General features: G+C 40.1%; 4 protein-coding genes and 1 long non-coding RNA gene across 7 annotated transcripts in view; 3 read left to right on the forward strand and 2 right to left on the reverse strand.

Annotated features, from left to right (window-relative positions):
- The window catches only part of LOC100560114 (GTP cyclohydrolase 1), a 19,248-nt gene extending 6,558 nt beyond the window's left edge, over positions 1-12,690 (forward strand). The window contains exons 3-6 of the mRNA XM_003217518.4: positions 268-323; positions 1,816-1,847; positions 2,435-2,519; positions 4,481-12,690. Coding sequence (XP_003217566.1) covers positions 268-323; positions 1,816-1,847; positions 2,435-2,519; positions 4,481-4,607 — 300 coding nt within the window. The 3' untranslated portion in view covers positions 4,608-12,690. The remainder of the gene's footprint in view (positions 1-267; positions 324-1,815; positions 1,848-2,434; positions 2,520-4,480) is intronic.
- An 8,650-nt stretch (positions 12,691-21,340) lies between these two features.
- On the reverse strand, positions 21,341-28,102 carry cript (CXXC repeat containing interactor of PDZ3 domain). The gene is made up of 5 exons (XM_003217473.3): positions 27,960-28,102; positions 24,953-25,018; positions 23,968-24,022; positions 22,410-22,513; positions 21,341-22,255 (listed from the first exon to the last, which is right to left on the reverse strand). Exons 1-5 carry the CDS (start codon positions 27,973-27,975, stop codon positions 22,191-22,193), a joined length of 306 nt encoding a protein of 101 aa, XP_003217521.1. The 5' UTR covers positions 27,976-28,102; the 3' UTR covers positions 21,341-22,190.
- Positions 28,103-31,919: 3,817 nt separating this feature from the next.
- pigf (phosphatidylinositol glycan anchor biosynthesis class F) lies at positions 31,920-103,432 on the forward strand. Of its 2 annotated transcripts, none has more exons than XM_062971188.1 (5): positions 31,920-32,200; positions 33,940-34,031; positions 35,028-35,144; positions 46,824-46,932; positions 103,181-103,432. In XM_062971188.1, exons 1-5 carry the CDS (start codon positions 31,973-31,975, stop codon positions 103,244-103,246), a joined length of 612 nt encoding a protein of 203 aa, XP_062827258.1. In that variant the 5' UTR covers positions 31,920-31,972; the 3' UTR covers positions 103,247-103,432. The 2 variants fall into 2 exon arrangements, with proteins under 2 accessions (XP_062827258.1, XP_003217520.2); XM_003217472.3 differs by lacking the exon at positions 103,181-103,432 and adding an exon at positions 65,079-65,434.
- rhoq (ras homolog family member Q) lies at positions 59,600-107,500 on the reverse strand. 2 transcript variants are annotated; one of them, XM_008104892.3, is made up of 5 exons: positions 107,177-107,500; positions 104,172-104,230; positions 72,315-72,479; positions 69,894-69,989; positions 59,600-65,767 (listed from the first exon to the last, which is right to left on the reverse strand). In XM_008104892.3, the coding sequence occupies exons 1-5, from the start codon at positions 107,319-107,321 to the stop codon at positions 65,735-65,737; spliced, it is 498 nt and encodes a 165-aa protein (XP_008103099.1). In that variant the 5' UTR covers positions 107,322-107,500; the 3' UTR covers positions 59,600-65,734. The 2 variants fall into 2 exon arrangements, with proteins under 2 accessions (XP_008103099.1, XP_003217519.1); XM_003217471.4 differs by having other exon boundaries at positions 59,600-65,771; positions 107,177-107,490.
- Positions 107,501-107,775: 275 nt separating this feature from the next.
- Positions 107,776-121,281, forward strand: LOC134296385 (uncharacterized). The gene is made up of 2 exons (XR_010003113.1): positions 107,776-109,589; positions 110,074-121,281. It is a non-coding gene; the product is annotated as an uncharacterized LOC134296385 (long non-coding RNA).
- Positions 121,282-135,148: the final 13,867 nt, after the last annotated feature.

The raw sequence follows: 135,148 nt of genomic DNA on the forward strand, positions 1-135,148 counted from the left end.
TTATAACCCAGAATATCAAGGCAGATAATCCACATTATCTTCTTTGAACTGGGTTATCTGAGTCCACACTGCCTGTACAGAAGCAGTTAGTGAGCTGATTGTTTTTGCTCTTTGGTTTTCATGGTTCCCTCTCATTGAGAAGTGGCTTTCAGCAGTGGCATATTTGAAATTTTGAACTGTAGGTGTACAACATGCAAGAAATGTGGCAAAAATAAAACACATTTTCTCTATCTGTATTTCTCACTGTTTATCTGTTCATTTCTGCAGGTCCACATTGGATACTTACCAATGAAGAAAGTGGTTGGTTTAAGCAAGCTTGCAAGGTTGTTGTAATTCTTCTTGTTATTGTTCCTTTAAGTCATTTATGCATGATGCAAGATAAAGAAATGGCCACTAAATTAAAATGACCCAGATTCACAGAGGACAATGTGTATCAGTCAGTGTCTAGGCGTTATCATGACTATATGGGGAATTGCAAAATGCAGTATGCCACAGGGGAGTTACGGCAAAAGATTGCTGTTTCCCTCATGCCCTGCCTTTGGGTTTCCTAAAACATCTTTTTAGCTATGAGGGAGAAAGATTATTGGGCTAGAAATTAGATGTGATCCAGCAGGCCTGTTTTAAAGTTTTTGAGTTGTGCACAGGTCCTGAGGTATTTGCTTCTGCATTGGGTAAAAACAGATTCCCCTCTTTAAATGCCATGGCTCAATACTATCTCGGCATTTATATTTTGGTAAAACACCAGAACTCATTGGCAGAGAAATCTAAAAACCTTATAAAACCACAATTTATAAAATGTACTTCTTATGTTTTAAAAGTAGTGTATTGCTCTTCTTGTTGTGTTGCTTCTTTCTTTTCTGTAACCTTTTATTTTCCAAAACAAACTTTTGGCATTGATACAGTGGTAAATAACATAAAAACAATCTTGCAAAATGTATCTGAAATTCCTTGTAATAGTAACTTTTAAAAGTATTCAGAAAACAAACTTGTTGCACTCGTTGTTACATTACTTTCTGAGATGTATGACTTCATTCTGTTCTTGTCACTCTCCAAAAATTGTATCATTTATGAATTATTTTCAAGCTTTGATTTTATCCTATGAACAGCAAACCCTGGTAAAATCTTTATATAAATTGGCACATAATATGTATTAATTTGTACCCAGTTAAGTTTCCTGTGATATTATGATGATGCATGTAATGTCTTACCTTTCTATATTAATGATGTCTCAACTTCTTTTTAAAAATGCAGTGTTTAGCAAACTATCTATGTATCTAAATTGACTCCTAGAGTGTGTTGTTCACATTGCACAGTTCTAGCAGTTGGATACCACTTTAACTGTGCTAGTTCCTTCTCATAGATTCCTGGGATCTGTAGTTTGGCGACATGTATGAAATTCTCTACTGGAGAGCTATAGCCTTGGCACTTTCCTCTGAACTACAGTAGATCTATATGTCAGAGAACTCACCAAACTACAAATCCCAGGATTCTACCAGACACAGAAATGGCACCTACATGGGTAGAAAATTGTATCATAATTGTTCAGTGCAGATAGGGCTTAAGAAGCTCTGCACCACTTTTTTGTTCTCCAGTAAAAAGGAGAAGAAAAAATAGAGTCACAAGGCAGGAATCCTCAAGCCTTTTGCATTAGAGAGCAAAGGAAGTGCTGGTTACACAGTGGAAAGTCAGTCCATTCAGAGAGATGTTTGGGGTGGGTTTTAGAAAGGTTTATTCCCCATGGGAACTGGAAAAAATAACACTACATTGTTGCTATTGCTGTTGTTTCCTTACTTTGTCAATCTTTTCTCCATCCAGAATTGTTGAAATATTTAGCCGAAGACTTCAAGGTTGGTATCTTTTCTGTTGCTACTAGAATGAATGCAGTTGATGACACCCCTTATCTGTCACAGCTCAATGCTATGGAATCCTGGGAGTTGCTGTCTTGCAAGAACTTTGGCCTTCTCTACCCTGGAGTGCTAGTGCTTCACCCAGCTACAACTCTCACAATTCTATTGCATTGAGCCATGGCAGTTAAAGTGATATTTCATTCAAATTGACCCCTAGGACATGAATTCCAGTACTGTATGTTTTAGAAGAAATTCATGCACTCTGAGATTATGATTATGGTTATTATCATTGTTGTAATTACTATTACTATACTAACTTTAATTCATATCATATTCATATTTCATCAATATTTCATGACTTTTTCCCTGTGCAGGACACTGTGGTCTGCAATGTAAATTAAAATTAAAATACAGCTAAAATCAGTTATAAGGTAAATCTTGTTGCCCAAATTTGGGGCCTTAATTTTTTTTGACTTGGCGTATTCAAATATGAGAACTGTTTCTTTTTCTTGTCCTTTAGCTTAAATTAGGATCGATTCAATTTTGTTAACTGATTACAGCTGCATAAAGAGCTATTCTTTTTCTAGTCCAGGAGCGACTCACCAAACAGATTGCCTGGGCCATCACTGAAGCTCTGAAACCTGTTGGAGTAGCTGTGGTCATAGAAGCTTCGTAAGTTAGTCCTTTCTTATTCAATTTAGTTTATAACTAGGATTTTTAAAAAGCCATGGATCATGGTGCAATTCCTGAAGAATATTTTTTTTAAAAAACATTCTGTAAAAGTTTCATGCAAGACAATTAATGAAGCACTGAGGCAAATTTCAAGACCACCCACAGGAATGTTCACACTTTGACGTCACTACAATGATCTAACATGAGGGGAATCGAACAGCTCCCATCCCACCTTAAAACGACCTCATGGACCAGTCCACGCCAGAGCTCCCTGTCGGCCGTCACCGCCCCCAGTTCCTTCAAGGTCGAGCCAGTCACTTCAAGGATACCGTCCAACCATCTCTCCCTTGGTCGTCCTCTCTTCCTTTTTCCTTCCATTTTCCCCAGCATCATGATCTTCTCCAAGCTTTCCTGTCTTCTCATGATGTGACCAAAATACTTCAACTTTGCCTCTAATATCCTTCCCTCCAGTGAGCAGTCGGGCATTATTTCCTGGAGGATGGACTGGGTGGATCTTCTTGCGGTCCAAGGCACTCTCAGGATTTTCCTCCAGCACCAGAGTTCAAAAGCGTCTATCTTCCTTCGCTCAGCCTTCCTTATGGTCCAGCTCTCGCATCCATAGGTTACTAAGGGAAATACCATAGCTTTGACTATGTGGACCTTCGTTGCCAGTGTGATGTCTCTGCTTTTCAGTATTTTATCGAGGTTGGCCATTGCTCTCCTCCCAAGAAGTAAATGTCTTCTGATTTCCTGGCTGCAGTCTGCATCTGCAGTGATCTTCGCACCTAGAAATATAAAGTCTGTCACTGCCTCCACGTTTTCTCCCTCTATTTGCCAGTTGTCAATCGGTCATAGCTGGCACTCTACCCCTATTTGCTTCTCTCACGATCAAACTAGATACAGTAATAGTTTAGCCTTTTTAAATAAAAGAAGTGCTCCCTCAAGTGGTAAAAATGTCTTAATGTATGAATTTCCTCTGGAGAAAATAAATAGGTCTATTTCAAGAGACACACATTTCCCTCCATGTCTAGTTTCACCTTTGGATATGGTTTTACATCCAAAGAAAAGTGGGTAAAAGTTGGCCAAAAAAATAAAGAAAATCAAAACAGGAAATAACCAAAATGACACTAAATCTGCTGTGGCTCACCAGGGTGCTGCAGAGTCAAAATTTATTTATTTATTTATTTATTTATTTATTACATGCATTTATACCCCGCCCTTCTCCCCGAGGGGACTCAGAGCAGCTTACATTCTGCCACGAGGGCCAGCAACAAATATACTATGAAAACAAAACAATTAAAACATGATAAAAACATGATAAAAAAGTGATAAAAAGTATATAAAAATTAAAACGCTGCAAGGCAGCGATATTGCACCATCCTCAGTCATTCACTACTGCTACAATTACAGATTTGCGACCTGATTACATCAGCCCGTGAGCTTATTCGCTGAATGCCTGGGCGCAGAGCCAAGTTTTTAGTTTTCTTCTAAAATTGCCCCCTTCCCTCCATACTGTTGCCAATCCCATCACAGAATGTGATGTGATTTTGTTCATTAGTTAAACCAGAGTTTTCCAACCCGTGTGTCGTGACACATTAGTGTATGGCTGCAGTGTGTAGGCGTTTCATGTGAACATAATGAGAAATGACAGAAATGTATGTTATTGTTTTACAAATATTTGAACAGTATAAATGAAAGGTTTTCATGTTTATGTTATGCTTATGTCGGAATCTTTTTTAAGGGGTTGATTGAATCTTCGGTTTGCTAGTAAAACCAAATTACTGTGTCATGAAATGGTGTATGTCTAAAAAATGTGTCGCCAAGATGAAATGTTTGGAAAGCTCTGACTTAAACACACAACAGCAGCTTACTCTTCATAATTTGCCTGTGATTTTATGAGTCACCAGTCTCTTCTGCTGAGTTTTTGATCCTGAAAATGCCTTTTTGTATGTTCTTGCCAGGCACATGTGTATGATCATGCGGGGCGTTCAGAAAATGAAGAGCAAAACTGTGACAAGCACCATGCTGGGAGTCTTGCGAGAAGATCCAAAAACCAGGGAGGAGTTTCTCTCCTTGATCAAGAGTTAAATGGCAACAGCTTGTGCTGCTCTGTGGGTTTGGATCCCACACTGAAAAACAATTGCCAGAACATAATTGCTTTATGTGAGCCAAGTCTGCTTTTTTTCTTTCAAAAAGTATCACAGCTTTATTATCCCTTCTGGGTAATACTGCACAGTGATGGCAAACATTTGCTGTGGAATTCAATTACCTTAGGCCTTTTTATAGAAAAGAAACAAATCATACCCAGAGATTGAAAATAACTACCGTTGTTAGCTTTAATTAATTCCTTTTAAAAGTCATAATCACAGTCTCTTTCACACTACGCAATAATAACATTTTGATGCTATGGCAACTAGGGAGCAAGTGTGGTACAGTGGTTTGAGTGCTGGACTGTGACCCTGTAGGACAGGATCTGAATCTGTACTCGCTCATGAAAACCCCATTGGGTGACGTTGGGCAAGGCACACACTCTCAGCCCCAAAGGAAAGCAAAGGCAAAACTCCTCTGAACAAATTTTACTAAGAAAACATGATGATTGCCACCTTAGGGCTGCCATAGGTCAGAAGCAACTTGAAGTCACACAACAACAACAAACCATTGTAACCGGCTTACATTGATCCTATAGAATTCTAGGATTTATAGTTTTGCAAGGTATTTAGAATTCTGTGATAAAGATTTAGTGCCTCAGCAGAGTACAAATCCCATAATTCCATAGGATTTAGTAGCACTAGAATTGTTACAATTGTGTAATGTGTGAAAGAAATCTAAGATGTAACTGAGGCCCCATCTACAATGCCATATATTGTAATATGTAACTGCATTATATGAGTCTATTGGCCATGTAATGCAGCTTAACTGCATCAGACTTCATTATACGAGTCTAATGCATATCCAAAGAGCAGTATATGGCAGTGTAGATGTGGCCTGAGCTATATTATGATTCTAATGTAAACCAGGCATGGGCAAACTTCAGCCCACAATTGTTAGGAATTGTGGGAGTTGATATCCAAAACACCTGTAGGGCCAAAGTTTGCCCATGCTTGATGTAAACACTATAATTGTTCTCTCCATGTATAATTGTTATAGTTAGTAGTTATTTTTGCAGCTACAAAGATGTCTGTGTCCACATTACTGAGATGTTTTTATACCATAGGCCAGTGATTTGCTGCCTTTTTGATATTCATTTTGTAAAAGTAACTAAAAAGTCACAATTTTTGTTGCCTAAGAATAACAAGACTTACTCTTATAGTTTAGAACAACATATAATAACTAAAATGTGTAGTGATAGAAACGACTGACTTAGGTGTTGGGCTTTTGGTTACAGTTTTTCTAGGCTTGTATAAGTGGCAGCAAAGAATGACCCAATATGGCTGGATCTACACTGCATTGAACTGCATCATATGGGTCTACACCAGGAGTTCTCAAAGCGTGCTCCGCTGAGCCCTTGGGGCTCTGCGCGTGATAGTGAGGGGCTTTGGGGCACCATGCTGCTTCTCACCTTCTCCTCTTTCCGCCTCCTCCTCATCCTGGAAATGTAGGGAAATTAAAGTTTGGAGCTGCTGAAACAGCAGAAGCAGCAGCAGCAGCACTGTCCTCCCAGGGCATAGACCCATCTCCCTAGCTGCCCAGACCGCCCCCCTCCCCGGCTTTCTTTGCTTTCAAAACCCTATTTCCCTCCCACCATTCAGGGGTACTTTCATTATGCTTTTCCTGCATGGTGAACTGGATGGCCCCTGTTGTTTCTGCTATTATTATTGTTGCTGTTGTTGTTATTACAAAGGCTGCATGGCCATCTGTTGGGGGTGCTTTGATTGTGCTTTTACTGCATGGCAGAAGGAGGTTAAACTGAGTGGCCACTGAGGCATCTGCTATTATTATTATTATTATTATTATTATTATTATTATTATTATTATTATTATTATTATTATTATTAAAGTCGGTGTGGCCATCTGTTATGGGTGCTGAACTGGGGATACATGGCAGAAGTGGGTTGAACTGGATGGCCCCTGGGATTTCTGCCATTCTTGTTGTTGTTGTTTTTGTTGTTATTATTGCTACAAAGGCTGTGTGGCCATCTGTTGGGATTGCTTTGATTGTGCTTTTACTGCATGGCAGAATGGAATTGAACTGAATGGCCTCTGGAGTTTGTTGTAGTAGTAGTAGTAGTTATTATTATTATTTGATACACAACAAGATTAGTACACCGCAAACAAGATTGCTATGCTGGTTGTTGTATTTGATCACACGTTGGACACTTCCCAAGTGTCTAGGACTGTGTGATGTATCGGCGAATAATGCATGCAGATCCAAGTAGGGGGTCTTTTGCAGCTGATAGATAGCAATTTTGTCAATGCCAAATGTTTTTAAATGCAGGCCAAGGTCTTTAGGCACTGCACCCAGTGTGCCGATTACCACTGGAACCACCTTGACTGGCTTGTGCCAGAATCTTTGCTGTTCTATTTTTAAAACCTCCTATTATGTTAGCTTTTCCAGTTGCTTCTCTTCAATTCTGCTGTCACCTGGGATTACAACATCGACGATGCATACTTTGTTTTTTCCCACGATTGTGAGGTCGAGAGTATTGTGCTCCAAAACTGTCAGTCTGAATTCGGAAGTCTATTACTACTACTACTACAAAGTCTGGGTGGCCATCTGCTAGGGGTACTTTGGTTGTGCTTTTCTTGCATGGCAAAATGTGATAGAACTGGAGGGCTCCTGGGGTTGTGCCTATTATCATTTTTATTACAAAGGCTGGATGGCCCTGTGTTGGGGGTGCTTGGATTGTGCTTTTCTTGCATGGCAGAAGAGGGTTGGACTGGATGGCCTCTGGGGTCTTCCACTGACATACTGTTAAATTTATGTTGGTTAAAATGTTTCTTCATTTTTAATATTATATTGTTCTTTTTCTTTTTTGCACTACAAATTGTGTATATGCATTTATTGGGGCTTCACAAGAAACTTTTGCTTCAAAAATGGTTCCACAGCTGAAAAAGTTTGAGAACCCCAAAATGCATTATATGGTAGTGTAGATCTAGGCCACATCAATTGACTCTAAGTAGATTATTTCTGCAATGCCTTATTTCATTCACAGCTGCAGCATTTTCTCTACTATTTGTTTTTAAAATATATTGTCTAGATATATTGTGTCATTAAGACTACCAACTTTTTCATGGGTGACATCTTTATTTGTAAGTGAGAATGAAGATAAATTATTTTCCTCTCCATATTATCTTCCTCTCCACATCACAAGGAGGGATGCTTAAGTGCACAAAACATGAGTATCAATATCGGTTCCTCGTGTGATTTAGAACATATATATAATAATAATAATAATAATAATAATAATAATAATAATAATAATAATAATCTGCCTCTCCTCATGGCTTGAGGCAAGGTAAAACATAGTTAAAATGAAATTACACTGGTTTATTGATACAATTTTGAATTGTTATGAGTGAACCCTAAAAAAGCACATGATTTGTAGTCTTAAGCAAACACAAACACCTGACTATACTTTCCAGGGTTGTCTGAGAGAGGAGGAGTGAATTCTAAGGCATTTAATACTTATACTTTTCATACTTATTTAGAAAGAAACCCAGTTGAACTGAGTAAGACTTACTTCCAAGTTAGAAATGTGTTTGCATTGAGATACAGACACACACACGCACGCACACACACACACGCAGCATGAGTCAGTTCATCTTTATTAGCCAATTGAAGACACTTGTGCTCAAGTGATGCGCTAGTGGCTCCTGATCTTGTTTTTAACTGGAAAGCTTGTTTTGACTGAAGACTTTCCATCAGTTGTTATTAACTAAAATCGCTACTAAATGTTTTTCCCTTGCCGATATATCTTTGTGCTATGGCTCTTTGGGCCATGAAAGTACTGTAAACTTGTTTACTGTCAAGTATTACCATTGGTACTGTAGAACTTGAAATGTGCCTTATCGAACTGAAGTGACTTAATACATCATAGGAAAGAAAGGCTACAGTCATTTTCTTCTGTCTCTTGACAATTTTTCAAAGCATCAACTAGCACTTTAGACAGATTTGTTCTGGTAGCTAAAAGGATGCAATGTGTTGTCGAAGGCTTTCATGGCTGGAATTACTGGGTTGCTGTGAGTTTTTTGGGCTGTATGGCCATGTTCTAAAAGCAGTCTCTCCTGATGTTTCGCCCACATCTGTGACAGGCATCTTCAGAGGTTGTGAGGTATATTGGAAACTAGGCTACTGGCTGAATTAGTCTGCAGTGCCTTTCTGGAACATGGCCATACATGCTTACCAGCACAGAAATATCAAAATGCTGTAGCAAAATATTTCAACTTCTGCCTTCTTCGGCTGCTCTGAATCAAGTGCAGCAGAGTTAAGAATAGCTAAAGAAGAAAGCCAAAACATTTAGAGTGTTTGCTGAGGTTTGTAGGACTTTTGTTCCAAAACCTCAAGAGCAATGCTCATGTTATCAGCAATACTTTTTTCCTAATGTGCAAGGGACCAGCCCATTGGTTCCAATATATCTCCTTTAAACTGACCAGGGACCAGTTGCCAATAGCTCAGGGACTAGCATCAGTCCAATGACAACCACTTTGAACACTATAGATTTAGTGCAGAAATGGGACATATGCAGTCTTCCGAATGTTTAACTGCAACTCCCATATTCCTCATCATTGGCTAGCCTGGATACGGCTGCTGCGAGTTGCAATCCAATAATATTTGGAGAGCTGCACAATTCTCAGCTGCTTTAGAAGGTGCAACCGGGCTGACTTACCAATTTGAGAGGAAAACAGGATTGCACTGGCCTGTTGTTGATGTTCAAGTGATCTGTACAGTCATACACTGGTGGGAACTGAGACTTTTCTCAAGTGAACATGAAGCACATGTTCCTCTTCCTCTTAGTAGTTTTTACAAAGTTTATTAAAAGAAAAATAGCTGCTTCAGAGTAGTGCTAAACTTTATATGTAACTAAAAGTGGCACTACATTACTGAGTGTATAAAATGCTTGTAATATAGAGCTATAGGTTTTGATTCTAACTTTGTTTACTATAATGTAGCACTCTAGTATACTATCCATTTATATTATACTCAAACAATTAAAATTACTTTAAGGCATTCCACATGTTGTTGGTGCTTTTGTGGTCGCTTTTACTTTTGTATTCATAACATGACAACATCCAATACATTTTGGAAAGGAATAGTACAAATAGTGCAGCTTTTTTCATTATAGAGCCAGTGCAGTGTAGTGGTTTGAGTATTGGATTAGGATTCTGAGAAACCAGGATTCAAATTCTTTCTCAGCCAGGGTGCCGGACTACAAATCTCATCATGTCCAACTGGAATGTTGCCAATTTGGAAAAAAATTTTTTGTCCTACTTTGCATGTGTTTTGGATATCCAAAGGGGAGTATCCAAGGTACTGAGCTCTACCCTAAAATAGATTTGGTACTTTGGATAGCTCCTTTAAACCCACAGTAGATTCATCTTACTCTTGGCATGGAAAGCAGAAGGTACCAAGTTGACAGGCAGCTTGAAAGGCCCATGGTCTTAGGCACTTCAACATGAGGGGTGAGCCAATTGTGGTCTACGGGCTTCATGCAGGCATTTTATATTCCCCAAGTCCCCTTGGGCATGCATAATTTGTTTATCTTATCAATCTATCTGTACACATTTTCTATCTTTCTATACACATGCACATAATAATAGAATAATATATAATAATAAACATAATATATATAATATAATAATATACATAACAGCACTCCATGCAATCATGCCGGCCACATGACCTTGGAGGTGTGTGTCTACAGACAATGCTGGCTCTTTGGCTTAGAAATGGAGATGAGCACTGTGAAGAAGTGTATAATTATAATTAAATATGTTAAAGCCATATGTAAATAGATCTGTAAATGTATGTATGATAATTTCGGGGGAGGAAACAGGTACTTTTCCCTTTTGGGAAGGGAATAGGAGAGCCTATAGGAGCAGCGAGCAAGTAAAGGTTGACGAGGGATTGTCCCAGAGTCAACAGAAACAAGTTAGAAAATTATTAAATAAGTATGACCATTTATTTTCGGATCTCCCAGGGAGAGTACAGGGGATATATCATCAAATCATCACTGGTGATACTCCACCCATAGCGTCTCCTCCATACCGAGTTACAGGCAAAATAACTAAATGCATTGAGAGGGAAGTAAAAGAAATGTTGGACATGGGCATTGTAGTACCATCAAGCAGCCCATGGGCCTCACCAATTATTTTAGTTCAAAAGCCTGATAACACCATAAGGTTCTGTGTGGACTATAGACTTTTAAACAAGGTAACACAATCAGATACTTACCCTATGCCTCGGTTAGATGATCTGTTAGAGAGGATGGGGAAGGCCAATTTTATCAGCAGCCTGGACTTAACCAAGGGATTTTGGCAGGTACCTATGGCACCTCAGGACCAGGCCAAGACAGCTTTTAGGACTCATGCGGGATTATATGAGTTCACCGTTTTACCTTTTGGATTAAAAAATAGTCCAGCCACGTTTCAACGTGGACAGAATACTTAGTGGTATGGGAGATTTCTGTGTGGCTTACATGGACGACATAGGGATCTTTAGTTCGAGTTGGGAAGATCACTTGAAACACCTCAATCAGGTGTTGAGTCGGTTAAAGGAGGCAGGTCTAACTATCAAGGCTTCCAAGTGCCAGATAGGAAACCGCACAACCAAATATTTAGGGCATATAGTAGGTTGTGGGAGTATCGGACCGGAGCTAACCAAGGTTGAAGCCATCCACCAATGGCCTATCCCAAAAACCAAAAAGCAAGTAAGATCATTCCTTGGTTTAGCAGGATATTACCGGAAGTTTATACCATCATTTAGCACTTTAGCAGCCCCTCTAACTGATCTCACTAGAAAGAACTGCCCCAATCAGGTAATTTGGTCCCCTGAATGTCAGAAGTCCATGGAACAATTAAAACAGGCCCTTACATCGAATTCTGTTTTAAAAGCCCCAGATTTTGACGCACCTTTTATTTTGACCTGTGACGCTTCTGATACTGGATTAGGAGCCGTCTTAAGTCAGGTTGATGCAGAAGGGGAAAATCGTCCAATCCTCTTTCTGAGTAAAAAATTACTTCCTCGAGAGTGCAGTATGTCAACTATCGAAAAGGAGTGCTTAGCCATAGTTTGGGCTATACAAAAATTAAGGCCTTATTTATGGGGGAGGAGGTTCACCCTCCAAACTGATCATGCCCCGTTAAAATGGCTAGACAACACCAAGGGAACTAATAACAAGCTTCTTCGATGGAGCCTGTTACTACAAGATTACTCCTTTGAAATAAAACATGTAAAAGGTAAAAACAACATTGTAGCAGATTCACTTTCCAGGACGTATTAGAGGTTGCAACAATAAAGGTTTGTGTTTATATATGTTGCATGATAATGTGTTAATATTATATGTTAAGAGTGTATTAATATGTATTGTTGTATATTTTTAATTACAATCCACATTATTATTTTTGACTATTCTAGGATGTAGAAAGGTCAAAAATAATCTTTATGGGTTGGGAGGTGTGTGAAGAAGTGTATAATTATATTTTGTTTATAGATGATATGTGTATTTGATTTTGTTTAAACAGCCAGGTTTGGCTAAGTTAAAATGGTGAGTATTTGAATTGACATTATGTATGGGGGAAGGTAGCCATCTTAGAGTGCTAGAACAGGTTACCATAGCAACAGGGGCGGAGCCAACCGCCGCCTGGAAAGGAAAAGGGGGAATATTTTAAAACCCAAGAGCAGTCTGTGATTTCCTAGTCACAGGGAAGGATCTGATTCTTGTGTGGAGAATCAGGCTGGCTTAAATAGAGAGATTTGAGTCAGATTTAGGATAGACCAGACTAGGCAAGTTAGGTGATTTGTCTAGGGTCAGTTGTAGAGTCTGTGGATTAGAGAACATTAATCCCAGGGGATCCAGTAGGATCAGGGTTTAGAGTAACTTAAAGAAAGAAGTAATTTGAAAGTTTAACCACCTCATAACCGTTTGTAACCATTAAGCGAAGTGCCTTTACCAAGTTATCTGAAACCATCAAGCTCTGTACCTGCAATAAACTTGTTTTGATTTTATTCAAATCAAGCCTCTGTCATACTCTTATATTAAGTTAAGTAACATCAACACCTGAAGTGGAACAAATAGAGAAAGCTTATAAGAACCAGTACCATCGGCCTGACGTCTCTCCATTGGTGGCAGCGAAGAAGATAATCAAACAAATCATTAATTAACATCATCTCTCATAAGACATCTTTATTAAGTGGTGGTATCTGTGTGTGTGGGATTAAAAAGGGTTCCATCTCTGTCACACATTCCTGTCAGACACCTCACCTCTGTACATATTGGTGGCAAGGCTGAGGGATTCTAAAAGGGATTCCATTCCCTGTCAACCTCAGCTCTTTACATAAATTGGTGGCAGCGGTGGGATTCAAAGGGGATTCCATCCTCTGCCACCTCAGTTCCTCACAAGCACCAACCCCCAGAGTCGGACATAGACTTAACATCGGGGAAAAACCTTTACCTTTAATAATACACATAATAAAAGTGAAAATCTATATGTGTGTAAATCTGTATGTGTGTATGTGGCACATGTCCACTCACACAGACCGTCTCCAGCCTTGACAAACAAACTATAGTTCTCAGTGATGAGGAGCCACCAAGTCACTCCCTCCCAGGACATTGCAGGTTCCTTTCTCTCTATTTGCTTGACCCCGCCCACTGCCTCATCCTTTACCCTTTCCTACGGCACACAGCAAACAGCAACTGAAGATACTGGAGAAGTTAGGGGTGAATTCAGCATGATTTATAGGAGTTGTAGGGACTGGGATGTATAGTTCACTTGCAGTCCAAGAGCACTCTGAATCCCACCAACAATGAACCTGGAACTAACTTGGCACACAGATGCGCCATGGCCAAATTTGCATACTGGCAGGTTTTTGGGCTGATTGACCTTGACATCCAGGAGTTATTGTTCACCCGTATTCAGAACCCATGAACCTTGAACCCATCTGATGACAAATCTGGACCAAACTTGGCTAATTGGGAATATTGGTGGACTTGGGAGATGGTTGACCCTTATCTCTGGGAGTTATTGTTCACCTGTATTCCGTGAATCCTCTGAACCCCACCAATGACGGATCTGGACCAAACTTGGCACACAGACCCAACGCTGCCAACTTGGGGTGATTGACCTTGGCATCAGAGTTATAGTTCACCCATATTCAGAGAACACTGAACTCAGAAAGTGATGGATCTGGACCAAACTTGGCACACAGACCCAACATGGCCAACTGTAAATACTGGCAGGCTTTGAGGGCAATTGACCTTGGCATCAGGGAGTTATAGTTCATCCGTATTCAGAGAACACTGAACTCAGAAAGTGATGGATCTGGACCAAACTTGGCACACAGACCCAACATGGCCAACTGTAAATACTGGCATGGTTTTGGGGTGATTGCTCTGAGAATGTGGGAGCTGTAGTTCATCTGTATCCAGAGACCACTGAACCCAGCAGACGACGTATTTGCACCAAATTTGGCACACAGACCCAACACGGGCAACTGTGAATACTGGGAGAGTTTTGGGAGGATTGACCCAAGATTTTTGGGAATTGTAGTTCACCCACATCATTATGCATTTTATAACGGGAGATTAATAAAAAAACAGCAGGAAAGACTGAGTGTTTTTCTAAGACATCGTGTAACGTACGACCAAACTGCTATTACCTAACATTCAAAAATAAACACGGACCTTTTCAAATAACCTGGGCATCGCGGGGTATGTAAGCTAGTAGTTAAATAATGGAGAGATGTGTACAATACAGGAAAACTTTGTATTAAATTGCTTGCTTGGCTTTCAATTGCAGCATTTCAGGAAAAGAATATCTGGAGGTCAATATATATAGAGAGAGTTTATAATAACAGAACCACATTGAAGTTAGTCCTGTTTTTAATAGTTAGCATTGGATTTTGGGAGTTATAGTTTACCCTGCACTATGGAGCCCACCGACAATAGATCTGGACCAAACTTGGTACAAATACCCAACATGACCAACTTAAAGTAGTGTTGGCGTTTAAGGGGACTGACCCAGCAGGATGGGAGTTGTAGTTCACCCACATCCTTATACTTTCAGAGAGCCCTATGACTCCCGCCATTGGCAGACCTGGACCAAACCTGGCACATACACCCACCCGCCATGACCAACAGAAAATACTGGCAGGGTTTTGGAGGAATTGATCCTTGATGTTAGGAATTATAGTTCACCCAAATCCATAGAGCCCTGTGAAATCCCACCAATGATGGATCTGGACCAAACTTGGCACACATACTCATCATGACCAGAGGATAATGGGAGTTATAGTTCACCCATATGCGAAGAGCACTCTGAACTCCACATACAATGGATATAAATACACACATATTATATATATATATATATATATATATATACACACACACACACACACACACACACACACACACGCGCGCGCGCGCTATGGGAGTTGTAGTTCAATAAGGCTTTTAGCTGCTGCCTCAATAAACTACCCACAAGGATGGTAAAACATCAACATCCAGGCATCCCCTGGACAATGTCCTTGTAGACGGCCAGCCAGTTCTCTCACACCAGAAGCGACTTGCAGTTTCTGAAGTCGTTCCTGACACGGAAAAAAATAAACTACAACTTCCAAGATTCTATAACAGTCTACAAGCAGATGAAAAGTAAATGCAACCAATTGTTTCCCTAACACTATTTGCTTCCTCATAAAATAATATCACTGAACTTAGCATTGTGCAAAATACATTGGCTGCAGAAAACTCCTTGAGCATTCATTGCTCAAAAGAAAGAAAGAAAGAAAGAAAGAAAGAAAGAAAGAAAGAAAGAAAGAAAGAAAGAAAGAAAGAAAGGAATTAAAAGAAAAGAAAAAAAAGTATGACAATTCATTGGGTTAATATAAAGGCGCCTTTTGAGACCTCCAGTACTTTTTAACAAAGCATAAACCAGCATCTTTTGAGACCGCATTGGAAACCTCAAACCGTGGAATTGATCAGCAACTGAACAACTAAACATGCTGGAGGAGTTTGGGGGACTGACTCAACATGATGGAAGTTGTAGTTCACCCTGCATCAAGACACAGCACTGTGACCCCACCGACAATGGACCTGGACCACATTTGGCACACAGAACCCTCATGACCAACAGAACATACTGGAGGGTTTTGGGGGGAACTGACCTTCACATTTGGGAGTTGTAGGTACTGGGATTTATAGTTCACCTGCAATCAAAGAGCACTCTCATCCCCACCAATGATGGACCTGGACCAAACTTGGCACACAGAACCCCTCTGACCAACTGAACCTACTGGAGGGGTTTGGGGGAACCAACCTTCATTTCTGGGAGTTATAGTTTACTTATATCCAGAGACACCGTGACCCCTACTGACAATAGACTGGGACCAAACTTGGCACACAGAACCACCATGACCAACTGAACCTACTGCAGGGAATTGATCCCACTGATGATGGATCTAGAGAGCACATTTGTCCAACATGACAAACTTTCACCACTGATGGAGTTTCCGGGGGTTAATCTGGCATGATGTGAGTTGTAGTTCACTCACAACCTTATGCATTTTGGACAATTAAAAATTGACTTTTTCAAATAACCCGGGCAACGCTGAGTACCCAAGTTAGTACTACAATGAAAAAGAAAAATCAAGAATATGGTATTCTGTATTTGCCCTACACTCAGATCATGTATTAGTATTTAAAGTGAGAAGAGAAATGCAATTTCTGCATAGGTATTAATCTTCCTCAATAAATATGCCAAGTGAAACAGGATTTGCCTGTCCAAGGAACAAGCCGTACCCAAGCAAGGGAGACACCAGATTGGGAAAGCACAAATCTCTTTATGCTTGGCAGGCAGTCCTTTGTTACATAACAAATGATGGCTCCCTCTCCCTCCAAAACATATGGGGAAAAGATGCTACTAGATTTTTCATTTTCTGTTACATAACCTTTTGAATAATTCAGGAAAATGTGCATGCAAGAGATTCTTGATAAGCTTTCATCCTGAAGACTGTAATACAAGCCTTTCATTTCTTCTTGTACTAATCTCTTACCCCTTCACTGTAAGGAAATTCCCCTATTTTGAGGTTAAACTGTACAGTATTATGAAGCATTGCTTAATACCACAACTAAGCCTCTTGTCCAAACTAAAGAATGCTGTCATAGCAGAACTTTAAAGCAGTGAAAACTATTATTTAAGGTTCCCCAAAATTCTCTTTGAAAATAAAAAAGTCCCGGTAAACATAAAGATGCTTTCAGTAGCAAGTGAGAGCACTGGAGGGATAAGAGTGTTGGATTGGGACCTGGGAAATCCAAGTTCAATTCTCAACTAAACCACCTTGGATCAGTCTTTTCCTCAGTCTTGCAGAGTTAGGATACAGTGGGAAGAGACAAGAATACTGTCTTGAGTTCAGGGAGGAGGAATGATGGGACATATATGACTTTTACAGATTAGACAGCAGAATCAAAACTAACAAAATGAATTTCACAAGGAGAAACGTTAGGCAATACAATTAGGGAACAAATCAATCCAAAGGCAGAGATATGGGATGGGTGGCACCTGGTTTGACAGCACGACGTGTGAAAGGGATCTAAGCTGAAGAATTGTCAATAGTGTGATGCAGTAGCTAAAAATGCCAATGCAATTTGACACTGCTCTGGCAGCCACCTTCACATAAACACAGAATCCTATGCATCCTCACATGGGAATAAGCCACACCGAACTCTGAAGATGTACAGTGGGCTCTCAGTAGCCACTAGAGCTTGATTGTTGGACCTTCTGTGGATGTTCATGTCCCATTATGTAGAATGACATAGAAAAAACCGGGTCCTGTATATAAAATGGCAACAATTAGTGTTTTTTAAAAATATTTGCAGGTTGTGGCTGGCAAAATTTGTGGTTAGAGGGCCAACTATTTGCAGAATTACTACACATGTCCCACTCGCATCCGTTTCTTGAATGGCTGGATGCAGAAAAGGACAAGGATTACTATTAATTTTGCGGAAGACAGCATTTCGGTGTGCAATTTGTCAAGCAAGATACATAACAATATTACAGGCATCCTGTCATTCATTCACATAACTACATTGCAAACCTATTTCTCTTCAGTTCTGTGTTGTTATTCTGTACCAAAACACACTCAGTCTTGTTCTGCACTCTTTGGCCTTAAGAAGTGAACAATTTCAATCATCAACATACAAGTAGTGAAGGACATTTTTACATGCATTCCATCTGATTGATTTTCATGAAGATAATCAGGATTAAATAGAAAAAAGCCCTACCCATCTTTATGAACGAGTATTGGATTACATATAGGCTTCTTTTTCTGTGTTGAATGGTTGCCAGATTCATAGTAATGTAAGATAGGAAGAGAATAGGCATGTCCAATTGATGAAAAAAAGTTTCAATTCTCATTTCTAAAGTAGGGGGCGCTGGCGCTTCGATATAGAAAGTATTTCCGATTTTTTCACCCAAAAGTTTCGGATATTTCTGAAAATTCGTAATGATTCTAAATGTTTCTAAAATGGCGGAGCTATCTTCAATTAGAAATGGACCAGTGACCACCACACCAAGCAGTGCCCTGACAAGGAGTGCAAAGATACTTTGAAAACTAGAAATTCCCTCGCTAAGAGAAAGAACCAGCAACAAAACCCTAACCCTTTCTCCAAACCCCTCTGTGGGAACAGCCAGACTGGGCCCCTTCACCCTTGCTCTCCGCTTGCTTGCTTGCTCTCCGCTTGCAGACCACCACCCTCTCCACGCAAAGCCCAGCCCAGAATGGCTCGCCCGGGCTACACAACAGGCTTTTATGGCAATCTTCCACGTGGACGCAGAGGACCCTAGCCCCCACCTTTGCGTCCATCGTGGAAGCTTCTGATTGGCCAGGGAGCGGCAGCCATGTTATGCTGTGCTAAGCTCCCATTCAAGGTAGGTTTTTAAAATGTTTTAAAAAATATTTTAAAAATATATTAATTATTTTTCGGGGGGAATTAAGGAAACATTAAGAGACAATTAGAAAATGGGGCAACAATGGTTCGAATTACATTGCTGGTTGCGCTGTGAGACAATGTCTCGGAATGCGTATCAAAAAGTGAGAACAATCTGAAATAAATCCGATATACGATTCAAAACATTTTTTTGCACATGTCTAGAAGAGGTGGTGAGTGTGTCTGTATAGGAAGAAACAGCAAGCAGGACACAATAGAGACCTACAAGCTGAAAGTGATTACATGCAGATGATCAGATGGGGGATGAAACATGGGGAAATGTAGACCTGTGTGTGTGTGTGTGTGTGTCAGGAGACAAGGTTATACACACCCTTAACAATATCCTCTGAATGTTTAATGCAGCTTCCCCCACCCAAATAATTTGGAAATGAGCCATACAAGTATGCTGCTAGTCTCATTCCTGTGTGCCTTCATAACGTTTTAAAGTTATGGCAACCCTAAGATGAACCTATCACAGGATTTTCTGGGGCAGAGAGAGAGTGATCTATTCACACTCACCCAGTGGGTTTCCATGGCTGAGCAAGGATTGGTCCCCAAAATCATACTTCAACATCAAATCACCACACCATGTTGGCTCTCATACATTTCTTTAAAACATATGCAGGTAACCTCCCTGAGTTTGAAAGCTACATTGCTCCCTTCTCTAAAATTGAATGTATTGTGGAATGAATTGCCAGCGGAATTGAGCTCTTGACAGCCGGCTGGCAACAAATTTCTGCTGAGATAATGGTATCAGCTCCACATATTTCTCAGAACTGTGATTTTTTTTACATGACAGGAGAAATGTTAGCAGAGAAATGGAAGGGGGTGCAAGAACAGCATGGGAAATGTGTGTTGCCACAGCTTATTTAAAAGGAAGTTGTACTAGCCACCACACAGCATGTGTTCAGATTTGGTTGGCACTATTCCAGGCTTCTGCCATCTGTGCTTGGTCACGCTAGCCATTTCATCTCCAAGCCAGGAATTAAAACAACAAATACAACAAGGATCATAAAAGGGATGGTGCTCAAAATCTGGAGAAAATGAAAGTAAAATTTTGTTATCATAAATACATTGAAATACGCACTTCAGTAGGAAAGTATTCTGGGGTGGGACGTGGTTGCTGAAAAAGCCTTCTCTCTAGTCAATTGTTGCTTACAGGAATGCAGGGATCAGAAAAAAATCACCCTAAACTCACCTGATCTAGTCGGATTTTGGAAGCTATGCAAGGTCATGCCAGGATAGTGTATAGATGGGAGACCATCAGGAAAGGGTGGGAAAGAAGATATGAGGCTGCCAATCTGAGTCCCCTTCTACACTGCCATATAATCCAGATTACGAAAACAAATAATCTACATTATCAACTTTGAACTGGATTATATGAGTCTACACTGCCATATAATCCAGTTCAAAGCAGACAATCTGGATTTTATATGGCAATGTAGAAGGGGCTTGAGTTGACAGTATGAGGTTTTAGACAAGGGACAAATGCTCTGAATGAGAGGAAGCTATCTTTTTATGTTCTTTTGTTTTTGCCTAGCACTGAGACCATATTTTCTTTCCCTTGATTCACTTCGTTTTGACACACTGGAACGTGTCCGCAGGAGCGACTAAAACGACCAAAAGTCTGGAAACTATGCCTTACGAGAAGCATCTTAAAAAGCTGGCTTTATTTGGCCTGCAGAAGAGAAGGTTGAAAGGAGACATGATTCCCATGTTTAAATATTTGAAAGGATGTCATAAGAGGGAGCAGGTTTGTTTCCTGCTGCCCTGGAGATTAGAACTTTGAGCAATAGGTTCACATTACAGGAAAGGAGATTCCATCTGAACATTAGGAAGAACTTCCTGACCTTAAGAGCTGCTCAGCAGTGGGACACTCTGCCTTGGTGTGTGATGGAAGTGCCTTCTTTGGAGGCCTTTAAACAGACTTTGGAGAGTTTGGATGACCATCTGTCCAGGGTACTTTGATTGTGCTTTTCCTGCATGGCAAGGGGTTGGACTGGATGGTTCATGTGGTCTCTTCCAAATCTATTATTCTCTCTGCTGATGGCACTTGTCTTAGTGCCTATCCCAAGCAACAGAGGAGGTCGCAGCCAGAAGGTGAGGCAAAGGGGAGCAGAGCAAGATGAGGCACGGAGGAGTTGCTGTTGCCAGTTAGAGCTGACAATATTGGGCTAGAGCTGTATTTCTCAAACTGTGCTCCTCCAGATGTTTTGGACTTCAGATCTCAGAAATCCCAGCCAGTTTACCAGCTGTTAGGAATTGTGGGAGCTAAAGTCCAAAACATCTGGAGGAACACAGTCTGAGAAATTCTGGGCTAGAGAGATCAAGGGTAGCACCTACATCCATATGGGCATCTGAATGTGATCTCAATTTGCAGGCAGGGGGAGTAAGTAACATGCAAATGGAATTCCTCATGCGCTTTAAATGTCTTCTACTAATATGCATATTTAAAAACAACAATTTGCCAAATGTTGCCATTGCAAGCAAGATGCAACTCCATTTTGTGGGCCTCAGTAATCCATCTATCCATTTTCTGTCCCTAAGCAAACATCACATCCAACCACCCCTGTTCCATTCCCCGAAGCAGGTGAAAAGAAACATGGCAGAACCATTTAGGGACTATAAAGGTGGAGGAGAAACACACCACATAAGAAAACACACACTGAAAACCCAAAATAATATGGGCAATTGCCGTTTTGATTTAATACAATAAACTGGTTACAATTTATATACAGTTTCTCTTCTATGTACAATAAATGCCTCAACACAATTTTTGAGGCTGAAGACAAATCCATGCTAATTTTAGGTTTCTTTCTGAACTAAACCAGATTAATTGTAATCATGTTGGAAATGTCTGTAACAGTGTATTTACTACATACCAGGTCCCCAGATTGTGGGTCCACAGAACTGAATGAAGCACATCATCTTTTATGGTAATTTGTTTGATGTTCACAAGCTTTCTGCTTTTGTCCAAGTAAAATATGTTTTAAAGAACCTGCTGCAATTGTTTTGGAGGGTCATAGGTTGTTCATTATTCTATATAATTAGATTTACATTTGCAGAATTAGTTCTTTTATACTAGTTTTCTTTGATTAGAAGGGCTTCTATTGATGAACTTGAAACACACAATTGAGCCTCTCAGTCTTGGTGTAAAGAGTAATTGTGAGGATACTGAAATTTTGAAATATTTTCAGTTTTGTTCAGACTGAACATTCATAACATTATTCTGTTCACTTTTTCTGACTGGGCCATTAAAAGTCATTGCCACACCACTCTTTACATCACTATATCAAAAAATCACAAATGAAGATTTTGACTATCAGGCTACTTCTGATCTCTTTTACCACAAACCCATAAACACATGAGGTAAGACTATACAATGACACTGGAAACCAGAACTAGAATGGTGATGTTTATGCAAATTCTGAAAGAGCAGTTCATCTTTTAAAAATATTTTGGATAATAATAATCTTTACCAACTGTATCTAAACTTAAATGTGGTCAATAAAAAAGTCACAGTATTTAATTAGACAGATGTTTGCTTGTAGTTTTTTGTATCCAAGACTTTCTTCCCACACATTGCACAGATGCCTAGGGATGAGAACCAAAGTGAAACCGATTATCTCTTTTTACAATCAGTAATATTTGAACTTCTATATTATCTTATTTTTCAATATATAGATAATGTATACTTCAAGAGAAACAAGAACACATGCACATGAAGAATTTATAGCAAATGGCTCACCTTTTTTGTACGCGCATCCCTGGCAATAATGGGAGCCTGGCTGATGAACTGAACTTTTACAAATTCTGCATATTGCAAATTTGTTTTTGCCGTAAGGATCAAACCTAAGAAAACAAAAACAATGAGACAATCAGTTTATTTATTTAGTATACAGGTATTTATTGTAAGTTAATCCTACTTCTCACCTCATTATTATTTCTGAAAGCTATTCACTTCAATAAAATAGAAACAGGCCTGATGTAGGTTACAAACAAACAAACAAGAAACACAGGGGAGTGGTGGTACAAAGGTTTGGAGATTAGTTCTGTAGAGAGGGCAGCATGATTAATTACACTATGTAACACGATTTTTGTTCCTGGGTTATAAATGTCATTTCCTAGTTGGTTCTATCATAAAAACATGGATTTTTTTTTATTAAACTGCAACAACTTTGTTTTTGCAGGACATCCTGAAGCACATTTTGCTATAGTTTTTCAATGAATATCTCATAGACTCTCAATCAACTCAACCTAGTTTGTGGCAGCCACAAAAATGAAGTTTCTGGAGTATAACAACTACTTTCATAGTAAGTACTGCACAATTAAACAGGAAACAACACCTTTAAATCAGGAACAGAAGACACGTACACTCTGTAGAAACTTTCTAATTATGAGAATACAGTTAATTGCTTTTGATTCACCAAGGGACATCAGTTTGAGTATCAGACTTTTCTAAACATATATGGGCACCAAGAAGTTTTATTTCACATCATTTACATAAATGAGTAAAATCAAATCATGCCAATAGCTTGAAAACCAAGTGCTACATATGTGTGATATAAAATCCAGGTGCCAATGTGTTCAATTTCATTAGTCCTGCTTCATTTTGGAGAACCACAAGACCAAAACTCAAAGGATGTTAACCGGTGGGAATGCAGTGACTCTCCTTAAACCACATAAAGGCCACTGTTCAACCATTGTCACTGTTGCTGATGCTTAATTTCTGCTTTGATAACTGCTCTAACCATACTCCCCATTTCTAATGGTCACTTTTTACTGAGCAGAGAGAATGCAGTGGCAATTATGACCATAGCAAGCCAAGAAACAAAGTAAGGAGAAGTCCTTGGTGATGAAATTGTAAGAGCACAAGAAAGAAAAGCAGACAAGTCAACTGACCAGCATGCATGGATACATAAGCTGTGAATAATGGTGAACCCTACTGAAATGAAAGACTTCTGACCTAAGAATACCACAGTGTCATGCTGAAAGACCTAGAAAATGCCTATAGAAGAGATAATTTGTCAGATATGGACACATGAAATGGTGAATACTGGTCCTGTGGAAACAGGGGTCATTCTACAACAGGAGGTTCTAGTGTAGCGGGAAAATGTGAGAAAGCCGCAGGAATAATTCTAGATTAGAGAACAAGAACAGGAAAGTAGTTGTGTGTGGAAAAAACAAACACAGATGAGATGGTAAGGGAAGAGATATTCAAGAAAGCAGAGAAGAGAGATAGACAGGCAAACTGTTCCCCGCCACACTCAGAGTAGCTTTGCTTAATATTGCAAGATATCTATTACCTTGCCTTCTTTGATGTCAATGCTTTGTTTTCATTTAATTTCCTCCCACCGCTTTCTATAAACAAAAGAATTGTAACCTTTAATATAATTTGAAAAGCATTATAAATTAAGGATAATGAACATCACATAAGAAAAAAAATAGTGGCCAACTATACAGACCAATTTCTCCTGATTCACTCACAAACTTAACCTGCATCTATATAGCTTCTTCAGTTTTAATATTTAAAAACATTATTGCTATTGGTGTTTCAATATTAATTGATGATTCAATTTTATGGATTTACAAAGGATTCTAATTTTCTAGCACTAATTTAGGGGTTCCACTGACCCCTTCTGAGACTGAGCACATACAAGGTAGGTAATAGTTCAGACATCTTACTGATGCCACTGGACCCTCTGAACCAAGTTAATCAACACCAGATTTGTTCATTCTCACATTATCCAGTTAAAAAGTTTTTAAACAAGCTTCATCAGTACTTAGCTGCTTTGAGTCTCCTTGTGGAGAGAAAAAGCAGGTTATAAATAAACATAATAAGCTATCAATGAAAGCTCATCAATATTTAGAGAGAAAATTAATATTAGAAAGTGATTTTATTCTGAACTGAGTTTTAAGAACTTTCAATGAGATGATCAGTCAGACACATACACTCCTGACTAAGACGATGGCCTCATCTACAATGCTATATAATGCAGTTTGAAATTGATTATGTCGTCAGTATAAGCCCATATAATGCAGTAAAACTGTGTTATATGAGCGGATTCTACATTGATTACATAACACACTTCCAAACTCTATTATATGGCAGTGTAGATGGGGCCTCGGGTTTTCTAAAGGCAGCTTAAAGGAAAGATTTCCAAACTTTCTCTTTCTCTGAACTGATTATTTAATTTTCCAGCCTTATTCATCTCAACAGAAAAATAAAAGACTGTCTTAAACGAATGCCAGCAACACATATTTATGTAGTGACACATGTTTTAGAACTACCTGTCGTGTTTCTTGCACCATCCTTCCATGTATCAGGTGTAATTACAGTGCCCAGTTTTCTCTCACCTATTGGGAAGAACAAAAATACAAAACAAAGACAGTGACACTCTGAACAGTTTTATGCTGAAAACACATCTGAAATTTTGTTAACCCCCCGGCGATACTAGTAATACAAATTAGCTCATTCTTTGAATTCTAGCATCTTATGATGCTATATGGGATGTGAAGGATGCACAGAATGAGTGTTACTCATATTTACTCAAAAGGAAGCATTATTCAGATCAGTGAATGTACTGCCAAATTATTATACATAAGATTACAATTCCAAATGGACTTACTCAAGAGAACACAAACATATAAAGACCAAGGCCACCTTCTATTTCTGTGAAGCAGAAAAAAAACCCTCAGCATCTGTATGCCTGTCCACAATGCCCTGCCTCATGCACAGAGGAAGAACTGTTTAAAGCTATAAACAATGCGGTCACTGTTGCCTGTTTATGGCCTAAAATTATTTAGCGGCTTGTGCTCCCTTAATTTTATCAGTTTTATACTTGTGTATTTATGCAATGCTTTTGACACGAAATAAAATAAAACCTGAACCCTACATTCCAAAAAGATTTCTCATTAAATGTACACTTGGAAAGGACCTTTTAAAATGTGCATGAGACACAATGTCTTCAGAAACTCAAACCAGGAAAATAGTATGGGATTCTTTTAAAATATCACATATTTATAGGGCTTGCCCCACTGGGATATCTGAAAGGGTCGAAAGCTTGTTTCAATCTGAAGAAATGTGTAATTTGTAGATATGTTTATAAAAACATTACAAAAAATGATGGCTTAGAAGAGGTATGGCCTGTAAGCTATGATGACTTCTACTTCTCCTGTTTAATACCCTGCTTTTTAAGGTGTGAGTTGTAATCTGGATTTTATCAGTGGATTTTAACTCTGTGGAGCTTGTCATATGTCTTGTCATTAGTATTTGGTGTAGTGCAGACCTGGGAAAACTTGGGACCTCAAGGTGTTTTTGACTGCAACTCCCACAATTCCTAACAACTTACCGGCTGTTAGGAATTGTGAGATTGAAGTCCAAAACACCTAGAGGGCCCAAGTTTGCCCAGACCTGGTGTCGTGATTTAAGCACTGCCTCTATTAATGAAATTATATTTATTTATATCCCACTTTATTTCTCCATACGGAGACTCAAAGCGGCTTACAATCAAAAACACAACTTAAAATATACAATAATAAAACAGTATAGCATTATATATGAGCAATACTAATTATATTTAATATATTAGTATTACTATAATACAATATTATTATATATTATTATATTGTATTATTATTAGTACTATATTGTATTGCATTATGGGCCACGGTGGCACAATGGTTTAAACCCTTGTGCTGCTGAATATGTTGACATGAAGATTGGGAGTTAGAATCCACGAAATGGGGTGAGCTCTTGTCTGTCAGTTCTAACTCTTTGCCAACCTAGCAATTTGAAAACATGCAAATGTAAGTAGATAAATAGGTACTGCTTTGATGGGAAATGGCAAAGAGATACTCTTCGGATTGAAAATGGAGAAAGAGCACCTCCCACAGTAAAAAATGAGCATCACCTCCAAAGCCGGAAATGAAAGAAGTCTTTGTCTTTGTCTGTGTTGTATGTCTCATTGTATGTTTGTAAATAAGGCATTGAATATTTTTCTTTGCCTGCTCTATGATACTGTAATCCACTCTGATTTCCCCTGGCGAGAAGGGTGGAATATAAATAAAGTGTATTATTATTATTATTATTATTATCAGCAGCAATATTATATGTATAGATAATATATTATATTATTAGCATAGCACAATATTAGTATTATATATTACTACATTGTACTATATAACTATGTTGCAAAATTATTAGTAATATTACACATAATATATAAAATGCAATCATTATATTATTATATATTGTTATATTATACTATGTTATTATACTACAATATATATATAATACACTACCAGTATATTATACTGTTAGTGTTATATAATATGCTGTACTATATCATAAGTTGTAGTATATATAATACATAAATATTACAACATTATTAATATTATATCTTTACATTACAATGTTATTATTTCTATATACTATTTTATTGTATATATTGAGGGGCTCCCAAGTGATGTTGCAGGGGACACGATGAAGCTGTGTCTTCCCGGCTGCCCCATCTTCACTCTGTGGCCCCAGAGCTGCAGTTGGTGTTTATTAAGTTGGCTTATTAAGACCAGGAATCAAATTGCCACTCTGCCATGGAAGGCCTTGGACAAGCCACACTCTCTCAGCCTCAGAGGAAGACAACAACAAACCTCTTCTGAGAGAATATTGTCAAGAAAATGGGTTCCCTTTGAGAGCGCCGCCTTAGGTTGGCCAGAGGCAGGAAAGACTTGAAGGCACACAGTAATAACAACAACAACATTCTAACAACCACCATGACAGACTACACAGAGAAGCCATTGAAATCAACAAGCATGTGGACAATTTCAACAGAAAGGAGGAAACCATGAAACGAACAAAATCTGGCTACCAGTATTTTTTAAAAAAAACAACTCTAAAATCAGGCCAGTAAATAAAGAACACTAAAAAAACAGAGGAATTCCAGACAAAAAACTCTAACATCTGGGCCAGTTAACACCTCCCAACAAAGGATACCCCCAGGGAGGAAGCAACCAGGCTTTGAAGCTGCCAGACTATTCAATTCTAATGAAGTTGGCCAATTCAACATTCACACAAGAGTTCTTTTTTCCTACCCTGGACATTCTACAGATATATAAACCTCTCTTGCCTAGCTTCCAACAAACCTCACAACCTCTGAGGATGCCTGCCATAGCTGTGGGCGAAACGTCAGGAGAGAATGCTTCTGGAACACGGCCATACAGCCCGGAAAACTCACAACAACACTCCATTATGTCACAGTTTCCTTCACAACTATATGTCCCCGTCCTTTCCACTCACATTTTTCGCAGACCATGGCGAACCCCTCTCACGAAACCAACAGCAGCGGCTCCGACAACAATATAATCCTATCGCACTTCCTGCATCCGCCTCCGCTATCCACTTCCGCCTTCGTCGGATTGGTTGAGAACGCCTAAGGGGCGGGACGAAGGCAGGACGCAGGGCATTGGAGGGCGAGCGCACGACGTCGAGCGCGATGATGTCATCGGCCTCAGCCTCAGTGATGGTCGTGGTAGGAAAAGGGACTGGAGCTGCTTTCTTGGCGAGCGACCTTGGACTCGGCAAACTAAGCCCCGTCCACTGACCACTGAAGACGGGCAGGTGAGCTTGCCCCACTCCAACCCTGAAACCAACGTTGAGCCCTCCAGGTGTTTTGGACTCCAACTCCCAGCATTCCTGACAGCCTCAGGCCCTTTCCTTTTCCCCCTCAGCCGCTTAAGCGGCTGAGGGGGAAAAGGAAGGGGCCTGAGGCTGTCAGGAATGCTGGGAGTTGGAGTCCAAAACACCTGAAGGGCCGAAATTTGCCCATGCCTGGTGTAGCTGCACCCTCACACTAGATAACTGGGGCCCTTCTTGCCTCTGTTAGGGTTGCCATGTTGAAAGCTGGACCTGAACCTTTAATGCCTATGGGAATGAATTATTATTATTATTAATTTAATTTTATCCCGCTTTTCTGACATGGCTGGATTCAAAGTGGCATATTGTTTATTCGTTCAGTTGCTTCCGACTCTTCGTGACCTCATTGACCAGACCATGCCTACGCTTTCTGTTGACTGTGGCCAAGTCGGTCACTTCAAGGATACCATCCATCCATCTTGCCCTTGGTCGGCCCCTCTTCCTTTTTCCTTCCATTCTCCCCAGCATCATTGTCATCTCCAAGCTTCTCATGATGTGGCCAAAATACTTCATCTTTGCCTCTAATATCTTTCCCTCCATTGAGCAGTCTGGCATTATTTCCTGGAGTATGGACTGGTTGGATCTTCTTGCGGTCCAAGGCACTCTCAGGATTTTCCTCCAACACCACAGTTCAGAATCTTCCTTCGCTCAGCCTTCCTTATGGTCCAGCATTCACATCTATAGGTTACTACGGTGAAGGCCATTGCTTTAACTGTGCGGATATTTGTTGCCAGTGTGATGTCTCTACTCTTCACTATTTTATCGAGATTGGTCATTGCTCTCCTCCTAAGAAATAATTGTCTTCTGATTTCCTTGCTGCCATCTGCGTCTGCAGTAATCTTCACGCCTAGAAATACAAAGTGTGTCACTGCCTCCACGTTTTCTCCCTCTATTTACCAGTTATCAATCAGTCTGGTTGTCATAATCTTGGTTTTCTTGATGTTAACTGCAACCCAGCTTTTGTACTTTCTTTTTTCACCTTGGTTATAAGGCTCCTCAGCTCCTCCTCGCTTTCAGCCATCAAAGTGGTATCATCTGCATATCTAAGGTCAAACTGGCGTACAGTGGTTAAAAATGACAAAATTACATAACATAAAAATACAACAAAAAGCATATAAGCAGGGTAAACAGAAATACACACTACATAAAACAAATTTTTAACAAATTAATAAAATTAAAGTATTGTGCGATTATACCATTTAAAGATTCCCTGACCCCTCAGGCCATTAATGTTATTCATTTAAAAAGTTGTTCTAGGGTCCTAAAAACTCTTATTTTCTTTAGGGCATGTTGAAATATTGCTAGTCCGAAATGGCATTCCAAGGATATACAATTACCCACGTATCTGGCCATTGCCTATTGTTGATCTTCAGGAAAGTACTGGTCCCCTAAAAAGGTTTTAACTAATTGTGGGTTTTGTGTCCCTATCATATTTGTCAAGAGTCAGACGCCAGTTAACATACAAAACAAAGTTTATTCCGAAGATAAGCCAAAAAATAACATAAACACAGGAAATATCCTTGAAACACTTCACTTTTCAGTGTTTCGAGAGTAGATTGGACAATAATAACTCAAAAACGAGGCACGCTAATTTCCCATGCTGGCATTCAATAAAAAACTAAATAACGCTTCAATTCAGCTTTGGAAAACAAATAGTTAATTGCTGGAAAATAAACAAACTAGAAAAGCAATAAAGCTGCTTCCACGGTGCAGATAAGCCGAGAGCCTCAAAGGGATGATGAATAGCCGTCGTCAGAAGAATCCAAGGTCAGGTCAGGAGGCAGCAGAAATTCCGAAAGACAAACCAATAGTCAGAAGCCGGGAGTAGCCGTCAGTCAGAGGGAGTAGACAGAAGCCAGGTCAAATTCAATCCAAAGTCCGAAGAGGGTGCAGTCATCCAAAACAGGTCCACGATAAGACACAGTGAGAGCCAAGCTAGGTGATATCAGCAGATTCAAATCATAGTCCAAGTCCAGTCTTCATGGAAACACAGAGATCCCAGTGGCGCCTCAGCAACACCTTGCCACACGCAAAGTGCAGTGGCCAAACATTCCCATTTTATTCCCCTTCCTCCTGGGTGACCAAACACTCACACCCAAACACCAGGTGTCCCAAATCTACTCAGAGTCTGAACTCCACACAGCTAGAGCTCGTGGATCTGGAGTACCTAGCAATTCGTCGGAGTCCCAATCATCCTGCCCACACTTAGCCCCATGAACACTTAAAGAACCATCCTCCCTTCTCCAAGCATCCCAATTGGGATCAGCTCCTGCAGAAACCCCAGGTTCAGAAGTATCCATAAGCCCCAAATCCCCAGACATCTCCGGTGGCTGTGCCCATTCAGTGCCCGCTTCCCCAGCCACCACCTGTTCCTCAGCATCCATCTCCCTATCTGAATCTTCCTCAGAAGATCCCCCATATAGCTCTCTAAGTCGCTTCCTGCGCAACTCCTCCAGTGAACCCTCATCACGAGGGTTTTTTCTTCCTCTTCGAATTCCATCACCATCAACCATAATCCCCGAAGGCGCAGTCACAACAATATTTTGTGTTGTCTTCTCTCATGTTCCTCATGGTAAATGCTTAGATAGAGTGTTGTGATTTAGTTTTTGGTTTTTAAAGTGATGATGATGATGATGAATATATACATAGGTGAAGGCATGTGGGTACTGGGTATGTATGATGGTTGGTTGGTATCACAAAAGGTCCTACCGATATGTAGCTTGGTTGATCTGGACCAAATTTGGCACACATACTTTTCATTATCTAACTTCAAATCGTTGGGGGGTTTGAACAAAAAAAAAAACCCTTTCAGGCCTAGAGAGAAATTAAAGGAACAAAGTCTGTGGCTAGGTGAAGTGGCCCTATGTCATGTGACTGGGAAAGAAATGGAGTGAAGCGTATTGGCAGCTCCTAGGTTATGTGTGTATCAGGGGAAGATGGAAGGAGAAAAATAAGAAAAAGGAAGGAAGGAAGAGTAGGGGAAAAGGTATGAGGGAAGGGAAGAAAGAAAAAGAAGGGAAAAGAAAGAGAGAGGGAGAAGGTGTACGAGGGAAACCGAGGAAGGAAAAAAGGACCACAAAGAAACGGCAAACTGTGGTAACACCAGGTATATCTGCTGGTTATTATTGTGAATTTTATGTGCCCATTCATGTCATCTGATCTTACGTTCCTTATGGTAAATTCTTAGGTAGAAAAGACTGTTGTGACTTAATTGTTGGGGTTTTTGTAACATGTTGTTGCTGAAATAATTTAATGGGAATGTTTAACCTTAATTCATCTCCTTGTGAACTAAAAATCATATTTGTTCTCTCCTCCCCCCAAAAAGGCTCACTAGTGCCTATTTTTCCTGACACATTTCCACCAGAAAGAAACCAACAGCATGCTCTCGTAAAGCCTGATCCTATGTATCTTTTTAAAAAATGTAGATTCCACATGCATAGCAGACTTGTCTCTTATGTAAACATGTGTCAGACATTTGCTTGATTTTCAGCTGATAGAATTTTAAATTTTAAATGCCATTTTTTTCAAAATATGCAAGAGCACGGTCTTTAGTATAGGAACATAATTATTATATTTGTATTTGCTTCAGAATTGGTGAAGACTGAGGAGGGCGCACCATGAAAGATACGGAGATAAAGAGACTGCTGTCTGCCAATGTTATCTGCATATTTTCCATTATTATCACAACTGTTCTTCCTTCTCTGTTTTTGAAGAATTTTTCACTCTTGGGAACTCATCTGACATGGCTGTGCATCTGTTCAGCAACTGTTGGGACTGTAAATGTAGTTTTGCATATTATTCTTAATCCAAATCCATCTTCTAGAAGGAGTTCTCTTGCTCATAAGGTAAGTCTTAATCCGGTTGAAATTTAGTAATTACTGTGTTGCTAATAATAGCATTACTTGATACCTTCTAAGGTTTTGAAATGCCAGATATAGATTATGTTTGTAATCTGTGCATTTTTATAATTCTTGAACTTCTTTGGAAGTTTGGGGTTAATAAGGTACCGTAAGTCAGATAGAAGGTGAGGCTGATGAACCCCCCTGTTTGGGTGGCCCTTGCAGTAACAACTTTGGCTGGATCTATGCTGCCATATAATGCAGTTTGAATTGTATTATATGGTCAGTTTAGACCCAGACCCCACTTACACTGCCATATAATGCAGTTTCAAAATGCAATTTTACCAAATTAAACTATATTATATGAGTATATGCTGCCATGCCATGCAGTTCAATGCAGTTAAACTGCATTATATGATAGTGCAGATGGGGCCCCATATAATGCAGTTTGAACAGCACTGAACTGCATTATATGGATCTGCACTGAACTGCATTATATGGATCTACACTGACTAGATAAGCAAATGTGTTGCTTGTTGGGTTCAGTGCAATAAAGTGTGATCAAATGTCTGTGTTAACATTCAATGGAATTATCTCAATAGAGATGTAAACAATAAAAGTAGCAATGATTCATTGTAACAGAGAAAATAAGATCTACCATTATGCTGGTTCTGTACATGGTATATTGTAGCACTTCTTTGTTTCCGACAAAAAACGCAGTCCCTTGTAAGCATTCCATACTCTTGGCTCCCCTCTTCCTAACTGGTCCTAACTGTTTAATAGACCAGAGCAGTCTTTCAGTTATATCCTTTTATATGTTGCATATTTCAAGTTGATTTTGCATTCTTTTTAGTGTTGTGAGCTGCTTTGAGTCCTGTTTAAGAGGAAAGTGAGATACAGTGTTCCCTCGCTACTTCGCGGTTCACTTTTTGCTCCTTCGCTGTGTATACATAAAGATGATGATTATGATGATGATAATAATATAAGCATCCTTTCCCCTGCTGCCTTGACTCCCCAAATATTCTGTGGCTCTATCCAGGCCTGCTTCACAGATGAAATAATTCCTTTCCACTACTGAGCCCAGATTTGAATTGAGGGTATTTGGGGCCTAATATCACTGTCTCTATGTTGATTTCTTTCAAAGAAGTAGAATATAGAGCTAGCCCTCCACATTTGCAGGTTTAACTTTGTGAATTTGATTAGTCACAGATTTGATTAATATCCACTTCATTGGAATCTCTAGATTCTCCTGCACAATGCTATGGTTACCCTCTGGCAGAAGTTGATTGTAGAATCACACCTGGAATATCTAAAGAATCCTAGGCTGGATCTACACTACCCTATATCCCAGTATCTGATCCCAGATTATCTGCTTTGAACTGGATTATATAAGTCTACACTGCCAGACAATCTGGTATAAGCAAATACTCTGGGATATAGGGCAGTATAGATCCAGCCCCAGAGAGGTGTTATCTGAAATAAAAGAAACAGTGTTTTTTTTTTTTTAAAAAAAATGTGGGAATCTTGTCCCCCTTACGAAAGCGGGAGGCTGACTGTAATTAACAGATGTACTCTATAACTGAAAGATCTAAACCTTGGTAAAATTGTTTTGTGGAGTACCATACCCCTAGGAAGAATGAGCTCTGGCTTTTTATCTGAATTCAGTTAAACCTAACCATGTGGAGTAAGTAAGTAAGTAAGTGTGTGTATACATGAAAATAAGTTTTTATTTTTATATTTAATAGGTCGCAAGGTTTCTAAGATCCTGTGTGTACTTTTTTATGTCTTGTATCCTCTTCCATGGAATCATAGTTCTTTATGGAGCACCATTAATAGAGTAAGTGTGTAAAAATCCATCTTCTTGATATGAAGACGGGAATGGAAAGACATGAATAGCAGCCCTCCATATTATTTTGAACTACACTTCCCATCATCCCTTAGCACTGGCCAGACTGACTAGGGCTGATAGCAGAAGTTTGTCAATAATATCTGAAGGGTGGCAGTTGCTCGCTTCTGTGATAAAGCCATGTGTTTAATGTGCAATACTTTGAAGTCAGGCCTTCTCCAGTTTGCATGCCACATAACAGATTGAAATTCTGTATATATTTACTTACAAATAAATCTCAGTTAACTATTACTTGATATATATCCCAGTGAGAATGATTTCAGGTTATAGGTGTGAGTTTACACAAGTGAATTGGGGTAGAATTCTAATGCATCTGAGGAAATAGACTAAGGCCCAGTCTACATTGACCATGTGTTTTGAAGTGGTATTGAAGAAAATGATTTTGCTGTGCAGATGATTATATAGAACATCCTGGAACCAGTTTGAGGTCTGGATTGTGACTGCACAAACCATCGAGCACTGATTCCCCTTAAGGGCTTTGCTTTTGTGGAAGTTTGCTGTCTAGCCACTAGATTGTGAAGGTAGCTTTGAAGTGCATTAAATGGTCAGTGCTGATGGGTCCTATGTCTATGAAAGCCTATGCTACAGTTTCTTTCAGTTAGTATAAAAGTTGCTACAAGATCCCTTTGCATATAGCAGGCACCTTCAAACTGTGGCTCACCAGTTATTTGGGCCTTCAACTCCCAGAAGCCCTAGCTAGCTTGTTCAGGGGTCAGGAATTCTGGTAGTTGGGGGAGGGGGCGAAATTGCAGGATGGCCACAGTTTGAGGATACATGGCATATAGGAATTGTAGTTTAGCAAGGACTTAGGAACTACAGTTTCACCCAGGCAGTATAAAATGAAATGAAACCCCTTTCTCTTAAGTTTTCCAAGACAGAAATTGAAAACAGCTTCACTTATCCTTTTTGTTTTTGACCCTCCTTTAGATCTGTCTTGGAGACCTTTTTATTTGCTGTCCTTCTGTCCACCTTTACTACTTTGCACTGCTTGTGTTTGCTGGGACCAAACATTCACGTGTGGCTCAGAGTGTTTAGTAAAAATGGGTAAGTTATACATAATTTTTTCTCATTTTGCAGTGTGGGAAATGCAGTTGAAATAAGTCACATTGTATTCCTCAACTAAGTCCAAAATAATATAAAATTGAAAAGCAATGGGTGTAATATTTATTTTATTTATTACAGCATTTCTATCCCACCCTTCTCACCCCCTTGGGGGACTCAGGACGGTTTACAACCAATATCCACTTCTTGTGCAAAAGCTGATTGCTGAACCACCTAGCATTATAATATCAATATAATTACTGTTTCTCCTCCATCCATTTCTAAGCTTTGTTGGCTTAGTAACAGTTATATCTAAATTTATAAAAATACTTCTGTAGTATGGTGCATTGTGTTGCTGTTAAATCAAGTGAAATGTGCACTAACTAGTATTTTGAAAAAAATATATAGCCTAGTTAAATATCTAATTAAAGAACTCTGCCCAAAATGCAAGCAGGTGTGGCTCTTTCATAATTGGTATTGTTATTTTTTAAAAAATATTTAGCAATCTTCAGAATGTTGATTGAACTTCATTTTTTTCACTCCTTGGAGTCACCAATTATATCAGGGAAGGAACTTGCCTTTTTTTTTTTTTTTTAAGAAAAGGGGGATCAGAATGGACTCTAGCCTGTCTTTGGAAGACTGGAACCATTTTTCCATATTTAAATAGAATTACACACAAGCAGAATCATATAAATAAATCACATTCTGTGATAAATGGAAGCTCACCGGGGTTTTTTTTTCTGTCAGTGTTCAACCCTCCTGGCCTTTATTTGTCTTCTGACATCTTGCTATTGTAACCAGTGCCACTAAGCTAATGATTAGCTGTCAGAAGCCCATGGTGGGAAATAGCTGCTGTGATAAGGCTATCAGTGCTAATGGGGCTAGAAAAATGCTTTTTGCAAGATTCTTCTGTCACTGTTCAGCAAATTTTAGCAAAAATAACAACTGTAATGAACATCCTTTGTCTCTATGGACAACTGATGTGTCTTTCTTTTCTCCTACCTCTTCTGTTGCATCCCCTTTTCTATGCGACAAATGGGTGGGATGCTAATACTGTAACAATTCTGTGACTTCGTGAGTTGTAGTTTTTAGAATCCTTATATATAGGGGGTATGGTGAGTTTGTGCATCCCTATTTACTAGCAAAAGTGCCAATCTGCACAATGTTTGAAATACCACTTAGTTTGATAAGAGGATGATTTTAAGGAATAGTACACAGCTATCTGAGTTGGAGCCATTATGCCCACCTAGTCATAATAATAATAATAACAACAACAACAACAATAACAACAACAACTTTATTCTTATAACCCGCCACCATCTCCCTGAAGGGAAAGTTACATAATTAAAAACATATAACAAATAACCAATATAATTAAAACTGGAAAAGTAAAAACATAAAAATACATCATCAGCATCACAATCAGTAACTGGAGAAGGTGGGCATGTTCAGATTTGAGAGGGAAGGGCAAGCCTTGTGCAACACACAAAACAATAGGGCTGGGGCTGGAGATAAAGTGTGGGAAGCCCAAACCAATAAATTAGGGCCGGGCCGCCATGGTCGGGAGCTAAACTGTTATTCTTAGGCACATTGGAACATCCAAGTTTTCAAGTCTTTGCAGAAAGTGGACATGGTAGAGGCTAATCTAATCTCCCTGGGGAGAGAGTTTCAGAGCTGGGGGGGGGGGCACCACCAAGAAGGCCCTCTCCCTCATTCCCACCAACCGTGCTTGTGACGGAGGTGGAAGGGAGAGAAGGGCCTCTCCAGAAGATCTTAGGGTCCGTGCCGGTTCATAGGGGAAAATGGGATAGCAAAGGTAGGCAGGACATGAACCATTTAGGGCTTTGTAGGTAATAACCTGCACTTTGAATTGGGGACAGAAACTCATTGGCAACCAGTGTAGCTGTTTTAATAGGGGTGTCGTCCGCTCCATATAATTAGCTCCAGTTAGCAACCTGGCTGCCGACCTTTGCACCAGTTGCAGTTTCAAGGCTGTCTTCAAAGGAAGCCCCTGTAGAGTGCACTGCAGTAATCCAATCTAGATGTAACCAAGGCGTAGACCATCGTGGCCAAGTCAGGCTTCTCGAGGTATGGTCGCAGTGGCGCAGGCTGGAAAGCAAGCCAGCTGCAACAAATCACTCTGACCAAGAGGTCATGAGTTCGAGGCCAGCCCGTGCCTGCGTCTTGTCTCTGTCTCTGTTCTGTGTTATGGCATTGAATGTTTGCCTTTATGTGTGCAATGTAATCTGCCCAGAGTCCCCTTCGGGGTGAGAAGGGCGGAATATAAATGCTGTAAATAAAAATAAATAAATAAATAACATTTCCATCCTGCCATTCTCACCCCCAAGGAGGGACTTTTATCATGATCATGACTGGGCAACATCAGTGGAAATTGAATTGCTTCAGATTAATCTGAGTCGAAAGCTGTGTGGTGATTTGGAAAGTCTGTTATCTCGTAATAGGATGCTGTATTGCTGGCTTAAATCACGCTGACACTTATGTGCTAAAACCCTGCATCTCAGGTGCATATTCCTAGAGCAGTGGTTCCCAAACCTTTTTGGTCATGGAACCCTTTGGAAGACACCCCCCCCCCCCCCCCCAGCAGAACCCTAACTCTTGGTCCCTTCCTCCCGTGGAACCCACAGAGTTCTTCATTCTTTCATCTTTTCCTATTGCCTGAGTGATTTGTACTATGTAGTAGGTTTGGAAATAAAGAGAAAACACTTTAAATATAACCACGGATCTTTATTTTGGCAGAAGAAAATACTCGATATAACCAGGGACACTTATGCTGGAGTCACACCTAAAGTAAATTGTTTCATTTTTGTTTCTGAAATACCAGTAGTTTTGAAATTGGGCTTTATATCTGACAGCTGAATACGTAAGTCCGGTGTGGCATCCAGCTTCTATATTTGTGTTTGGTGTAAGCAGAAGCTAAAAAGCCTATTTCGCATTGATAGGTGTACATTAAGGGGAGCATTGCTCAGATAGCCTTTCTGGCTACTGACAGCTAAACATCTATTTTACCCAATAGTCATTCAGTGGTACATTCCATTTCAATAAGATCTTCATCCTCTGTCACAGACTTTTAAAAAGATTTTAAAGATTTTTCTCAGAACACCTTTAATGCTTTTGCCTAATCATAGGGTTCCATATAGAACACAGTTTAGGAACAGCAACCTTAGAGGGATCTTGTACTACTTTTAAGACTTAAGCTGGATCTACACTGCTATATAATCCAGTTTCTGAATCCATATTGTCTGCTTTGGATTGGATTATATGAATCAAGTATAAGAACTTGAAGAGAGAACAACAAAGCTTGAAGAAAAAATTTGAGAACTTGATAAAAAAGAATTCTTAATTGATTCATGTACATTAATGGAAGCATGGGAAAGATAATTAAGCTTAAGATTTAGAGGTATAAAAGAAAAAAATTGAAACATTTTGGCAAATTTAATGGGAAGAGAGGAGGAGGACTTTGAAATGGAACTGGACCAAGTGTTTAAAATTCATTGAAAAGTAACAATACAAAGAAACCTACCTAGAGATACAATGGTACACCTCACAAGAAGATATACAAGAGACCAAATTCTACAAAAGCATTATGAAACAGATTTGAAAGTTGAAGAGCAATAAATGAATATCTGGAAAGTTTTACCAAAAAAATAGAGTCATAAAGGAGCAGACTGTAATAGAAATGCAAACATTGTGGGCAGAGTGATGAGATGACCAGCATGCATAACAATAGTCATTTTAAAGGATATAAAGGCAGCAGATGTTGCCTAACACTAAGATGAGTAGATAACCATATGATTTGAGGAGGAAGTTACTGGAATGAAGTGTGATGCTGACTGTGAAGGGAAATGTGATAAACTGGCCATGAGGCGGTGTGTCTCTGTTCAACCCACTTTGATGAGCTGTTGTTTGTGGATATATTCCAATTCTGTTATTTCTCTTTTCAGTCTTCATTTATAGTTTTGTTTTTGTTTAAGGACCGTTGTTCTGAGCTCTGAGATGAGATTCCCAGTAAGATAGAGATGTTCAACTATTGGTTTTTGTGTATTCCCATTCCTAATGTCTGATTTTGCCCATTTATCATCTGATGCAAAGAGTGGCTTGTTTGCCCAGGAGTGCAGGGCACTATTGACCAAAGATGGCATATATCACATTAGAAGATGAGCAAGTCAACAACTCTCTAATGTTGTAGGTGCTGTGATTAAGTTCAGTTATGACATTTCCTAAGTAGCTTTATGGGTAGTTAGCATCTGAGTTTCAGGAAAAACATTGTAACTGTCTCCCTATAGTGACTGTTTGAGATTGGGAAACTATCTGTAGGCAAATTACAGTCTGCCATGAAGAGTCCTTAAGTGGTCAGCATTGTTGTCCAGATTATAATGTAGTTCATCGATGATACATTTGGGATCCGTGGGCGACCATTGTGCCATTTCCTGCTTTCAGTCTGGATCTATATAGATGTTCATTTTCAGGTGTCCTTTTTTTCGCCTCCTCCCTTACTTACACACACCTTTTATTATTTGTCTTAGAATTCATGGCAGGTCATCCACAGTGATATCAGAACTAATCTAGGGGATGATTATGTACACTCTGGATGGTGACAATTTTTATATGAAGGGCATTGGAAATGGGAAGGCAGATCCCTCTCTTTCTTCTCTGAGTTAAGAGAGCATGGAAGAATCCCAGAAATCTGGAGGCCAGAGGAATGGTGCATCCTTCACGTATTATTCCCACTGTTTTCTGCTTGTGAATCAGATTCATAGCGGGCAGCTTCTTGCACAGCAGCCTTCTCAGGTGATGTAGCTGCTGATTCGGTTAATGATGCTGATATCTTCCCCACTCTTCATTGGAGCTGCTGCAGTGCAGCTGGAGTTCACAAACAGTACACTTTGCAAGCACTGCATGAATCAGCTGTAGCCGCTTCTTCTTTCTGTACAAACTCTGGCTTCTAGTGTGTTTGGGTCTCCCTTATATTTTGCCTTACAGCCTTTCCTTATGCAAAAGCACAGAACTCTAACTTGAAAAGGAAGGGGTTCCAGAATGCAATGTGAAGTTTGCCCAGAGGAACCTATGGTTCACAGGTTTTCCATCACTGTTGTACATATTAAGGAAAATAATCAAGTTTGCTTACTTTTGAGAATACACATACAGGATTTCATTATTTGTTGCTAAAACTGGAAACAATATGTAGTAAAGATTGTATTCTTACCTCACCTTCCGTGTATTTGTTCTGTATTTGATACCTGATAAGGTTGATTTGATTTAAATTGTGGTTTGTATTACTCACCCAGAAATCTCAATTTTGATAAATTACATCACCATGAGGAAGATGGTATTTAATCATTTTTAAAGGTACATTATTCAGAGATTTCAGTTTCTTAAAAGGTTGGTTTCATAAAGCAAATATTTTGAATTGTTATCACATAATTTTTCCTTTCATAAAAAGGGAATCTCTTGCTATTGTTGTTCTTATTTATTATTATTATTATTATTATTATTATTATTATTATTATTATTATTATTACCTTTATTTATACCTTGATTTTTCTCTCCACAAGAAGACTCAAAGAAGCTCCCTTATATCCAGACCCTCATCCTTGTTTAGATTTATTCCATCTTCCCAATTTTCTATTTGTTGACCTTCACTGTCTTTTTGCACTAAAAAGGAGATAAGGCAGGGTGAGAAAGAGTGAACCCAAGATAATTTTGGTTAAAATTAGAAAACCATTTTAAATCTGATTTTTAAAATCATTCCCTTATTGACACTGCTAGATAGAACATCATATATGGTTTCATTGCAACTTTTATGTTATAAAGCCATTTGTTACTCTTTAGAGTTTCTCTGCTAGAGATTTTCACTGTATCATCTGAATTATTTCTGGAATGTCTGTTAAATTGCTCTCTTGCCACTTTTTCACTTCAGATCCTCATCATCTCTTCCCTCCCTTTGTAGACATGTAAGACATTTTGAGTCTCTCGTTTCCAAAATACTTGGGACCAGATGTTCTTCAGATTTTGTTGAATCTTGGAATACCTGTATTTGTATATACAATCAGCTCTCCATATCCACGGATTCAACCATCCATGGATTGAAAATATTTTTTAAAAAAAAACAAAAAGAGAAATTTTATTTTGCCATGTTATATAAGGTACAGCTTTTTTTAGTACCATTGTATATAATGGGACTTCAGTATCCTTGGATTTTTGTATATGTGAGGGGTTCTGAAACCAAACCCCAGCAAATACCAAGACCCTTTTGTCCATGGTGAGCAAAGGATAGTACACCTGCTGGATTTTTTTCTCTAGGTCTACCAGCACACTTATTTCCCTCTTTGCAAAGTAACCAGGAGTAGAAGAGAAAGAACTCTCCCATGAGTCTCTTTAATTCTTTCTGATGGCAGCAACTCATGGCCATTCTGAGAGTTTCTATTAAAATTGGCATAACTGATATGATATGAAACTCTGTGCTGACTTGATACTAATTCTGAAATACAGTAATTTTAAAAAAGACAAATAAAGACAAACTCAACTTAATGTACAGTAGAGTCTCACTTATCCAAGCCTCGCTTATCCAAGCCTCTGGATAATCCAAGCCATTTTTGTAGTCAATGTTTTCAATATATCGTGATATTTTGGTGCTAAATTTGTAAATACAGTAATTACAACATAACATTACTGCATATTGAAGTATTTTTTCTGTCAAATTTGTTGTATAACATGAAGTTTTGGTGCTTAATTTGTAAAATCATAACCTAATTTGATGTTTAATAGGCTTTTCCTTAATCCCTCATTATCCAAGATATTCGCTTATCCAAGCTTCTGTCGGCCCATTTAGCTTGGATAAGTGAGACTCTACTGTAATACTGTTTTACTGTATTATAAAAATATGTTTTTTGCTGGTTAGTTGAGAGTTCCGGTTAACTGAAAGGCCACTGTATTTCAATTTTGGATTTCTGAATAAGGGCCCCAATCTGCATACATAACATATGTATGTTCCTCTTCCCATGTGTGTCTTAATCATGCAGAGTTCTGTAAGCCTGAACAAACAACACATATTTCAAGGCTGAAATGTATTTAAAAAATTTGCTATGTACAGTAGAGTCTCACTTATCCAACATTCACTTATCCAACGTTCTGGATTATCCAACGCATTTTTGTAGTCAATGTTTTCAATATATTGTGATATTTTGGTGCTAAATTTGTAAATACAGTAATTACTACATAGCATTACTGTGTATTGAACTACTTTTTCTGTCAAATTTGTTGTAAAACATGATGTTTTGGTGCTTAATTTGTAAAATCATAACCTAATTTGATGTTTAATAGGCTTTTCCTTAATCTCTCCTTATTATCCAACATATTCGCTTATCCAACATTCTGCCGGCCCGTTTACGTTGGATAAGTGAGACTCTACTGTATATCTGTTATTACAAAAATTTAATTGCTTATTTCTACATTTTTCTTGTTCTTCTTGACCAAAATTGGTTGGTAGCCCAAATGCCATTGCAAAGCAAGCAGTGTAGAATAAGTAAAACTACCAAGATATTCCCTAGCACTCTATACAGAAGTCTTTATTTCCACTGGGTGGATTTTGTAGGCGCCAATCTAATTTAAGAATTTGAAATGTTACTCCTGTTTTGTGATTTTGGCTTATTCTGTGTCTGCTTTGAAAACTTTTGAACTTGAAGAAAAGTTGCCACTGTCTCTCTGAGTATACAATCACTGCAATAATGTTTTAGCCAGATGTCAAAGTATCTGTAAACACTGTGCAACATAGACTCAGATAATGTCTTTTCTATGACAACTAGGAATCATTGTGATTTATTTTATTTACCACTGATTTGAATTGATACAAGCTGAATGAGAGGACTGGTTGAAGAATAATCCCCCTGTGTTTCCAGGCAGGCTTTACATAATTCCACAGGAGAGAGGTAGAGAAAATATTGACTGCATAAAGTGTGAACTTCATAAGCTCATAAGCCAGTGTATGCTCATGCAAAAGGACATCCTCTTTTATTCTATTTGTTTTAAACATTTATTCCCCCAGTTTCCTGTGGAACTTCTCAAAATAACCAACCACAACTTCATTTAAAAATAAATGCAATGAAGAATAACATATAAAAAATGAAACAAGAAATTAAACCCGCACATTTGAAAGAATTAGGAAAGATAATCAATATAAACCAGGAGTGGATAGAGTATGGCCTGGGGATATATGTGACCCTCAAGCCCTTTTGGTGATTCCCAGTGTTCTCCACAATGGATAGAATGGTTTTTATTTTTTTAAAAAATCTTTTGCAATTTGCACTGAAATTTGGTGGCAAGCTAATAAATGTGTCAGTGTAAAACAGCTAAACGCACTATAATCTAAATCACATAAAAGCCAGGTTTTTTTACATTTACAATGTATTTATAGGTGAGTAAAAGGCAGCACTTCTCCCAGGTTTGTCCTAGATCCAAGAAGAAGATATTCTTGAATGTATGCATTTAATTATTCAAGGGGGTACTTCCATAACGTTTGCCTATAAAAGGTCAGCCCAAGAAATGCTACTATTTCAGAGAGAGCAGCAAATCAGGATGCATAAATGTCCACAGGCAGCCATTCTGTTTTCTCACCTGATGCAGAAAGTCCCACAAACACTTCCCTTCTTTTCTGGAAGTAAAGCTAACAAAGCCTTAAACAACTGAGAGTTTGCTATCCTAATGACAACATAAGTCTATTAGATGAGGTGATTGAATCATTCTGCCCAACTGTAGGGTCTAAGAGAACTGCATGACATACTGCTGTGCCATCTGCTTTTATGTGTATAATTCGGATACTAAGAACTTTCTCCCCACTCCTGGGCAACATATGACTTCATCAGCAACTGTTGGCTCAGCAGGGGTGGAAAGGAATAAAATCTTGGTTACAATGTGAAGTCTAACTCCAGATGCAATTAAGCATAAATCCCATCAAAGTCATGTGGAGAAGAAACATCTGGCCCCAATTCTGTGAAGCCACAGACCTCAAGGTCTAGCAGAACTTACATAACCATAGTAGAGGACTTGATTTATAATGGCCTTCCCAAGCCTGATATCCTGCGGATGTAATGAATGACATTTCCCATTGTGCCTATCACATTTGACTTACGGAGGGTATCATGTTGAGCACATTTGATTTACGCAGTGTAAATTTCGTACCTACCTAGATGTCAGTGATTTGAATTAAATTTCCTCCCAAAGTGGCCAGAATTTCTGAGCTGTGAGCCTTCAGTATCCCGCTGAACTTAATTAAAAAACTGGCTCAGTGGGAGAGATTTCAAGATGGTAGAAGTGAATCATGACAAGAGTGAACCTCATGGCGTGAGCTTATTTGGAAAATGTGCTGTTTGAAGTCTCTCTGTGGCACCATTGTCAGTGAGATTTTATTGACAGTTTCTTTTGCTGGAAGTCTATGAGGCGATACTCCAGTTTGACAGGATTCGCACCAGTTTCTTTGTTCAATGGAAATCACAGCATGCATTATTTGTTGTTGAGATGCTCCCTTGCCATTTGAACTCTGGCATTTTCCAAACTCTTCCCATCTCAAACTTGTCTGCTTTTTTGCAGATGAAGCAGAGACAAATGTGTTCAGTAAATATTGCAGCATGTTGATTCTCCATAACAATTAGCCCTAAATTAGGAGAGTTATTAAATTGTCTGTGTAGTTGTTCAGATGCTATATTAAACAAGGTGCTTTGTTAGACATAAACCCTGCACTTGTGTATTGTGGATGCACATAAACATATGCAAACTGTATGCAGATCTGTTGAGGATATGGTAACTTGGAGTTCTCTCATTTATAGGGTCACCATAAGTTGAAGTCAACACAAAGTCATCTAATAGCAACAACAATATAAGTTAGGGTCCCTCACTTTTTAAGTCCATAAGTCCTAGATTCCATTATTCTAGGAGTGTTCCTGCATTTGACATGGTATGAATTTGTATGCTTCCCTTTCCTCTCACTTTCCTTGACAGCCATTCCTGGTTTCTAAAGCCACCAAACCAGTGAAACAGAAAACTATGGTTTGCCTTTAATCAGGAAGAGTGGGTTGTGCATAAGGTGGTAAACCTCTGAGAGTACATAATCCCGAGAGGTTCTAACCATAAGACAAACCACAGTTCTCACAGTGAACAACCAGTTTGACATTGCAACTAAATTTCATTGTAGTTATACCTTGTCATGAAACTTACAAACATTAACTTTAAAGACAATTCTAAGATCATGAAGACAACTAGCAAAATATTACAGTGAGATGGGCAACTGCAGCAGGTCTAGGGGCTAATTCTTCGGTCCCTGGGACTCTAGGAGTGACATGGAATGCCAAAAATGACCCCACATCAAAACAAAAACTCATAGGAGTGGAAGTCAACTTCAGGTTTTGAAATGTTTTTTAATGTTAATAGAACAAGGAATCCTTACAGTATGTGCTTCCTTAGGCAAATAATATTTGGGGTTGGTTTGCCTTTGTCTGTGTAAAGCTCCAGCGCCTGATATTCTCTGGCAGTCTCCTTTCCTGGACAAATCCTACTTGTTTTTCAAGATAAGGTATTCAGAAGAATCTGGTGCTTTCAGGCTATTTCAGTATACTACCTACAGTATTTAAAAAGAGCTCTTTTTAGTCCGAGCAAAGGATGATCCAGAGAGTTTGGAGGCTTTAAAAGCCATAGGCATAACTTTGGGGTCATGTGCAATCCCCAGGATTCCCCTTTGCTTTCTCTTGCACTATAGCATTAATATGTTGACAGAACTTTATAAGTATCTGTGCCAGTAGCAATATGCATAAATACAACCAGTCCTCCACACTGGTTGGGGTTAGGGTTGCAAGGCCCCTGTGAAAGTGGGAAAACCATGAATAAAAAACTCCACCATCTAGGAGGGAAAACAACACATCTCTTAGAATCTCTAGACCTTCCATTATAACCCTATGGTCAAGGTCTGCTACAAGTTGAGCATAAGGTTGTGCTAGAGGATTTAGTTTCCTGGAGAGACCATATTAATCAGATACGTGAATAATCTCATCCACAAAAGTGAAAGTCATAAATGTGGAGAGACTACTCTAAGAATTTTAAAGTGTATCAAATGCCTGTCAAATCTGTGATGGTTTCCGCATGCCACTTAAACCTATATAATGGCAGGGTTGCAAAAGAGAGGTCCACACGGCTGACATCATTGCTGAAAAGGTAGAGTTTCAGGGAATTACGAAATGGACTCCTGAAGGCAAGCTAACCTTAACAAGCCCTCCTTGATAATTAAGGTGATTCATATGGGAGAATACAGGGTCTAGACATCACTAATTCAAATTAATGAGTTTTACAAACCTAATTAAAAGTAATTAAACTTGTCAGCTTGTATTACATGGAAGGGGTTGTGGTGGTTGGTTAATAAGATGTGACTGCTATTCTTTGCATTTTTTCAGGTCAATATTATATTATTATATGTATTTATACCCCACTTTTTCTTTGCCAGAGGAGACTCAAAGGTCTTGAAGCTGACTTTACTGTTTGCTCAGAAAAATGTTTTGTGGTTTAGTGACAGTTGTTTCCTGTTGAAGGTGTTTTTAAGTAGTTTGGTAAATTGCAACAATGGCTGCAAATGCATGCATTTTTTCCTAAATTCCCTAAAACTGTTGTCTCACTTTCTTCCAGGGCTATGTCAATTTGGTATAACAACCTTCAGATTACCAGCATGTGCAGCGTAGTGGGTGCATGGCTTGGAGCATTTCCTATTCCATTGGATTGGGATAGACCATGGCAGGTTGGTATCTGTCTTGTGTACATTAGTATTGCTAGATTGGACCACAGACCTGAATTATGTCAAGCCAAAGATGCTTACAGCATATCATTTCGGTTCACCAAAACAAAAGAAGAAAAAAGCATGAACATTTTTTCCGATATCATACACTGACTGGTACAAAAAGTAGCCCAAATTCAGAAGATCTATAGAGACATTTTTTAATCCCAATTTTATCTTGTTTGGGATTTTTAAAATGAAAAAAGCTTTATTATTATTATTATTATTATTATTATTATTATTATTATTATTATTATTATTTGATACAGAATAAGATTAGTACACAGCAAATTGTTAGCTTTTAGGAGAGAATTAAAAACATGGCTCTTCCATTGTGCTTTCGGTGAGTAATGTCTGTCATATATCTCCGTATTACTCCCCTCCGAACTTCTATCCTCTAGATTACCCCTCCAAATGTCCCTGCCCATAGTGGAGTACTTCTCTGTCCCTCTCACTCCGGGTTTTATCTTTGTGATCAAGCGGCCTGCCCTTGATTTATTGTTTTTTTTTCTTTTTTGATTTCTTGATGTTCTGTTTATTATTATTTATTGTATTTTAAATGGTGTTATGATATGTTGTTCTTATATTTTATTATGTTGTATTGCTCTGGGCATGGCCCCATGTTAGCCGCCCCGAGTCCCCATTGGGGAGATGGTGGCGGGGTATAAATAAAGTTTTATTATTATTATTATTATAAATTGCTGGCTGTTGTATTGGATCACACGTCAGACACTTCCCAAGTCTCTAGGACTATGTGATGTATTGGTGAATAATGCGTGCAGATCCGAATAGGGTGGCCTTTTGCAGCTGACAGATGGTAATTTTGTCAGTGCCGATTGTATTTAAGTGCAGGCCAAGGTCTTTAGGCACTGCACCCAGTGTGCTGATCACCACTGGGACCATCTTTACTGGCTTGTGCCACAGTCTTTGCAGTTTGATCTTTAAATGCTCGTATCATGTCAGCTTTTCCAGTTGTTTCTCGTCAGTCTTGCTGTTGCCTGGGATTGCAACGACGAGCCATACTTTTTTTTTTTTTACACAATGATGAGGTCCGGAGTATTGTGCTCCAAAAGTCAGTCTGAATTCAGAAGTCCCAGAGTAGTTTGACGTGTTCATTTTCTGTAACATCATCATCATCATCATTATTATTACCTATAGACGGGAGACCAGGGTACCTATACTTGCAAGGTGACTGACGTTTAGAAAATGGTTTGCAGTTTTGGAGACTGTCCATAATTCTGAAGGACTAAAGCACCTGAGGATTTATTTAGGAAACTTATTCTGAGTAAACTGTGTTTGCCATGCAGCAAAGTACAGTATAACAAAATCCAATTTCCTCAAAATGTGATACCTTTCCTGGGCCAACTACAAATACAAAAGCTTTCAAGTCTACACTGGCTTCTTCATCAGGCAAAGATGTTAAAGTGATATTATAGTCACAGGCCTACGTTTTGTCTGAGATGTTACTTCCGTTGTCAGTTAAGATGGTTTAGAACAGGGGTCCTCAAACTTTTTAAGCCGAGGGCCGGTCCACAATCCTTCAGACTGTTGAGGGGCCGGATTATCATTTGAAAAAAAATACAAATAAATTCCGATGCACACTGCACATGTCTTATTTGTAGTGCAAAAACAACAACAAGAACAACGAAAGAACAATGCAATATTTAAAAATAAAAACAATTTTAACCAACATACATTTATCGGGATTTCAATGGGAAGTGTTCTGGACAATGAGATAGTCAAGTTAATTAGGATTGTTGTTGTTGTTGTTGTTGTTGTTGTTGTTGTTGTTGTTGTTGTGTGCCTTCAAGTCATTTCAGACTTTGGGTGAGCCTAAGTCTAAAATGTATTTATTTATTATTTATTTATTTACTGTGTTAATTTACTACATCTGTAACACACCCTTCTCACCCCAAAGGGGACTCAGAGTGGCTTACAAATTATATGTACATACAATATATTATATTATTAGCATAGCACAATATTAGCATTATATATTACTATACTGAACTATACCACTATACTGTAATATTATTAGTAATATTATATGTAATATAGGATATATAATTAATATTATTATATGGTAATATTATTAGTGTTATATTGTATTACATTATAATATTATTATCAATATTATATGTATATACAATATATTATATTATAAAACTGAGGGCGGGGGCCAGGTAAATGACCTCGGAGGGCCGCATCCGGCCCCCGGGCCTTAGTTTGGGGACCCCTGGTTTAGAAGGACATCAGTATTCCCTTCCTTGGCCATGTGGGGACTGGGGAAAAAGGGCAGTAAAACACAGACAATAAAATTTCAGATCCATTAGCGGCAGCGAAGCAACTTCCCTTGAGATCCCATCTAACTCTGGCCTTTGAAGACCTGCCTTTTTTATGTCAAGGGATCTTGTAGCACCTTAGAGACTGTGAAGTTGGCAACATAAGCTTTTCTAAACTAAGATGCTTCTAAGGAGGTAGACTTATTCTATGAAAACTTATGCTACTAACTTTGTTCTCTCAATTAATCTCCAAGTGGCAACAACATGTCTTTGCATGTTGGGATTTCAGCATTGTCTTTGAATTGTGCCCCTTTCTTAGGCAGAAAACATGAATTTCTTGTGAAGTCTGTACCATTGCATCTGGGTAAAACTTGACAATTATAGTCCAAATAAAAAAGTTGTAAACTTTATTGGAAGTGGAAATCTCAAAGAATTATATCTCAGTCCATTAGCTTGCTCTCTTCTGAAGCTAAATTAAATCTTTTCAAATCCAGGAAACATATTCAGGGGTAGCTGTGTTGGCCATGTACCAAAATCCATCAAAACTCTGATATGATTTTTAATCTTGAGTTTCTTTTTACAATGTAAACACCTTAAAATGCCTAGTAGTCTGGATTTTATCTGTATGTTTTGGTTCCAGGAATGGCTTGGTCATATGAAAATCTGAATAAAACAGAATCGCATCTGTATTCTACCACTCAAGGGCCCAAACAGCTTAGGATAATAAATATCAGTTAAAAAACAAATGCACCATATGCAAGAAAAGCTTCAGCAATATTGTTGCATAAAATCTCTGTGGGGGCGGAGGAGAAATCAAGGCCACTTTAAAACACAGCAAAACCACATGGTCATACCTGCTTTTCCAAAAGACTAAAGAGTAGGGACACACCGATGAGTGCTGCCACCAAAGAACTCTTAAGGCCAACATGACTAAATGATTTGTTTCAAGAGCCAGCATAGTTTAGTGGCTTGATGGTTGGATTATGACTCGAGTTTGAATCTGCGATGACCCACTGGGTGACCTTGGGCAAGTCACACTCTCACAGCCTCAGAGGAAGGCAAAGGCAAACCTTCTCTGAACAAATTTTGCCAAGAAAACCCACTAGGATTGTCATAAGTCAGAAAAGTCTTGAAGGCACAAAACAGCAGCATCTTGTTTCATTACTGAAAGATTATATAGTTGCTTTGATAATGGAAAGGGAGAGAGAGCAGTGTATTGTCGACAGCTTTCACGGCTGGAATCACTGGAGTGTTGTGTGGTTTCTGGGCCGTGTTCTAGCAGCATTTTCTAGCAGCATTTTCTCCTGATGTTTTGCCTGCATCTATAGCTGGGCATCTTCAGAGGATCCTCTGATGCCAGCCACAGGTACAGGCGAAACATCAGGGGAAAATGCTGCTAGATCACGGCCATACAGCCCGGAAACCATACAACACTCCAGAGAGAGCAGTGTAGGTCTGTTTCAAGCATATTTTGCAGGTCTTTCAACGCAAAGGTCTTGTTAATGTGATCTCAGTGTCATTTGTAGAGTTTAGTCCATGCAGCATTTGATCCACTGATGTCATGGAGGCCACACACTCTTACACTGTGTGAGAATGTGGCCTCTGGTGGTATAGCTTCCTTCCATTAAAGGCACTTACCCAAATGCATTTGCAAGGGCTGCTGGCTCCCAATTGATCTGCAAAAAGGCCGTAGCCAAGCCCTGCACTGAGAACACATTTTGCAGTTTTCAGCCTGGCAAGCTTCAGCAATAATAGATACATTGGGGGATAATGTGCAGCTTGCAGAACTAGAGGACAGCTGTAAATTCAGCAAAATGATGCTGTTCTTAGTTGATGGCATTTTAGAGTTTGCAGAACACCTGTTATAAAACCAATTTAAACCCCAATTTAATGGATGGATAAAAGGAATGGATGCGATTTGACATGGCGATGGTGACATTGGTTGATGTCCATCTGTCGGGGGTGCTTTGAATGCGATTTCCTGCTTCTTGGCAGGGGGTTGGACTGGATGGCCCATGAGGTCTCTTCCAACTCTACTATTCTATGATTCTATGATGTTCATAATGGCAAGTCGATTAAAATAGCCGCACAGTGGTATAACTGTGGGGGAAGGTTTTTAAAAATTTATAATTCTTTGGAGGTTTTAAACAGAGGCTGGATGATCATCTGTCAGGAGTGCTTTGATTGTGTATTCTTGCCTGGCTGAGGGTTGGACTGGATGGCCTTTGGAGTCTCTTTCAGCTTTATGATTCTGTGATTCTATCCTATCATTCTCTTACTCTCCAGAGTCTTCCTGGCATGGACGCATATTTAACATTTAAGATTTAATTGAGTTTGGGTTAACACTATCCTTTTCTACTCTGTGAATCTATGTGTGTGTGTGAGGAGGTGGTGGTGCATGTGTACAAAAATGTTTGGTTCAGGGATTGGAAAATTACTTTCCTTTTGGACAGTAACTCATGAATCCCTCTGACAGTCTGGTGATCCAATGTACTGTTCATGCCTGCATTCTTTGAGAACATTTAGACCTAGGGAGCAGAAAAGGGTTAGTTCACATTTTTCATCTTTCCTTCTTTCTCTTTTTAAAGAGGCGCTAGGCCAACTCTACACCCACTTCCTCCTTGCCCTTGAGAGGAGACGTGTGCGAGGGCATGTGCCTCCAAATTCAAAGCAAACTGAGCATCAGCTCCTGGGATTAGAAAAGGCAGGAAGCCAGGACCTAGCCTGGAAGCTGCAGCCAGCTTTCCTGGAAGCGGGAGATGTGGGAATCAATTACAAATGGCTGGAAGGGAGATACCTAGTTTTGTTTTGAAAGTGATGGCAGGAGCCATCGGGATCCTGTGTCTTCAAGTTTCCTGTTGATTTTTGGCAACCCCATGAATTTCATAGGGTTTTCTTAGGCATAGAATACTCAGAGGTGGTTTTGCCAGTTTTTCCTCTGAAATATCACCTACAGCACCTATTGGTAGTCTCCCATCCAAGCCCTAATCAGGGCTGATGCTGTTTAACTCCCAAGATCAGACATGAGCTGGTGCCTTTGGGGTATATCAGGATCCTGTCCAGCTTTAAAGGGAAAGGTGAATGATGGGGATGGGGACATTTCTTTAGGCACCCAGGACCCTAGTAGGATAACCATATTCATCTTTAGAAAACATATTTAGAGGGATCCTTGTTGACCACACAGCAAAATGAAACAAAATTCACAAAAGAGCGGTACTTTTATTGGTCAACCATACAAGCTCCACTGGCATCATCATCAGGCACAAGGTACAAGAGAAGAAAAATGACAGTGTTAAATGTTGTTCCTGTAGCAGCTTATTTATTCTGGAAGGATCTCAATCCAAACAGAGACTTCTTCCCTCTTGGCCATTTACAGAGCAAGTCAAAGGACAGTAAAATGTAAATTCTAATAGCAGCAAAATCAGCAACATCTCTGGTGGCATGTTGAAAACAAGGGTCTTTTTCATGCAATCTAGACCACTCTGAGTGTTTAATGAAGTGGTCTCAGTTTATCATGTTACAAGGAGCCCCCGGTGGCGTAGAGGGTCTTGTGTCTTGAAGGTTGGGTTGCTGACCTGAAAGCTGCCAGGTTCGAATCCCACCTGGGGAGAGCTCCCTCTATCAGCTCCAGCTCCATGCGGGGACATGAGAGAAGCCTCCCACAAGGATGGTAAAAACATCAAAATATCCAGGCGTCCTCTGGGCAACGTCCTTGCAGACAGCCAATTCTCTCACACCAGAAGCGATTTGCAGTTTCTCAAATTGCTCCTGACACACACAAAAATCATGTTAGAAATCTGTTAATCCTCCAAATGGCACAAAATGTGGTTATCTGCTGGGAGTGCAGATAGTGTATTTCTGCATGGCAGGAGTTTGGACAGGGTGGCTCTTGAGGTCTCTTCCAATTCTGTGATTCTATGATCTGGCACTTATGGTTTCCTTTGCAGCCATTATCCCACTTGAAAGTCATGGAAAGAACTGAAGCTATCCCAACCAATTCTCCCAGGGATGTAGTGGTCTGCAACTTAGCTGTACCTTGCAGTTCACCACCATCGAATTATGACTCCTTGTTCCACCATGTCCTTGTTATTATCTTCTTTCCAAGCGAGATTGAATAAAAACCCTTTCCTCCTCAATGCTGCAAAAACAGCTTGTAAATTGACACTGATCTCAGTGGTGTCCTAAATTAGGGCACCACAATAGATGCCAAGTCGGTGATGCGAAAGCCATAAAGACTGCTGTATTGGCAAAGTTATACTTTGTAACCAAAGGAATATTAACAAGGAAAATTGTATTGTTTTAAAAACCTAGTCTTTTATGAAATACATCATTGAACCACGAGAGAAGAAAAACGTACTTCAATTTAGATTTGGAGATAGTTGGAAAGCTGCTCGTAATCCTGTAAAGTGAGAATTTTAATTGAGATGAAAGTAAGACTAAAAACAAGCATTCAACCAGCCAGTGCTGCTTTGATCCCAGCCACTCTGCCTGATTAGTATTTGTTTGGAGAAACGACAAGAAAAGATGTTTTGATGTTTCTTGTTCTGTTGGAATACTGCAGTAGAACCTGATTTCATAATCAACTTGATGTCATCTTACAGGGAGAGCAGGACTGAGTATTCCTCGGCCTTATGGAAAACTCCATGCAAAAGATAAAAAATATAACAAAACAGTTCTAGCTACCAGAATTTGCAGAATGATCACATTCCTTGCAAAAGAAAACTCATGTGTTCATTGTTGTGGGGTGATTTGTGGCATGCCCGAGAATGATTTTGAACATGCTCTTGTTAAACAACTGGGATTCAGTAACCTCTGGATTTATTTTGTCGTTTTGTCAAAGACTTTTGTGGCCGGAATCACTGGGTTACTGTGAGTTTTTCAGGCTGTATGGCCATGTTCCAGAAGCATTCTCTCCTGACATTTGGCCCATATCTATGCAGCCATCCTCAGAGGTTGTGAGGTCTCTAGGAAACTAGGCAAGTGGAGTTTCTATATCTGTGGAAGGTCCAGGGTGGGAGAAAGAACTCGTCTGTTTAAGGCAAGTGTGAATGTTGCAGTTGGCCACCTTGATTAGCATTGAGTAGCATTGCAGCTTCAAAGCCTGGCTGCTTCCTCTGGATTTGTTAGAGACCAGTAAAGCCACATCTAATTTGGTCTAAGGAAAGAACAAATGAATTAGGACCCTCTAGCCACATAAGGGACCCCTAGAACTGATTTCATGGCCCACAGTATTTTCATGCTCCCTTAGACTACCCTTTTTGTGACAAAAGGGTGAATTGCTTCTTCCTAAAGCATGCAGGAGTGGAAATTTTAAATAGTTTTGGGAGAGGGCATTTCACAAGTGAACATTGACAATATTTTTTTAAAAAGACAGAAATATGCTTCCAACTATCTGTTTCTGTGCACTGGCTGTTATTTAGGATTATTGCTAGTCTGTGCAGCCCTGAGATGATCCTGAAGGTAGAAAATTGGCACGGATCCACCGGAATTGTCCATTCCTTGCCTAAAAACACTTGTCCATATTTTTTTATTTCTGTGTCATTCACACAATTGATGATAGTTTAGCTTAGCTTTTTCCAAAAGGAATAAGATTTTCTTGATATGTTCCCTACATTTGAGTTACTGAGATGTAGATGGCTACATTTGTCTTGGTCTGGAGGCCTTGCTTTGTCTCTAAGAGCCTTGACGTATTGTTGTAGGATGAAGCCAAGTAGCTGGCGATGTGGAACACATCTTCTCAATGTTGAAATGTTTGCACTGACTTCCTGAATTTTTCTGGCACATGATGCAAAATGCTGCTTTATAGCCCTTTAGGGCTTGTGATCTATTTATTGTCTTAAGAGCCACCTCCTTCCATAGAGATTCATCTGAGTGTTGTGACTTTCCTTTGGCCCTTCTCAGGAAACATCTCTAGAGGCAACAGCAGGAAATATAGTCTATTTTTAAAAAACCCTCAGCCATAGAATGTACTTCCTGGGGGACCATTCAGCTGGTAACCAGTAGGTGAAAATCCTGTTCATTTGCCAGGGTTTGACTTTGTATTAGCTTTTATCCGACTTCTGCTTTTCTTCATGTTGATTGTCTGCTGTTTTTCAGCGTGTTCATAATATTTTGGTTTTTTTCAACTGGAGATGTCCTTTTTGGCGGTGTCTTAAATTGCAAAGCGAGTTATAAATGTCCCCAATAAATTCTTTCTTGTGACTCTGGGGTTTTTAAGAAGAGGGTGTGACCTGGAAATCCTAAGTTAGCCGTCTTGGCATTTTCCCTGCTAGGTTCTTTAGTTTAGAGCCTCACTGGATATTCAGTGATTGGACCTCTTTGTAGGCAGTTTTCTTCTAAAGGCATCTTCGATGAAAAGGAATGAAGCTTGACTGGGGCTATGGCAAGTGGAGGGAATAACCCCCCCCCTTTTTTTTTTTTTGCTATAGGCCACAGCCCCAATTCAGAATCAGACCCCATATTCTGTGAAAAGAAGGAGACTAACTCCATAATGCCATAGCATGACTCTATTTCTGAATATTGGCAATTCCTTGCATATTACTGACTGCTTTATTCATTCAATTTATGCCCCACCTTTCTACCTAAAATAGTCCTCAAGGTGGATAACAGTAACAAAATGCAAAACAAATAATCACCATAGAATCTTGGTTAAAACCAGTTTCAAAAATTCAAATCAATGTAATAAATTGTACATTTACTTTTGGCAAAATTGCATTAGAGACCCCATGAAGACATTGAGACTGTTTTGGACTTTGGACCAAAGTCCTTAGTTGAACAATTGCATGGAAGACTATTGTATATTGCAGGGTTTTATGTGGGAGAAGTTGCAGGCTGAAATCTGGAACAACCTCACCTCCAAACCCAGTGGATTGTTTACTCCATATAAGCTGGGAAAATTGCAAATACATGGATCAGTTGTATAAGCTGGCTTTTCACTCTGATTAAAATGGTTTGGCTATGTGAGGCCTTAGAGATCTTGTTGGACTGTAACTTCCAGCATTCTCCATCATTGGTTATACCAAATACAGTAGAGTCTCACTTATCCAAGCTAAACGGGCCAGCAGAAGCTTGGATAAGTGAATATCTTGGATAATAAGGAGAGATTAAAGAAAAGCCTATTAAACATCAAATTAGGTTATGATTTTACAAATTAAGCACCAAAACATCATGTTATACAACAAATTTGACAGAAAAAGTAGTTCAATATGCAGTAATGTTATGTTTAATTACTGTATTTACGAATTTAGCACCAAAATATCACGATATATTGAAAACATTGACGACAAAAATGGCTTGGATTATCCAGAGGCTTGGATAGGTGAGGCTTGGATAAGTGAGACTCTACTGTAGTATTGTTGAGAGTAGTCATTTATTGACATCTGGATATTTTTCGATTTCAATTTGTGGCCTAGTTGCCGAATATATGTATATAAACTTTTTAAAAAATCTAGGTAGGACATTGAAGACCGCAATTATCACTGTAAACATTTCATATTTTACTTAGCTCTTTTATTTGATATGTCAGCCAATGTACTATGCTCTAGCTAAATGGGATGAAATCCCATAATCCCCAGCCAGTTTTCCAATATGGAAAGCCTTAGAAAAAGGGATATGAGTTCCATTATTAGTCTGCAGGGATTACAGAAAAGAAGCTTTTCATACTGCTCCTCTCATGGAGTTACTTCATTGTGTAAGTTCCTGGAGTGTTATGAAGCTCACAACTCTTACTCTGTAACACAACACTCTGAAGCACTTAAAATTGGCTTCAATTTCATTTGAACTTTCAAGGCAAATGGTAGCAGTTTCCTATTTGTTTCTTGATCTTCTTCCAGGATCTTCAGGGAAGTGATAGAAAGGGAAGGCAATTTCATCTTATTTATTCTCCTAATACCCCTGTGAGGTAGGGAAGGCTGTGAAGTGGCCACTGGCTTAAAGTTTTTTCCAGTGTTTTGTTATATCTAAACAAAAATTTGAACTTTTCCTCCCCTGCTTCCCAAGTACTGTACATTTCAAATTGTAGAGCCATAATTAAAATCCCTTCAGCTGGCACTTTCAAGTGGATTCTGAGAAAAGTTAAAAAGAAGTTTGTTTTGAACAAAAAGGGGAAACCTTGGGTTATTTCTTCTAGAAAGTTTCCCAGAATGAATAAGGATGCTTTTGCTTCTGATGTTCACTTTTAAATTGTTCGTTTTTTCCTTTTTGTATGCAAGTAAGTAATTTACAACCGTAAGCATCTATAACTGTGGGAAAGAAGAGGACCCTGCAGCTTTTGGTAAAAATTAGTTCCTGCAGAGATGTCTATTTATAATGCACCAGGAGCTATGAAATCATACAAGAAAAACTGTCTGAAAATAGAAACAGTCTCTCCCCCTTCCCAATATATATCATGCTAAAAACGACTTAATCCTTCCCTCTAAAATAGGTTGATGGCTCAAATTTCTCATTATAGCTGATGCTGTCTTTTTAAAGAAATTCTCATATTCTAAGAAATTCCTATAAGGCGTAGTTTTAGAATCTAAAGTGAAATCAACATGACCTTTGGTGCATCACAGCTTTGGCTTTTGATACATTTCTAGAGTGGACATGTTTTGTCAGACATGGATAAATAACATTTCAGGTAGTAGTCCTGCAGATAATGAGTTGTACAAAGTTAAGTTTTTTTGATGCACATGTATGTTAAGACATGTTTCGACTGCATTTCCCTAGCTTGCAATTAGATTTTTAAAAAATCCCCTCAATCTAAATTATCTTTCCCCCAAACAGATATGTACGTTTGCTAGAGACCAGGATAGAGAAGGCTGATCTTCCCTCATGTTATATCAGCTACTCCCCCCTGTATGCACTGAAATGTTTGTAGGGATAGGAATATTGAAACTTGGAGAAGCTGCAGGAACACTCAGAGTTTGGAAAACTTACTTATTTGGATAGAAATTCTCGGTATCCTCTCAGCTAGCTATTGAACATGTTAGCTGTCCAAAAAACTGACTTTTCAGAATGTTATTCAGGTTGTTAGTTACATGATGCCCAGAGCAGGTCCAAGGTAATTTTCAAGTATAGGCGAACAGAAATTTTGCCCCCCCCCCAAAAAAACCCCCAAAGATAAAAGCGTTGGATAAGCGAAAATGTTGGATAATAAAGAGGGATTAAGGAAAAGCCTAAATAAAGAACAACACTCAGGGGAAATCCAGACAGGAAGCAATCAGGGACAGCTAACACCTCCCAAAAAATGATTCTCTCAGGCAAGAGGAAGGCAGGCCTTGAATCCACATGGCCATTAAATGCTAATCAAGGTGATTAATTACAACATCCACACCTGCCTCCCAACAGACAAGAGCTCTTTCTCCCACCCTGGACATTATTCCACACACAAATAAATCCCACTTGCCTTGCTTCCAATGACGGCTTCCAGAAGGCCTGCCCGGCCCACCGGAAGGGCCGACGCGGGCTCCAGAAGGCCCACCCGGCCCACCAGAAGGGCCGACGTGGGCTCCGGAGTGCCTGACGCGGGCTCCGGAAGGCCCGCCCGGCCCTTCTGGTGGGCTGGGCGGGCCTTCTGGAGCCCACGTCGGCCCTTCCTGTGGGCTGGGCGGCCCGAAGAAGGCCCACAAGGCCCGGAGGAGGCAGGGTGTGGCGCCATCTTCCTGGGGGCCTCACTGCGCCCCCGGAATGGTTGAGCCACCAGCGGCTGCTTAAGTGGCCTCGCCGGTGGACCGCCTCTGATGAAGCCCATCCACCTGCAGTGGTGGCTGGTACCTTCTAGGACATTGCGATGGTGAATCTGTTCCTGGTTTTGATCTATACAAGTTAAAAGATCCATCTGTGTTGGTTACTTGTCAGGGGACAAAGTCAGCCTAAATCTAGTTTGTGACTGATGAATTAAGCATTACTGTTCTACTTATATGATCAGATTTCCTGTAAAACATTCTAATAATATTGCTGGGACCAAAATAGCTGCTTTTAAACAAATGCTATGCTGTGGGTGTCCAGCAAATATATGTTTGTTTGTTTTAATCAGAATCGGTTCTAAGGATTTTAAGACATTCTTCCTTTTATTTGCATTGTAGCTCCCGCTTGAGAAATTTCAAAGTCATGCTGGGGACATCTTGCTGAGCAATTCAGTCATTCTTAACATATCCTTGTAAATATAGTGCAAAACAGAACTGTAGTTTGTGTACTAAACAGACTACACCACACCACAATTTTGTCTGGCCCAAACATATTTTGAAGAAATCCTGTAAGAGAAAATCCAAGCCCGGGGGTCTTACAACAGTGTTGCCATTTATAACAGAAAAGTGTAGGAGAGTGAAAAGTGATGACTATTGCATATGAAAAAGCAAAGAATGCTTACGGAAGGGGCAGTTATTTTTATTTTTATCTGGGTTAGAAAGCACTTTTCTCATCAGTAATCAGCTACACTTGCTTGAAATTGGCACAGAATATTGGACAGAATCCAGATAAAAATACATGCACACAAATGAAATAGCAAAACCCCACAAAACCCTGAGAATTATAATTGATGCATTACGTAAGGGCCAATAAGTTTCCAAGCCCCTTCAAGGCTTCTCCATGTTCCATTTTCTGTTGTTGAGGCCAGCATACATTTGAAGGAACCCTATTTCCTACCCACAGTTATAAAATGATGGCTGCATGATCTCTTTTCAGAACAAATTTCCTTACCTTCGTTGTGCATTGGGTTATCCAGGTTTCCCATTCATCCAGGGTTAGAAGCTAGTTGTACAAGGAATTGCTTTTCAGAGAACCAAGGGTCATCCTTAGGCATTGATAATAGTGGTGGTCAGCATAGCTTTCCAAGACGAGGAATGGGGGCAAGGATGACCTACTGGCTGTTCTGTGAGTTGTACTTAGGAGAGCTGCATGGCCTCTGGAGTAGGACCAATGAAGTGGATTTGACCCAGAACTGAGCAACTTCTGAGGATTCTGGTGCCTGTTGCCCCCCACCGCTAAACCTGCCATTGATCACATCCTTCCAGAATAAATTTGGAATTGGCTATAAGTTCACTTACTGTATACAAGTGTTTTGACTTGACGTCAGCTGTTACCAAGAGTGCTATGGATTTTGAAAAGGTACGAATAGAGAGCAAAAGAGAGACATGTGCCAAGAGAAAGGTGCAACAAGCAAATCCTTGTTGTGACTGCCTTCCACCAGGAAATCTATGGGAGACCATGAATAGGCTCCACCACCAAGACTTTACCCTTGGAAAACATCATACTTGGCAACGAGGGATCACCTATAATGATGATGTTACTCATGTATCAGTCAATCTCATGTATGAGTCAAGGGCAGATATGGGGGCCAAAATTATGGATTTTGATATGATCCATTGGTCATTCCATGATGAGGGGAAAGCACCAATGATGCCTTAGGAAGCCCCTGGCTGCTACCAACATTTTCCCACCAAGGCATTCAGAAAAGCAAGAAATTATGCCACAATAGAAAGCTTCTTTTAGGTCTCCCAGGATGGAATAAACTCCTGCCATTCACCACTCTACTCAGAGAAAGGGATGGTTCCTTTTTTTGTAAGAGTGAAGGTACAATACTTATACTGGCCCATGGATAAGTTGACAACGTTTTTTTGGGTTGATTTTTTGAGACAAATGTGTAGATCTATACATGAGTATATACATTTTTGTGTTTTTTTAATTGGAAGGAGAGCAGGCATTTGAAGAAGGGGTTCTGCCCTGTTCTAGAAGATCATTCCCCCCTTTTAATGGAATATATATAGAGAGAGGGGGGGGGGCAAAGGCACCCTGGGCTACCAAATTAAATATCTGTATGCATCCTGCATTAGCCACCCCTACTTTAACCCAATAATGAAGATAGAAAGTTTTAAACAAATTCTATTACACCATTGCCTAGATTATTATTATTATTTTATTATTGTCTAATGATTGGTCAGTTCCTGAAGAAACTGAGTTTATTTTGAAAAGAAATCTCAGATGGAAAGAAAACCTTGAGCAGGCCACAAAAACACAATTTACTAGCGTTGAGTATACATCATTGTATATGTAAATCACGCAGCGTTTTATAGAAGATACGCAAGGCCATGTTAACAAATGGAAAATAAGCAAATCTTTGGTTTTCAAAGCAATAGTGAATTGAGTGAAGCCACAACCTTTTTGAGGCCATAGACAGGAAACAGAAGCAAGGTCAGTATAAGAGTACCTAAGGCACTGCATGAAAAGATGATCCCGGTCATCTTTGCTACACTCCTAAAGACCTCCAGACAACACTATGTAGCACTAAATGCACACATTGAGGAATGTGAAGCTTAAGTCAACTAAATCATAATAAATGGCAAATAGCAAAGGAAAAAAAGTTGGCTGAACGTGACGTGAGCGGTATGTGGGAAAGATTCACAGTTAGAAGAATAAGCCCAGTCTCTTTTCTTGCTCAAGTATTTCATTCAAGTGTAAATGGCATTGCAAGCATAGCACAGGAGCTAAAAGCTAGGAAAGGAGAGACAATCTGGCTTTGTTATTTTCTTCAAATGCTTAGGCTACATTTCACTTGTTGTCTAGGAGATGAGAAAAGGAGCCGAGGTGGGGGAGATAATGTAAACTGTGCCCATTACAAATATTATGGCAATACAGTTTGTCTCAGAATTGCAAAAGGCACAGCAAGATTGCCCTGCACCCCCAGAGCTCAAAACCGCTAAGCGTGATAAGCTGTGACACTGTCCTAGGTGACGTATTCTTGGCGCGGTAGTCCAAAAATGCAGTGTTTTCAAGAGATCCATATTTCACACCTGGGGCTGACAGATGGGAGAGGAACTTCTTAATAGTTACATCCAATCTCTGGAGCTCCCTTTCCACATAATTTAGATCGCTATTCTTACTATGTTTACATGGGTAGGCTCAAGGTGCTGGGTTTTGCATTTTCTGCTTTTTAAGATGCCAGCCACAGATGCAGGTGAACATCAGGAGAAAATGCTGCTAGAATGAGGCCATACAGCCTGGAAAACATACCACACTCTTGCTTTTAAAATGTTTTTAAAAATAGGCTTTAATTTTAATTATATTATTAGGTTCTGTAAGTTATTTTTTGGCCATATTTATCATTTGTAAGCCACCTTGAGTTTCAAACTGGGAAAAATGGAATATAAATTATTACAATAATATAGTCCGAAAAATAATGTTTCTAATCTGTGCTGGATAGTATCAAGATTTGATGTTATCTTAAGTGAACATTTTGTTGTTGCATACAATGACAACCACCTCAGGGACTGCATGTTTGGAAGACCACATTAGTCCACAAAGAGTTGTTACTTTGGTGCTTGTTGTGGTGGAACAAGTTTCCAATCTTGCACCCAGGGTTACTTCCATTATATGTGTGGAAATTGTATGTGCTTAAGTGAGTACATTGCAACAAGAGTCGACATCCTGAGAACGGTTAAAGAGTAGATTCTCAGTTGTTGCAATTATGGAGGAAAAGGAATCAAGGTGTATATGCCACCAGTTTGCATTCATAGATGAAAAACTATTTTGCTTGATAAGGTAAACTTAAATAGAACTGAAATAGAGCAGGGCATTGTCAGTGGCTGGAACCCCACTGGTATGTTAAGACACATGTTTCCTCCTGCAAGCAGTTGGATACTTTAGTCTGTTCAAGAAGTTCAAGAAGCAGAATTGCACATAGGGTGCTATTGTGCATACATATGAGCATTCAATTGTACATTTGGTTGCCCATTCGCTTGTGATGTGTTGCAATTCAACCAAAAATTGTGTAGCATTCCAGTGTCCCTCAACATGTCCTTAAATTTGCCAGTACGCGTTTATTCAGGCATTTACAAGAAAAATCTAATTCTTTGAAGAAAGCTTGGTTAATTGAGTCTTCGACAATGCAGTGTTCTTTAAAATGTTCAACTAGATTTCAGGTTCAGTATTTACTTGATGATTATATAATAGTGCAAAGTTCAATACTGAAATATTTTGAATTAAGGACATGTTAATCACTGGAAGTATGCCCTAAATCAATTGTGAATGAGTGAAAACAGTCACATTTGTCAGATGAAGGTTTTATATCTGTTAAATTATTGGGCCAGTTTGCCTGTTTCCTAGTTCCATGCTGTGCATGCCTTAGGTTTGCCATAAGCCAAAAATGACTTGAAGGGACACAAAAGAACAAAACTATAGGCAGCAAACAAAATTTTAGAAATATTTCCTGTTTTCTCACCAAGATGGAAGAGGAGCCCCTGGTGGCACAATGGGTTAACCCTTGTCCCGGCAGGACTGCCGATTGTTGGCAGTTCGAATCCAGGGTGCAAGGTTAGCTCCCACCTGCCAGCTCTAGCTCCCCATGCAGGGACATGAGAGAAGGTAAATCATCAAACATCTGGTGTCCCCTGGGCAACGTCCTTGCCGACGGCCAATTCTCTCACAACAGAAGGGACTTGCAGTTTCTCAAGTTGCTCCTGAAATGAAAAAAAAAAACCCAAGATGGAATATATATGTCTTTTTTGACATTCATTTCCCCAAATATATAGTTTTGTCTAGTCACAACTGTTCTTTTCTTTAGGTGTAATTTAGATTCTGCTAATGTGTGGGTGATGTCATTAGCCTCCCCAGAGGCAACTGACAGATGACTTGGTGACAGAGTGCTGTTATAATCCTTCATCCAGTTCCCTGCAGGAACCTTTTCCATTCTGCCTTTGACTCCTGAATTCACTAAATTGGGGGCAGGGGGGTTGTGCTTCCAGTCACCTTGAACCTGTTTCCTTTTCACTACTTGCTTCAAATTAAGAAGCAGGGGCTTTGTTCACCATAACTTGTTCAAATGTTAAACTTAAAAACAGAAGTCCCACATGGGCAAAGGTACTGTGTTGTACGTATACATCAGCTGAACATATTTTGGGAACTGCTCATTAACCAATCTTCATGCTCTGTGTGCAAAAATTGGGAGTGAAGTAAGGCATCAATGGGAAGGATACAAAGGAGTCAAATACAGCTCTACACTTCCAACTCATTTTGGAGTTCCCTGCTAAGTTGCATTGCCTAAAGAAGGACATCTTTTCAGCCTTTTAATGGGCGCAGAAGCATGGGAGATTAAGGGTGGATTAGAAAACCTCAGAGACCAACAGGTATGAAATATAGTTCCTGAATGGCTGAACTGAAAGCATACCTCCTATTGGTTTGTTAGTCATGTCATCAACTTTACCGTTCCTGTGGTTTGTGCATTATCTTACTGTCCTTCAGTCAATTGTGCTTTCCTGTTAAACATTCCATCACAGCTATTAACAAAGCTTCAAAAAAATGCTCTTTTTGAACAATCTTCAAAATCTCCCAGTTTGGAAATTCTGGGAGTTGCATCCCCCTAAAATACTTTTTCTGAGCTTTTTAGTAATTTTAAAATGACATAATTATGGGGATTGGTGGGGGAGAAATAGGGGGAAAATACAAACTGCTTTAACCACCCGCTATTTTTAAAAAAACAGCAACAGATTAACTGCAAAGCAGAAACATATACACTACTCTGGCTACAAAAATGGGCACATAAAATGCTCCACAATCTTCTCATTTTGTTCTGGCAATTACCAAGCATTATTTGCAATATAGCCAGAAGCCTAGTTGCATTTTAATGCACATTAGTTTAAAAACTGTACAACACTGTTAAGAAATGGATGATGATTGGTTAACACTTTTGGCATTCTCTGAGAAAAGCAAGTTAAGCTCTGCAGTGGATCCAGTTCCACACTTCTTTCCATTACACACAAACTCACTCAGAAAAGAACACCAGGGAGGAGCTGTGGTCTTCTGTTTTTCTCCTCCCGCCCAGACTTCTCCTTCTGATGCAGTGTTCTCTTCTTCCAGGTTTGGCCCATCTCTTGTTCGCTTGGAGCCACTCTGGGCTATGTGTCCGGTCTTCTTTTTGCACCCTTGTGGATATACTGGAACAGGAAGAAGCTTACATACAAAAGCAGATAACTGGAGCAAAGAGGGAAGGCGTCTTTGTTGTTGTGCTGACTCCATAAAGACTGTGCAGACTATGGTCAAAAAGCAGAAGCCTATCCAAACATCTTCAAACATCTTGGGGCTGGTGTTCCTCCTCTCGAAACACGGCTTGCATGCTGGGGCAACATGAGGAGACATCTGTCGCTTGCCCTAAATTATGTTACCCCTGAGAGATTGTACTTTCCTTCCAGTCTGAATAAAGTATTTGTAACAGATGGTGCGTGCTCCTTCACACATTTGGGATTTCCCCCTCTCCCTCTGGGTTTCTCCAAATGCCAGTTCCGAAAAGGCAGCTTCCCAATTGATCTATGATCTATTAGTAGGATGTTGTTGTTGTTTTAAGTGTGTATTTGCATGGTTCCAGGAGTTTCACAGTATGCGTGGCCCAGTGCGGTTTCACGTGATCAGGCAGCAATTAATGCATCTTGAGCCTATTCTTTTTTTCACCATGTGTTTCTTTGGAGTTAAAATGGCTATAATAGCTTCATCAAAAACAGTCTTCAGTCCTTTCTGTGTTAAAGCTGAGCACTCCACGTAGCAGTAGGCGCCTATCTGTCAAGAAAACAAATGTTTTTAATAGCTACACAGGCACAGACATTCCTCCCCAAATGCTATTTATACACTCAGGGGCCTTTTCTCTCTCAAATAGAAACAACAAGATTTCTTTCTCTGTTGGTTTTGCCCTATAGAAAAACATTACAGTACTTGATCCTCAAGGAAAAGAAGTGAATTCTTCATTTTTGGAACTGGCTGGGATAGTGATAACTGTAACCCAACATCTGGAGGGTGAAGTGGAAACAGTAGATCAGCATCTTCTTGCTTGGCTTTAAAAAATTAAATTTGTCAAAGTTTTAAAGATAGTATTTTAGTTATCTGTGATTCAACATGTTGAATCATTTTTCATATTCTAGTACTCTATTTTATATTAAGCTATTATTAAATGAACTATCCTAGCCGTCCCTCTACATTTGTGGTTAGGCTTTTGAAGATTTGATTATTCACAGATATGATTAAAATATTCTGTCTAGAAATATCTAGGACCTTTAGTTGCCTCTATGATGAGCTTCTTCTAGTCATGCTGGATGACATGGGGGTTTCTAGAGAGACCACCTCTTTAGAAATGTACATCCTTTTGTGTGAGTCTATGGTCAGCTTCCAGCAGACATCAAATTAGAACCATGCTAAAAGTCCTAGAATTTTTAGAGAGGTGTTCTCTTGGGTAAAAACAAAAAAAAATAAATAACAATGTTTTCATGGGCATCCAGCACCAGTGAATATCGGGAGCTGACTGTACCGCACTTGAATTATGAAGAAAAAGCATCAGGACTTATGTGTATATGTGTCTTCAAGATGTCTTTTGACATATAGTAAATTTTCATAAGGCCAGGAAAACTTAGGTCATTTTGGTAGTTCCTTCCTCTGAAATTAGCCTACAGCACCTGGTATCTACTGGCAGTCTCCTAAACCCAGTATGATTCCTGCAGTATTACTGGGATTTTCATCTCTTCCTTCCCCCCTTCAGCTTTCAAGGTGTTCAGGGGACTGCAGTGGAAACAGGAAGAAAGTGCTCATTAGAATTTGTTTCTGTGTGAGTGGAAATGTAGCACTTGATACTGCCCTAAGATGCTGTCATGCTTAATATAAATACAACATCTTCAAATATCACCACCAGTTCCCAGCTGCATTTGTGTAAGACAGCAGCCTAATTTTCTGCGAAGAACTTCTCCACTGATGAAATGACACTTCCTCATTTGACATTTTCTAGACTTGAGAATGCACTCTGTCCAGTATCAACTGCAGATGTCACGTTGTTCTTTGGGCAGCTGTGTCATGCTTGGAAGCACTTGCCAGTGTAGTTTGACTAAAGAAACAGTTTCAAATGCTTATGTCAGAAACCAGCTGAATACAGCACTGCTTGGTTGGCCCCTGCACCATCATGAACTCATGAACTGTGTCTCATCTTCAGACACAGCTGTGTAAATCGACTGTTCTTAAAGGAGACAGGAATAAATGTTTATAGGGAAGAAGCATACATGCACCATCTTTACAAATGCACTGGGAGACTAAAGACTGTTGACTGAAGCAGGATTCTGCACCAAAATATATGTGCCAGAGTATGGGAAACTACTTTATGAAAGCAATTGATTCTCATTACTCATTACAGTGTTTGAAAAGGAGACTTTAGATTGTTGTAAAAATAACGTATTGTGACACTGCTCAATTCTTTTCTGTTGTTTCCTATGACTTTTTGAGAGGCAAAACCTTAGGACGGATGGAAGAAGAATGGCATAAAACTTAGGAAACGCCTGTCAAAATATCTCTAAAAATGCCTTTAAAAGGTAACTTTTGGAAGTAACAAGAAATCTTTACTCGTTACACCAATGACATCCAATGCTGGGTTGGGTGCTGTAAATGGAGGTAATGAGTCGCCTTATTCTTTCCTTGTTTCTCATATAGGAACAAATGCCTTTGTTTTAACCAAACAAGGCATTTTTACTGTGTATTGAAAGAGACACCCACTCCTAGCCTTTCAGCATTCAGTGGAAACCAACTGACACATTCAGTTTAATCAATAAACCAAAACCACAGTTTCTGATACAAAATCATACTCCTAAAAAGGAGCCCCTGGTGGTGCAATGGGTTAAACCCTTGTGCTGGCAGGATTGCTGACTGACAGGTCAACAGCTCAAATCCGGGAAGAGCAGGTGAGCTCCCTCTGTCAGCTCCAGCTCCCCATGTGAGGACATGAAAGAAGCCTCCCACAAAGATGGTAAAACATTAAAACATCTGGGTGTCCCCTAGAATCAGAATCGGAAGAGACCTCATGGGCCATCCAGTCCAACCCCCTGCAAGAAGCAGGAAAATCTCATTCAAAGCACCCCCGACAGATGGCCATCCAGCCTCTGGTTAAAAGCCTCCAAAGAAGGAGCCTCCACCACTCTCCAGGGGAGAGAGTTCCACTGCCAAACAATTCTCACAGTTAGGAAGTTCTTCCTGATGTTCAGGTACTGCTGTTGAGCCAGGCATCGTCCCCCGGTCTGTATCTTTGCATTTCATTTTTTCTGCCTAAGTGAAGTATCTTGCATTTGTCCCTGCTGAACTTCATTTTGTTAGTTTCGGCCCATCTCTCTAATCGGTCAAGATCGTTTTGAATTCTACTCTTGTCTTCTGGAGTGTTAGCTATCCCTCCCAGTTTGGTGTCATCTGGGCAACGTCCTTGCAGACGGCCAATTCTCTCACACCAGAAGCAACTTGCAGTTTCTCAAGTTGCTCCTGACACGAAAAAAAAATACTCCCTAAAACCAGCATATAATGTGTATAAAGGTATTTACAGGTGTATAGTTACTCCCCATTTTTTCAATAACTTTTTCCTCAAACTGGCTAGCAGGACTGCATGTAGCAGGGAAGTTTCTTCTCATAAACCATTTGAATGAGAAGATGGGTATCCGGGAGGAATTTCTTTAAAAATGCCTCTAACCTGGCAAATGAGAATAATTGGTGATGAAGAGACCCATCAGTCAACTGATGAAGGGCAATCATAACCAATGCTTGATCTAAGTAACTGATAGATTGGAATCTCTGGAGGAGCTGAAAGTAGCTCATCAAGGGTTACTGATGATTTTATAACAAACTGTACTCCTGAAATGAAGAAACGTAGGTGGGATGGGGGAGACAAATAAGAAATAGACTTTCGTGTCAAGTCAGCCAGCATGGGAGAATAACCCGAAAGAACGTGGATTGGTTCTTAATCTTATCCATTGAGAGAATGTAAGTTTTCTTCAGCTCTGTTTGTTGCTGTTGATTGCTATCAAGTCAACCTCAGGCTTAACGGCAACCTTACAAATAAGAGGCCTCCAGCCCATCTCAGGTCTTGCACATTCAGGGCCATAGCTTCCTTGATTGAATCTGGTCTTCCTCTTTTCCTATCTTCTACTTTCTCAAGCATTTTTTTCCTAAAGAGTCATGTCTTTTATGATATGTCCATAGTTTGACAGCCTTGGTTCAGTTATCTTGATTTCTAGAAAGCGTTCAGGCTTCATTTGTTCTAATACCAATTTATTTGTCTAGAACACTCCTTCAAATGGCCTTCATTTAAAGAAGCTGTTTCTATTACAGCATCTCAAAGTAACAAAGGGGAACTCAAGTCCCTTGCACATTAATTCGCGTCAATTCTTTTGTGTAGCACTGGTGTGAATTAACTGTAGCCTAGAAAGGCGCTTTCTCAGGTAGAAAATGGTTATTTATGTTTTTTCCATTTTCACAGTGGATTAGCACCCCTAATCCCCATGAAAATGAAGGGCCTACTGTATTATATTGATGTGATTATTTAGATGGCAGAATTTCCTCCCAGTGGAAACTCACCAAAGGTACTAATGGATAAGGCCCTAGTAGTTTATGGCAGCGATTGTCTTCATGTCTTTATTCAGCTGTACTTTATTTCTGTTGATGTCATTATTGTGTGGTCTTACTGTGCTTTTATAGGTTTTGTGTTTATACTAATGTTAAGTTACTTTTTGGAGGGAAGTTTTCAGTTTAAAAGCTTTAAATAAAAATATATAAAACATGACAGTGGCATCTGTATTTTTGAGAGCCTGAAAAGGGGAAGGGACGGAAAAAATATAATACAGAACAGTGTTGTTTGTTCCAAGCAAGGTCTTTAAGTAGTCAGCTTACCTCTTTTGCTAACTTCTGTCCCTGCTCCATACATATTGGCTTTTCCTTCATATCGTTCAATCTTGCTAAAGTTTTGGGGTCATCACGAAGATCAATCTGTTAAAGAAATTGACAAGGTGTATACCTTACTGCATTTGTTTCAGACCAAAACCCACAACACAGACTTTAAAAACCCCACAGGGATTGGATTCAACCCAAAGTAGTGTATTTCATCACTACTTATCTTTTATAGTGAACTTAATGAAACATGTAATTCACTCAAGTTTGATCTAATACGGTAGTGAAAAAAGGTAGTGAAAATGCATAGCAGGAGAATGTGTGGCTCTCCACATTATTGGCTTTCAAATCCCACCATATCCAGTCAGAAAATACCAATGGTAGGGGATGCTGTGCACTAAACACCTTGAAGATCCTATATTATTTATCCTTATCCCAACAGTTGCAAGGCAACTGGGGTCCATAATCTGATAACATTTTCTGAGAGCGCACAATGGAGCAGCTAAACGTCCAGGTCTCATATGTACTTACACAGTATACATCTGTAGTGGAAAACAAGTTGGGAGATGCTTAAAGTATTTTAATACGTTCTCAATTTTTTGCAACTCTATCTTTGTTGCTTTAATCTCGGGTAGGAGAAGACCTGGGAAATAAGTAAGTCCTGGGGAATAGGTAGGTGGAAGGTAAGGCAAGCATCTCTTTTCTCCACCAGTCATTTATCTCCTTGCAAACATTCCCACATACCAAAAACTGGCAAATTGATCCTTTGAATGTATTATCTCCAACCATCTGAGTTTTGTAACTATCTTTTTAAAGTAGGAAATAAAAGCATGCATGTCTCACTATAATAAAACCATTTTATGCAGTCAGTAACAGCGTAGCCTATATCCAAACCCCCTAAGTGTACTGGACTTCAGTTTAACCATCACCAGCCATCATGTCCATTCTGTCTGGTGGTGATGGGGATTATAATTCAACATATATGGGTAACATCAAGCTGGATGAAATATTAAACAGAGGCCAAAACTCTGCAAGAGACTTTGCACATGTAAATCTCCCATACATGTGTGGATGTCTTTTTTTCAGGCACTACACTCTGCAGCAATCAAAGCCCCTAAATCTGTCACACACATCCATTCTATGCTTCATGGCAAAGAGGCAAGAACAGAGAAGTATCTGAACATATCCTCATAGCCTGATGTGAAATTATGACAATAGCACTGATATCTGCCAGGGTCCTCTAGTGGTTTGTGTTCTGCTGTGATCATTTTTCTTCTTGCTATGAAGATGCAACCAGATGCTTCTTGAGCTGTCCTGCTTAGTGTAAAGCATGGAATGGCCAACCAGGGTGACGTCAGGGGCTTATTGGTCAAGCTGAAGGGAGAGTTATATGGCTCAGCATAGCTGGGCTTGCATGCAGTTATTTTCACTACACTGAGAGTATTTTGGATTGGAGCCACAGTGTCCTGTGTGACACTGGGTATCTCTTTCCTCACGTCAAACCTACTTTCATCTGGGGAAGATGGGAGTGCCCACTGCAGTTTATATTAATCTCCGAAGTCCTGCCTGCATCAGTTTCCAATGCACATTTTTCACAAATAAAGGAATCAATACAAGATGGAAAAAAGGGAAGGGGAAAAAAGGCATTAACGTGACCAGATTTCATTGTAGTATACATACTTTGCAGAGCTTGGAAAAGCTAGCTTTTAGACTATAACTCCCAGAATTTCCAACTTAGCATTACTATTGACCATGATGGCTGGGAGTTCTGATTACTGTAGTTTTTTTAAAAAAAAACACTTTTTCAAATTTTGGTACTTTGGCTTCATTTCAGTGGTAAGTGATGACTAAGTAGTTAAGCTAAAATTCATTGGAAAAAGTAACTTTGGATGAGGGAGAGAGAGGAAAAACAAGAGGATGCTTTAATGGGCAAAGTTTGTTAAAAATTAGGAGACTTTTTAGCAGCAACTTTGGGAAGTTCATGGGTCATAGAGACCTATAAAGGTTAAAAAAGGAATGAAGTTTTTTTTTAGCTTGGGCCTCTTCCACCCAGCTGAATAAAATCCCACATTATCTGCTTTGAACAGGAATGTATGGCAGTGTGGACTTAGATAACCCAGTTCAAAGCAGATATAGTGGGATTTTCTGCCTTGATATTCTGGGTTATATGACTATGTGGAAAGGCTCTTAGTTGTTTTATATTTTGTTATGTCTTGGTTGTTTTATACTGTGTTGTGATGTTGTTTTATGAATTTTAATGTGTTATAACTATTTTGATCGGGTTTGTCCCCATGTAAGCCGCCTGGAGTTCCTTTGGGGAGATGGAGGCAGGATACAAAAATAAAGTTATTATTGTATTATTATTATAGGGAAGAATGCTTTTTCTTCATTTTCCCCCTTAGAACATATAATGCTAAGACTTACCTGGGTTCCAACTAACAAGTATGGTACATTTGGTGCATATTCCTTTAGTTCTGGTACCCATTCCTCCTTCACATTCTGAAAAGAAGCTGGATTGACCACAGAGAAGCAAATGAGGAAGACATCAGTCATGGGGTATGACAAGGGCCTCAGGCGATCATAGTCTTCCTAAGGACACAAAATGAAAGATACCCATATGATTTTGCATTAGTAGCTAGTGTTTCAAACACTGTAACTTTGATTCAGTATACATTTTGGTGATTTTTGGCAATGACTGCTTCAACATTTCATCTATGTTCCCAAATGTTTCTCCCCATTCTCTGTTCAGAGAACAACCCTAGGAAGCGGTTTAAGTTAAAAGTGACTGATACTCAAGTAGCCCAGCGTGTTCCATTACACCATGTAACACGATTTTTGTTCCTGGGTTATAAATGTCATTTCTTAATTGATTCTATCATAAAAACATGGAAAAAGTACATTTTGCTATAATTTTTCAATCTCATAGAGGCTCAACCAATTCAACATAGTTCATGGCAGCCACAAAAATGAAGTTTTTGGAGTATATCAACTACGGGTACTTTCAAAGTATGTATTACACAATTAAATAGGAAATAACACTTTCAAACCAGGAACAGAACATTTTTCAAATTTTGTTACGTAGTATTACGTAAGCAGCTGAGGGGGAAAAGGAAGGGGCCTGAGGCTGTTAGGAATGGTGGGAGTTGAGGTCCAAAACACCTGGAAGGCAGAAATTTGCCCATTCCTGATCTAAACAGCAGTGTTCACGGGTCAAGCAAACATAAGGCTAGCAGAGGTAACTGAGACACAGAACAGTATGGTAGTTTTCAAAGAAGTAGACCACATTAGTCTCTTTCAACACAAAAAGGAGGAGAGAATGGTTAGAAAATATGTGGCAACATGTCTAAGTCTGTTTTAATTCAGCATGAGCTTTCATGGATATGAACCCACTTCTCCAGATGAAGTAACAAGTGATATGAAGGTCTCAGGTGTAAAAAATTGTGAGAGTGGGATAGTTGTGAGACTGGGATAGAATATAATAGGATCCAGGAAGATGCAAATCCCAAGTTCCAAATTGTCAAAGGACTGGCTAAGGTAATACAGGCCTTTCAGATCTTTTCAAAGTGATTGCTAATGTATGAAAGCAATAAACCTGTTACCAAAAGTTAGTTTTAAAATACTTTATCGATCTTTGGCAAATAACTGAGCTGCACCAGTAGATCCCAACCCACCTCTATTTTATTTGGGACTTTTTTTATATAGGTAATACTATTCTGTGAAATCTGGCTGAGATTTTCAATAAAATTTGCAATCTAATCTTATCTATCATGAGACACTACTATTTGGATACGTGTCTGTCTGTACTGCACTCCACTGCAGGGAACTATTTATCATTCATCAGAGTTTACGCTGGCTTTTTTATTTAAAAAATTCATTAGCCAACTCATATGGCCATCCATCAAGGATGCTTTAGCTGTGTGTTTCCTGCATTGGCAGAAGATTGGCATAGGTAACAATTCTGTGATTTTATAGAAAGTTGCCAGCTTTGAAGTGATGCTAGTCAAATCACACGTAGATAATCCTAAACATGACAAGAATGGTTACAAGTTCTCTGATTTTAACTTTAATGTCTTCTTGGACTTACTGTAATAGTGACTGTTAAAAAATAAATACAAAATTCTTTGATTTTTTTGTTGCAACATCTCATGAAGAGAAAATGAATTCCATAACATCATCATAAAATGTAAGAAGGGAAACTGATGGATCAAATCAATTGCCTATCACCCTGTTTTCACCAACCACATCAAACAAAACGTGGGTGCTAGAAATAACATCGTACGAAAGTTGACTGGCACAACCTGGGAATCACAACCAGTCGCAGTGAAGGCATCTGCCCTTGCGCTTTGCTACTCTGCTGCTGAATACGCATGCTCAGTGTGGAATACATCTCACCACGTTAAAACAGTAGATGTGGCTCTTGTTGAGACATGCCGCATTATCACAGGATGTCTATGCCCCACATCACTGGAGAAATTTAGCCGACATTGCACCACCTGACATCCACCGGAAGTAGCAGCCAGGAATGAAAGGACCAAGGCATTGACATCTCCAACCCATCCCCTGTTCAGATATCAGCCAGCATGCCAATGCCTTAAATCAAGAAATAGCTTCCTAAGATCTACAGAGATACCCGCAGGCACACCTCAGCAAGAAAGAGTCCAAAAGTGGCAGGCTAAAACCCAGAACCTCAATCAGTGGCTGACGCTGGATGAGAGACTCTCTCCTGGGCACACAGAAGACTGGGTGACTTGGAAAGCGCTGAACAGAATGTGCTCTGGCACCACGAGTTGCAGAGCCAATCTTAAGAAACAGGGCTATAAACATGCAAGTGTGGAGAAGAGCAGACCACAGACCACCTACTATAATGCAGTTTGAGCCCTGCCACATGCACAATGGAGGGCCTTCTTATGGCAACATCAGAGGCACTCCCAAGTGGCCAGCTACTGGTCAAAGCAGTAATGCCAAGTTTTTACACTTTGATTCTTCAAATACATTACAACTTGTACCTTTGGTTCGCTTCTGACAAAATAAATAAATAAACCAACCACACACTTCTTGGAAGGTTAACAGAATGTCATAAGACCACGAATGTTTTCAAAATGCTATAATGATGCAGTGTGGATACACCCTACGATAGAGGGATTGCTGCTGCTTGCCTGTTACCAATGCTTGACTTGCAAAAAACAAACTAGATGTCATTTACGGCTTTATTACCTGCTGATTCATCCCACATCTCCAATAAAGTGATTTACTAGGAAGAATTATTTCACCCTGCATCAGATTAGAATTCTGATATTATTCACCATGATGGCCATGCAGCAAAATATGACAAAATACAAAACTCACAAAAGACAATACCTTTATTGTGCAAGTGAAATGCACAAAGTATATAATGCAAGCCTTCAAAGCTCCACTGGCTTTTTCATTAGTTAAAAGGTATTTTAAAAATCATAATGGGGGGAAATGGTACAGTAATAAGTCTATGTTTTGTATCAGATGTTGCTTCTGCTGTAGTTCAGTTGTCCTGGAGGAATGTTAATAAAGATGGTCACTTCCTTCTTAACCATATGGGGACCAGAGAGAACAGGCAATAAAAGGCTGGTAATAACATTTCCACTACATTAAATAATTTAGCTTAGGTTCCAAGTTGTCTAAGTCTTGTACAAAGCTAACAGCTCCTTTCTTGGGCAGAGAACATTGAATTCCTCAAGAAGTTTACACGGTGACATGTGGAAATACTTTGAGGTGCTGTATAGGTAAAACTTGCCAAATGAAAGAGTTTTACCAGATGTAACAGAATAAATTTCTTGTGAAATTCAATGTTCTCTGCCTTAGAAAGAAGCAACTAACTTTGCCAACAAAGGATCAGTACAAACTGGATCTCAAGGAAATTTACTCTTTTGTTGCTAATGAAGTTGAGCTTTCACTGCCAGGTTCCCACATGGTCAAGAATTGCTTTTAGTGAGATCTCTCCAGAATAACTTGACTACAACAGAAACAACATCTGACACAAAATGCAAGCCTGCAATTCTATCATAGTCACTTTTCCACTTTTCTATGTTTTTCAAACATCTTTTGCCTGACAAAAAAGTCAGTGGAGCTTTGAAAGTTTGCATGATGTAGTGTACTTTGTGTATTTTAGTTGGCCAATACAGTGATCTCTCTTTGGTGGCTTTGGATTTTGTCATATTTCACTTAGATGCTTTAAATTCACTCTACCCTCCTTATTGCAGAAATCAAGAAGGGCATATACAATAGAGTCTCTTATCCAACATAAATGGGCCAGCAGAATGTTGGATAAGCGAAAATGTTGGATAATAAGGAGGGATTAAGGAAAAGCCTATTAAATGTCAAATTACGTTATGATTTTACAAATTAAGCACCAAAACATCATGTTTTCCAACTGGTCTGCCATTTGTTTGAGAGTGTGACTACACTTGTGTTGTTGTTGGGCGTGTTGGCCTGCTCCACGTTGCTGCCTAGAGAAACAGCCATGGATCCGGGTGGGAGGCAGACTGCGTTGTATAATACAGAACGTTGGATAAGAGAAGGCTGCATAGGCGAGACTCTACTGTAGCTTCAATATACCTTTTACCTTATAAAAGGCCAAACATTACACATTTCATTGGTATATCTTCATAATGCACATCTATGGCTATACGTACTGGGATATGTAAAATAATTTGAAAAACATTTGTGGAAAATTAATGACAGAAAAATGAATCATTTTGTCCATCTGGTATACAGCAAAGTGGACCAGTGTATGCATCTGGCCAGAAAAGAAAACTCAATATGCACATATCCAGGATTTCTAGCACCCACTTGTATCACTTTACATTTGTTTACAATAGCACAGATTTGCCATTTTAATGTTCATTCTCTTAGTTTGGAAAGATTCTTTCCGAGCTATTTGGTTTCTATTCTTGTTGAAATCATCCTATATAGTTTAGTGCTATGAGCACATCTGGCCACCTCATTGCTTACCTCAACTCCAAATTATTCATGAATAGTTTAAAAATCACTGGTCCCACCCAATATTGTGGTTTCCATTGCTTGCATGTTTTTATTGCAAGAACCGTTCATTTATTTTCACTCTCTTGAGGGTTTTGTCCCTCAGCAAATGGCAGCCAATGAAGTAGTGCCAGGATATAGAATTTTACAAGGCAGTGACATCATGCCATGTGTTTTGCTTTACCGAGCATTAATTAGCAAGACAGGAGGACATGCTAAGCCCCTGCCTTCGATGACGTGTTGTTCTGATTTTATCCCAGATATAAGCCAAGATTCCCCAATGCACCACAAGGGTTCTGGTAACCTAGTCTAACAAAGGAAAAACAGGGTTACCACAGTAAAGACTTATGCAATTAAAATGCATGAAGGTTAAGTTCTTATATAAAGGAGACGTTAACTACTACTGTAAAGTTTAAAGTCAAATCTTTAAGGTAGCCAAAGAGGAAAAACATATAATCACAAACTTGGGAATTAGTGGGATAACTGTTCATTTTCTCTCAAAGAACAATGCTTTTGAGATCATCAAGTGAACTCGATGAGAACTGGAGTAGGTTTCAGACAAGCAAAAAGTCACAAAAGACAATTAGCCAATGAACTTTACTGCTGCCGGATGCTATGATTGTCATTAACAGTTTTAAAAATTAATCAAATTAGTTCATAGTGACTCTTAGTTATTAACTAAAAATAAAATTATGGTGTATGAGAGACAGTTAACCTTTGACTTGTGACAAACAAGCCACATCAGACAGAGTAATTTGTATGTCTCTGTGCCTTGCTTTTTCTGTCCTACTAATTATATCCAGGAATGCATTATCTTTCTTGGGTGGAGAACACAGGAAAATCAGAAAGCAGCCTCCCAACTAAAAGTAATGTTTTGTTTCTAAAGCACACAGTTTTAGGCTGTGGTGAAGCTGAAGGCATAATAGTTGTTGTTAAGAGAGCTGAATATGATTTAAAGAGGAATTGCTTCCTGCGGCACACATTCATTTTACAAGAAAGAACACTGGGATAAATGCACACACCATGAATCCCTACTGGTCTCCAAACTGCCTTCAATGGTTTATTGACCTGGATTCAACAATGTCTTTGTGCTTGTTCAAATCTTGGTTGTACAAGGAGTTATGCACGTTCCTAGCTTGCAAAAGGAAGCATTTGATACCTCCTTACACAAGCATTCCCATTGTTCACCTATGCACTCTGTGATAACAATGGCCCAGGATGCAACAAGCCAGTTCACATGATGGCTAGATGCCCTAGGATGGCTCCACCTCACAAGACAAGGTGGCCACTGGTACCTCTTCTTCTATTGTTGTTGTGAACCTTCAAATTGTTTGTGACTCATAGTGACCATAAGGTGAACCTATCAAAGTTTTCTGGGTCAGGGAGTGTGTGACCTATTGGGTTTCATGGCCAAGTGAGAAATCAAACCCGCATCTTCAGAAGCGAAATTTGATGTTCAAATCACTATATATACTACACTTGCTTTGTGACAGAGAATGGTAAATACTTCATGTAATCACCAATCCCAGGATTACATAGCATGGAGCCATAGCAGGTAAAGTGGTATCAAAGTAACATAATTGTATCATGTAAAAGACACTTTATGAGGACATTGGTGATTGGAAAGTGTTCTTTCACATGGGTATCATCAGGGTAGTTTAGGAGGTTCTGGAAAGGCTCTGTAACATGCATGTCTCTAACTTTCAAGAAAAGGGAATGGTGAGGTAACCCCCTCCCCATCTATTGTCTTAAACTGCTATTACTACTGTTGTTCAAGACAGGGGAATAGTCAAATACTCCCTCCCACATATACCCATGCACGACAATTTTTTATTCTATAGTTAAGATAAAGCATTGTAGGAAAAGACTCCCAAATAAATAATACATCCACCTATTGGGCCTGATAGTGATTTACAATGATAAGGATACTACAGTACTATCCCAGATAGAGGTTAATTGCTTGGGTAGATCAAGTTTACAATTGCTAAAACAGTATGGAAGAATAGGCAATTTAAGAAAAAAGAACTACTCAAAAAAGAACTAACAGTCAAAACAGACTAGCATGCCTCACAATAACAGATGGTAGGTGACCTTGGGAAAACTATACTCTCTCATCTCGGAAGAGGGCAAAGGCAAATGTCCTCTGAACAAATCTTGCCAACAAAACTTGCCATTAGTAGAACATAATATGAAGATGCACAACAACAATTGCAGTACAAAATAAGACATACCAAATGAGTCACAAAACCTTAGAGTTGTAAGTTTCATCTCAATCTAATACACTCAACTCGTCTTGAGAGTGGCCCAATGTAATCATACAGCAGCATCAAGAGGAAATATTGTACCACTTCAAAAGGCAGACAGCAGTTTGAATGACTTCTTTGTGAAGGAGTGCCATATTAATAGCAAAACAGCATGTTAGGGAAAGATTCAGCTACTTAGGATATCCTAGCTTTTTACTTGAAAGGTAGGGATGAGAGCATTCAAACTATGCCAGTCTTTGCCTCAAGTGATAGTGCGTATATGTGTAAGTTGTCTATTGACTTGTGGTGACCTCACAATATTCTCCTTCTAGTAGAACTGTCCCTGCTCAGTGTTTCTTCCACCTAGACATATCCTCCTCTTCCCCATCCTACCATGGATACTGAAATCCAGTCATCTTTGGGTTTCTATGGAGAGCAGAAGGTGCTTCTGTACATTTTGAGTATCAATTATGCTTGTGCTACTGCAAAACAGGAGCTGCTGAACTTGCTTACTGAAAGGTCGGCAGTTCAAATCCGGGGAGAGGGGTGAGCTCCCACTGTTAACTCAGGTTCTGCCAACCTAGCAATTTGAAAACATGCAAATATGAGTAGATCAATAGGTACTGCTCTGACAGGAAGGTAACGGCACTCCATGCAGTCATGCCAGCCACATGACCTTGGAGGTGTCTATGGACAACAGTGGCTTTTCAGCTTAGAAATGGAGATGAGCACCAACACCCAGAGTTGGACACAACTAGACTTAATGTCAGGGGAAAACCTTTAACTTTACTTACTGCAAAACAGAATGGTTCCCAATTTAATCCAATTCTTATATCTTTATCCTATTTCAAAATGGTCCCATTTCAATGGCACCACACATAGAACACACCATGTGAGAGTGCATCTACGCTACATAAATATAGCTGTTTGATACTACTTTAATATGTTAAGGTTCCACCCAATTGAATATTTGAATTTTTCTTTGGTGGGGAACTTAGAATTCTTTCTGCTGGAGAGTTGTAGTGAGCTCTCTTGAACCCAAACACTACAGCTAGTGAGTGGCTCTCTTGGAGGTGAAGGTCCAGCACCTTGAGGCCCATGTATCCACACTCCAATATATTAGGGAGGAAGAGGTTGCCTTGCAGAGCAGACTATCTTGCAGGAGAATCACACAGAGGACCTTAGAAAACTACAAATCTCAGAATTCCATATGACAGAGCATTGATACCTCCCAAAATGGTATCAAATGGCTATAACTCCACAGAGCAGATGCACTCACAGATTATGAATGCCAAAGACTATTTAGCCAAAATAAAAGAGATATGAGCATGCGAGATATGGAGTTGCAGATTTTAAAGTTTACAGTGGTACCTATTTTTTATTAGTTACAATATATTGACAAGAGATAAAGCACTCATCCAAATACACACACAATTACCTGTATTAATTCAATCAACTAACACAGTTTTACACATCTTTCTTGTAGCATATTCACATATCCAGACACGGCTTATGGGTCTTTTCCCCCCAATTATAAATCACTGTGTGGAAAGGTACTATTCCAAAACTCCAGCTGTTTTACTGGTGCTCCATGTGTTGAAGCCTAATCCATTGCTAAGAAGAGAAACGGTAACCAGATTTCTCAAAGCCACCTTCCTTTATCTCCCACTAGCCAACTGTAAATTGTAAGTTAATTTTTTCTGATAAGGCAGTAGATCAAACTCTGTAAAGATGACCCCTTAATGAGAGACCTTGCAAGGTTTTCAAAAACTTTGCAATTCCCATCTGGGCTATTTCTGCTAATACAGAGATACAGATTTTTATATTAAAGCTTTTTCACTGTGCCTGTCAAATACGGAGAAAGGTAATAATGTATCTCTGTTTGATAGTTTGATTAGACTTTAAACTCAGCCACTCCATTGTGTTCTTCCAAAAGCCTTTCACTTTGGGACACCATGATCGCATACGCTAGACCAATTCTGTACCTCCATATCTTCTCCATCAATTTTTTAAACATCTCTTAATTCAATGTTGCTTTGATATATTTTTACACTTGATATATTGTTTGATTCTCCCACATTTTTGTACAGTATACTTATGGATGTGTTAAGCATGTTTTAGATTATGATTTGCAAGTTAAGGCTGGTTTAATACATTGTGAGCATCCTTGAAAAATTGGCGTAAGCAGTGAATATGAGTGACAGCTGAATCAGACCACTGAGTCTTGTATTTGATTTCTTTCAATCAATGGCTAGTTAGATGCTTCTATAGCTTACAAGCTGGGCAAGAATCTTTTCTGTGCAATTTACTCCCAACAGATGACAGAGGTACAACGCCTCTATCCTTAAATGTCCACAACCACCAACCATTACCAAAGCTTTATATTCTAAATTATATTTGAACAGTTTTATGTTGTTGTTAGAATATTATAATTGCATTCTACTTGGAGATTTTAACATATTAATTGGTGAACAATATATAAAATAAAATAAATAAATGTCAACATGTTCTCTATGTCCTGATTCTTTTCAGACCAATTCATCGAGGGAGCCAGAAAGCATATGCCTTATAGCACTGGAAGGTATCACCTGCTATATAGGAATTCCCCTATCTTAGGTCTGGAAAGGAAGTTCCTCTCTTGCTAGGATTCGCTCTTCTACACAAGCTGAGCCATCTTCAGTTTTCATTCTGGCAACCCTAACTGTCTGTCCCCATGTTTTGTCTCAGCATAACACCTCCTGTAATCAAAGCCATATTTTAATTTCGGGAACTGATCTATACACCAGAAAAAGCATTGGAATGCTGTAGGTGATCACAAGCCATTCTAATAGTTACATATACAGGCATACATCCACCTCAAATTTGCCTATATGAACCTGCCACGAAGGGAAGGCTTTTTTAAAATTCTTCCATTAAAAGTCTGAACATGAATGAGAGAGCCTTCTCAGAGGCTGTTTCTGGAATTCCCTTTCATGGCGCAATGGGGGGAGGGGGGCTTCCTGGGCTCCCCTTCCGTCTTTTTAAGGGCTATCAGAATGAAAATGGCCACACTTAGAGGACACATCTACCACTGTTGGCCCAAATTTAATAATGTTTGGGTCATCTCTTGATTTTTAGGAAATTCTTTTCTTTCTCCTTTAAAAAATTCCCCCCAAAAAGTATCCCCTGATGGCTCAGCCCTGTAATTTCTCCAGGAGCAACAGCAAAAATAGGATTGGTAGAGGTAGGCTGGGCCCCTGGTGGTGGCGCAGTGTGTTAAAGCGCTGAGCTGCTGAACTTGCAGACCGAAAGGTCCCAGGTTCAAATCCCGGGAGTGGAATGAGCACCTACTGTTAGCCCCAGCTCCTGCCAACCTAGCAGTTCGAAAACATGCCAATGTGAGTAGATCAATAGGTACCGCTCTGGCGGGAAGGTAATGGGGCTCCATGCACTCATGCCGGCCACATGACCTTGGATGTGTCTGTGGACAATGCCGGCTCTTCGCTTGGAAATGTAGATGAGCACCAACCCCCAGAGTCGGTCACGACTGGACTTAACGTCAGGGGAAAACCTTTACCTTTACCTTAGAGGAAGGCTGGTAGAACTTTGGTTGGTGATGTTTTTTGCTGGTAGAAGTCTTATGAATAGTACAAATAATAACAACAACAATCTTTTATGTCCTGATGGAGGTTGAAATTAGAGAGAGACAATGGGCTTTGTTGGTTTAGGAAAGCTTCCACAGAAGCCCAATGGTTTTATTATTATTATTAGGTGACAACAGTCAAATTATTATTATTATTAAATGAAATTAAGAAAGCAGAGCGCACAGAGAGTAATATAACCAATAGAGAGAATTTGTGATGAGATTGCAAAGGAAAGAAATCATTAGGTATTTGTGGTAAGTTTAGATAGGTAAGTTGGTAGTTTTCTGAGAAGGAGGCTTTGCTGTTTGCTGGAATTCTTACAATTACTAATAACAATAATCTTTTAAAAGTATTTTCTGAAAGAGAGGAGGGAGGAAAGATAGGAGAAGGAGCTAAGGCTTTAGTAAAGGCTAAAGGGTGACTCAAAGCTCAGAGCCACCCTAAAAAAAAGCACACCCACCCACAAGTCCTAAAACACTGCACACCGACCCATCCGCACTTTCCAACTCCCAGTCCCATTAAATAAAGAATCAGGAAAATAAAGGAAAACCAAAAAGATTCAAGAAGCCAAGCCAAGCCAAACGCTAAAGCTGAGAGCAAACAGCAAGGCAATGGACTGATGTACCTCTCTCTAGAGCAGTGCTTCTCAACCTGTGGGTCCCCAGCCGTTTTAGCCTTCAAGAAATCCAAACAACTGGTAAACTGGCTGGGATTTCTGCGAATTGTTGGTCAAAACACCCAAGGACCCACAGGTTGAGAACCACTGCTCTAGAGCCAGGGCGCAACTGAGAAATGGAGATGCTTGTCCCATTAATAGACACAGCTTGTGGAGGACATGTCATGGCTTTCTTCTATTCTGATTGACCCAACAGGCAGGGCTCACAGGGAAACCCCGTGAGAACATGCAAAAGCCTCTCCATGCACCGCGTGATCCCAAATAGTACAGAAGGTAGCCACAACTGGTGGCCACTTGGTCCATCTCGGTTGAAAAAAAACATGGCGGCAGAGCCCTTGCCATTATGGGCATCCTAACAAGTGAAAGTCAAACAGCCAAAACGAATCTATGAACAAGCCTATTGTCAACTTCTAGTGGAAAGTGACCATAGAGTTGCATTGGAGGACCTAGATAGTTCTAGAGCAGTGGTTCTCAACCTGTGGGTCCCCAGGTGTTTTGGCCTACAACTCCCAAAAATCCCAGCCAGTTTACCAGCTGTTAGGATTTCTGGGAGCTGAAGGCCAAAACATCTGGGGACCCACAGGTTGAGAACCACTGTTCTAGAGAAAACCAATTCTGCAAATAATTAAATCCACAAAAGTCAAACCACAGCTGTGGAGGGAAGACTATTTTTAACTTTATTGCTACATTTTAAAAATCAATGATGTTTTGTTGTGACAACTATTTAAAAGTATGAGTAACTGTTTAAAATGGCTGGGGACAGGATCTATAACTGTGACAGGTTATTCCTGAAGTAGCGATAGCAGAGTTTTGCATGCAAAACCCTTATACTGACTCTATCATGCAGGATCTCAGCCCTTCCATATTTATTTCCCTCACATGTGTTACAGTGTGGGACAAAGCAACCTACAAGATCACCTTATCACCCTTGTCTAAGAAAGCTTATTTTGTTCAATGCTTCTCTCTCTTGCGGTTCAGCAGCCCATCAAGAATAAGAAGCTTTTCAAGCTGTTTCCCATTCTCATGTTCAAGACCGTTCACCCCTCCCTCTCTCTCTCTTCCCGTTTCTAAAGCTGCTCTGCCAGGGGACTGTTCCCCTCTCCCAGCCAAAAAGCATATGTGTGTATGCTTTTAACATGACTTCATGTCTGGGCTGTTTCACTGCACAGCATCGGCTTTTCCTCTTCAACACTTTGTCTTCAACATACTTTATTCAAGTTCTACAAATATTTTTCATGGCTCAAAGAAGCCCCACTCTCTTTTCTGAAGTAGAAAACTAATGTGGAATTTTTCTGCCAATGTGCTTGCTACTATAAATGCTGCTGGAGTTTTATGGTGCTATACTTATTTTCTTGGATTGAGACCCAATTTGAATTCCTGATAATTTAATTTATTGTGGTAGAATTGTTTCATGTGGACATGAATTTGTTTGAAACTTGGTTTGATTCCCCAGGTTATGTATGCAGTATTCAGAATGAAGTGAAAATACAGCACAAAACATGATATCAAGTAGCTGCTGTGGTTTTAGCATTATTTGGCTTTTTCTTTTTTTTAAAGGGAAATGTACGATACTACACTTAAGCAGAAATAAAACACAGAAGTATAGGAGGGGTGCTGGCTTGACAACAGTACATGCGGAAGGGCTGTGAGTGCCTTAATAGACGATAAGTTGAACATGAGTCAACAATGTGATACAACAGCTGAAAAAGACAATATGATTCTGGGCTGCATCAAGAGGATGATTGTTTCTATATCTAGGGAAGTAATAGTGCCACTCTATTCTGCATTGGTTAAACCTCACCTAGAATATTGTGCCCAGTTTTGGGTGCCATAATTCCAGAAAGATATTGAATGTGTCCAGAGAAGGGCGATCAAAATGGCCAAAGGTCACTCTGACCAGGAAGTCATGAGTTCGAGGCCCCTCGGAGCCTATGTTTGTTTGTCTTTGTTCTATGTTAAAAGGCATTGAATGTTTGCCTATATGTGTAATGTGATCCGCCCTGAGTCCCCTTCGGGGTGAGAAGAGCGGAATACAAATGCTGTAAATAAATAAATAAATAAAGGTCAGGAAATGATGAATCCCTTTGACAAGCAGCTTGAGGAGATGAGTATGTGTCTTGGAGAAGAGAAGGTTAAGAGGGACATGATAGCAGTGTTTAAACATCTGAAAGGATGTCATATTGAGGAAGGAGGCAACTTTTTTCTGCTATTCTAAAGACCAGGACATGGGGCAATAGCCTCAAACTACAGGAAATGAAATTGTGCTTGAACATTAGGGAGAACTTCTTGGTGATTATAGCTGTTCAACTCAGGAGTGCAGTGGAGTTTTCTTCTTCATAGGTTTGTAAACAGAAGCTAAATGACCATCTGTAGAGGATTGCTTTGAATGTGTATTCCTGCATGGAGTGGATGGCCTTTGTGATCTCTTCTAGCTCTATGATTCTATTATTTCCACCCCAAATGAATCAGTCAAGATCTGCTAAAAAACTAAAAGCCAGAGGAAAGAGTTTCATGGGTTTCTGGAAAGAGGCTTCTGATAGCTCCTTGCTTGTAATAACATTAAAAGAGTCCTCCTGGATCAGCACAAAAGCGGCCCTACTTTCAACAACTTGTTTTCCATAATGTGCAACAAGGTATCTTGGGAGGAGGTTGGATATATCCATAATGATTAGTGACTATTTCTCCCCTCTGAATTTATTTAAACCAGAGCTCAGTAAATTTATTTTGAACTACAGTTCCCGGAATCCATCAATGGCATGGATTCTTGAGGCTACAGATTCCTACTTGCCCATGTAGGCAGAACTAACTTGTATCCCCCACCCCCAAAAAAAGTGCAATTGGACTCTATTTGCCCTATATATGTTCTACACCAGGCATGGGCAAACTTTGGCCCTCCAGGTGTTTGAACTTTTGTGGGAGTTGAAGCCCAAAACATCTGGAGGGCCAAAGTTTGCCCATGCCTGTACTATGCAGTATTGCAGTACACAAAGAAACACCTAATCTATTATTATCTAATCCAGTGTTGTCCAACCCATGGCCTATGGGCGATATGTGGCCCACCAATTCATTTTTGTTGGCTCTTGCCCTTCTTGCAGGAAAAACATTTTAATTTAACATTTGGGAAAAAATCCTTTACCTTTCGTGCTGCTTTAAATATTTTAGAAATGGCCATGTAACGGCCACATTGAAGCCTCACATTCCTATGCTAAAGTTTGATTGGCCCTCAGGTAACTAAAGGTTGGACCACACTGATATAATCTATTACAAAAACATAGGTGGCAACCTGTACTGGACGGGGTTGCACTCCCCCTGAAATCACAGGTCCGCAGTTTGGGGGTCCTCCTGGACTCAGCGCTGACGCTTGAGGCTCAGGTGTCGGCGGTGGCCGGGAGGGCTTTCGCACAACTAAAACTCGTGCGCCAACTGCGACCATACCTCGTGAAGTCTGACTTGACCACGGTGGTCCATGCCTTAGTTACCTCTAGACTGGACTACTGTAATGCGCTCTACGTGGGGCTTCCCTTGAAGACGGCCTGGAAATTACAACTGGTCCAGCGGTCGGGGCTTCCCTTGAAGACGGCCCGGAAATTACAACTGGTCCAGCGGTCGGCGGCCAGACTAATAACTGGGGCGAGTTACAGGGAGAGATCCACTCCCTTGTTCAAGGAGCTCCACTGGCTGCCGTTTATTTTCCGGTCCCAATTCAAGGTGCAGACCATCATTTATAAAGCCCTAAATGGTTTGGGACCCACCTACCTTCGTGACCGCATCTCCTATCATAAACCTGCCCGATCCCTTCGATCGTCAGGGGAGGCTCTCCTGTCACCACTGCCAATATCTCAGGCCCGCCTTGTGGGAACAAGGGAGAGGGCCTTCTCTGCTGTGGCCCCCCGATTGTGGAACTCACTGCCCGGTGAGATTAGGCAAGCCCCCACACTAGCAGCCTTTAAGAAAGACCTGAAAACATGGCTCTTCCATTGTGCCTTTGGAGAGTAATCACTACATACATCCCTTTTGCTGCTCTCCTTCAATATTTGTCCTCCAGATCGCACCACCACTTTATGATCCTGTCCTCTGTGGTTTTTACTCCTACTTCCTTTCTCACCTCGAGTGTTAATCTAGTGTTCATGTGGCCCACCCTTGGTTTTATTGTTCTTTGATCTTGTTTAATGTAGTGTATATTTTCTTTTATTGTGTTGTTTAATGTGCTATGATTTGTTGTTCTATTATATTTTGTTATATTGTATTGTTCTGGGCATGGCCCCATGTAAGCCGCCCCGAGTCCCCATTGGGGAGATGGTGGCGGGGTATAAATAAAGTTTATTATTATTATTATTATTATTATTATTATTATTATTATTATTATTATTATTATTATAATAGAATGTTGAACTTCTTGAATTTCTAGACATCAGCTTCCAAAATTTCAGTCATTGCCCTATGGTAACTAGGGTTTAAAGGAACTGACATTCCTACCCAGTTGTCATCCCACAGTAATGAATTCCTCACTTGGTTGTGCCAGGGAATCATAGAATCATAGAGTTGGAAGAGACCTCATGGGCCATCCAGCTCAACCCCCTGCCAAGAGCAGTAAGATGACATTCAAAGCATCCCCGACAGATGGCCATCAAGCCTCTGCTTAAAAGCCACCAAAGAAGGAGCCTCAACCACACTCCGGGGCAGAAAGTTCCAGTGCTGTACAACTCTGGAAGACAGGGAAGACTTAGGTGAGATGGCCTTCATACAAAAGTGAACTAGCAGCCACTTCCATTGTTTCAGCAGCTTTCCCCCACAAAAGTAGTAATATATAACAAAAACTATAGTACTCCAAGCAAAGAAAAGTAGGAAAATCTAAAGTCCATAAATGAGTGTGAATCAGATGCTAAAGAAATGTTGAGAGAAGCTCAATGAGAGCTTCAAGCTATACTTTGTCTTGGGAATTCATGCTTCAGCATTCAATCTGACATGTTGATAAAGCAGTTGTTACGACAATGACAATAATGGAAATGACTTCAAGATCACCATCTGCACAAAGTGATTTACGTACAAACTGTTCTCCATTTTACTGCATACTTACAAGCACAATTCTATGGAGGATAGAGCAGTGTGTGCTAGGAAATCATGTGTTGCATGCATAATGTCCAATGTTCCAGCCACAGCCAATTAAAAGGACTCGGTGCCAAAGAATATGAAACAATTAGGTTTGCTCAAGTCATAGTAGACTATCACAATCTAGATGGAGAAATATTCTGACTTGAAATTCAGGACAAAAAGTGTCCCTAAATATTAAAAGGGGACGTTGAGGGAACACCATATAACTTTGTACTAAACAAGTAGTACAAAGTATGTCTGTGGGCTGCATTTCCCACTATATAATGTAGTGGGCATGTACCATCTATTTCAGAGACCCAGCGCAGCACAATGGTTGAAATGCTGGATTACAACTATGGAAACCAGGGTTCAAATCCTAACTTGGCCATGAAAACCCATTCTTAGCTCTAGAAAACTCTGTGATAGGTTCCCTTAAGGTCATCATAGTCAGACACCACTTCAAGGCCCACAACAAGAAGCCAATGAAGTCAAATGGAATGTATCATAAGGACTATACAAATATGTAAACCTTAAACTGGTTGATGTTCTCAAATATTCACACTCAGGTTCACTTTGACTTGGTTTTAAGGGAGCAAACCTTACAAAAAAAGAAAGAGATCAATTCTTCAGATCTGCAACAGCATCAGGAAAGTCTTTGAAGTGGAGATGTTAGAAAGAGTGACTTCAGCACCAGTGAAATGACTCTCTGTCCTCATGTGCACTCTGAACTTTCAAACAACATTAAAACCAGGAGTGCCTGGGAAGTGCCATAACAACATTCAGACTAGGATGATGGACAAGATTTGTTTCTTTGGTCTACATTTGTAATGTTTTAATTAAGACAGATATGCCCAGAAGTGTTTAATATGTGTACTTGTAAAGACTATATTTACAACTTGAAATGTCAGCTTGAAAAAAACACATGTAGTGCTATGGGAGTTCAGGCAGTGTTGTGATCACTTAGACACGCTGTGCACTTTTAAAAAAAAAAGAAATTAATATTTTTCTGATGGGAGATATCAGAAAAGGGCAACATCTTATGGGAAATAAAACTCTGCCTAGTATCTGAGTGACTCATTCCATTTGGCTGAGAAAGATACTGGGATTTCTAATTTCCATGCTTCAGTGAATACTGAGATGAAAAGTATCACTGTGAAACTTTTATTCCTATGACATTCTTTACAACTGTAAGGATTAGCATTCTGAATTTCAGTGCTTGATGCCATTATATCACTGGTGCCTTGTGGTCTGAACAAGGGGAAAGCCTCACTTCACCCCAATGCATATGTAGGGCATCCATGTATCACAGGATTCCATTACGAATTTGATGTCCTTAATTCTTTATGCTGCATGAAATCCAGGTATTGGGAACACTGGACCACTTCAAGATTTACTATCCTTCATTTAGCTAGTACAATATTAATCTCAGTATCCACAGTTGTGGTTTACAACTCTGCCTCTGAACATTGTGTGTTCTGTATACAAATTCTGTGTTGCACCCCAAGACAGTGCGAGCACCCGAAAACCAGGCAGGAGCCAATATAACACACAAGTTGTTTACTGAAGCAGAGTATATACATATCTATGCACATTTAAGGTGGAAAGTCAGAGTAAGAAATAGTCCATAATATATAGTCTATTGCAATTCAGAAAGAGTTTATCAATGTCCAATTTGTAATCCACAAGTGAAGCTCGATAGCTTCCTTTAAGAAATCAAAGTTTGTCCATGAAGCAATAGCAGGCACAAAGCATTGCAAATTCACTTGAAAAATCCCATAGCAAAATCAAGGAAGCAAGGTAAACAAAGCAGAGTCAATCTCGATTCAGGAACAAGGAAGTCGCGGTAACAAGGCAAGGTCTATTCGGGAGTCACGGCTCAACGCGGCTCGCCTGGAACTGGGGACTCGGCACGGATTCAGGAGACAAGGCAAGGAGCTGGAAACTGGAACCTCTTCCGAGGGAAGGCAAAGTTGACACCGCAATGAGAATAGAGTGAGGAGTACTTTAAACAGAATCCCAAGTCTGCAAGAATTAGGGAATACAGGACCCACAAAGTTCTCATGGGAAAATTAATCATTATACAATTTGAGAGCGAGTCTCCGACTTCTTCTCACCCCGTTTCCTGCTCCTATCTTTTGTAACAAAATCTCTCTGATTAAAAGTTCCATTCTCCCCCAAGTCTTTACCATCTGGTATGGGTAACACTGGAGAGATTTTGGAATGCTTGTCAATTAGTGGATCCTGTGATTCCACAATATCCGGCACCTGCAAGGCCATGGGGCCTGGAACTGAAGCAGGAATGCCCTCGAATTCCAATGCCTCATCTGTTTCTAACTCTAACTCTCGATGAAACCTGGGCCATGATGGCTGAGCCACAACATTCTGTATTACATTCTGAGAACAATACAGGTAGGCTGTGGCAAAGAGGGAACTTGAACTGATCCCAGCTGTGTATGAGTGCAAAATGAGCATCACAAGTAATGTAACAGATTAACAGGTGTTACCATTCCATCAAAATATGTTCTGTTCTCTATCCAGTTTAAAATCATGAGCATTGGTTATAACATACTGTCGGGAAACCAGATATTGACTTACTTAAAGGCATTGTGAGAAAAGACCAGATATAGTGATATCCTAGGAACTTCTCAGCCATCCTATTGTTTGTATCCCCCTCCCAGGCAGTAATGAATATTAACTCCTGAATATTGCTTGTGTGCGCGAAGAAAATCAGAAGCACATTTAGGCAGTCTTCAAAAATTATCCTCCTCTAAAGTTCTTTTTTTGAATTGTTGAATTCTGAATTAACCGATCATATGGTAAAATGAATGCCTGAGGAATAGTCCATTATCATGGTTTCTTTCCGTTCAAATTTCGGACTGAATATTGCCATTCAGCCATCGTTTTCAGTCTCTCCAATTTGTTATTGCCATTTTCCACTAGAGGTTTTACAAAGAGAAAATTTTAATATGAAATGGCCAAATCAGAGAACAAATTATCAAGTTGGATTACACTCATTTAGGTCTGCAGAGAGACATGACTGTGTTATTACCAATTACTGCTGTTTTGAAGTCACTGTGCTTATTTTGCATATATTTGAGCTGTAACTGAATTGTCACTGAATGGGCTGTTTCAATTCATAGTTGTGGAAATTACACTCAGTTGGTGAAATTAACTCAGTCGAAGCTTTATTGTGTTGCTGTTGTTGTGTACCTTCAGTTTATTTTCAATTTATGGTGACTCTACGGTCAACTGTGGGTTATTTGGTAGTAGAAGCGTGAAGGACTTCTGCTTACGTCTCATTGTCCTCAAAACCAAATTGAGTTCTCAGCTGTACACTACTCTTTATTATTATCTACTTGTCCAGAATCCCAGTTCATTTAGGAAGCTAGTGGCATATTAAACCCAGCATAGTCTAAGCCAGGAGTGGCCAACGTAATAGGGGCACAGCTCTCAACAAGTTGGCACTAGGCCTTCTGTTGTTATATCATCCTTGACTAATGCCAACAATCAATCTCAACAACTAAGAAAACAATGACGGAACATAGCAGGGGATATTAACTTTTCTTAAGATATTTAGTTTCTTCCCGATTTCACCAACTGCACTGTAACGAGCCAGTCAGATCCTTTTGTGAGCTGGGAAGTAGATTAAAATTGGGACCATGCCCTCGAAACATTTTGGCACTGCTCTCCAAACCATCCTAGACAGCAGAAAGCACTCTTTTTCCACTCTACTCTGATTTTCATCAAAGACCTGTTCTAAATGTGTTTTTTATGGCTCTGAAAAGACAAAAGCACTACCATCTGAGGCAGGAAAATCTAGTTAAAGATCACAAAAGATTGCACAGCTTGGCTCTAGAGAAACATCTCGAAGTTTTGTAATCATTACATTGCTAACCATCTGTTGCTCTCACTGCTTATGGCGAGGAGTTGTAAGAGAGAAGGCTCTCAATCAGAACCATCTGTTTTTAGAAGAGGAACCAAAAATAGATATTGGTCAGAGCTGCCAAAGAGAGCCAACCTTCATGTGCTGAAGGGTAGCCATTAGCACTGCTAAAAGCAGTATCTGGGCAAAGCTCCTCTATACTCGAGGAAAAGGGTAGTGTCCCTGTCAAAGCGCCACATTATAATCTCTTTCCCTAGTTGTACTCACTAATAAGAACTTCTAAAATCCTTATTTGAGATGAATCAACCTCTCTTCTTTTATCATTTTTGAATCCCGAGGGAGTTTCAAAGTTATCTTTTAAAGGTGTTAAGGAACGGCCAGACCACAGTTTGTTTTTCTTTTATGGGGAACAGTATAATCGTCTATGTCCAAAATACATCTGGCATAATGTTTTCAAAGTTGTAATAAAAACAAAGGTATAATCAGAAATAATGATAAAACTTTCAAAAGATCACTCTGAGAAAAAAGAAAGAAGGAAAGGAGCTCTGTGATCTTTTTTTTTCTTTTACAAAATTGTAACTAGCACTAAAATAATATGGAGAGATCTGGTGATAGTTTGTCGTGCGTGTGTAGTTACAACATCTGAACTGCTGACAAATAAAATGAAGTTCTGAAACAACATTTCTTTATATGAATTTGCAACTTCCAGGTCAGACAAATTCGTACTTTTGCTGTTTTCCAGAATTTATTTTGTTTCTGAAGAACATGATGTAAGCAGAACATTAAAGTATTATCCTCTGATTATCTGGTTTTGCTTTAACTGAGACATTCCATCACAACTTAATTTGCACTAATTGTAATTGAGAAGATAAACTATGATTTGAGTTTCCAAATTACCAGCAGTCCCCAAGCATGCATTAATTGTAGAAAGGGCTCGTAGCACAGTCACATTGCCAAGAACATGTAGCTCCAAGTCTGGTATAGACACACTGAGGCCAGTCATCTGTCACAGAGAAACCTACATAAAAAGACTTCATATGTGCATCGGCTCCCACTTGACTTTCAACCCTCACATGGTATTATTAAATGCTCTCATTATTACTCTATAAATGCAAGTATAACTCTGGAAATTTTGGTCAAAAAAACTAGCCCGCAAAACCTAGGTCAACTTACCTATGGGTCGATGTGAATAGTGTACCTTAACTCTTATAAAAAAGGGAACCACCACCTTATCTAAGTGGCAAAAGACAAGACCTTAGTTGACCCCTGGAGAACCTAAAAGAAGCACCCCTGTATTTTCTACACAATGGTGCTGCTTCTGACTTTTTTGAATGTCTAGATGAGAAAATGGTGGAACTAACCAATGGGCAGCTGATCTGCTTTCTCCCTCCACTGAATGACCCTCAGCTTGTCTACAGGCCATATTAGAATTCATAATTTTGCTTCCAAAACCTGCTCTTGACTTACGTGAGATCAACTTATGCAGGAGTATATAGGTATTTTACTTCAAAATTGTTGAGGTTTTAATAATAATAATAATAATAATAATAATAATAACTTTATTCTTATACCCCGCCCCATCTCCCCGAAGGGACTCGGGGCGGCTTACATGGGGCTATGCCCGGACACAACAGCACAAAATCAAAACAAAAACAATAAACAAATCAGCCAACAATAAAACATCAACATGGATAAAAACAGTCATAAAAGGTCAATATACAAAATAATGTTAATGTGGAATTTTTTAAAAATGCTTATATTGCCTTATATAAGTCTCTTGTCGACCTATGGCAACCCCATGAATTTTATAGTGTTTTCTTAGGCTAGGAATACTCAGAAGTGGTATTGCTAATTCCTTCCTATGAAATACAGCCCACAGCATCTGATATTCCCTGGGGTCCTCCCATCTAAGTACTAGCCAGGGCTGACCTTTCCTGGCCTCCAAAATCAGGCAGGATCTTCTGCTTTTAGGGTATGTAACTATCGCATAAAGTATACCATGGGCAAAATGGGTTCATCTATCACCCTCCACGTGTTTCTAAACTTGCTCCAAAGACACCTTCCAGATAAGATTTGAAATAACAAAGGGGACATATGGAGGAGAGGCAGGGGAAGAACTGTTAATACAGTGGCAATTGTGGATTGAACACTTTGGCAGAATCCTACAATGTTGTTCTTAAACTGTAATATTGAATCCTATCCTCGGAGGTATATGGAGCAGGGCTCCATTCGCTGATCTTAAAACTCTAACCCTGAATGCAGGGGAAGGATTTTGCAGAATCTTCCTTTCAGTAGATCACTCATTGGCAATTTTGCTTAGATTAGATGAGCACTTAACTCCCAACACTGTGTAAACCTGCAACATTAAAATCGGAATAATAGTGACCTACTGGATAGAGTTGTCAAAGCAGAATTAATATAAACTAAATACAATACTAAATACAATAGAGTCTCACTTATCCAACATAAACGGGCCAGCAGAACGTTGGATAAATGAAAATGTTGGATAATAAGGAGGAATTAAGGAAAAGCCTATTAAACATCAAATTATGTTACGATTTTACAAATTAAGCACCAAAACAGCACATTTTACAAGTCTGCCATTTGTTTGGGACTGTGGCTGCACTTGTGTTGTTGTTGGGCATGTTGGCCCGCTGCGCGTTGCTGCCTAGAGAAACAGCTGTGGATTGGGGGGGGGGGGGGAGGCAGACTGCGTTGGATAATACAGAATGTTGGATAAGCGAAGGTTGGATAAACAAGATTCTACTGTAAAGGGAAAGCAGAACTGGAATAATAATAAGAATATTATTGGGGGGGGGGAAACATTTCTTTGCTGAAGAGTTTTCAAGACAATACAGAATCTGTATAGAACAGAACAATCTTCTCCTTAAGCCTTATTTTAAAACTTTTTAAAAAATTCTGTTTTAAAAGACATCTACAAAGCAATTTCATCTTGAGGCTGGATCTAAAAGGAAGACCTCGTGGCTGCTAAATTTGACTTGATCTTTTACATTTGTACATTTTTCCTCCACTCCCTTTGTTCAGTACCTCGCCCTGGAATCACCAACAGAGTAGTCTTACAGTCCAAGATCAGCCAGTTCTCAGTAACAACAAACTTCAAAGGAGCGAGCAACAGAGGAGCCACACATCAGTCCTGAGTCAATCCAGTTACCGAAATTGCATACAACAAAACTGTGTCCACAAATCCAATGCCAAAGTCATGAAGTAGGCCAAAGTTCCAACAGCGTCCATGAGTCTCTACAGCGCAAGGTCCAAGGCTTGGTTACAAACGTTGCAAACTAGCAATGAGGTATCACACTGTAACCTCTTAAATGCTGCTTTCACAGCTGATCCTGAAGATTCCACCTGAACATTAGGAAGAACTTCCTGACTGTGAGAGCTGTTTGGCAGTGGAACTCTCTCCCCCGGACTGTGATGGAGGCTCCTTCTTTGGAGGCCTTTAAGCACAGGCTGGATGGCCATCTGTCGGGGGTGCTTTGAATGTGATTTCCTGCTTCTTGGCAGGGGGTTGGACTGGATGGCCCATGAGGTCTCTTCCAACTCTACTATTCTATGATTCTATGAATACTGGCCATTTTTTCAGCGATTCTGGCTTAACACCTCAGCTGGGATTTTTCCTTTCCTTGTTCCGCAAGGGAAGGCACAATTTACTCTTCCTCAGCCTCCTCTTGTGTTTGGCCAGCAGGCTGAGCAGTTGTTGCTTCTGGGTGTGGTTGATGGGAGTTGCTGTTCCTGGCCGTTAGGAGCCCCTGATAGTGCAGCAGATTAAACCGCTGAGCTGCTGAACTTGCTGACCAAAAGGTCGGTGGTTCAAATCCAGGGAGTGGGGTCAGCTCCCACTGTTAGCCCCAGCTTCTGCCAACCTAGCAGTTCGAAAACATGCAAATGTGAGTAGATCAATAGGTACCGCTCTGGCGGGAAGGAAACAGCGCTCCATGCAGTCATGCTGGCCACATGATCTTTGAGGCGTCTACGGACAACGCTGGCTTTTTGGCTTAGAGATGGAGATGAGCACCACTCCTCAGAGTCGGACACAACTAGACTTAATGTCAGGGGAAACCCTATACATTTACCTATGTTCTGCAAAGGAAGTCACAATTTACTCTTCCTCAGTCTCCTCCATAGAAGCCTTGTGTTTGGCCAGCAGGCTGAGCAGTTGCTTCTTCTGGGTGTGGTTGATGGAATTGCTGTTCCTGGATGAGATCTTTTTCAACAGGCAAATCCTCATCCATGCTATTCATGACACACTTCTCCTGCTACCGTTGAGTCTGATAAAGAACATTCAGGAGAACTTGAAAAATTGCTTGCCTGTTTGTGACATTTCTATAATGGCCAACTGTGTCGTTTGGGCCCATCCTCCCCAACCAATACTGCTATTTTAATGTCGAAGGCTTTCATGGCCGGAATAACTGGGTTGCTGTGAGTCTTTCGGGCTGTATGGCCATGTTGCAGAAGCTTTCTCTCCTGACGTTTTGTCCACATCTGTGGCAGGCATCCTCACAACCTCTGAGGATGCCTGCCACAGATGTGGATAAAACATCAGGAGAGAAAGCTTCTAGAACATGGTCATATAGCCTGAAAGACTCACAGCAACCCAATATTGCTATTTCTGTTTCTTCAGTCTCACTTAACCCCCCAGTTACAGGCTTATTTTATACACTCATAAAGTGTTAGAAGCCACTCTGAATATCACTTTGTTTTTGGAACAGAGGACAAACACACTCCATTGCTGGAAAGAATTAACTGTGGAATTACATGTCCACCAAAGAGTGGCATTTCCCACCCACTTCCTAGGAACAGGAACTCATCACTACAGCTGCAGAATAAAATAAGCTTTCTTCGATCAACAACTGCACTGGCTATTTTCTGCTCCATGGAACTCTGAATATTTCCACTCATAAGAAGGTCTAGCTAGCAATAAAATGAACTTATGTGTATGCATATAAGGATGCCGTCACCCACCCACATTTCTTCCATAGCCAGAAACCTACTGTTTGCACCACTGTGTTTTAAACAAGCAGCTCATCTGAGATGTGACTGTTTTTTTTTTTACATCTTTTCATAACACGTTCATAATGCCACAATAACCCTTGGATTTCCTAAGAAAGCAGCAGAGATCCTTTGTTTGTTTTAAAAATCCAAGCCCTGCCAAACACTATTAAACTAGATTCAATATTAAGCCCGATGTATTCAGCATAAGATACTTTGTTCTATATTATCTAAAAACACATGTAGTGATCTGACCTTGGTCTACCACATGAAGTTAAATGAGGGTTAAACCTTTTTACCAGTATTTTTATTATTTTAAACATATCACCTGCACAACTCAGGGCTAAAAAAACCCAAAACTACAGGAAGGGGAGGGAAGAGAAATTCAGTCAGTACCAACTGAGCTCAGTAGCTTGGCATGTCTGTTGATTTTAGGGGGAGGGTGGTAAAAGTTGCTATTTGTCAGCATCAAGACATCTTTCCTATTTTATTTTTACATAAAACCACAACTGAAAGCATTAACTTATTCCAGATGAATTCCCTTAGTGACAAATAAAGGTACTAAAAAATAAAATGATGACCCCTCTCCATTTAACAAAACCAGTACATAGCTGATTGGCTGTATAACATTAATGCATCACCACTCCATCATTCCTGATTGGATGAGATTTTTTTTTGGAAGACAAAAGAAGTTTCAACCAGATATGTTTCAATCAGATTGAGGGTAGAGATTTGAGGGCTTCCATCCATCCAAGAACAAGATTGGGCAATCTCTCTATTGGACCTCTAAAATATCATTTAAAAAGAGCTTCTAAGTGCAACTTGACAAAGAACACTGGAAGCAATGAACACTTGTCCATTTTTAAGAGTTTGGTGAAAAGTAGATTTTTATTTCTTCTTTAAACCATTTTTCCAATTTGAAAAGGAGCGAATATGTAGACAGCACAAACATTGTATGCAATCCTAAATCAATTTAGTCTCATCAGTAAATCCCGGCAATATTTTGGCCTCAAGAATCTTAATATAATTCCAATGCTTAACCAGTCCTTTGGATAGAACAAAAATCTACTTAATCTGTAAAGGTCAAGGTGGTTTTGCTCTCCACACACAGTTTCGCACAGTCCCACTGTCCGGCAGCTATCAAATCCCAGAAAGAGTCCCTGCTGGTGTCACAAATTGGGGAGGAAAGAGAAGGGGGAGGCAATTCAAATCATGGAGGAGGAGCTGGTCTCAGCTTGGAGGGAGAAAGAAATGAGAGCATGTTCTTAAATAGAATGTATTGCAGTTTCCTTCCACCAAGAGCAAAAAAACCCCAGTTGGACCTTTATTGTCTGAATAAACTCCGCACCTCACTCCCTGCTGGTAAGAGGCATGGGAGACTTGGAGAAAGAGCACGAGGCCAAATAATACACAAAATTTAGAGGAATAGATTCCATCTAAAGTTTAGGAAGAACTTTCTGACAGTGGAATAAGCTGCCTTGGAATCTGGTGGAGACTCTGGAGGGTTTTAAACAGAAGCTGGATGACCATCTGTCAGAAGTACTTTGACTGCATGATTCTCTATGGCGGAATAGAGCTGGACTCTTCCAACCCTATGTATCTTTGTGCCTCACCCAAAAAGGAATTTGCATGAGAGTAAGCTGCACTTATTTGAGTGTAAGTCACTAATACAATGCATGTGTTATGAGGGTGGAGTAGGGGTTAAAGCCTGGCAAGCTATTTTACTGAAGTGAACTAGAGTACTACTTCCCTAAAGCATGTGATTAACTGTAAGTAAATAAGGGTTTTATTCCAAGCTCACAAACATGAGTTAGTACTAAAAAAAAATCCCTGGTGTTGATGAGAAAGAGAGCCGGAAAGCTAGAAACACATGCTCAGAATCTGGGTAAGGAAAATTTCCCTGGGGCAGCTTGGCCCCGAGCCAGTAAAACCTTATGACAAATCAGAGGTTTGGAACTACTTAGTTAAACTCTACAACTATACAGGAAGTTAGTCTGGGTTATCAAAAGCCAGGCCTTTAACTTGTCTTGTGACCTCACAGCTCAGATCATTTGACCTCAGCAGTTGGGATTTCCTTTCCCTCGCAGGACAACCCATTTAAGGGCCCTTATCAGGTTCCCCCTGCTACACCGCAGCATATGTCTTTAATCAATTTAGACTTCCTTTTGTTTGAAATTAAGTATTTTAATTTTTTAATTGCAAATTGCCTAAACATGGCAACAGTTTATAACAGGTCCCACTGTCTACTTGCCTCTTTGTGAATCTTAAGAATGTATCTACACTGTAAAATTAAGGCATTTTGACACCACTGCCTTGGCTCAATGCAGTGCAATCATGGGAACTGTAGTTTTATAATGTCTTTAGCCTTCTTTGCCAAAGAGTGCTGGTATCTCACCAAACTTCAACTTCTGTGATTCCATAAAATTGAACCATGGCAGTTAAAGTGGAGCCAAACTGCATTAATTCTATAGTGTAGATCAGTGGTTCTCAACCTGTGGGTCCCCAGATGTTTTGGCCTTCAACTCCCAGAAATCCTAACAGCTGGTAAACTGGCTGGGATTTCTGGGAATTGTAGGCCAAAACACCTGGGGAGCCACAGGTTGATAAACACTGGTGTAAATGCACCTTTAGAATGGGTCCTTTCTTCCTTTCTCTTTTCTGCCTACCTGCCTCCTTCCTTCCTTCCTTCCTGTGTCCTCTAATCAGTGTAACTTGGGTGACCAAGAAAAAGAAATGTATCTTTAATGACCCATATTCCTTAAGTGACTAGCTTTCTGTTTGATTTTTTAAAAAAACTTTAATTGAATTATCTTTGTCACAAACCGTAAAGACACAATATAGGACTAGTCTCCCCAGAAGTCACCCTTTGTCAATACAAAGATAGAGAAATGCTTCATCTTGTTCAGTTTAGGTTTCTTATGGTTTTATCCTTAGGCAACAAAACTGTGCTTGAAAATGTCCCCTACACAATAATTCAATATGGATACTTACAGCATTAATTACTGCAGCCATAAGCTGTGCAGGTGAGTGTTTTTCCTAATATTTTGTTGCAATTTTTTTGTTCAGAAATCAGTTTCTGATTTACAAAAGGGTGCCAATGTTAGCTTGTTCCAGCTTGCAGAAGCAACAACAATGTGCTTTGGTACCTGAAGACCAACATATTTTCCCATCCTAAATACCTTGGTGTCACCTTAGATCGAACACTAACATATAGGAAACACTGCATGAACACCAAGCACAAAGTAGCTGCACGCAACAACATCCTGCGGAAACTGACTGGCAGCGCATGGGGTGCAGACTCACAAGTAATAAGAACATCAGCCTTGGCCTTGTCTTTCTCAACTGCTAAGTACGCCTGTCCTATCTGGCAAAAGTCTGCCCATGCAAAGCAGGTGGACATAGCACTGAATGAAACATGCAGAATCATCACAGGATGCCTTAAACCTACACCTGTCGATAAACTCTACAAGTTAGCTGGCATTGCCCCTCCTGACGTGCGACGGGAAGTCGCTGCTAACTGCGAGAGAAATAAGGTTGAACACTGTGAAAGCCACCCACTGCATGACTATCAGCCTCCTCCCACCAGACTCAAATCAAGGAAGGGCTTCATGAGAACCACCACTCCTCTTGATGTTCCTCCAGCAACAGCAAGGGTGTCTCTGGCAATTCTAACTGGATGGCCCCCCATGAGGGTCTTCCTCCAGGGGCAAACCAAGAATGGGCAACTTGGAAGTTCCTAAACAGACTGAGAAGCGGAGTGGGCAGATCAAAAGACAAGATGGCACTACCTGGAGGAATCCTCCACCTTGTGTGACTGTGGAGCAGAACAAACAACTCAGCATATGTATGCTTGCCCACAATGTCCTGCCTCATGTATGGAGAAGGAGTTGTTTAAAGCTACGGACAATGCGGTTGCTTTTGCCTGCTTTTGGTCCAAAACTATTTAGTTGCTTGTGATTTTCTCTCCCCCCCCCCCCCATCATTTTGAAATGTATTTGTCACGAAATGCTTTTGACACGAAATAAATAAATAAACATATTTATTATAGCAAAAAGGCTTGTGGTCTATAGTCCATGTTATCAGATGCTTCGAAGAGCATCAATGAGCATGTCTACACTGTAGAATTAATGCACTGTAACACTACTTTAACTGCCATGTTTCAAACCATGTTTTGTTGTTTGGTGAGGCACCTGCACTCTTTGACAGAGAAAACAAAAGAATGTATAAAACTACAACTCCCACAATTCCATAGCATTAAAGTGGCATCAAATTTTATTAATTTTAAGTGCAGATGCGCCCAATGTTTTCTGGAGGTTAGGATCTCAAACCACAACTACTCTTATGAAGGATCTGCCTTTCCCATATTGAAGGATCTGCCTTTCCCATATTGCTTCTCTAGACTTCCTAATTATGGACTGCAGATTCTTGCAGTTTTATTGAAAGTCCTTCTATTCTTTTCTAGATATATACTTAATCCTCCAGCTGGTGAAACAATGAAGTTTTATAGCAGGCATATCTATAGAAAGAAGCCTGATGGTATAATTGCAATGTGTGCTATTAAAATGTAAACAACAAATTGAAAGAACTTCACTATTTTTATTGTTTGCATGTTTAACCAAATGCCCAGTTCCACAAACACTGAGCTTTAATTTTTCCTTCTCTTTGAAAGATAAAATCTTATTGTCCAAAGCATATCTTGTGACAATCACATTTCATTTTTTATTAGGCTTTCACGCAGAGTAATTCTATTCTGCTGATCTTAGTATTCTTGGATAAACACAAACACACAAGCCACTCAAATAAACTAGGTTAAGTTTTCACACAGCACAGAATTAATGTATGGAATTTGTTTTCACAAAATCTGGTGATGACTAGAGCTTGGAGAAGTTGATTTTGTCGACTGCAGCCCACAGAACACACAGACCTTTTAAATGCATATAAATGTAACTTGGTGCCACTATCACGCTATAATTTATCAGATTATAATTTATAATCTATAAATTATATAATGACAACTTCCCCCATCAACAAAATACGTTCTCTTTAAGATTTTTCTAGATCCTGAAAGTAATCCTATGTATGCTTCCATCAGAGGTCATCACAGAGTCATGACGGAGGAATTAGTAAATTCCTAAGAAAGGATATATCTCTCAGAACTTTATAGGTCCCCATGGCAATTCTATGGTAAGTTCTGGCAAAAGTCATGACATTTGATGCTTTTCACTATTATCCATGGTTTTCTCTTTCCATTGTAAGTTCAGGGACGTATCCCTCAAGGATACAGGAATGGCACTATAATTCTAGCGCTTGACATTTCCACTAGGAGCAGGACCTTTGCAAAACAAATTGATCCTAGTGGCTCATACAACACAAAGCAACACTAAAATAGTCGGTATTATGGCAGAGATAACTCATAACAATGTATTGTCGCTGGGAGAAAATGTATTCCTCAGCTTCTCTTACACTCCATCTATAGTAACAATTAAGAAAGGAAGAAAACCAAGCAAATCATACCATTATCCCTGCTGATCATAAAGTACCACCATAAAGTACTGTGATCCTCTGATACTTTATTACCCCACTGGCTTCAACGTGTGCAAAGTATAGCCTGAGGGTCTCATATGGCCTTCGGGACCATTTTTATGACCCCCAAGGAAGTGATATCACTTCCCATTGCCCAAGAGGCCTGAAAACATGATGAAAACACTCCCCAGACATATTTGTGGGTAATTCTTTCTTTTTATTTCTTGCAGTGTGGACAGCAGCCCTTCAAGGTTTCCCGGAGGCCTAACATGGCCTCCCACTCTTGTCCAGCTTGATGTATGATTTGGAAAGCACAATTGCTTCTAAACACATTTTGGCCACATGATTTCTGTGCCATCTTTGGTAAGATCACCTGCATTCAAAGTATTCAGGTATATTTCTGAGTTTTTTTCTTACCGGTATGTTACACCAAATAGCTTATATTGTGCCAAAAAGGGGAAAAATAGACTGCAGACACGTAAGCACCATTGTCAGCTTGGTATTCATTATGCCTGATTTGGATGCGAAAGCTGTAGTTTGGGATTTCCTGTTTGTTTTCCCTCCTCCTCCCTTCAGCACTGAGCAGATGTGCTTGAAGTGTGTGCGTATGTGTGTGGGGAGTCCTGTGCGCTGTGCTATGAAACTATTCAGTCACTGCTTGCGAATGTTTTGACTCAAAGGATGGAAAGCAATGCGTCCCTGAGCTGCAATAAACACAATCAGGCAAACTGCCTTCCCATAATATTAGATGATGCCATTATTCACCAATCAGAGCCCGAGGTTCCTGCTGCCCGCGCACCAATGAGAAGCCAGACACAACTCCAAAGAAGACCCAGCCATTTGGAACTAAAAATAAAGTATCTGACAGGGCTGGTTTGTTTTCACGGTGCAATAGGAGTTAAGAGATCAGGACAGCAACAGACCTGTTTGTAACTGGGGAGTGGGTTAGACAGGAGAGCAGTGCCTTCCCAAAAGATCTGTGCCAAAGCAATACACAAAGTCATTATTATATCCTGCCAGTGTGAGACACTTCGACATAAAACACAGGACTTTGAATAATTCAACGTGTGCAAGTAAGCATGAAAAGAGCTGTATTTTTTTTAGAACACACCCCGAATGAATTCCTTAAAAAAAACTGCACACAAAGCAGACAAATCTATTTTGTTCATCCAGATCCATGAGATCAAAAATACAATATAAAATCATAAAAGGAACTCTTACCTGTCCTGCAGTGTCATATAGCCCAAGGAGATATTGCTTGCCTCCGACGGTTACACTGACTGCAAAAAGAAAATGCGGCAAGGCATTAGAAGCAAAGCACACATACACAAGCTTTGTGCTTCTCATTTCAGAACACCAAGAAGTACAAGAAGAGAGAATATGGTTTCAATTATTCACTCAGACTCAGACATAATCATTGAAAACTACCACGTCCCACAGAAGGAGAAGGAAATGATTTTTTAAAACAAAAAACACCTCCAAGGCACTTTCATGATGGAGCCGAGCAGAGCAAGCACATTTAAGAAGGCTCCACATGCAAGAAACAGATTGTTCCCATTAAAAGTGTGTATTTCCTCTTGACACATACCAACTTATGTGTGCCCACAATGGAAAGTATTTCAGGACATCTCTACAATTTTAATTTCTCCCCCATCTCTTGCTATTCTTTTTTTTGTGCTTTCCCAGTTTTCATTCACATCTTTGGGCTCCTAAATATGATCATCTTGGCAAACAGTTTCTCAAATGAAGACAGGGGAGAAAGGAAAAAGGGAAAGGGGGAGGAAGGAAGGAGTAAATTGGATTTTCCTACAAAATAAAATGTCCCCCAACTTGCACATTCTTTTTACTTTTCCAGTTTCCATGTACATCTTTGGACCTCTAAATAGGATCTTCTTGACCACCAGTTTATCAAATTTAGAAGATGTGGTGGAAGATGAAAGAAAGGATGAAGGAAAAATGAAAGGAGCAAAAGAAGGAAAGAAAAGAGGAAGGAGAAAAGGAACGAAGGAAGGGGGAGGAGAAAAAAAAGAAGGAAACGTGAAAGGAAGAAGGGAAGGAATGAAAGAGGAAAGGAGGGGAATGATAGACAAGAGGGAGGGAGGTGAAAAGGAAGCAAAGAAATAAAGGAGGGAAAGAACAAGGAGGGGAAGGAGGATGGGATGGAAGAACACAGGTTCTCCACTTAGGAGTTCTCCTGGACTCATTGCTGAGTCTGGAACCATAGAATCATAGAATAGTAGAGTTGGAAGAGACCTCATGGGCCATCCAGTCCAACCCCCTGCCAAGTAGCAGGAAATCTAATTCAAAGCACCCCGACAGATGGCCATCCAGACTCTGCTTAAAAGCCCCCAAAGAAGGAGCCTCCACCACAGCCCGGGGGAGAGAGTTCCACTGTCGAACAACCCTCACAGTGAGGAAGTTCTTCCTGATGTTCAGGTGGAATCTCCTTTCCTGTAGTTTGAAGCCATTATTACGCATCCTAATCTCCAGGGCAGTAGAAAACAAGCTTGCTCCCTCCTCCCTATGACTTCCCCTCACATATTTGTACATGGCTAGCATGTTTCCTCTCAGCCTTCTCTTCTGCAGGCTAAACATGCCCGTCCTCCTGATGTTTAGGAAACTACTTAAAACATGGCTTTTAAAGCAAGCATTTGGAGAGCAATATTAAGTCAGCCACAATAACTTCAGCATTGGTGCAATGTTCTAACTTTGATGTGTTAGTTTGTCAGTTTTAATCTATTGTTATATGCTATTTTAGTTATGTGATATAGTAAAGATATAGGTTTTCCCCTGACATTAAGTCTAGCCATATCCGACTCGGGGTTGGTGCTCATTTCCATTTCTAAGCCGAAGAACCGGCATTGTCCGTAGATGCCTCTTAGGTCATGTGGCTGGCATGACTGCCTGGAGCGCGGTTACCTTCCTGCCAGAGCAATACCTATTGATCTACTCACATCTGCATGCTTTCGAACTGCTAGGTTGGCAGAAGCTGGGACGAACCGGAACTTGTCCAGCTCCCTGGATTCGGATCAGCAAGTTCAGCAACTCAGCGGTTTAACCCGCTGCACCGCCGGGTGATAAATATATAAATATGTGATATATTTATATTTTGTGAGGCATTGAATTTTGCCATTTACTTTGTCCTGAACTGCTTTGAGTGGAGTGCCCTTCCCCCCCAAGGGTTGAGAAAAGCAGTATAGAAATGAAATAAATAAGGGAGTGATGAAGAAAAGGATGGAAGAGATGGAAGTACAGAAGAGTCTCACTTATCCAAGCCTCGCTTATCCAAGCTTCTGGATTATCCAAGCCATTTTTGTAGTCAATGTTTTCAATATATCGTGATATTTTGGTGCTACATTTGTAAATACAGTAATTACAACATAACATTACTGCATATTGAACTACTTTTTCTGTCAAATTCGTTGTATAACATGATGTTTTGGAGCTTAATTTGTAAAATCATAACCTAATTTGATGTTTAATAGGCTTTTCCTTAATCCCTCCTTATTATCCAAGATATTCGCTTATCCAAGCTTCGGGCCCGTTTAGCTTGGATAAGTGAGACTCTACTGTAGATAGAAAGAAAGAAGGAAGAAAAGAACTGAGGGGGAAAGAGAAGAGTGAGGAAAGAGAAAGAGAGAAGGAAGGAAGGACGGAAAGAGCGAGAGTGAGAAGGATGGAATAAGACAGAGAGAGACAGACACAGGCAGGCCTGCTGACTGAAAGGTTGGCGGTTCGAATCCGGGAGTAGAGTGAGCTCCCCTCTGTCAGCTCCAGCTTGTCATGCGGGGACATGAGATAAGCCTACCACAGGATGATAAAACATCAAACATCCGGGCGTCCCCTGGGCGACGTCCTTGCAGACGGCCAATTCTCTCACAGCAGAAGCGACTTGCAGTTTCTCAAGTCGCTCCTGACACGAAAACAACAGCAGCAGAGAGGCGAAGTTTCCCCTCAAGTTCTCGGGGAAGAAGGAGGGAGGCATGGGCAAACTTCGGCCCTTCAAGGGTTTTGGACTTCAACTCCCACCATTCCTAACAGCCTCAGGCCCCTTCCTTTCCCCCCTCAGCCGCTTAAGCGGCTGAGGGGGGAAAGGAAAGGGCCTGAGGCTGTTAGGAATGGTGGGAGTTGAAGTCCAAAACCCTTGAAGGGCCGAAGTTTGCCCATTCTTGCCCCAAGGGAAAGCAGCCTCGTCCCATCTTCCTCCTCCTCCTCCTCTTCCTCACCTGCGTAATGGTCGAAGACGGTGGGCACGTACTCCTCGGGGAAGGCGTCGTTGGCGTAGCTCATGAGGAGGCACGTCTTGCCCACCGCCCCGTCGCCCACCACCACGCATTTCAGCATCACCGCCGCCGCCCCTCCGTTGGCCATGATGCAGAGGAGGAAGGCGAGCAGGAGCAGGAGGCGCCCGGACCCGCCGCCGTCATTGTTTTGTGTTGAAGAGAAAGAAGCGAGGCGCAAAGGAGAACGAGGAGGAGGAGGAGGAGGAGAACGAGGAGGAGGCTCTGGTTGAGAGGCAGAGCTTCAGCCTCTCCCTCTCTCTCTCTCCCCCTCTTTGAGTTTGGTTTCTTTAAATGCTGGAGAGGGTTTTGTGTTTTCCCTCCTCCCCTTTTTCGCCTCAGCAGCAGCAGCAGGCGCCACAAATCACGGGGGGAGGCGGCGGCGTGGCTTCTCCTCCTCCTCCTCCTCCTCCTTTTGCTTTCCTCCTCCTCTGAAGGTGCCAAATTTGGCTCGGAGGGATTTCCCTCCCTGAGACTGGAAAGCGGAACGGGAGACACGTCCACACGGGCCACTTTAGCCCGCTTCGAGACCCCCCCCTTCTCCTTCCTTCACCTCGTCGTCATTAGAAAGGAAGGCCCTGCCTAAAGAGAGAACGGAAAGCAGGGGAGTGAACAGGCACTTTATTTTCTTGCAAGGGGGTGGGATGTCAGGCAGCTTTCTCTCTCTCTCTCTCTCTCTCTCTGTATATGTATATGTATATGTATATGTATATATGTATTGAATTAATGAGGCCAAGCCCTCCCTCCACCCCAGGCCAGTTGGAGAGGAACTGAAAGGAGGAGCCCTGGCTGCCCCAACTGCTGAGGGATCATCTCCCAAGTGCCACCTGCCACCAGAAACGTCCACAGCGCTTTCTCAGCCGGGATGGATGATGTCATCACTTCCGAAGAGGATCCGCTCCATACATTTCAGGGTTGGTTGCTTCTCAAAGGTTGGAGTGGACCTCCTCTACACTGGAATACTTGGACTGGACTGGATGGCCCTTGTAGTCTCCTCAACACTTCCACAAGGTTGTGCTGCCCCCACACTATCTTAGCTACTTGGAAGGTGAACTGGCTGCACAGGAAACAGATCAGAGACTATATGGCGGAATCAAATAAGAATTTATTAACTGGAATTTATTAACTTATTTCCGGTCCAACTTACTTGTCTGAACGTATCTCCTCCTATGAACCATCAAGGACCCTGAGATCGTCTGGGAAGGCCCTGCTCTCGGTCCCACCTGCCTCACAAGCGCGGCTGGTGGGAACGAGGGACAGGACTTCTCGGTGGTGGCCCCTCAGCTGTGGGACGCCCTCTCTGGTAACATTCGGCGGGCCCCGACCCTTCTAGTCTTCTCAGCAGACTGAGAGCCAAAACCAAGGTCACCACAACATCTATTATAGAAGTCCAATATGCTGATGACAATGTAGTCTGTGCGCATTCAGAAGAAGACCTACAAGCCACTCAAAACACCTTCACAGAAGCATACGAGAAGCTCGGCCTCTCACTGAACATCGAGAAAACCAAAGTGCTCTTCCAACAGGCACCAGCTAATCCCTCTGCAATGCCAGGAATATAGCTTAATGGTGTAACATTAGAAAACGTTGACCACTTCTGCTATCTTGGCAGCCACCTCTCCACAAAAGTCAACATCAACACTGAAATACAACACCGCCTGAGTTCTATGAGTGCAGCATTCTTCCGAATGAAGCAGAGAGTGTTTGATGATCGGGACATCCGTAGAGATGCCAAGGTGCTTGTTTACAAAGCCATTGTCCTCCCAACCCTGCGAAACGTGGACGGTCTACAGACGTCACACTCAACTCCTGGAGCGTTTCCATCAGCATTGCCTCAGAAAAATCCTGTGGACAAATGTCAGCGTGCTTGAGGAAGCAAAGACCACCAGCATTGAAGCGATGCTCCTACGCCATCAACTCCGCTGGACTGGCCACGTCTGAATGCCCGATCACCATCTCCCAAAGCAGTTACTCTACTCCCAACTCAAGAACGGGAAATGTAATGTTGGTGGGCAGGAAAAGAGATTTAAAGATGGGCTTAAAGCCAACCTTAAAACTGTGGCATAGACACTGAGAACTGGGAAGCCCTGGCCCTTGAGTGCTCTAATTGGAGGTCAGCTGTGACCAGCAGTGCTGCGGAGTTCGAAGAGGCACGAATGGAGGGCTTAAGGGAGAAACGTGCCAAGAGGAAGGCCCATCAAGCCAACCCTGACTTGGACCGCCTTCCACCTGGAAACTGATGTCTTCACTGCAGGAGAACATGCAGATCAAGAATAGGTCTCTTCAGCCATCTACGGATCCATCCCCAAGACAACAGAGACGGAGGACCATCATCCTCGAACTACGAGGGATTGCCTAGGTAAGTCTAGGATTTAGGAAAAATGTAAAGACGTGGCTATGTGCACAAGTGTTCAATGAATAAGCACTATGATCGTGACACAACCCAAATTATTGGCTTATGTACGAGGTATCTAGCTGAATGGACTTAAGTATTTATATGTTTTTAAGCTTTGTATAATGTTTTTACTAAGTATTTAATTGATTTAACTGTGTTGTATGATTTTATTGTTTTTGCTTTTGGGCATTGAATTTTGCTAATTTATTGTAAGCCGCCTAGAGTCCCCTCGGGTAAAAATGTTGTAAATAATTTATTTATTTATTTATTTATTTATTTTGTGTCAAAAACATTGCATAATAAACAAGTTTAAAAGCAATAAAATAATGGGATCACAAGCAACTAAATAGTTTTAGACCAAAACCGTGCAACAGCATCCGCATTGTCCATAACTTTAAACAATTCTTCCTCCTCCGTATTAACTTATTACCGGAAACCTATTTCTTAGGAATAATAAATAAGAAATTGGAGAAGAATCAAGACATATAATTAAGCTGCCTGACAACTGTGGCGAGACTAGTATATGCAAAAAAACTGGAGATTAAAGGAATTACCAACTCTTCAGCAATGGGAAATAAAGATTTTGGAGGTGAGAAACATGGATGAACTAACCAATTTATTGACAAGTCACCAAGGATTGACAAGAAAATACGTAGACTGGAGCTTAGTAAAAGACTTCTTAAATCAGAAGAAGAACAAAATGATTGTTTAGAGAACATTTATTTTAAATTTAAGAAAGACCATCTGAAATCTAGAGAGAAGAAAAGGAGAAGCGCGAGAAGAACATCAATGATTGGATTAAATAAATTGACTATGGACACGAGGAGGAAGATTGAATTATGAAATGTTTAGTTGACCCTTCTCAACCTTATTTTCCTTTCTAACCCTAACCCTTTACCTCCAAGGCCCTTTCTCCCCTATTCCTCCCACTTTTCCCATATTACCTCCCCCTTTCCAAACATCCTATAGATTTGTTTTAGTATCTCTTTATCTCTTTATCATTTAAATTTATCTCCTAGAAAAACCTAATAAAATATTATATATTTTTAAAAAAGAATTTATTAACTGACAAGAATTTTAGACTTTCTCTCCTTCTGAGTCTCACTACAAAGTACTTATGAGGAAAGGTAAAGTCTTTGAGAGATAGACACAGTTCTGGCTGAACTAAGGCTCTTGAATCTTTATTTCTTATTATTCTCTCTGTCTTGTATAATGTTCAACTGTCTCAAAGATGTATTGTCGAAGGCTTTCATGGCCGGAATCACTGAGTTGCTGTGAGTTTTCTGGGCTGTATAGCCATGTTCCAGAAGCATTCTCTCCTGACATTTCGCCCACATGTATGGCAGACATACTCAGAGGTTGTGAGGTGTTGGAGGTGTCTGAGGTGTCTGCCTGTCTTCCCAAGAGATTTGCAGGATTTTTCAAAAGCAATGCTGATGGAATTGTTCCAGAAGTTGAGAGTGGCATTTATAGATGGTCCATGTTTTGCAGGAGTACAATACAGTTGGAAGGACAATAACTTTATCAACATCTTGGTATCCCTGCAAATGTCCCGATCCACAAACAGTCTCTGCTTCATTCGAAAAAATGCTGTACTCACAGAGGTGAGACAGTGTATTTCAGCGTCATGTGGAGAGGTGGCTGACAAGGGAGTGAAAATGGTCAACAATTTCTAGCATTACAGCTGACATTCCAGAGAGATTGGTTTGTGCCTGCTGTTAGAGCACTTTGATTTTTTTTCAGTGTTAAGTGAACACACAAACCTACTTACCATGACAAAGTGATGATCTAGACAGGGGTCTTCATTGCAATATTTAGAGATATTGGTATCACATTTTTCCTCCAACAGGTTGGGTGCATCATGTAACCTACTTCCCCATTTTTATCTTCACAAATATTCAAAAAGAGGCTAGTTCGTGGGATGGACCATTCTGGCACCATTAGAGCTAAGCAGAGATTGAAACCCAAGTCTTCACTGTCTGTCTATTCATAAATACATTCATCTGAGAAGCCACAAAACAAGAGAAAACACCAACAATGTAATGCACATTACTTGAGAGACATGACAGGGCTGAAAACCAGTGGTTTGATTGGACATTCCTTTGCAGCAAACTCCCTTTAACATCAGAACAGTACTTGATATTTGTAGATATTTATATGCTCTTTAATTTTATTTATGTGGTTTTTACTCAGTGATTCCCAAGTGTTAGATCTCCAGATGTTGGGGAGATGTCCCCAGAATGTCTAACTGTTAGCCAAGGTGACCCTGGCTTCTGGGAGCTGAAGTCCAAAAACACTTTGAGAACCAGTTTGAGAACCACTGCTTTAACCAGTAGTCAGTATGGTTTGATCCTGGAAGTGAATGTTGTAGTAAAGTGCCTTATACTTCAAGCCTGGAAAGTCGCAACACTCATCATTCATCTTTCAATAAGATGGAGATTGTGTTGCTTTATTTCTTTTTGAAAGTACGTCTTGCAAGTTTGATTCGAGATCTCTTTGGCTGTATCACCAGCTTACATAAATATGTATGGCTAGACTGTCATTTTATCCTATGTTCTGACCCCTCTATCTATGTTGTATTTGCAATGATAAAGCACATACTACGTATTCAGAAGTTCTCCGCTCCAGTACATATTATCTTCCGTTGAAAGGATCAGCTGCAAGTGTTGACAAATATATTTTCTGGGTAAGATTAGGGATGCAGTTTGGGAACATTACTTTTTTTTTAACAACACCCAGACTTCTTCATAAAATATCTTTTTATAGCTCTAATATGGAAGAATTTTAACAGCTGGGCATTCTGTTGGGGAAAGAATTTTACCCTCCTGCAACTCCATTGCTCAAGTAAGTTTTTAAAAATTTTATTTTCAAGGAAATTTGCAGTTTTGTAAAATTTAGAGTTTTGATTTTTAAAGAATGCCTTTAAACCTTTCTTAACTGGGAGAGAGAGTGGGGGTGGAAGCCAGATAATCTTGCTTTCTCATTTTAATTCTGTGTTGGCATGATGACACAAAAGTAGCCAGACATCATTATATCAGGTAATACAATGGGAATATAGCTGGGAATATACCGCGATCAGGTGCTATTGGTGGGTTTTGTATAAGAAATGACTGTTGTAGGGAGATGATGGATCATCAATGACTATCATGCTATACCCAGTGGTTCTCAACCTTTCTAATGCCACGACCCCTACATGCCCTGATCCTCTCACGTTGTGGTAACCCACAACCATAAAATTATTTTCATTGATACAGTACTTCATAACTGTAATTTTGCTACTATTATGAATTGTAATGTAAATATCTGATATGCAGGATGTATTTTCATTCACTGGACCAAATTTGGCACAAACACCCAATATGCCTAAATTTGAATACTGGTGGGGTTGGGAGGATTGGTTTTGTCATTTGGGAGTTGTAGCTGCTGGGATTTATAGTTTATCTACAATCAACGATCATTCTGAACTCCACCAATGATGGAACTGAACCAAATTTGGCACATAGAACTCCCATGACCAACAGAAAATACTGGAAGGGTTTGGTGGACATTGACCTTGAGTTTGGGAATTGTAGCTCATCTACATCCAGAGAGCACTGTGGACTTCAAACAATGATGGATCTGGACCAAACTTGGCACGAATACTCAATAGGATGAAATTTGAATACTGGTGGAGTTTGGGGAAAACAGACCTTGACATTTGGGAGTTGTAGTTGCTGGGATGTATAGTTCACCTACAATTGAAGAGCCCCTTGAACCTTACCAACAATAGAATTGAACCAAACTTCCCACACAGAACCCCCATGACCAACAGAAAATACTGGAGTGATTTGGGTTCTTAAGACCATCAGAAATATGTGTTTTCTGATGGTCTTTGGCAACCCCTCTGAAGCCCCCCTTGCAACCCGCCCAGGGATCCCGTTCCCCAGGTTGAGAAATGTTGCTATAAGGCTTCTATGCCAGATTGCCTCCTCAATGAAATAGAGTCCCTAGCTTTGCATGTAATTTGTGTAGTTATCTGAGAGACAAAATAGATCTTACCATGGTAAGCAAGTATAAGCCACATATGTCAATTATAGTTCACCCACAAAACCAGTTCACCACATACATTCCTGATTTGTTAGGACTACAGCTGCTATTCCTTATAGTACAGCTAGCCATGATGGCTGGGGCTGAGCTGATAACTCTTGCAGTCGCAACACATCTGGAGAAATCCAGGTACAGGATGCAGCACAAAACAACTGCTTATCATTTAAGGTACAAGTGCAATCCGCATTCCAATTTCAGGCTCTGAAGAAGATTTTGAGATTGGGCGCTAAGAGGCCTCTAGCAATGTTGCAGCCAGCTAAGGCTCTTCACAAATGTTTTCCATTTCTGTTTTAAAATTAGCAATTTGGTCTTTCTGCACCCATGACTGATTATTTTGTTTTCTTTCAATCCATGGTGAAAAGAACTTGCAGTGTAAGGAGGAAGAGTTCCAAGGGCAAGTCAAACTCACAATTAGCAGAAAGATTGATAATGGTCCCTAACCTCACCAGGACACTCACAACTCCTTGGACAAAAAAATATATATCTCACAGCCTGATTTAAATGTAAGGAGATATTTCAGCTTCAATTTCACACACAGAGAATTAGCTCCATGGACAGTGTGCATTTCCTCCACAGCTTAGTATCCTCCAATATTTAACAGATAAAAGCTGGGACACTTACTGCCAAGAAACATCAGAGTGTGACCAGAAGTTATTAATGGAAAGGAAAACACAAGCTACAGGAGGATGCAGCAATTTGCTTTTGACTGAGCCTACATGGAAGGACAAGATTCTGAGTCTTCTTCTCCTTCCATTTGTTTGAATGCAAACTACTTAAAATTCTGTTTGCATCAGTTGAAGCAAGACAGGGTAAAGGAAGAAGAGAAGAAACTGGGGATTTTAAACACAGATGAAGAAGTATAATTAATTGAGACTAGGCTTGCTAAATTGGGAGAGTTGGAGACTAGGCAGTTCATAAAAATTAGTTTTATCATAGACCAGTGGTGTCCAGCCTTTGGTCCTCCAGCTCCCAGAATTCCTGACCATTCGACAAGCTGGCCAGGACTTCTGGGAGTTGGAGTCCTAAACTCCTGGAGGGAGTTTGGACACCACTGATCTAGACACATTCAGTGTTTCTTTTTTCAGATAAATAAAATAGCAAATGTTAAGAAGAAACCCAATATTATTAGTGACAACAAACATCAAGCCCAGACAGTATTAAAATCTGACATATAATTTAGTTAAAAACCAAGAACAGTTTAAGCCAACCTGACTGTAGACCAGGTATGGGCAAACTTTGGCCTTCCAGGTGTTTTGGGATTTTAGCTCCCACAATTCCTAACAGTTTGCCCATGCCTGCCGTAGACGATCTCCTCCAGCAGAGCTACTGGAGGAAAAGCCCCTTTCTCACAATTATCAATAAATAAACATAATGCAAACTAGTACTTGGAAAAAATTATTTTTTGGAAGATTACTTTCAATATATTGACTGAAGCAATCCTGGAAAACTGCTGTTGTGCGTACCTTCTGCCTAAATATGTCCAGAGTTTGGAAAGGGTAGTTTTACACATAATTTTGTAAAGTTCTGAACCAAGCTCCAGTCAGTGTTGGGCAAGTCAGAAGCTCTGTTAGAAGCATAGAACTATGGGGTTGAAAGGAATAGAAATGACTATGTAGTTCAGCAAAGGCATCCCTAACATATGCTCATCCAGTGAAGGAGAATCCACTAAATTCTGAGGTTGTCAGAAAATCTCAAATAGCTCTTACTGTCAGGATATTATTTCTAATTTTTAGTCAAAATGTCCTTTCATGTAAATTGGTTCTGAGGGTTTAGATCTTATCCTCAGGAGCAACGGAAACCAAGCTTGCTCCATCTTTTACGCAATGCTGTTCTGATATTTGGTGATATCTATTACAGTATAGGGTCTGTACTATAATAGTAATAGAACACATAGTACTGTAATAGAACACAGAATACGTTCAACACAGAATGCGTTCCCAGACTTCATTTGAATGCCCTATTGAAATGAAGGACTTCTGCCCCAAGAAAATTCATGCTGGAGGATCTAGAACAGTAGTTCTCAACCTAGGGTTCCCCAGATGTTTTGGTCTTCAACTCCCAGAAATTCTAACAGCTGGTAAACTGGCTGGAATTTCTGAGAGTTGTAGGACAAGATACCTGGGGACCCACAATTTGAGAACTACTGATCCAAAAGATGCATAGAGAGAACATGTTTGTCAGACATGGATAAATGAAACCATGGCTACTGGTCCTGTTAATGGAGGTCATACTATATTTTAAACCACTTTCTTACTTTTTTCACATAGCCAAGAATGATAATATTATAAAAAGCAAATGATAGGATTAATAACATGACAAATGATTTAGCTACTTTTGAGGAATTGCAAAACCGATAGTAGCACATTAGCTTTGCAGAACTCTGCAAGAAAGTCCTTTAAAATATATTTGTTATATCTTTAAAATACATCATTGCAAGATCTGTCCGAGACCCACTAAAAGACATGGCACTCTTCTGTCTGACTTCTGATTCAGTTCTGACTCTGCTAAGGCATTTTAAAAATCACAAGTTGACAACTTTAAAAATATGAATTCTTGATAGTAAATAAGATGCAACAGTGATGCTGGCTAGAAAGACAATTTGGAAAATGTGCAGTGAAAAAGTGTGTTGCTGCACATGTGAAAACCTTTATAAAAGAAGGAAAATAGCCTTCAAACCACGATTGGGTCTTCTGTTTCCATCTTATCCCAAACAGTATGATGTGGTGCATTTCTGAGTTGGAAAAGTGATGAAGTCATGAAGAATATTAGCCAAAGAAAACCATAAAACCACAGTGACTCCACCTGTTTCATTTTTGAAGTCTAAACCATTGTTTTGTTATCTAACATGCCCATCCCAGTAACATCTATTATTTGCTGGAGAGGGAACCATTTTAAGGCCGTGGCATTCAGTACTTGAAGCAAGAGATTGTTTGAAGAAAACTCATCAATTCAGAATACCCTTTTCAAAGCCGATAGCTTTGATTAAAATCTGTTCATAAATCATTTTAATATCCCTGACTAGTGACCATAAAATTGCTTGAATGAATTTAACACTTTCAGTTATATTCATTAAGTATATAAAGGTCCATTGTTGGGAAAGTTTGCAGTCTGGTGTTTTATTATTTTGGGACATCCACCACACGTTGTTAAGTGTGGACTGACTGGAAAATTGTGCCAGAAGGGAGATGGAGACTAAGAACAATGAATTGAGGTCCACATTATAATTGATCCTGGCAAATTTAAACCAATTTCTTCCAAAAGGGGAAATCAGAACTTCGAAACGTTACTTTTCCAGGCTACAATACCTAGATCTTCACAGCCAATATAGTATGAACATTGACCATGCTGCCTCTGGAATTTGAAGTAGTGTAGATCACAAAAGCAACTTTTCCAAGTTCTTTGCCAAATGGAAACACGCGTCCCAGTTTTTTTCCTTTCTTCCAAATTCTTCTTTGTCTTCAGCTTCTGAGGTCATTGGAAAATGTAATGCCAGCACGTACTGGCACCTGGAAGAAAAACATACCTCATTAAGCTTTAGGAGAAATGGACTCTAGCCCACAAAATCGTAAGCCAAATAACATAGGCCAATGGCCAAACCACTATACCATTTGGCTCTCCAAAGCCACTACAGTAATGGAGCTGGAAGAGCCTACAAGATCCATCCAGTTCAACTCCCTGCCATGCAGGAATATAGACTTGTGTCCATGTGATAAAAGAATGCATATATACATAGAAAACATATGGTTAGTAAATCTTGATGCAATATAGTTCAACCACTTCCTTACATGGTTCACACTAACTCATTTGAGGGAGGCAGTCCTCTGGTTTATCCAAGACTCTAGTCCATTTACACTGTTGAATTATTGCAGTTTGACACCACTGTAAATGGTATGGCTCAATGCTATGGAATCATGGGAGGTTTAGTTTGATGAGGCACCAGCACTCTTTGGCTAAGAAGGCTAAAGATCTTGTGAAACTACAACTCCCATGATTCATTAAGGACCTCATCCCACAAGGAGGGGAGAAGCAGGGGGATTTGTCATTTTATTGTTTGTCTTCATTTTAAAGAAAATTCTCACGGAGCTGACAAAAAAAAAACACAGGACTGCTTCCAGTGGATTTCATCTTTAAAGTGAAGAGAACCCAAGCTTTATGAAGCCAGGGAACAATCAACCCCACTGATTTCACTTAACATAGAAATGGTTGAAACCAGCCATCTGAAAGTGGGATTGCAACTGTTGTATTTTTAGGTGGGATGGGAACTATGGTTAAATTCTCAGTTTCCTTGGGAAATGGAAAGCCACTGAATATCACATTTAGAAAATTCTCCCTGCTTTCCCTCCCTCATTCAGTCCTAAATTGGGGCTGAAACTCTCAGAAATTCCCCAGGCATCAGGTGGCTTTCGTGGAGATGTACTCCCAAAAATTACTTTTCTGAGTACAGCTTTCTATGTGGTTTAAAAGATTATTGAACTATGGGAGCTGATGTTCAACATGAGGTGGAGTACCTTTGAAAAGCCCTTTATATTTAAAATACATTTTAATAACAGTATCTGCCTTGACCAGAACCTCCTATTAGTCTGCCATGAGCTACAGATAAGAGGAGATGATTGCAGAGGGGATTATATGCCTATTTTTAAACTAAACTTTTTGCATGTGACAGAAACTCACGAAATGGAGATTAAACCCACATTTTAAAGCTACAGTATATTGTATCTTTACTTGTGAGTAATGGCAACTAAATGGAGAAAAACTAATGGATGCATAAGATTGAGATGCTCTCTGAAAATTCTGTCTCTTTCCGTCTCTCTAACTATTTACAGGTATCCCTCCACATCCACAGACTCTGCATCCACAGATCCCACCATTCATAGCTTGAAAATATTCAAGGCTGGGCGATTTATTAAAATGCTCTTTCTTTAGATCCATATGGGGCATTTTCTGGTACAAAGGGCTGGCAATTCATTTGATGCCTTGGTGGCACTATGGAACCATGTGATAAGATTGGTCATCAACAAAGGCACTCCATAACATCCAATCTGGTGGTATAGATCTCATTATTCACTTTGACCCCAGTTTCTCTTTTCTCCTCTCCCTTTCTCACTTTGTCCTCAGCTTACTTCAGTGCCTGCAAACTGAATTCAAAGTACAAAAGGATTTGCACTCAGTTTAATTCTGCTGGAGAGAGAGAGGAGAGAAGAGGATGGGATTTCGCTTTTCCAAGTCGTCTTAAGCAAAACTAAAAACACTCTTCTCAGCTTGTATGTTCTTCTTCACTATAACTTGTGCCACCCTAACCACATTCTGATTTTTCTTGACCCCAAGCTAGAACATGTCCAGAGAAGGGGGACCAAAATGATCTAAGGTTTGGAAGCCAAGCCCTATGAAGAATGGCTTAGGGAGCTGGGTATGTTTAGCTTGGAGAAATGAAGGCTATGAGGGGACACGATAGACATGTTTAAATAAATGAACGGATGTCACACTGAGGAGGGGACAAGCTTGTTTTCTGCTGCTCTGGAGACTAGGACATAGAGTAATTGATTTAAATTGCAGGAAAATAGATTTCACCTCAACATTAGGAAGAACTGTTTGGCAGTGGAATATGCCGCCTCATAGTGTGGTGGAATCTCCTTCTTTGGAGGTCTTTAAAGAGAGGCTGGATGGCCATCTTTCAGGAATGCTTTGATGGCACTTTGGGTCTCTTCTATGCCTGTGATTCTATGATTCCACATAGAAAGTCAACACATTATAGTGCTCATATGCACTCTAGATCAGCACTTTCCAAACATTTTATGTTGGTGACACACTTTTTGGACATACATCATTTCATGACACAGTAATTCAGTTTTGCTAGCAAACTGGATGTTAAATCGACTCCTTATAAGAGATGCAGACTCATACATAAATTGTAATATTCAAATGTATGGAGACACAGCATATCTCATGAAGACTTGTCATTTTCATATATATTAAAATATATGATTCATTGCTTAGTTCACAGAGATTTCTAGTTACCTTTGCGTAGCCCACCTACACACTGCAGCTGACACACTAACGTGTAGCAACACACAAATTTGAAAGCTGTGCTTCCTCATAGGACTTGTCTTCTTATGAGAGGTAAAGAAGTAAGATTTGTTATCATTGGAGTGTTTAAATTATGCCTTTGACTATTCTAAATCTGGAGATGTTTGTTCATGAATACCATAGTGGGGCCGGGCTGTGGCGCAGGCTGGTAAACAGCTGCTGCAATAAATCACTCTGACCATGAGGTCATGAGTTCGAGGCCACCCCATGGCGGGGTGAGTACCCGTCAATTAAAAATAAAATATAGCCCCTGCTCGTTGCTGACCTAGCAACCCGAAAGATAGTTGCATCTATCAAGTAGGAAATAAGGTACCACTTATAAAAGTGGGGAGGCAAGTTTAACTAATTTACAACGTTGGAATGAGGAAGTGAGGAAGTGCCATCAGAGTGGATGATGAAGCAGCTGCTCCCCCCTGTGGCCAGAATCGAACATCCCCTCAGGAGAAGGTTAAATTGCCTCTGTATCTGTCTGTCTGTTGTCTCTGTCTCTGTTCGATGTGTTTATAGGCATTGAATGTTTGCCCTATATGTACATAATGTGATCCGCCCTGAGTCCCCTTTGGGGTGAGAAGGGCGGAATATAAATACTGTAAATAAATAAATAAATAAATAAATAGTGTAAAAAGGAAAATGGTTCTCCCTCCTAAATCCCCCTTGCCACAAGGTGGCAAGATATGAGGGAAAGTTGATCTTGGAGGTATTTTGTGCATTTCCAAGTGTACTTTTGGCCATTTCTGAACATGTGAAAAATATGACAACAGATACTTTCTTGAATGGACTAGGAAAATAGTAGCCTTTGAACAGGTTTATAGCCTATCCTTTTGTGTTTGTGCATGTATGCTTAGATGGATAGACACCTTTGTGGAGAAATATTTCATGCAAAATGCAGAAAACACAACCTGTCCTAAACACTTGGCGTTTTACACCAAAGGGAGACCTTGTGTGCGGAGTAGTGTGCCCTCAACCTTTCTCAATCAAAATCTCAGCAACTTATGGGTCTTGTTTTTACATTTCTGTGCATTTGTAAATAAGTACAAATATTATACATTGCCAGTAAGCCTTTAGTGGGCTTCATCCAAAGGAGATAAAACCCAGGTAAATGCTGCACCTCAGAAACATTTTACCAGCTGAAGAAAATGTTTTACTTGTTTGCTATATTACACAGGCCAAATTACTACTGTTTTGCTTTTTTGCGTAGAATTGCATAATGATCAAATAAGCAACAGACAAAGAAGAGTGATGTAGCATACATTAAAGTAAATGATTGTGCTGGCTATCAAGGCCTATTGTATCTGAAATATTTATTCTATCGGTTACAAGCATAGTAATTATTTCTTGCTCTTCTCCAGTTGCAGCTCTGTGAAGCTGCTTATTCCATCAAGTATGATCTCAGAATGTATTTCGATATCCCAATGCCAGACTTGCTGTGAAACCATGTGATAAACCACACTGTAAAAATCCAAGATAAAGATGACGAGATCCATTAGCTCATTCACTGTAATCATCCTCCTTTCCAGAAAGCCTGGACTCTCTTGTTCCTTTGATTCCTCTGATCTTTTTCACAGTCATCTTTGCTTTTTTCAACGAGGAACAGATGGAAATGCATGCCACGTCAAAGTACTGTCATGGTCTAGTGGTATGGATATCCCTAGCTGGTATCTTTGGTCTACAACTGATGCCCCACTGGGGTTATTCTCCCTCATGTAGTACCATGTGCAGCCAAACATAGCCACCCTTTAAATTTCCCACAGTGCTCCCAAGGAAGAGTTTCATCTAACCTTAGCACTGCCCTAATGCAACTCACAGAGTTACTGTGAGGCTAAAATAGGAAGGGAATTAAGTGTACGCCTCCTCTGAGCTTTACAGAGGAAGGGCAGGATAAAAAAAATTAATAATACTTTTTTAAAACTACAAACTTTTTAGCCCTGGAAAAGAATTAATGGTTTAGTTAAATCAGTGACAGAGATTTTCTTTGCTCAAGGCTTTGGGGTATGGGTACCTACCTCTTTTCCGCAACCAGAAAAAGAATGAATTGCATAATAAAAGCAGCAAAAAGGTTTTGCTGGGGGTGCATCTACACTGTAGAATGAATGCAGTTTGACATTACTTTAACTGCCATGGCTCAGTGCTATGGAATCCTGGGATTTGCAGTTTAATAGGTTTGCAGCCTTCTCTGCCAAAGAGTGCGGAAGCCTCAACATACTACACCTCCTAGGATTCCGTAACATTGGACCCTGGTAGAGACATAATCCCAGCATACACAAGCATAGAGACAAGTTGTAAGTCAAGAGCAGAGTTGTCTTGGATCAATTTTAGCATTAGAAGAAATATTGGCCCCATATTCTGTTTGAAGATGTACTTTCTGGAAATGGAGCTCTTACAATCTCTAGCCAGAAATCTATGCTGGTTCAAGGAAATCTTCACTTCACTTCACTTCACTTCACTTCACTTCACTTCACTTCACTTTATTTCTTAATTAGTCACTCTCCACCAGAGTGCTCCGAGCGACTTACAATTTAAAATATCATTCCACAATATAAAAACATTCAACATAAAAACATTCAACAGTGACTATTTGGCAAATTAGATCTGAATTACTTAAATGCACAACCAAACAGCCAAGTCTTGAGCGCTTTTACAAAAGGTCGCAACTGGTGGTTGCAATCCAAAAAGTAACATTAAAAATCTCTGTTTAAATCTTGTCACCATATTGTTGCTGTGTGCTTTCAAGCTGCTCATTACGCTAAGTTGATTCTATCATCACGGGATCTTCTTTGGCTGAGAGTGTGTGACTTGTCATCCAATGGGTTTCCATGGCTGAGGAAGGATTTGAACCCTGGTCTCCAGAGTTGCAATCCAACACTCAAACCACTACTCCATGCAAGCTCTGAAAAAATATCTCCAGTCTGTATTCTGTTCATTCTGTTCCTGGTTGGATTCTGAATGGTGCTTAAAAATCCATTTTAGAGTGAAATGCTTTGATTGCAATATACCCTGGATCCCTCAGCACTCAGTGCAAGGCAGGATTAGACCCTGGGATTTTGAGCTGTCTGTTTCTTCTTATTCCTCATGTGACTTTGACTTGCAGTGGGAGGCCCGACCTCCTGCTGTTTCCCACAGCTGTTTCTGCGTGCCAAAGACAAAGCGGGAGCAATGGAGAAAGAACTGATCCAGTGTTTGAAATTGGCAGTGGGTGGTGTGTGCGTGTGCATATTGTGTGGGTGGAGGAGTAAGATTTCTTCTCCAGATTCTTTTCTGAAATAATACTCTAGGCAATTTGAAAAGAAAAAAACCCCAGTGAGAGTCTATGATGAAATAGTTTGATTGAGGAATTGGAAGGTCAGGCCTGATTGAGCCATGACCTTGAGTAACGCTGGGCTACTCACGCTCTAGCCAGGGTTCTTGTGAAAATTAATGCAGAGAGCTGGAGAGAGAGGAAGAACCATGTTTTGTGCTGCCTTGAGCTCTTTAGGAGAAAGGCCAGGCACAAAGCCAGGAAATAACATAAAACAATTTATTTGAAAAGAGAAAAGAAAAAGAAAGCAGTAATGCAAAAAGTAATGTACAGTTGGCCCTCCATAGCTATGGGATTGATCTTTGCAGATTTGACTATTCACAAATTTGATCAAACTATTATCTCTATGGATCTCTAAGTCCTCTATGTCGACTTTCAGGAGGATCTAGAGCAAACAACCCTCTAGAAATTTCCAGGTTCCCTGGTGCAATTCTGTGATCATCTTTCAGCAGAATTTGACCACATTGTTTGTTTATTTATTTATTTATTTATTTATTTATTTATTTATTTCAATTATTTATACACGCCCTTCTCACCCGAGGGGACTCAGGGCGGCTTACAAGTGGCAATTGATGCCGTTACACTGATATACAATAAACTAAAATGATTAAAACAGTTAAAACAGTCATAAAATAGTCATAAAATACAATATACAAGTTTAAAACAATGCAAAGTCCTTATGCCATTCATCCACCAGACCTTATACATTGTTGTGCTGAACTTAGAAATTCCTAGCAATTTCTTTATTTGCATTTTTCCACTTCCATGGGATCTGGTGCCCTTGACCCCAGTGAATGTAAAGGTCTGACATAGTAAGTACCATCAGCAAAGAGGCTCTATCGTTAGTTATACTGTTAAATCTAAGTGAGGGGTTAAATTAAATTAATACTATTTACACTTCTCAGTCTGTTGGTTAAGATCAAGTGCAGCCTTTAACAGACCCCTTTTATCAAATGTGCAGGTGATACCAAAATAAGAGGGATAGTTAATACTCTAGAGGACAGGATCAAAATCCAAAATGACCCTAACAGATGAGAGAGCTGGGCTAAAGCTAACAAAATTAATTTCATCAGGGAGACATCTAAGGTACTGTAATGTACTTTTAAAAATGGCATAAAAATGAAATGCACAGATATCGAATGCATGACATCTGACTTAAAACATACTTGTGAAAAAGATGTAGACTATAAGCGGAACATGAGTAAACAGTGTGATGCAACAGCTGAAAAGCCAATGCAATTCTAGGCTGCATCAATAGGAATATAGTGTTTTGATTAAGGGAAGTCATAGTCCCACTCTATTCTGTGTTCAGTTCTAGGCACCGCAATTCAAGAAGGATGTTGACAAGCTGGAAAGAGCCAAGAAAAAGGCAACCCTAATGGTCAAAGGTTCGGAAGTCAAGCCCTATGAGGAACAGCTTAGGGAGCTGGGTTTGTTTAGCTTAGAGGAAAGAAGGCTGTGAAAGTTATGCTTAAATATTTGAAAGGATGTCACATTGAGGAGGGAGCAAGCCTGGAGCCCAGGCCACAGAGCAATGGATTCAATTTGTAGGAAAAGAGATAAACATTACCACCTAAACATTAGGAAAAACATCTTGGTGGTAACAGCCGTTCGATGGTGGAATATGCTGATTCAGAATGCAGTGGACTTTCCCTCTCTGGGGGCTTTTAAACAAAAGCCAGATGGCCATGTCTTGGGAGTGCATTGGTGGTGTATTCCTCCTGCATGAAAGAATTGTGTTGGATTACCCTTGAGGTTGCTTCTGACTCTGCAAATTCTGGGAAACTGTTACCCATAAAATACTCATTTGATTTGAACCCGGCCCTATGCCCAAGACCAGGCAAGGACACCCTTAGATCTTGGTAGGTTCTGCTTGTATGTATCTGAGGTTGCTATGCTGCTTCTGAACAGTAACAACAAAAGCAAACAAAATTACAGCTCAAGACATATACAAGTATCTTTTTGCAAAACTCTTTCTGTCAATTAAGTAGATGGATTTTTATATTCAGGTTCAATCATGTCAGAAGCTTTTTTGTAGAATTTCAAGTGCATTGTGGAAGAAGAGCTGAATGTTGAGACTGTGCTTTAGTATGTAGTACAGTAAATGGGAACCAAATCATAGTGAAGCTGTCCTTTTTTGTTTGGCCTCTGGCCAATCGACATCTGTGAGAAATGCTTTTCCATTAAAGGAAACAGTCCAATACTCTGTTTAACCAAGACTTAGTATGTAAATTGTCAGATTCTTCCATCTCTGAAAATGTTTCCATTCCAACAGATGCCAGGAGCAGAGAAAGTAAGTCTATGTGAAGGAAGGCTCTGTTGTGTCTGATAAAAAGTGAAGGAACACATCATATTTCACATCTGAGTATATGTTGACTAGTCATCAACTCTGATAAGTCAATAATTTGTCTCTGAAAAATCAGGACCTTTGGGCATCTTATCCACACATGTAAAAGTGAATGTTTCTGTCCCCATTCCTTCTAGAATAAACATTACACAACTTTATTGTACATCTCTATCAGAACAGGAGCAAATGCTGTCTGTGTAGGATTTTCAGGGTATTCTTTCAGGACTGAAATAGACCTTGATACAGTTTTGAAAGGAAGGCAAGTCTGAAGTTTAGTTCATCGTTTCAGTGTAAGTTCTGTTTTGAGATGTGACTTCTGTCCTAGGACCTCGTCCCATTAGGATCATAAAGTGAGGGGAATCATCTTCTTACCATAGCATTTCATGCCTTTCCTTTTGTCAACCTGCATAATTAAAGTTGCAAGGATCAGGAGTATTTAGTCTCTGATAAATCTATATGAAGCAGCACTACTCTTTACGCTCGTAATTGGCAAGAACACCCCACCCATGTTTCTGAAATTTGGAGAGTTCTTAAGTGCTTATCTCTTGCTAGTATTCCCATGTAAACAACATTCTCAAATACACATTAAAGACATGGTAGATCATATTATTAAATATACTCTGTTGAACATCATTAGGTAGGAGGGGCAGATGACGTTTTAATTTTGTCTAAAATGGACTATAAAAAAACGATACATTTAGTCTCCATATTCTTGTTCTAAATATTTGGGGATTCGATTCAATCTCAAAATAAGAGGGGTGTGATCTAAGAACAAATAAATTTCTCAATATCAAATAATTTATTGATATGTCTTGAGGACAATAGCTGTATTCTATCCTGGAAAAAGGATAAATGCTTTGGGGGAATAATAAATGTTATCCCTGATCAAAGAATTAAAACTCTTTGTGTAAACTCTCTGTGAAAACCAACTATAGTAGAGACTCGTTTATCCAACTTTTGCTTATCCAACGTTCTGTATTATCCAACACAGTCTGCTTCTATGTTTGCCCCTGGTGGCACAGTGTGTTAAAGCGCTGAGCTGCTGAACTTGCGGACCGGAAGGTGCCAGGTTCAAATCTCAGGAGCGGAATGAGAACCTGCTGTTAGCCCCAGCTCCTGCCAACCTAGCAATTCGAAAACATGCAAATGTGAGTAGATCAATAGGTACTGCTCCAGCGGGAATGTAATGGTGCTCCATGCAGTCATGCCGGCCACATGACCTGGAGGTGTCTATGGACAACGCTGGCTCTTCGTCTTAGAAATGGAGATGAGCACCAACCCCCAGAGTCGATCATGACTGGACTTAACGTCAGGGGAAACCTTTACTTTTACCTTGCTTTTAATGCTGGAATTGCACAATTGTGCTAAAATAAAAATAAATGAACTGCAGGACCACAAATTGATGGATCGGTTCAACTGAACAAATGAAGAGAGGTGAGATATCAATGGTGCTTAATTGAGTATGTATTGCTATAAATGACAATGTGACTGTAGTGGAATAATGTGTGTGACTTTGTGTGATAAAGTCCTCAGACATTGTTTAATCCACCTGGCTACAGAGATACTGATGAGTTCAGAAAGTAGATATAACAAGTGGATGACGGAGGGAATGTTAAAATGCCATCAAAGCTTGTGGCAGAATCCCCTTGCTGTTGATGATCTAATCTTGAATAATCATCCCTTCCCTTCCATTTTCCACTGCGGTACAATGCTGCCATAGACCTTTCCTGTTCTCTTGTAGTGCTCCTTGCAACCACGCTGAATTCTCACTCTGAATGAATTTGCACTTTGTCAGAAAGTGAGAACAAAAGTGTTACAACAGAAAACGGCATTTTTCGGTCACCCTTTGCAGCCCGTACCTCTTATCTGCTACTGCACTTTTGAATAATTAAAAACTGCACACAATGCAGCACACAATGCAGAATTCTCTCCCTCATAATACAGATCTGTTTCCTATCTTAGACACGAGGCATTAACACTCACAGAGATATTGTAAAGATTATAACTTCACCGTGTCATTCTGTAATGTGTTTACAAGAAAGGAAGCTTCTCTAAATTCAGATAAGGATAAATTCTTAAGCAGGACCACAGCCATAAATAGTTTTAATAAACAGCTGTGTTTTTCACTACAGATGATTATAGCACATGGTCATATTTATATTTATATAGGAGTTTATAGTGGGATATAGTTAAATATGTCCCTTCCTGGGTTAGTTACTAATCAGTATGGGGAGTAGTGTGAAGATCACTGCAGACGCAGACTGCAGCCAGGAAATCAGAAGACATCTATTTCTTGGGAGGAGAGCAATGGCCAACCTCGATAAAATAGTGAAAAGCAGAGACATCACACTGGCAACGAAGGTCTGCATAGTTAAAGCAATGGTATTCCCCATAGTAACCTATGGATCGGAGAGCTGGACCATAAGGAAGGCTGAGCAAAGGAAGATAGACACTTTTGAACTGTGGCGTTGGAGGAAAATCCTGAGAGTGCCTTGGACCGCAAGAAGATCCAACCAGTCCATCCTCCAGGAAATAATGCTCGGTTGCTCACTGGAGGGAAGGATATTAGAACCAAAGATGAAGTATTTTGGCCACATCATGAGAAGATAGGAATATTGGAAAAGGTCATGATGCTGGGGAAAATGGAAAGAAAAAGGAAGAGAGGCCAACCAAGGGCAAGATGGATGGATGGTATCCTTGAAGTGACTGGCTTGACCTTGAAGGAACTGGGGGTGGAGACGGCCGACGGATCTCTGGCGTGGGCTGGTCCATGAGGTCACGAAGAGTCGGAAACCACTGAGTGAATGAAGAAGAAGATGGGGAGTAGTACAGTCAAGAAAACAGGAGAAGGCTGGAACTTGGAAAGGAAAGACTATGAAGGAACGAGACAAGATTGTGAAGGGTATAGATATATTGTTGAATATTAAAGTTAAGATTGTCTATATATTTCCCATATCTTTGTATGGCTGTGAAAGCTGGAAAGTCAAAAAGCGTTGATAGGAAGAAAATCAACTCATTTGAAATGTGATTCTGGAAGAGAGTTCTGTGGATGCCAAGGGCTACTAAATAGACAAAGCAACCCTAGAGTAAATCAACCCTGGACTCTCCCTAGAAGCCAGGATGATCAAATTGAGACTGATGGAACATGTCCATACAGCCCGGAAAACTTACAGCAACCCAGTGATTCCGGCTATGAAAGCCTTTGACAACACATTGAGATTGAGGTACTTTGGACATATCATAGAAGACAAGTTGCACTAGAAAAAACATGGTACAATAGAAGGCAATAAGAAAATAAGACGACCAAGGGGGCTTCCAGACAGCACTAAATCATTTTAAACAGGGGCAAAAAATCCCAGGACTTCAGAAGAGGTCCACATACAGACCTGTTAGTCCTGGGATTTCTGCCTCCGTTGTCCAGACTTGCTGCTTTGTTCCGAGATTTAGAGGCCCCCCAAGATGTTCACCATGGGACTTCTTTAGGAAACCTCAGCAGCTTTTTTAAAAAAAAGCTCCGGGATGCGGATATGCGGATATACGGATCTCTGCAAAAGTTCTGTTCTTTGTCCTGGCCAGAAAAACTGTGCCCTCCAAACGTTTCATGAAGTATCTACCACACAAATAAACCTCATGGGGTAGGACCAGTATTGCCCAAGTCAGCACTGAATGAAAGTGAAACAGGAACACACACTTTCAAGCCAGGAACAGAACTTTGTCATTATTGACACTTTTTAGAGCCTGGTTGCCTGGCCATCTGTCCAGACACATTTCGTTGTGTACTTGTGGCATGGAACAATAGGGTGCTATTTCTGGGTTATACGTGGCTGTTCCTGTTAGCCACCTGCATGACCTTGGCTCTCAGTATTTACATTCCTCTCCGGTACATCCATATCCCAACAGCCAGTAGTAAGTTTTTGCCATTTATAAAACTGTACCCATGTTGTCAGCATACACCCAATGAGGAACCAACATGTATAATTCAGCAACATCATCCTGTTGCTCCCAGGCACAAGTATACCACGAAATCTGTCTGCACAGATGGCCATACAAGATCTGACTAACTACAGTAATGAAGACATTTGGTGTCTGTTCCTGTTTAATTGTGTACTACTGAATGTGAAAATACTTGTTGCACCCCAGAAACTCCATTTTTCTGCTACAAACTTCATTAAACAGGTGAAGGACGAAGTTCCTTTTCCCAGGACAAAGTTTTTGCCTTCTACTCAAGTCTCACCTTCTTTTTAGGAACCAACCAATCAGGAACAAACATCTAAAACCCGTGAACAATCCCAGATAAATTCCGTGATTTCCGATTGCAGGGACATACAGATATGCGAAGATCCGGATTTTTGGCTAAAAACCACAATATTATTTCACCTGGAAATCTTGCGGTTTTTTTGCCTTTTGTAGCAATTGCTTCCAGGTTTATAGGGAACAGCATCTGGCCACCCTCTTGATTGCTGCAGGAGCTCCTGGGATAAAGGTACCATCTAGACGAGCCCCAAATTACAGATGGATAGACTCCTTCAAAGAAACCGCAGCCCTTCTGGAAAGGATGACTTGGAGGTCTCTCATTCATAGCATTGCCATAAATTGAAGCTGACTTAATGGCAGTTAATACCATCCAAATGGTTCCTTTAAATCTCACATTGCCTAAAATGGGATGGCATGCATAAAAATCCCCATGGTACCTTGTCCTATTCTTGCAAAGTATATATGATTAATATGTTTCTCTTTTGAGTTATAGTAAAAAGTTGCCCCCTGTCATTTTATCACATGAAAAAAAATCTTTTTAAAAGTAGAAGATAAGTTGAAACAGATGAATAGCTGCCAGTAGATGTATTTGAGACTAAAAGAAGAAAAATCAGTAGAGTTTTAAATTTATGTAAGCATGTATGAATGTGGAAAATTGTCATGCAGAGTTCTATTTAGGCCGTGGGTGCAGCTCATAGCTTCTTCCAAGTGTCTGCATAAACACTAACTGTTGATGAATATATACATAAAAATAATATTCATCATGACAACAATACAGGGATCACAGGGAGAAAGAATGAATATGAAACACATAGCAATGTGTTTTGCCTTATGTTGCTCTTCCATACTCACATTTTGAATACTGAAGAATTTACTGTGCAGGTTATCAATTCCTTATGTATACTTGCTTTGTGCACATTTGCATCAGCTTTCTGGCTAATGGTCCATAGTATACATTTCATGCAGATTTTTGGCATTGCTGGATGATGGTCAATATCTATCTATCTATCTATCTATCTATCGATACAAAATAAAAGTGAAAATCTGTATGTGTGTAATTGGCACGGGTGTGCATTTACACAGACAGTCTCCTCCTTCTACAAACAGCTACAACTCCCAATGCTGAGGAGCCATCAGTGGTCTTCCCTCCAAGGAACACTTCAGGTTATAGCGAGCATCATGAACATGTCCAAGAGCCTTGCCAATGTCCCCCACAAACACCATGCTGCTCATCATCCAAGTGACAATTTCATTCTGGATTTTCTGTTTTGCCTCCACCAAAGACACTTCCCAGTGTTCCTTTCTCTTTTCATTGATGTGAAGTTTGCATGACCGTTTCCACTTCCTCTCCCTTAACCCTTTCCTACCCTTTCCTATACCACACAGCAAACAGAGCAGAATTGATCAGCAACTGAACAACTAAACATACTGGAGGGGTTTGTGGGACTGACTCAACGTGATGGAAGTTGTAGTTCACCCTGCATCAAGACACAGCACTGTGACCCCCACCGACAAGGACCTACAGAGCCCCATTGGCATACAGAACCCTCATGACCAACAGAACATACTCGAGGGAATTGGGGGGGAATTGGCCTTCACATTTGGGAGTTGTAGGTACTGGGATTTATAGTTCACCTGCAATCAAACAGCATTCTGACCCCCACCAACAATGTCCATGGACTAAACTTGGCACACAGAACCCCCATGACCAACTGAACCTACTGGAAGAGGGTTTTTTTTTGGGAGGGGGACTGACATTCATTCTGGGAGTTGTAGTTCACCTACATCCAGAGACTCAATCAACAATAGACCGGGACCAAACTTGGCAAACACAACCCCCATGACCAACTGAACCTACTGGAGGGAATTGAGGGGACTGACCCACCGTGGTGGGAGCTGTAGTTTACCCTGCAGCCAGAGAACACACTGCATCCTACCGATGATGGCTCTAGAGAGCAAACTTGCCCAACATAACAAACTTCAAGTATGGAGGGAGTTTATCGGGGTTGACCTGCATGATGTAAGTTGTAGTTCACCCACAACCTTATTCATTTTGGACAATTAAAAATTGACTTTTTCAAATAACCCAGGCAACGCCAGGTACCCAAGCTAGTCTACAAATAAAGGGCTGATAGCAGTGAGATGAAAAGGAAACACGGCACAATGGCTTCAAACTACAGGAAAGGAGATTCCACCTGAACATCAGGAAGAACTTCCTCACTGTGAGAGCTGTTCGACAGTGGAACTCTCTCCCCCGGGCTGTGGTGGAGGCTCCTTCCTTGGCTTTTAAGCAGAGGCTGGATGGCCATCTGTCGGGGGTGCTTTGAATGCGATTTCCTGCTTCTTAGCAGGGGGTTGGACTGGATGGCCCATGAGGTCTCTTCCAACTCTACTATTCTATGATTCTATGATTCTATGATTCTATGAAAAATCAATCACTGGGCAATTCTTTTACACTTTTACAATGATCCCTAAATTACAGAAAAGGCTCCCACACTTGAGGAACAGAGATCTTTGTTAGTATGGCTGAACATCATAAGTGGACAGCAGTGCTTTAGTGATTGCACTGCAGTTGACTAGCACTGACACAAGAGCATGACTTCATGGTGCCAGTACTTTATATCAAATTTCTTGTGTGAGTGGAGCAGAAACTCAAGTCAACCTTAAAGGTGAACTGAATGTTCAAAGGGTTCAAAGACAAATTTGTAAGGCCAAATTAAAAATAATGGGAACAATGAACATTATATGTAAGTTTCCTTCATTTCTGTACACTCCAAAGATGGACTCCCACAGATGTCAAATGATGCAAGACTGCTTCCGGTGGTTTCCACAGCCTGTAGAAATGGAAGGATTTCAAAGATGGGCAGAAATGGACTCGATTCCTTTCCCTGCACATAGAAATGCTTAAAATGTTTTTTCCCCCCTTGCAACAAGAAATAGTAGATTTATCCAAATAATATGTGATGTTTCTGTGTGAACATTCATGTGGATAATTTGCTAATGCTTCTTCTGTTTCCATTAGTGATTTAAAGATGGTGTGGATCCCATTCAAATAAGTGTTTTAAAAATTGGACCTGTCTCCCTTAGTGGAATGGCAGAGGATTAAACAAGATTGTTCCTGATAAAACAGAATAGTTGCAGAATATGGTCTGGCTGATGTTGGGGGAAATGCAGCAAAAGTCTAAAGTCAATGGTAAAATGTAATTGTAATAGCCCCATTGAATTACTTTGATTTACTCATGTGTTGACTCGCTGTAGAATAGGTCTACAGTGTTCCCTCATTTATTGTGGGGGTTAGGTTCCAGGACCACCTGCAATAAGTGAAAATCCGTGAAGTAGGGACACTATATTTATTTTAATATTTATACATTATTTTAGTAGTTATATACTATTTTAAGTCTTTATCAACCAATCGGGTGTTGATAAATCGCCTCCTTCTCCTCCTGTTGCCGCTTGGGCTCCTTTTCTCTCCCTTTGGCTTCTCCTTCCTCCCTTTCTTAGGCTGTACATTGTAATTTTTTTAATGATTTCTAATAGTCTTTTAGAGTTTATTGAAAGACCACAAAACAGCGAATCTGCAAAAAGTGAACCGCGAAGTAGTGAGGGAACACTGTATTCTTATTCAAGATAGGGGAAACCTATTGATGTCTTCAAACTCTAGTTCTCGTCAGGGCTAATCTGCCCAAACAGTTTTTTGACATGATAGGAGCTGTAGTTTATCAGCAGCTGAACAGCTGACGGTTCCCCAGCCTTTCCTTGTGTTTCTTCTTTCCTCCTGGCTCAGATAATGAGTTCCACTCACCGAGGCAATTCTGGCAAGTATTAGAAAGCCTGGTGCGTGTGCATATGTGCCCTGTTATTTCAGTGGGAAACAGCACTGAATCTAGCCGATCAGTTCTGACTGAGTCCTAATTAGAAGTGCCCCTGACCCGCTTAACTGTAACTGTTCAGAGCTGCCAGCATCAAGGCATCCCGTGGTGGTTCTGGGAATTAGCCAAGTTTGGTTTCTGGCAACCTTCCCAGGAAAGGGAGTTCCACAGCTGCAGGGGTAGCCTTGCACTATTAGATTTAGTGATTGCAGGATGTTATCGCCAAAAGGACACCATTATCTGATGCTAAAGACTGCAGTCAAACCTGGGTGATGGGGGTGGCATGGGGTTGAGAGCAGTCTAAATTGGAAAAGGAAATTCACAGAGATTAGGTGAATGAATGTCATTGCAATATATCATAATACGTACATTGGGTTCCCCCCTTCCCCCATTCACAAAGCAAAAGAGATTAAGCTCTAGAGCTGTATCCACAATGCTGAACTATAGCCATTTGACACCATGTTGACCCAAAGCTAAGGGCTTCTGGGTTTTCTAGTTTTATGAGATATTTAGGTCAAACTTCATTAATTCTACAGATGCACCCAAAGAAAACTATGCAGAAACCTTGGCCTCTAGGTTTAAAACTGAGTTCTGGAGCACATCCACGTTGCAAATCTGTGTCTTCAAGAGGATTATAACTCAATCCAGCACAGATTGAATCCCTGTTTCCTGCCTTCCGACTGACCAGGAGCATAGCTCTGTTTTGTCCGGATTAGGTTTCAATTTGTTTGGCCTCATCCAGTCCATTATCAATGACAGACTCTGGTTTAGGATCAGGACAGCTTCGTTGGTTTCATGTGGAAAAGAGTAACATAATTGGATGTCATCTGCATATTGGTGGCACTGCATCCCAAAACTTCAGGTGACTATTCACAGAGATTTAGTATACATGTTAAATACCATGCCACAATTTTATGTAGATGTAAGCATGCAAGAATCCTGCCCTGGCTCAACACTCAATCCTTTAGAGTTTACATGAAGTCCCAGAACAATCACTGGGCTACAAGATCATTCTGTGGATTTGAGTTGCACAGCTGAGGATTATATGAAAGCAAGGCATCAAGAATAAAATGTATAATCCTAATGTAGAGGCTTAATGTAAGATGCAAGGATTTGTTTAATGGGTAAGGGGATTAGGAGCAAGATTTATAAACTCCCAAAAGAGAATATTAAAATCATTCTGAGACTCTCTCTAGCTATGGCAGTTTGCAAAAGATTACACAGAAAAATAACATGGTGTCCAATGATTGTCAGAGAAGACTTATATTTGAAGGAGACCACAGTTTTTTTTACAAATTGCTTTTGAGTAACCAATGGAACATTCCTTTCTTCTTCTCTTTCCTGCAGTATTTATTACGTTTTCCCCAGCCCTCCTTTAAGGCTTTCTTCTTTAAGCCTCTCCCCTCAGTGAGATGGGGCGGGGCATAAATAAAGTTGTTTCATCATCATAATCATTCCAATAGTTCATAGGAGATGTCATATCACACAGCTCAACAACAACAAAATTTCTCGGTATCTTGGTTTTTAGTCCTGTTCTTGGGTTTGTTTTGGGGCACTGATTCAGAACATTGGATAGACCACATTTGCT

The sequence above is a fragment of the Anolis carolinensis genome, chromosome 1 (genome assembly GCF_035594765.1).
Source record: "Anolis carolinensis isolate JA03-04 chromosome 1, rAnoCar3.1.pri, whole genome shotgun sequence".
Taxonomy (NCBI): domain Eukaryota; kingdom Metazoa; phylum Chordata; class Lepidosauria; order Squamata; family Dactyloidae; genus Anolis; species Anolis carolinensis.

Bases quoted from the DNA above. Each gene is read 5' to 3' on its own strand.
- cript (XM_003217473.3), bottom strand. The intron at 24,023-24,952 runs GTAGTTCTAAAA...TTTTGTTTATAG, and splicing joins TGGTGCAAGAAACACGACAG to AAAGCGGTGGGAGGAAATTA. The intron at 22,256-22,409 runs GTGAGCCATTTG...TCTCATCCCTAG, and splicing joins GGGATGCGCGTACAAAAAAG to GCATCTGTGCAATGTGTGGG.
- pigf (XM_003217472.3), top strand. From the start codon at position 31,973: ATGAAAGATACGGAGATAAAGAGACTGCTGTCTGCCAATGTTATCTGC. The intron at 32,201-33,939 runs GTAAGTCTTAAT...TATATTTAATAG, and splicing joins GGAGTTCTCTTGCTCATAAG to GTCGCAAGGTTTCTAAGATC. The intron at 35,145-46,823 runs GTAAGTTATACA...ACTTTCTTCCAG, and splicing joins AGAGTGTTTAGTAAAAATGG to GGCTATGTCAATTTGGTATA.
- rhoq (XM_003217471.4), bottom strand. From the start codon at position 107,321: ATGGCCAACGGAGGGGCGGCGGCGGTGATGCTGAAATGCGTGGTGGTG. The intron at 69,990-72,314 runs GTAAGTCTTAGC...TTTCTTTAACAG, and splicing joins ACTTGTTAGTTGGAACCCAG to ATTGATCTTCGTGATGACCC. The intron at 65,772-69,893 runs GTAAGCTGACTA...TTTTCTTGACAG, and splicing joins GACAGAAGTTAGCAAAAGAG to ATAGGCGCCTACTGCTACGT.